This window comes from Salvia hispanica, chromosome 2 (assembly GCF_029641045.1).
Source record: "Salvia hispanica isolate PSC_SH4W2 chromosome 2, Shi_PSC_v1, whole genome shotgun sequence".
Taxonomy (NCBI): domain Eukaryota; kingdom Viridiplantae; phylum Streptophyta; class Magnoliopsida; order Lamiales; family Lamiaceae; genus Salvia; species Salvia hispanica.
The window spans coordinates 43,993,820-44,137,998 of NC_142693.1; the positions used below are offsets into that span (position 1 = coordinate 43,993,820).

Here is a 144,179-nt window from a genome sequence, read left to right on the forward strand (position 1 = left end):
CGGCTGCCGACTTTTGGTGGGATACTAGAACGAAGACTATGCCACGAGACCAAGTAGAGGCGATGACGTGGGAAGGTTTCAAGACGGAAATATACAACAAGTATGTGCCGAAGAGCTATCGGAAAGCAAAGGCATCGAAGTTTCACAATCTGACACAAGGACGCATGACGGTGACCGAGTACGATCGAGCGCTCAACAGCATGACCCGGTACGCCCCCGATCAAGTCGACACCGACGAGAAGCTATCCGACAAGTTCCGTGAGGGACTGAAACCCGAGATAAGAATGTCGTTGGCTAGCCGAGGGAGACTCCCCTACACCGAAGCATTAGCACTTGCGCCCTAGATATTGAGGCAGCAATGCCTAAAGAGAAAGCTAAGGAGAACACTACCTCGTCTTTACCCCCACCGCACTACTCCAGAGAGAAACGGAAGTGGGACGAGCCTAGAACTTCACACGATGGAAAACGGCACCAGTCGAGCCAGCATCGGTCCCAGTACGAAGGAGGGCAGCGTACGTCTAGCCAGAGAGGAGACTACCGACCGAGGGCACCACAATGCAATGTGTGCTCTAAGTACCATTTCGGAGAATGCTGATATCAGAACGTGATCAAGTGCTACACTTGTGGAGGAAACGGTCACTTCTCTAGGGAGTGTCCGAGTAACAAGATAGGATAGGGATCGAGACGGAACGATCAGGGATCCCGTCAACCGGCGAGGACACCGCCGAATGAATCGGGAGGAAATCGCAACTCATCGTCGCGGCAACAACAGCCTCACCGCCCCAGGCTTCCTCCCCAAGCTAGAGCGTTCGCGCTGGAGCAGAAGAAGCCGAAGAAGGAACAAGAGGATCATGGGAAAGGAAATTTGACAGGTATGGGCGAAATTCTCAACACCCCTGTTGTTGTGTTGTTTGATACGGGCGCATCGCACTCGTTTATATCTGAATTATGTGTGCGCACTTTGAGTTTGCCTGCTAGCGAATCTGAACGTAGAATGATGGTGTCCTCACCAGTAGGAGGAATGATAGAAATATCTAGAACGTGCTCGAACGTAGAAATTGTTATGGGAGAACTTAAGATAGTTGCTCATGACTTGCGAGTCATAAAAATGGAGGATATCGATATAATCTTGGGAATGGACTGGCTGACAACGAACTTTGCGACGATTCGTTGTAAGAAGAGGCAGATATCTCTACAAGCTCCGAGAAGCGAACCCACCATATACCACGGAATCTCGATGAACCGGCGAACCGCCATCATATCCGTGCTTCAAGCGACCGCAATGATGAAAAAAGGGCGAACTGCCTATCTCGTCTACCTCCATGGAGAGGAGAAGGACGAGAAGAAGATGGAAGATGTTGCTGTTGTGAAAGAATTTCCTGACGTTTTTCCAGAAGTGTTACCAGGACCACCGCCAGATCGACAATTGGAGTTCACGATTGACCTTGAACCGGGAGCCGCACCCGTATCGAAGGCACCATATCGAATGGCGCCAAAAGAGTTGGAGGAATTAAAGATACAACTCCAGGAACTCATGGACCTAGGTTTCATTAGGCCTAGCGTCTCGCCATAGGGCGCACCAGTACTTTTCGTAAAGAAGAAGGATGGATCGATGAGGATGTGCATCGACTATAGGGAGCTAAACAAGTTGACCCTAAAGAACAAGTATCCACTACCGAGGATAGATGACTTGTTCGATCAACTTCGAGGAGCAGGCGTGTTTTCAAAGATGGACTTGAGGTCCGGATATCATCAGCTAAGAGTTCGAAGGGAGGATATACCCAAGACTGCGTTTCGCACAAGATATGGCCACTACGAGTTTGTGGTGATGCTGTTTGGATTGACGAATGCCCCAGCGGTATTCATGGATTTGATGAATCGAATATTCCATCCGTACTTGGATAAATTCGTTTTAGTCTTTATAGATGACGTGCTAGTCTACTCAAAGAACGAGAAGGAGCATGAGGAGCACCTACGAATCATGTTGGAGACGTTGAGGACAGAGAAGTTATACGCCAAATTCAGCAAGTGTGAATTCTGGCTGAAGGAAGTGAATTTTCTAGGACACATTGTGTCGGCAGAAGGAATCCGAGTGGACCTCGCCAAGGTTGAGGCGGTACAACGATGGAAGTCTCCTTCAACACCAAACGAAATTCGGAGTTTCCTAGGATTGGCGGGATACTACCGAAGATTCATAGAAGGATTCTCCAAGATAGCGAGACCAATGACGCAACATCTCAAGAAAGGAGTCAAAGTGAATTGGACCCCAGAGTGTGAAGCCAGTTTTCAACTATTGAAGGAAAGGTTGACAACCGCGCCAGTGTTAGCTGTGCCCGAGTCTGGAGCGAATTACGTAGTCTACACCGCCGCTTCGAAGGTTGGATTAGGATGCGTATTGATGCAAAATAATAAAGTGATCGCCTACGCGTCACGACAGTTAAGACCACACGAGTTGAACTACCCGACGCACGATTTGGAGTTAGCAGCAGTGGTACATGCCCTAAAGATTTGGAGGCATCATCTCTACGGAGTTAGATGTGAAATCTTTACGGACCACAAGAGCTTAAAGTATTTCTTCGAGCAGAGAGACTTGAATATGCGACAACGAAGATGGCTCGAGCTAGTGAAGGACTATGATTGTGGCATTAACTACCACCCCGGCAAAGCCAATGTAGTGGCAGATGCTTTGAGCCGTAGAGATCATTCGCAAATAGCTACCTTTCTAACGGAAGAGGAGAGCTTGATACGAGAATTTAGCAAAATGCGATTAGAAGTGATAAGAGCACCCGAAACAGTGGAAGAGCGAATTGCCACTTTGGTGGTTAAACCAGATCTGAAAACGAGAATCGTTGCAGCGCAACGGATGGATGCGGAACTAGAAGAAATCCGAATTGAAGTGAGAACCGGTGAATCCGGAAAATTTAGTGAGGAGTCCGACAATGCCCTCACATTTGAAGGAAGGTTGTGCGTGCCAAACAACGAAGAACTTAAGAACGAGATCATGAGCGAAGCTCATGAAACTCCATACACTGCCCACCCTGGAAGCACGAAGATGTACCAAGACTTGAAAAAGTCCTTTTGGTGGAACGGCATGAAGAGAGATATCGCGACGTTTGTGGAACGTTGCTTAGCCTGCCAACAGGTGAAGGCATTACATCAACGACCACATGGAAAATTACAACCATTGGAAATACCCGAGTGGAAATGGGAGCACATCGCCATGGATTTTGTGACGGCCTTGCCGAAGACCCTAAATGGGAACACCGCAATCTGGGTGATTATAGATCGACTTACCAAGAGTGCGCATTTCATACCGATTCCGGTAACCCATGGATCGAGCAAGCTGGCTCGGATCTACATAAAGGAGATCGTGCGATTGCACGGAGTCCCAGTGACAATTACGTCCGATCGTGACCCGAAGTTCACATCGAAATTTTGGATTAGTCTACAGTGCGAGCTTGGAACGCGATTGAATTTTAGCACGGCGTTTCACCCGCAATCCGATGGGCAATCCGAAAGGACGATCCAAACCCTCGAGGATATGTTGAGAGCTGTGATACTCGACCGCGGTGGAAGTTGGGAGACCATACTACCGCTAATTGAATTTGCTTACAATAACAGCTTCCAAGCAACAATCAACATGGCGCCATATGAAGCCTTATACGGAAGAAAATGTAGATCGCCGCTCTACTGGGATGAAGTTGGAGAGGGATGAAGTTGGAGAGCGACGGGTGCTAGGACCCGATGCGGTCGAAGAGATGGTTGAAGTCGTTCGACAAATTCGTGTGCGAATAAAAGAAGCCCAGGACAGACAAAAGTCATACGCTGACGTCCGACGAACCGACTTACAATTTCAAGCCGGTGATAAGGTTTTCCTGAAAGTGTCCCCGTCGAAAGGGATAACACGTTTTGGTGTTAAAGGAAAATTGAAACCACGTTTTATCGGGCCTTACGAAATTCTAGAAGGAATAGGACCCGTAGCCTATCGATTGGCGCTACCGCCAAGTCTTGGAAACGTGCACAACGTCTTTCACGTATCGCAGTTGCGAAAATATATGTTCGATCCGAAGCACGTGATTCACTATGAAGAAGTCGCGTTGAATTCCAACTTGAGCTATGAAGAGAGACCCCAAATGATCTTGGACCGAAAGGTTCAGAATTTGAGAAATAAATCCATCGCTAGTGTGAAAGTACTATGGAGGAACCACGAATATGAGGAAGCCACGTGGGAGCTTGAAGACAAGATGATGGAACTGTAGCCGAAACTTTTTCCATGAGGTACCAAATTTCGGGACGAAATTTCTTTTAAGGGTGGTGGAATGTAACGCCCCACTTTCTCAAACCCTAATTTTCGGGTTATAAATTTTTTGCATTAAATGCCTTAAATGCTATGATATGTGGATTATTTGATGAGTAATTAATTGCATAGTGTCTTTGTGACCTAATTGCGTATGAGAATTTAGATTGAGTTGAATAGTCAACTTGTTGAAATGTTGACGTGGCTATTGAATAGTCAAAGATGGGAAAAATATGACGTGGCCGTTGAAAGGTCAATACGTTGAGAAAATGAAGTGAAAGTGAAGAAATGATTGATTGGTGAATATTTGATGCGGAGAAATATAATTGTGGTAATTATTTTCCTAAGGGATGAGTGAGAATTAAATAGGAGCATTATTTAAATGTGTGGAATTTTCGACCCTCCTATTTATTGGAAAGAAATCCTATTTTTCTTGGATTTAATTATTGCTTGGGATAATTATCCGAATTAAATCCAAAGTCCGAATATCCTTTGATTATCTTGAGATTTTTGAAAATCTCATAAAATAGGGGAAGAAGGAATTGTTTATTATATTATTTGATCCCTTATTTATTCTCTTCCATGAATAAATATAAATATACTAAAATATCCTAGCATATCTTTCCAAATCTAAGAAGATATTGTCATATCCTAATTAAATTAGGATTTGATTTTGAATCCCTTTTGGAGAATGAAACTACACACCACTTTTGGTATATCTTGGGGAGTATTTTATTTTATTCTTGCTCCGTGATATATTATTCTACTTCGTGAAATATTTGAATTTAATTATAGGCTAATTAAATAGCCTATAATTTTTGAATCCCCCTTATTTCTCTCTACTTCACGCCAACATCCAACCAACAAATCTTCCAAACCTTGATTTATTTAATTATTGAATATTATTTTGGCACTCTATAAATACATGAGAGATCCTAAACCCTAGAGATCAAAAACCGGCGCCCCACTCCCCCATTATTTTCGAAAATCTCTCCCCACTCTCTCCAAGATTTCTTCTACTTTTATTCAAGAATTCTTCATCAATTGAGAAGAATCCAAGTTGAAATTCAAGAGTTTATTGAAGAATCAAGGCTATAACTTGTTTCTACCGTTCGTTCTTTTGGAAAAGGTACTTTAATTTTGATCTTCTCTTCTTCTACCGATTAATCGGTGTTCTTGAGTCCACATGCATATAGATCGAGTGAATGGGAAATTAATCGGTGAATTTTGGGATACATGTGTGAGTGTGTGTGTGTGCGTGACCGTGTGTGTGTGTGCACGCCTCGGTCAGCTTGCACATGTGTGGTGTTCGTGTGCGTGTGTTGTGTGTGTGTAGAACACTCATGCGTGACACGATTTAATGGTGAATTTGGAGTTTTTATTTGAATAAAAATGATATGCTAATCATACCTTGATTTTGGATGATGATATTAAAGATTTATCGATGGAAAAAGGGAAACATGGGAACATGCATGATTTGAAATCAATGATTGAAACTGATTTATGATACGCCTAATTTAAAGGTGATACTTTGCGCTCTCAGCGTGATAAACGAGGAGAAGAGAATACTATCGAGCTAAGCCGACGAGGTGGGCTTTCTTTTAAAATAAGGACATTGTCCTACACTGATATTGATGAGAATGAAATATGTGTTATCATGCCTTGATTTGTTTTGTCGTGTCTATCCCTCGTGGCTATGCCACTATTGATTTAATCGAATTCGGATCCTTGTAGAGCCGCAAACTCTACTTGGGTTAGTGTACACCAATGTTAGACCGAGTGCTGGAGTACGGGTCGGCCGGTCTAGTGACCTGGATTGCGGCCGCATTCCTTGTCATGTAGAATGAGGATATGGTAAACGTCGATGTGAAAAATGGTTGCGCGACCGTGATATTTGATAAAGAATATATTTTGGTGCCTCGAGTCTTTCTAAAGTTAAAATCCCGATGGACATTTGAAAATGGCATGATAACTATAATTGTGATAAAACTGTTTTCGGCAATGAGCCCACTGAGTATGATTATAGTACTCAGCCCTGCATGTGTTTTCCCTATGTGCAGGTTGAGCGGTGGCGAGCGGGCGGCGGTGTTGAGTAGGAAATAATAAGATGATCTGTTGGAACTTTAAGTGTCGTTGTGTCTCCATACATAGCTTCACTTCTCTCTTGATCGCTTCCGCTATATTATGAAAACTTGTGATCTATTGGTTGGGTTTAAACTCTTTTATTTCGTGGGATTATTTTGGATATGGAACAGTTGAGAATATTTTGGAATCTTTGATAAGCATTTATTGCGATAACCTTTTGTTGGATTTCTTTGCTAAGGCATTATTCTTCTTCTACTTAATTGTTCATTAAATGCTTTGGTTAAATCCCTTTTTAAATGGAACCCTAGCCTATTGATACGCCCAGATTTTGCACTGTTTTAAGGCCATTATTTGGTCCGTTTTTGTTATCAAAATCACTCTACATGTCCATTATTTGCATATTCTATACATTTTGGTATTTTGACGTGTTTTGTGAGAAATGTGCGTATTTGAGCCGAAAAGGGGAGTAAAAACGCATAGTCTGGAAATCTGGAGTCAGACGGCGACCAGCGACCGCCGCGAGTTGTACGGCGACCGCCGGCGCCCGGCGGGCAGAGCTATGTGGCGGCCCGCCTCGGAAATTTACGCTAGGAGAAGAGTCTCGCTCGGCGACCGCCGGAGGATATGTGGCGGTCCGCCGGAGAAAGGCGGCGAATCCGACCAGCCCTAGATTTGCTCCAAGATTTACCAAATTTTGCAGATCTTTTCCTTCTATGATGAGGAATAATCTTCCCCTATAAATAGGACCTCAAGCTTCATCAAAAGAGAGTTTTTTTTCACACAACAAGAACACATTCATAGAGATCAAAAGCTAGAGTACTTCAATTGTGCAAGGAGTTGAAGAAGGATTTCAAGAACATCAAGAACGACAAGGATTCAACCTACGGGTTTTATTTGCTTTAGTTTTATGTTCAGATTGCTTTCCCTTCAATCTATGTTTTTAGTTTATTCAGTCATGTGTAACTAAACTCATAGGATTCTAGGGATGTGTTAGTAGCAACTTTGGTTATACAATTCCGTTTTCTATTTAATATCCGTTTTGTTTTTACTTTGTTTCTTCCCTAAGTTAATCATGATGCTTCATAATTGAGTGACACAAGTATGTATGATTCAATACAACTTGCTTCATAACTGTGACAGAGTTCTAGCGAGTTAGATCCACTTAGTAGACACTACAGTTAGCTTCCTTTAAAACGGCACTGTTAATTGAGAGTGAGGACTTTTCAAGGGTCTTAGGAGCTTTTTGGAGTTACGTGTTAGGATTGACAACCCTAATGTTAGTAATCAATGTTTGTATCGCATGAGCATAAGCTAGGTGACTCGTCCTTTCAAAGTATTAACTGTGCTAGGGTATTGTAGTTTGGAATTTGTATAACCATAAAAGCGAAAGCACATCCCTGGAATTCCCCTTATCTCTATACTTTTCTCTCCGTGATTTGCTTGCATTTAGTTGTTTACTGTTTTTAATATTTACTGTTTTCAAAAAGTTACAAAAAATTCTTGTTTCTCCAGATAGTAATTGAGTTCTAGTAGAAGATAGACACTTTGTGTACATCTTCCCCGTGTTCGATACCCGGTACTAACCTTTTGCTATACTATACCTACTCTGTATACTTGCAGGTATTTATAGTGCAAATAAAAAGTGCATCAAGTTTTTGGCGCCGTTGCCGGGGAAGACAATTCACTTTGGAGTGATATCTTCAAACGGATAATTTTACTACTTTGGATTTTTATTGCTTTCTGTTTTAATTTTTTTTTTTTAGTTTAATTTGTTTTTGTTTTCAAGTCTTGCAGGTTTTGTATGCGAACGCGTACTGGGAAGTACATCTTAGAGCCGCTTGATTTAGAACTTGAAAGAACTCGTAGAATAAGAAGAAGTGAAAAAGGATCAGGAACAATGGGTGACCGAACAGATATTGAGAAGCTGCAGGAGATGGTGAAGTTGCTGATGGATGAGAGAGATGCGGAGAGAGCAGCCCGAGAAGCCATGGAAAAGAAGAACAGAGAAACATTACCTGTGATGAACATGTTCAATCATGGGAATATGATCACTTTTCCTAACGGCCCTCGTATTGATGCTAACAATTTTGAGTTACGCATGCCCCTTATCCAAAGGGTCGAGCAAACTCCTTTTGCAGGTAGGGCGACTGAAGATGCTAACCGCCATCTCTCCAAATTCGTGGAAATCGCAAACACTCTGAAATTAAATGGTGTCGACGACGATGCCATACGGGTAAGACTTTTTCCATTCTCATTGATTGATTCTGCTAAAGAGTGGTTTGAGTGTATGCCACCAGAAAAGGTCTCCACATGGAAGGACATCGTAGCTACCTTCCTCGACAAATACTACCCGCCAGGCACTATTTTGAAGCTCAAAAGTGAGATCTTTCAGTTCACACAAGGCCATGACGAGCCCCTCTATGAGGCATTTGCTCGTTTCAAAGCTCTTTTTCGAAAGTGCCCAAACCATGGTTTTTCCATAGACCATCAGGTAGGAATCCTCTATAATGGATTTAACGAGAAAATATGTGCTATGCTTGATTCAGGGGCAAATGGAGGATTTCTAAGAAAGACAGGAAAGGATGCCATGGCGGTGATCGAGGAGTTCGCCACCAACAGTCGGGGGTGGTCTAAGGAAAGGCATGCCACGAGAAGAGTAGCAGCCATAGAAGAGGCCGAAGAAAGTTCTTTTGCTAAGGAGTTAGCAGAACTTAGAGTCAGGATTGATCAAATGGACATCTCGAGGAAGGAAGATCCAATTCCGGCAACTTCCATAGTGGCGGTCAATGCACCCGAAACTGCCATATCAACTGTGGAAGAAATCAACTACGTGCAAGGAGGCGGTCCCAGAAACTACAATAACAATTATCGCCCTAATCAGGGGGGCGGTAATTTCAATAATTATAATGGGAACCGTCTGCACCCAAATCTTTCTTATTCTAACAATAATTACTTGCAACCCCCTGCAGGATTCAATGTTAGCAAAGGAGGAGTGGTTGAGCCGATGAAGAAGGAAGACAAGTATGAACAGGGAATCACGAAGATCTTGGAAGTAATTACGCAAGATAGGAAGATTAATGACACCAAGATCGGAGTGGTCGAAGCAAGGATAAACAACCTCGAGCAAGGAATGAACACAATCTCGGCAGCTGTAACCAATATTACCACTCAAATGGAGCAAATTCAGAAGAAGTTAGATGAGGATAGAGCAAAGGCAGCAGCAAGAGTGGATGATATTAACAAGAAGTGGGTGGCAAAGCAGAAATCTGGGGACTGCCCAGTCGCCGGCGGACCGCCGCAGACCCCGCAGCGGCCCGCCACTGAGACGGCAGAGTCAACCACGTAGGACTGCCCAGTCGCCGGCGGACCGCCGCACACCCCGCGGCGGCCCGCCACTGACAAGGCAGAATCGTCCACTAAGCAGGAGCTTGTGCGGCACAACGGGATTGTACTCCTTTTTCAGCCAAAGAGGAAGTTCAAGCTTGAAGAGCAGTTCAAGCAATTCCTTAACATGTTTTGCAAAGTCCATACTAACATTCCACTTGTTGAATCGTTGCAGGAGATACCAAAGTATGCGAAGCTACTAAGGGAGGCGGTAATGAGGAAAAAAAAGCCGACTAAAGACGACCTTAAGCTACCGCATCATTGCAGCGAGATCATCCAAAAGGAACGGGCAGTGAAGCAAAGAGATCCGGGCCAGTTCATCATTAGGTGCCGAATTGGAGAAGGGAAGGTTGACAAAGCACTGTGCGACTTAGGATCGTCCATCAATCTCATGCCACTGAAGTACTACGAAAAGCTCAACATCGGGCCACTCAAATCTTCAGATGTAACACTCAGGTTGGCCGATAACTCGTCCATCAAGACTGTAGGTATGATTGAGGATGTCTTAGTTAAAGTTGATGATTTTATTTTTCCTGCCGACTTTATTGTGCTTGACATGAAAGTAGACAAGAACGTCCCTCTAATCTTAGGGAGAGATTTTCTTGCCACTTGCAAAGCTTTGATTGATGTAGGTCGTGGCGAAATCACAATCAATGATAATCATGGTCAATCCACCTATAAGATCGAGAGCGAAATGCTAAAGTTTGAGGAGGCAAAGCGGGCAAAAATGGAACAACAGTGCAGAGCAGTCATGGCTACCGACTTGACCAAGTCCAAAGATCCCTTTGAAGCGGAGGATCCTTCAACCTCCACTATCTACATTGTCAAAGAGGTAAGACACTCTTCTAAAAAGGGTGATGCTAATTCTTCTACATCTGCTCCATAGAAGAAGAAACAGAAGAGAAAGAAAACACCCAAAGAGGACCCCGAGATATACGTCATCAAAACGAAAGAGGGGAAGTACAAGTGGTGGAAGAAGCTAGGGACCAAATTGCTCCCTATGCCAATTTTCAACACTCGAGTTATTGATCCGCCCAACTAGTGGGCCACTTCAAGTCGAGCTAACGACTTTAACAAAAGCGCTTATTGGGAGGCAACCCAATTTTCTTTTATTTTTTTTTATTTTCTCGTTTTTTTTTATATTCTGTTAAAAAATAAAAAAAAAAATTTGGTGGCGGTCGCCGCACTTAAAGCACGGCGGTCGCCACACGTGTGTTAACATGTGCAGGAAGGATCGGGCTTAGGGCGGGCCAGAGTAACGCTGCACGGGCCGCGGCGGCCCGCCAGGATTGCTGTTTACGAAGGCCCGTGTGGCGGCCCGCCACGAGAGACGCGGCGGTCGCCACACGCAGTCCAGAGACGGGATTTCCACCATAAAAGGATAATGGGATCAAAAGGGAAACCGGAGAATGCGAAGAACTATGGCATTAGCCTTGCCACGGAAGAGCAAAAGGCTATGTGGAAGAAAGTGTCGGCCCGAGAAACGGCACCTTCTAGATATCCCCACGATTTCCCTCTCCAAACTTTGGGGATCATGGAGGATTTTTGGAAGTTGTGCGATGTGGGTGATGGGAATGGCCTCGTCTACATGTTCCAAAGGAAGTGGCCATCGTTTCGAAAGTATACTCTCGAGTTCCTAAGCTCGCTAAAGGTCACTAAGGATCGCCGCCAAAATTTTCCACTTAGCATTGATTTCCGCCTAGGGAACCGTTGGCACTCGCTCACCATGGAAGAGCTTAGTGGGATCTTCCATTGCTTCGACCTCAACCCCGAAGAGGACAATGAATATGAATTTTCAGAGGTTTGGGGGGCGATGACAAATGAGCAAGAGCATGCAGCGGGCTATGCCAAGTCTTCATCAATTCGCAACCCCGTCTTGAGGTACCTCCATCGTGCTATGACTCAGCTTATGTTTGCTCGTATCGATGGGGGAAGTGTCTCCCAAACGGAGCTCAACGTGATGTGGTGCCTACTCAACAAGAAGGGAATCGATTATGGGACCCTCTTTACTTACTATGTGGATAGGATCACGAAGAAAGACGGGGGCGTCATTTGTTGTGGGGGATTGATTACGGCAATTGACGAACATTTGGGGGTCTCTTTTGCCGGTATGACGGAGGATGGTGGAGAAAAGTTTATCACTTATGAGGTGCTATTTTCGGTGGGGCTTTTGAAGACCGATCATGGGGGTCAAGGGTATTTTATGCAAGTAGCGGGGGATCACTTTCCCGTTCCACTCCCGCAATTGACCAAGGTCGATGTTTGGGCAAACCAAGCCAATTGGAAGCTCGACACACCCGCCCACCGGAGAGCTATCGAGGCTAACCCCGTCAATGGGGAATTTAGAAAGAGGAACATTCCCTCTCGCATTCCTCAATTTGAGCCCGATGAGGATTCCGCATTTGATGCCATTGATAACTATGAAGAAGGCGCAGAGCATTCACAAGCTAAAAGGAGTGCAGCACCGCCACCACCGCAATCCCAACCACAACGAGAAGAGGAAGTGGAAGGACATCGCCGCCGGACAAGAGCGAACCGCCGCCGCGGGAGGCCAAATCCAGAAGAGGAGTTTCAAGTCAACACCTCCGCCCAATTAGGAGAAATTTTCTCCTATATGCAAAACATGTCCAGCGCTTGGGACAATCGATGGGCGGAGCAACAAGCGGAGAATGCCTACAACCGCCAAGGGTGGACGGCTCAAGGCAATTGGCGCACGGCGGAGCAAGGATTTTGGGAGCAACAACATTTGGAAGACGTTCATCGGCGTCAACAATATGAAGAGCTCCGAAGGATGGCCGCCGAAGCTAGAGAGGAACGAGAGACAATGAGGAGTGATATCACGTACCTCGTTGGAGCTTTCGAGGATCTTAGCGCCCGTTTCCCTCCACCTCCTCAAGATTGAAGAAGTCAAGCTCGATGACTTTAAATGAGCATTTGTACCATGTTTTTGGATGTTTTTAAGACGATTTATTTCCTTGATTTAACAATTTTTGCTTTAATTTTAAGTATTTTTGGTTTTGGTTTAATTTTGTGCTTTGCAAAAATTTTCGCAGGTTCTGACCTCTCCGTGGCGACCGCCGCAAGCTCTGCGGCGGTCCGCCATCTGAACGCTGGAAAGCATCTTTGACGTGCGGCGACCGCCGAACAGCTGCGGCGGACCGCCACCTGGGCACAATTTTCCAGCGCGATTTTTCGAAATTCTTCGAATTTTCGCCCCGCTCAACCTCTACGCGAAATTTTTCAGGGTACGTTTTTGTTTTCAGTAGTATACTCACGTCCCTACCGACTCTACAAATTTTCTTTTTGTTGTTAGTTGTTTTTGCTTTAATTTTCCAAAAACCCGTAGGACTTTTTGTTGTTAGTTGTTTTTGCTTTAATTTTCCAAAAACCCGTAGGAGATTTTTTGTGTTCTAAAAATGTTTTCTTGAATCCATGTCATGAACATAACATGAAGAACTTAGAAACACGCATGCTTAGGGACACATTAGACCGAGTTGCCAATGATATTATATTCCATCTATGTTTAAGTGTGGCTTAACGTTTTGATATGATGGTTGGGTGAAAAGGTGCATAATTAGTGAATTGCTTGTTCGCCTTGAATCGTGCTTTTACCTTGTGAGATTTGAGCCTTAAATTCTTTCTTGTGTGATTTATCTGTATGCATGTATATGTTTCTAGAACTTGCTCCTAGTCTGCCTAAGTTTACATAGTGTTTAAGTTGATTTAGGAGGATGTTAGGCCGTCTTTTCTTAGCTACTTTTATATCCAAAATTTTCGACCCTCTCAAATTTTTCCTTTGGAGCCAATTTGAGCCTTTGAGCCTTTTCTTTGGAAGCCAAAATAAATGGGGGGACAATTCCTTGGGTTAGTATAGTTTTTGTTATCTTCTTTTGTAAAGGAATTGGAGAGATAAAGAGGAAAGTATAAAAAGTAGTGTGCTTAATATTAAGAGAGTACAAGTTGTGAAATTGAGAAAAATTCCAAATATGTGCTTGATCTTAGGAAGAAAAAAAAAAAGAAAGGATGTGTAAAAAAAAAAAAAAAAAAAGAAAAAAGAAAAATGTGTGAAAGGTTGTGAAAAGAAAATAAAATCAAAGGATTGAAAGTAAATTGAAGGAGAAAAATAAAGTGTTAGAAGTGCCTTAAGTTTTAGAAAAGTGGAGTCATCCTAACTCTACTTGGGATATTTTTATATTTGAGTCACTTTTTAGCCAAATATTCCTCACCTACCAAAGAGCCTACGTTACAACCGAAAAGAAAGACCTTTCGGACTTTTGATGCTTAATCACATTGAGTAGAGGAGGGATTAGACTTTGAGCAAGCCTATGGTAAACTTTGCATGATGCATGATTTGAGTGATTTACACTTTACCTTTATACACTTTGAGAGTGAGAGAAAGAACACTTCCCATCTTTGGAAGTTTGCCACATGTGAGTGCTTGAATTCAAGGTGTTCCACGAGTTTGTAATGAAAGTGCACTATTAAGCCTTGCTTGATTTGATTGTGTTAATCCATGCTTAATCTATTCTTTCATCTTTTGAGGCAATTATGACGTCTAGTCCTTGTGCATTCCGTGCGTCTATTCTTGTGTCTTTAGTGTTTTGTTCGAGGACAAACAAAAATGTAAGTTTGGGGGAGTTGATACGCCCGGATTTTGCACTGTTTTAAGGCCATTATTTGGTCCGTTTTTGTTATCAAAATCACTCTACATGTCCATTATTTGCATATTCTATACATTTTGGTATTTTGACGTGTTTTGTGAGAAATGTGCATATTTGAGCCGAAAAAGGGAGTAAAAACGCATAGTCTGGAAATCTGGAGTCCGACGGCGACCAGCGACCGCCGCGAGTTGTACGGCGACCGCCGGCGCCCGGCGGGCAGAGCTATGTGGCGGCCCGCCTCGGAAATTTACGCTAGGAGAAGAGTCTCGCCCGGCGACCGCCGGAGGATATGTGGCGGTCCGCCACCGAAGGGTCAGAGTCTCTGGACTCCAACGCGGCGACCGCCGGCCAAGGTGCGGCGGCCCGCCGGAGAAAGGCGGCGAATCCGACCAGTCCTAGATTTGCTCCAAGATTTACCAAATTTTGCAGATCTTTTCCTTCTATGATGAGGAATAATCTTCCCCTATAAATAGGACCTCAAGCTTCATCAAAAGAGAGTTTTTTTTCACACAACAAGAACACATTCATAGAGATAAAAAGCTAGAGTACTTCAATTGTGCAAGGAGTTGAAGAAGGATTTCAAAAACATCAAGAACGACAAGGATTCAACCTACGGGTTTTATTTGCTTTAGTTTTATGTTCAGATTGTTTTCCCTTCAATCTATGTTTTTAGTTTATTCAGTCATGTGTAACTAAACTCATAGGATTCTAGGGATGTGTTAGTAGCAACTTTGGTTATACAATTCCGTTTTCTATTTAATATCCGTTTTGTTTTTACTTTGTTTCTTCCCTAAGTTAATCATGATGCTTCATAATTGAGTGACACAATTATGTATGATTCAATACAACTTGCTTCATAACTGTGACAGAGTTCTAGCGAGTTAGATCCACTTAGTAGACACTACAGTTAGCTTCCTTTAAAACGGCACTGTTAATTGAGAGTGAGGACTTTTCAAGGGTCTTAGGAGCTTTTTGGAGTTACATGTTAGGATTGACAACCCTAATGTTAGTAATCAACGTTTGTATCGCATGAGCATAAGCTAGGTGACTCGTCCTTTCAAAGTATTAACTGTGCTAGGGTATTGTAGTTTGGAATTTGTATAACCATAAAAGCGAAAGCACATCCCTGGAATTCCCCTTATCTCTATACTTTTCTCTCCGTGATTTGCTTGCATTTAGTTGTTTACTGTTTTTAATATTTACTGTTTTCAAAAAGTTACAAAAAATTCTTGTTTCTCCAGATAGTAATTGAGTTCTAGTAGAAGATAGACACTTTGTGTACATCTTCCCCGTGTTCGATACCCGGTACTAACCTTTTGCTATACTATACCTACTCTGTATACTTGCAGGTATTTATAGTGCAAATAAAAAGTGCATCACCTATGATCTTTGATACATTTAAGTCCGCCTAGTTAACGATCGCCGCATTTACTATACCCTATATGGGCGAGTCGTTACAATTAGTGAGATGCAAGGGCGGAGCTAGGGTGGGGCCAGGGGGGCCCGTGGGCCTCTCACCCTTTTGAACTTTGCCTATATATTATATATGTACAAAACAATTATCTAAGTTCGTAGTGGTGCAATTGATTACGACGGTACACTTTTAACTAATTGATCTCAGGTTCGATTCTTGATCTGCAGCGTGTATATTTTTTTATCATTATCTCCTTAGATTTCTATTGAATATTGTGTTAATATTTTTCTATATATCTTTAGATTTTCTCTTGAATATGTTTATGTTCTATTAGATTTTCTAATGTTAATAATTTTGTTTATTTTCTCTAGTAACTATAATCTTAGCTAGTAATCTTGTATAAATATTTTCTTTTGTAACTGTTAAGAATTATTTTCATAATTTAAGAACATAAATATGTAAATATGCCAGCTATAGTATAATATTATTTAAAATCAATTTTAATGTTATGGTATTTATGAATAGAAAATAACTCTTTCATTACATAAATAAGTATATAATATTAGCAAAATTAATGTTAATACTATGCTCTATATTATAAAATAAATACTATATTCTTTAATTATATCGATGTTGACGTCGTCGCTGTATCTCTATTTTTATTACCATCCTCTAATTATCTCATTATCCATCTCTTGTGTATATCTCTCTATTACTTATATTCGAGTTAATTTCATATTGTAGATACTGAAACAACTTGACACCGAGACAAATTAACAAAATTTAAGTAGTAATTTAGGTCCCCCATAATTAAAATCCTGGCTCCGCCACTGGTGAGATGTATTCCTTTTGAGATCCTCCCACTATAAATAAAACATTTTCTTTTATGGCAAAAAAACAATACTCCTATTATTTTGTTACTCATACTTTATTTTTTCTTTGTTTAACCATTAAATACCACTATCTAAAAATGCGTGACCAAAAGAAACGTGTCTCGGGTAAATTGTAACGAGAAATGAGACAATGACTTAAAATGAAAAGACGGAAATACCCTGACTCTACTTTGAGCGTCGCTGTCTCGACATTGTTTAACTGTATTCCATTTCGGCGGCTACTTTCAACTTACCTTCCATTGCTGCTTCCTCACACACGCACCCACTTTTCCTATATCCCTTCCGTTTTTTTACTTTGCTTTTTCCTTCCTCGATTTCATCCTCCCTCGCGTTTATTGGTGGAATTTTCCATTGATTTTTGATGAATTTGTTCGAAGCTGAGTGAATCACTGGATATATTATTTTGAATTGGGGAACTTTTCGATCTGGAGACGAGTAGTTAGGTTTTGGTTTTGGAGAAGAGTTGGAATCACCTGCTTTTAGTTGGTGTCATGGCCACCGAGAATCGGCACTATGCGCTCAATGCTCATTTAGGTGACCTTTTTTTTTTTTGTTTTTTCTGATTTATTAATATTGTTACACTTCTAGGTATGAGCTTGATTTTGGGATTATCTCTGAACATGTTATGTTTTGGAGTTAAACAAGAAATTACTCTAGATTTTACTGATATGTACCGTGTTAATGGTTGTCTTTGTTGTTGTGGTGATCAGAATATATGCTTAGAGCCACATTTCTAATGCTTATGTAGTTGGAATGCTTAATTAGTTGCTTTCTGTTCTATCTGCTCTTAAGTTTCTCACTCAAATATCTTTAATTATGTTTGTTTGTTTACCTATTTTCTTCTTTCTTTTTGCTAATCTTACCATACAGTGTACTAAGAATTGTTATGCTTCATATGCTTATAAAGTACCAAAAAACATGAGAAAATAAGAAAAACCATAATTAAGTGGCTATTATTTTGCAGATATTCAGCAGATACTTCTCGAAGCTCAACATCGCTGGCTGCGGCCTGCTGAGATTTGTGAAATTCTTCAGAATTACAAGCAATTTCGTATTGCTCCAGAGGCTCCCAATAGACCCCCAAGTATGACTTTGTTGTATTCACGATCTTTTTTGTAGGATACCTCAGATAAGTTATTGATAATTATAGCTAATATGTTTATGGTAGAGATAGAGAGGCTGCATTTGAAATCTCACTATGTTCAATTATTTCATCTAGTTTGACATATTTGTTTGGATCTACTGTCTTTTTATAGATGGTTCTCTCTTTCTTTTTGACCGGAAGGTGCTGAGGTATTTCCGAAAAGATGGTCATAACTGGAGGAAGAAGAATGATGGGAAAACAGTGAAGGAGGCTCATGAAAGGCTCAAGGTATATTTGATATTCGATTTTCTTTAATTTAGTTGTTGCAGGTCTAGATGATCTCCCTTAAAATTTTATAAGGTCTAAACTATGGTATGTAAAACAATTTAAATTACCTATTACTAGGATTCTTACTAGGATGTCACTGTCCTTGAAAGCTTTGATTTCCCAACCAAAATGACATATCTAGATGTCAAAATCTATTCAGGCCGGACGTGTCGATGTACTTCATTGCTATTACGCTCATGGAGAAGACAACCAAAATTTCCAAAGGCGTAGCTACTGGATGCTTGAAGAGTAAGCCTTACAAATGTTCCAATTTTTTGTTCAAACCAAAAATAGTACTGGGTTCCTCTACTTCTATTCTCCTAGTTCTTTTATATCGAGTGAAAAGATTGTATTTCGATGGACCTATAGCAAATTACTCAGTTTGATGTATAAAATGTTTAAAAGTCTATTAAATATTTGTAGTGTGTATTGATTTCTTTTTTCTTCTTTTTGTTCATTACTTCATTAAGCTTCCTGCTCACCAGAGTCTTATTTTATCTTGATTTTCTTTGTTCATTTTCCCATTATGTTTACTTCTATGGCTGATTTCTGCTTCAGGGAAATGTCTCACATAGTTCTTGTCCACTACCGGGAGGTAAAGGTAATGATGATTCCTTATGCATTCTGAATTCCCCCATATTTCTAAAGGTTAATTTCTACTCCCTCCGTCCGCCATTAAATGTCACTAGTTTTCTTTTTGGTTGGTCCGCCTATACTTTTCACACTTACCTTTTTTTACTTTTGGTAATAGACCCCACATTCCACTAACTCATTTCCACTCACATTTTATTATAAAACTAATACTCCATCCATCCCACTTTAGGAGTCTCATTTGAGTTCGGCACGAGTTTTAAGGAATGTAAAGGAAAGTTGGTGAAAAAAGATAGTGGAATGTGGGTACTACTTTTATATATTAGTTGAATAATAAAATGTGAGTGGAAAAAGTTAGTGGAATATGGGGCCTATTACCATTTATGGAATATTCCAACTGGGACTCCTAAAGTGGGACACCCAAAAATGATAAATCGGGACTCCTAAAGTGGGATGGGGGAGTATATAAAACTAGGACACACATTTTACTAACTTTTTCAACCCACTTTCCATTACATTTCTTAAAACCCTTGTCGAGTCAAAGTGTGACATCTAATGGCAGACGGAGGGAGTACGACTTTTTTCTTAAATAATGACAGACTTGTAAGTTCTAATTTATGAGTAATTTCTGATCAGACAGTTCTTACAAATTTTGTAAATGAAACCCGACCAGACGCAGCTATCATAGATGATTTGAACTTTACTTTCTCTCTATTTGGTTCTTTTTCTAGTTCCCATGTTTCTTTTTTTGAAGCAATCTCTGATATTTGTCTCTTCACAGGGGAACAGGACAAGTTACAGTCGCACTAGCGAAGCTGATAGTTTTCCAGCCAGTGGGCAAAGTGATGATGTATCTACTTCTGAGGTGGACAGCTCAGTAGCTTTTAGGTTCCAATCATATGATTATCAAAGAACAGCACCAATCACAGATACAACGAGCGTTAACAATACTCTGGTGTCTGATCTTGAAGATGCAGAATCAGGTGTTACTGCTTGATATTTATTTTATCTTTTTTATTAATTGAGATTGTTGAAGTATATATTGTATGTTAACTATTTTTTTAATTTTGCTTGATAAAGTATTTTCATTGCAGCATACACAGACCAAGCAAGTTCTAGATTCCAAACTATTCTTGATTTGCAATCTCCTATAGTATCTACAACGGATGCTGGTTCTGTTCCTCGCCACCCAATTCCTGTATCAAGTAATAAATCTGTTTATTCTATATTCACATATATTCTTCTATATGTACTGGTCTGATTTTGTAAAGTCACTTGGGTGTTTCAAGCATTCATGGTTATTGGTTTAAAGTTTTTACAAGTAAAAAAATTAATAATGGAAAACAGTGGAAGATTATAAAAGTCGATTTAATTGCTAAGTCAATCACCTCTATTGCATGGGTAGGGGAAGCAGTTGTATCAGATTTTAAGATCTTAGCCTTTCTTTTTAGATTTAGTAACATTTTGCTGTTATTGATAGTCAACTACCAGGGACACTCATCAGCTATTCCTGGTATGAGGTTAGGACCCATTACACAAGGAGAAGAAAACAGAACTCGCATGGATAGTGGATTGACATGTGATTTTCAGCAAGACATAGGATTCTCATCTTGGGGGAATGTAGCTGAAAGCAGCAGCGCTAGTTATCAATCTGTAGATTTTCAGCTATCACTTCCTTGTACCCAATCAAGTGCAATGAGCATGATGCCTGGACAGGATAATGAACTCCTTGACGATGTTTTCACTGATGAATTCATGAAAAAACAGGATTTCAGGAACCATTCGGATAGCATGGGTAAATGGCAGGTATCTTATGTTTGAAACAATTCAATGATATTTTTCTAGCAACTTTACAAATACCAGTGGTAGCATATAGAAACACAAAAATAGAGCATGATTGAACCATGTTTGCCATTGAGGAGGGAACATAGTAACCTTTCTTCCTCTTGTGCAATGTGGTGGAGTTAGGTGTTCGGTGAGGAAGTGAGGAACATAGCAAGCGCCTAGATTCATGGATAGTGGTGAATTCTTTTTAAACTAGAAATTGTTTACACACTCTTACAATAAAGCAGCTGCAGCCTCTGTAGTTTGCAACCTTCTTCTGGATACATATTGTAGATACTATTGGATTTGGTAGTTGTGTAATATAGGTGCTATTAGTAGTAGGGGAGAGATGTAGGTGAATGCTTGTTTTAGCTTTATGGCAGAGAGACTACAATGATATTGGAATTAAACTTTGTGGTAAGAAGAAGTTGTAGTCTTGGTGTAGTGTAGAAAGTACTTATTTGAATGTAGACAGGGAACTTATTCAGGGGCTATGGATATTAATATATACAAGAATTTCATAACTACTTATATACTTGAGCTATCTAGTCGAACCCTTTCAATTTTGTGGCACTTGCTTTGTTTCTAATCTTGGGCCATTTATGTGTTCTAATATCTATATGCAACTAAAGCAATAAGATAATTTCTAATTTTGAAGCTAAGCTATTTTTGTTGCTGTAAAAACTTTGTTTAAGGTGGAACTGTATTTGGAATATTCTCATGTAACTATGAATGTGGGAAATGTTTCCTTTTATAAAACATAGGGAATGCTAGTCCTAATGTTCCACACATCTGTTTAAATGACATACTAGTTGTTGTCTCTGATTTACCTAAACAACTATATTTCCTTTATTTTGTGCCAACATTTGAAGCATTCAGCTTAATTATAGTTATCATGACAATGATGATGCAACTGTGGTGTTTCAAAATGAACAGTTGCAGCTGAGATCTGTGACTTTTTGTGCCCTCTCAAAATTGTAGTTATGAATTACTCCCACCGTCCCGCCAAAGGTTTCTCACTTCCTGGGTGCCATAGGATTTTTGGAGCTGTTGTTTTTAATATGTTCCGAGTAAAAAAGAGAAAATATAGTTGAATGTTTTAATGAAGAGGGATTAAAAAATATAGTCAAATGTTTTAATGAAGAGAGAAATTATAAAATATAGTTGAATGGAGTATTTTGTGACATGTAATGTATCACGGTATTATCACTTTATGATTCTGAGATTCTAACAGCCTACAGGTGGTGGATCACTGTGCATGTCAGATTGGTCTGTTGACCAGAAGCCAGATGGTAACCTCCTCAGTATAAGGCAGAACCACAATCAACCACCTATGCGACAGCCTCTGTTGTATGATCTTACTACAAAACTGAATGATGCTAATGAAGTGGAACTGTCTGACTCAATAGCACTCCATAATATGTACCTTACTGAACATTTGGAAAATGATCTTCATCATCAAGCTTTGAATTCTGGCAGAAGTTCTCTTAAATTAGAACCTGGAGGAAACTTGAATGCAGGAGACAAAGACAATTATCCGTCTCTAAGACAACCTTTACTAGATGGTGTTATGCGGGAGGGTCTGAAAAAGCTAGACAGCTTTGATCGTTGGATTAGTAAAGAACTTGATGATGTCACTGAATCAACTATGCAGCCAGGTTCTGGGGTTTACTGGGAGACTGTTGGTGGTGGAGATGGTGATGGAGATGATTCTGGTATCTCAACTCAAGTGCCATCAGATAACTATGTTCTCGGCCCTTCCCTTTCTAAAGACCAGCTCTTTAGCATTATTGACTTCTCGCCAAATTGGACATATTCTGGTTCAGAAATTAAGGTATATCAAAGCTTTCGTTTTGTATTTCTCTACTTATAATTGTTCTAGCATATGAAGCTAAATGCCTCATACCAGATAAGAACAATATATTCTATGTCATGATAATTTTAGACAAGTTTGCTAATTAATAATAGGTGCATGTTATGGGGAGTTTCCTGAGAGATCGAGAGGTGGAGAATTATAAATGGGCTTGCATGTTTGGTGAACTTGAAGTTCCTGCAGAGATCGTAGGAGATGGTGTTCTTCGATGCATTACACCTTTACATGAGCCTGGAAGGGTCCCCTTCTACATCACATGCTGTAATAGGTTAGCATGCAGTGAAGTGCGAGAATTTGAATTCCGGGCTAGTTCTTTTGAAGATGTGGACTCTGATGAAACTCGCCTTTATATGAGATTTGGAAAGATGCTCTCTCTTGGATCAGACACTCCACTGATCTCTCTCCAGAGCATTGATGATGATAGTTCTCAGTTATTTAGTAAAATCAGTGCCTTGCTGAATGACGACACTGAGTGGGAACAAATGTTGAGATTTTCTGAAAATGATGAATTCTCATCTGATAACGTAAAGAATCAGCTACCAGAAAAGCTTTTAAAGGAGAAGTTGCATAATTGGCTGATTCAAAAGATTGCTGAAGGTGGGAAAGGCCCTAACGTACTAGATGTGGAAGGCCTAGGTGTACTGCATTTTGCGGCTGCTCTAGGTTATGACTGGGCTATGCCACCCACAGTAGCTGCTGGAGTCAGTGTTAATTTTCGTGATGTAAATGGATGGACTGCACTTCACTGGGCAGCATATTATGGCAGGTGACTTCTCGAGTTCTATTTTGAACATTGTTTTTATTGCCTCTGTGACTTTTTATTCTTCTGTGGAAGACATAATTATTTCAATACACAGTTATAGGGTGCTCTAAGGATGTCGTTTATGATTATATGCACTTCTATATATACAAGTTTTCCCTTTACTAAATCTTTAAAAGCTGACATTTAGCTTCCAAGATTGTTCAATATGGTTGCCAAGTTATATCTACTGACTTATTTTTTTGTTGCTCTCTACTTGCAATCTCATAGAGAGCATACAGTGGCCTTCCTCTTGTCCTTTGGTGCGTCACCTGGGGCATTGACAGACCCAACTCCTATACATCCTTCAGGAGAAACTCCTGCAGACCTTGCAGCTAGCAATGGACACAAAGGTATTGCTGGTTATCTTGCCGAATCTTCATTGAGCTGCCATCTATCATCACTCGACTTGAAAGATTCTGAGCAGAGTGATAGTAGAGAGAAGGTAGTAGAAACAGTTTCAGAGAGGATTGCAACTCCAGTGGGTGCTGATGATTTGCCCCATGGACTCTCACTGAAGGACTCTTTGGCTGCTGTACGTAATGCAACTCAAGCTGCAGCTCGCATTCATCAAGTCTTTAGAGTACAGTCATTTCAAAGAAAACAGTTGAAGGAGTATGGCGATAGTGAATACGGAATATCGGATGAACGTGCCCTTTCTCTTGCTATGAAGAGCAAGAAGTCAGGAAAACATAATGAACAAGGTCATTCCGCTGCAGTTCGGATACAAAATAAATTCCGCTGTTGGAAAGGCAGGAAAGAGTTTCTGCTAATTAGGCAGCAGATAATCAAAATTCAGGTAGGCATATTTACTCTCGTTTGATCATTGCATTCTGTTCTTACGTATTGAATGCTGAAATTCTAACTTTGTTTCTCTTACAAAAGGCTCATGTGAGAGGACACCAGGTGAGAAAGAACTATAAAAAGATAATCTGGTCAGTTGGAATCTTAGATAAGGTCATTTTGCGGTGGCGACGGAAAGGAAGAGGATTGAGTGGATTCAGGTCTGAAGCAAGTGTTGTTGCTAGCAGTAGCATGATTGAAGCAGAAACAAAAGAAGATGACTATGATTTCCTGAGAGCGGGTCGGAAACAGACAGAGGAGAGACTTCAAAAGGCCCTTGCTAGGGTGAAATCAATGGTTCAATACCCAGAAGCTCGGGACCAGTATAGCAGGTTGCTTAATGTTGTCTCCAAAATGCAGGAAAAAAAGGTACACAGACTTCTATCTTCAGCAAGTCCTTGTATTATAAGTACATTTTTCATCCTAACTGAAAGAAAATGCATTATTATGGAATTTTGAATATAGAGCTTACTAGTTAAAATTTTGCATTCCAAAATTGAGAAATACATGGTAGATGACTGGTATATCATTTATTTAATTTGTATACATTACTTTGACTGAGTTAAGTTTATCCATTAGCTCTGTATCCATTCAAGGCCAATGATCATTTGTCCCAATAATCTTCATAATTTTACTGAGAAATGAAATAAAATGTTTTTAAGTAACAGCAGACTTCTTCTTTGGTTGGATTAATCTTTTAATTGCTTGGGCTCCATGATAAGATTCAAGGAATAGAAATGACAAGAAAAAGGAAATCTCCATTCACTTCATGATGCATACTTTGATGTTTTCCAGGCTGCACAAGAAAAGATGTTGAACAATCCGGAAATCGATTTTGATGAAGATTTTATTGATTTTGAAGCTTTGCTTGAAGATGATATTTTCATGCCGATAGAATAACGCAAATATTCCTGTAAAATCAGTGTGTGATTAGGCTGCACAGGTAACAGGTTTCACTTGTAAATTTTGACATACTAATTGATTTAATCGTACAGTTTGTCAAGAAAGAATTGGTAATAGGGTGGGGTTGGTATTAGTGTGAAATAGCTTGGGTCATGTATTGTGCAATTAGTAGCCCTATTTCAACTTTAGAATTGGTATAGTTTTTTTTTTTTTAAACTATTTACCATGTCCATAAAATCATGTTACGATGTTTGCTACTATTGAACAATTTGGTTCTGATGAGAAACAGAGTGAATAAATGACCTGAAATAACTAAATATTACCGCAATCTTTTTCTCTTGCACGAGGCTATGATATTTCGATTGGTCCGTACACACTGAAACAAGTACTATATGATATTCATACGATGCAAATATTATATTACTTCGATCGGACCTTACGTGGGCCAATTTGCTTAGTTTGTATACTCATGTTTTTCGTTAGGCACGCTTGGAGAAAAAAAAAAGAAATTACTCCCAAAAATCAATATCTTTTAAAATTAAACAAACATTTTCTTAAGTGACATAGTTTATATCGAATAAGGAGTGGAACAATTAAAGCCAAAAATCAAGCGAAGATCATACCTAGAGTAGATCAAATAATCAAATCTCTTGTAATAATATTCATTCCTTTTATAGACTTAGAATAGTCCCATAAAAAGGACGTATATAATGAAATAAAATCATCTCTGCCATTTTCTTGATCAATACCATAAACCTTTTTCCCAATGGCCTCTATATCGTTTAACATAATTAACCGTCAAACTGAATACTAATGTTAAATTGGCCCACATTTGGTCACCATCTTAATACAAATTTCTATTACTGCAGTTTTCGACGTGGGTTTTTTTATGAAGTTTAAAATTCCTTTGCTAGTACTGGATATCCATTCTTCTTAATTATATCACGTGACTATCAAAAGCTGGAATAGCTCAGTTGGTTAGAGCGTGTGGCTGTTAACCACAAGGTCGGAGGTTCAAGCCCTCCTTCTAGCGATAATATTTTTCCTCTTCCATAGACGAAATATCTCAACTTAAAGCCCCTAACCTTATTCGTGTTTAGGATTCCTCTTCCATATACGAAATATCTCAACTTAAAGCCCCTAACCTTATTCGTGTTTAGGCCAACCTGTCGCTCACAATCTTGATTCTCGGTAGCCACTGAGATGATCTCAGCGGGCCACCTCTTTTTTTGAATTGCCTCCTTTCTTTGCCTCTTCATTTTCCCCCCTCTTTTTGGCCTTACTTATTATCAAAACTCAACAAACAAATCAAAATATCAAAATGTAGGAATATAACCTAGTAAAAATGATTGTAATCAAAATTGATTAAGTCTAAGCCCTAAATTCATGTAAATTCTGTATTTATCAAAATCCCAAACTTAATTATTTGTTTGGCCTCAAATAACGTAAGAAAGAAACTAAAAAGAAACACGAATGCTATGGACTAAGCGACACCATTGCCTCGAAAACACATGGAAAAGAATAAATTTAACAAAATACAATTCCTATATTAAACAAAGCTATTAGTGCATCTTTTTATTAGCTCGTATATCGCCTTGTTGTACATGCTCTTACAAGTCTATAGAAATGTGTGTTTAAAGCTCTCTATCTGAAACGCACCTTGATGTACATGCTCCTACAAGTCTATAAAATAGTGTGTTTAAAATCTCTATCTGAAAGCATTTCGGCAAAAATTTTCTTGATTCTTGAGATCATAAAAAATTCACATCATACATCATGGAAATGTATAATTACTGAGAAAATAAAGAGATATCTAAATATAATGTGCAGAGAAGACAAACAAAAAAGAGCAAGAAAGAGTTGGAAGAAACAATTCCATTTATGTGCTCGTAAAATCTTGGTCGATAAACACTGCATCTTTTTGTAATAAAAATCGAACTACTCATTAAACTTTATTCGAAGATAGATTTCCATATAGTTTTTTGGGGTATTAATTAGTAGGGCTGCACCAATTATGATAGTGAAGAACAACCATTGCATTTTTGCATGGTTTATGAAATTAATAAATTAGACAGATATTAGGGAACATATGCGCCGATGCTAACTTTATTCTCTCTAGACTTCCATTCAGATATTATTCTCCACAACTACCCAAGCATCCACATTAATTTTGTAAGAATAATGCTAACATAGAGCAGGAAATCACAAAAAATGTTTTTCTCTGTCTTTCTTCTTCCTTTCTCTCCACATTCTCTCACAATTTCACCGCCAACCAAACTGCCATTCCCAGCCAAAACACTCCTGAAATTAAATATACAAGAGGTGAGTCAAATATAGTACTCCTTCCGTCCAAAAAAATATATACATTTTCTGTTTATGGAAAGTTGTCCTTAACTCATTACCCATATAAATCAATTTATTTACAATTTATACTACTATAACCCACTATTACGATTCATTAAACACAAATAATAATATTGTCCCACTATCCACTAATACTATTATAACTATCATTTATTCCTTTTTCCTTACTTTACTAATTGTGCATTAATTCTCTTATCATTACAAATGCACATATTTTTATGAGATGTGGGGAGTACTTATTACTATTAGCTACGGGATGCAGTTAGGAAATTTTCAACTCTAAACCCTAAATATTCGAATTTTGCTGACTAATCGGCTGCTAACTAGAGAGTATACTCCTTTCAGTCATTAAATATATCAATGTTTCTTTATATTTCACTTTCACTATATTTAGCAAGTGGATCATACATTCCACTAATTCAGTTCATTTTCATTTAATTATAAAACCAATATACTACCTCCGTCCCCCAAATTTTGACACAATTTACCATTTCGGTCCGTCCCTGAAAATTTTGCACACTTCACTTTTACCAATTTTGTTAGTGGACCTCATATTCCACTAACTCATTCCTACTCACATTTTATTATAAAACTAATACTTTAAAAGTGGGACCCACATCCCACCAACTTTTTCAACTCACTTTCTATTGCATTTCTTAAAACCCGTGTCTGGTCAAAGTGTGTCAAAATTTAAGAGACGGAGGTAGTATTAAAGTAGGATCCACGTTCCATAAAACCTATTGGTATATTATACCACATTCTTTTATAAAGTCAAACTGTTTTTTAAAACCCAAGTTAGTAAAATATAGAACATTTATTCGTGGCGGAGGAGGGAGTATAAATTAGAAATAGGAGTGAATAAATTGAAATAATTAACTGAATACCTGTACGCAATTTAAAAGATGAGCTCATATAGATCCAATTATAGCCATTGCAATCCGTAGTAGTATTCCCAGACTCACACACGCACACGAACGAATTCCTCGGCGGCGCGTACCCACAGACGCCGCCGCTGAGCTCACACCCGTGGCACCCGGGCGCCATACCGTACCCATCCAGCCCCCCCATCGTATACTTGAGCGCCACCCCATACCGCCACGTGGCCGGATCGGTAGGCTCATCCCCCACCGCCACCACCGAGCTGTACGCAGCGCACCCCAGCCCCGCCACGTCCAGCTCGTCCCTCGGGTCCAGACTCGCCGGCGAGTACACGCAGCAGCCGCCGTTCCCGGGCAGCTGCAGCGCCGCCGCGCCCGGGCACGAGCAGATGGTGGGGCAGAGATACGCCGATGACGTGGCGTCGCATAAGAGGCTGGAGGTGCTGGAGAAAGAGCAGCCTAAGAGGATGAAGGTGGATGGGCCGAGCTGGAATGGGCCGGCCCAGTCCAGCCCGAATTTGAGCGAGGTGGGCCGCATGGTGGTGCAGTTGGACATGCAGGGAGGGGAGATGGTGACGACGGCGGCGGAGTAGTCGACGGAGGTGATGGGGTAGGTACCGGTGTGGGTGGTGAGGAGGAGCTGGTTGGTGGGGCCCGAGCAGGCCACGTAGGGGTGGAAGCGAGGAGAGCCGCAGCCGGGGCCGGAGCCGAATGGGTACTTGATTGGGGTTGGGCCGCATGTTTTCTTGCATGGGGGTTCCATGGCGGATGTGAGAATAATGGAGTAGAAGATTAGGGAGACAAGGACACTACTATTCATTCTCTCTATCGACATTGCTATGAGAATTGATGCCTTGAGAGAAAGAGAGAGAGGTGTTGTTATTCGAGGAAGGGGCATTTATTCTGTTTTCTAAATAGAGAATTGGTTGGGTTATTGAGCATCTTGACAATAGAATATGGTTTTTTATTCATTACTCATTCTTTGATATGGAGTATATATAATCCACTGTATTTTAATTCATTGTTCTATGTAATGTATCCTATCGCCTAAACGCACCAAACTTATACTCCCTTCGTTCTGCGGTAGTAAAGACCTTTTTTTTTGACGCAATTTAAGAAAAATTGTACTTAAGTGAGTTAAGTAGAAAATAAAAAAGGTATAGATATGAATATAGAATAAAGTATTTCCTCTGTCCCATAAACAATATCTCACTTTCCTTTTTAGTTTGTTCCACTAAAGATGTCACATTTCCATTTATAGAAAAACTTCTCTCTCACATTAATATGAATATTATATATTCTCTCTCCACTTAACACACAAAACAACACCTCCAGACCTCCTAAAATCTCGTACCGTCCCACAAGTGTGACATCTTTTGTGGAACGGAGAAAGTAAGAAAGAGTAAGTAAGAGAGAAGAAATGTATTGACTTTTACTAAAGAGAAAAGTAACTCCACTACTATGGAATATATACCAAAATGACAATATAACTCTATTACTCCACTATGGAATAAAGAAAGTAGGTGATAGTACTCCCTTCGTCCTACTTAAGATGACACGTTTTCCTTTCTAGTTGTCACAACTAAGATGACACATTTCCTTTTTCGGAAACTTTCTCTCTCCAATTAATACACTCAACTACTTTTTCAACCCCTATTAAAATATTTATCTTTCTTGAAAAGGGATGGACTCATTAAAAAATGTGCTTTATTGAATCAGCCTCTTATCAGCCTTGGTTTGTAATATTGCATTTCATGAGGCTGCCAAATTGGAAATTAAAATGACTTAATTACCCATTCAACTCTCTGCTATTGACAGAAATACCCCCGTTTGCCCTAATTTATATTTGGAGATATACCCAGCTTCAATTCAGATTGGAATTGCGCCGCACCCTCCTTCACTGGGTTGTCTGCGCTACACACACCACCTTCCCAACCGTTCAAGGTGAGTTCTATATAAAATCTCCATTATCTGCTTGCAACTGGGGCCTCATTGAAATATCGATTATTTGCAGTCGCCGATTTGAAATGTATGTTGGTCTGTTAAAATGACAAGATCGATATTCATCAATTTGTTCTTGTTTTACTGATTGCAAACTTTCTCTGGTATCGTTTTTGTAAATATGTTATGTTTGTCTGTGATTCTGTGTTGCTTTGTAGACGTGGTGAAAAAATGTTGATCTTTAGTTCTGCAGAGTTTTGTTCACTGTTTATACATGCATTCTGCAGAGTTTAGTTCTGTTCTTACATGCTATTGAACTTCATTTATTGGATGCCTAGATAAATGAAGAAATGATTTCAAAGGTGTGTGTAATTATTCTTGAAACAGATTTGAGGATTTCAAAGCTTAAATATGATTGGTTTCGGTAGCATTTGCTTCGAGTCATTTGTAATTGTTAATTCGAATCAAATAGATCCCCAATTATATCTGACTAAATATGATTTATTTAGGTAGTATTTAGCTTTTCATATATGCAAAGTGTAGGTACTCCAATGATTTTTATTTGTCCAAATACATCTGACTACATTCGTTCTTCATTGTTTCAGCAAGATGTCTGGATTACATCAGTCTGTGGCTTTGGGAGACAACAGTCGGGGTACTCGAAGTAAGGATTCAGCATTAGCCTACTTTGTTAGCCAATGTTTTTTAGTTTCTTAAATTTTCCTCAGCATCCGTTGACTCCATTATCATTTGTGTATGTATTGTATGTCTCATTTCAGTGGTGAATGCCTGTCTTGGCCGCCGCCGACACAAGCCCAAGGGTGACCGCACACGCCGGAGCTGGACTGAACGGGAGGAGGAAACGCTAGTTGTCTAGTTGAAGGAGATCTCTGTCACCGGATGGAAAGCTGACAATGGATTCCGGGCAGGTTATCTCACACAGCTTGAAAATGCAATGAAGCAGCAGTTTCCGAACACAGACATAAAGGGCACTCCGCACATCAACTCCAAATTAACCGCTTGGAAGAAGTTATACAACTCGTTGGTACGAATGCTTGATCGCAGTGGAGTGGGCTTCAGCATCGACTACAAGATAGATTGTGATGACCATCAGTGGGAGCAGATTGTTAAGGTGTGAATATATTACATTTATTACATTCTATATTGCTTGCAATTTCTATATGTACTTTGACGTGTAGTTTGTTTATGCATAGGCTGATCCTGATGCACGTTTGATGAGGGACAAGAGTTGGCCGTATTTCGAGCATTGGCAAGTAATTTTTGGCAAAGACCGTGCTGATGGTACATTTTCAGAGGAGCTGACGGACGCGGCCAACGCTCTCTCCAGTCGTAACACTGTGCGCTCCTCACCAGCCATGGAATATGGCTCCTCGATGGGACTGGAGGATGAGAATCCCTTTGTGACTCCCACTGGGTCTGTGCCTCCCGAAGGTGTGGCTGACAGTACTGGGCAGAGTACTCAGCGAATAGGATCTTCAATGGGAACTGGGAAGAAGCGCAAGAACGATGATAACACTGACAGTACTAGGCTCGACTGTCTGTCTCTTCGAATTGGCTATGAATTTGATTTGAGCAAGGCGCGGAAGGAAGTGTATGAGGTCCTTGGCCGTCTCCCTCTGACTCGAGATCAGAAGTTCGATGTTGGTGAAGTCATCCTCGAGAAGGTTCAACGTCTTGACTTCTTCCTTGGGATGCCAGAGGAGGACAGGTTTGCTTATGCGATCCGCCTCCTCGCAAAGTATGGATAGGTAAATTGCAAGTGATCCCATGCATTGGAGGGAGCTCTGTTTTTTGCTTTTTACCCTCCATTCGGCATCTAACCCATTTGAACACTATTATGTGATGTTTTATTCAGGAACAAGTTGGTTGTCTGCACAAACTTTAAGTAGTAGTTATTATTTTTTGATGGGTATGACCAGTCATGGGATATGTCTAATTTAGGTGGAGTGTTGGTAGTTATTGAACTAATCCTCTAGAAGGTGCTATATTTTGTAAACTATTGAACAACTTATGTTCGAAGACATGGAGTTAGTTTCGGATCACCTTGCTCTATTACTTTGTTTTGCATTCATACATGCCCTCTTTTTACTTGCATCATCAACATATCACTGTCTTATTTTGTATTCATACTCACCTTGATCTAATTAAATTTTTTGTCTTCAATGTTTCACTGATATTAACATATATAGAAACATTTTGTAGAAAGTCAGACTACTTTCATTTATTTGTTTACTTATTTATTTATTGCTAACACAAGAAATCAGTAACATAACTACTATCCAACAACATAAAAATGCACTAAATTTATGGAAGATATATTACTTGTTGATAGTGCTGCGAATTATTGTTTGATTTAAACTGTTTTAGATATTTCAGTATTTTGATATATATTAATCCTCTACTATATTTTAAAGCATTATAATTATTACGTTTGAATTTTTAGCTTTTTTACTCCTTGCCATTTAATTTTTTTTTTATCATATCACTCTATCTTCTTAAAGTATTTTAATTATTATATAATGCAGTTAATTTTGAACTTTTTGGTTTCTAATGCATTAATGTTTTTAAATTTGATCTATTTTTTAAAATTTAAAATTAATAGAAACATACAAGAATTAAAATAAATTGTCAATAATAGGGCTTGAGCTTGGTCTTCGGATTTGAGCAAAAGATAACCATCTCAATACAAATTCATAGCACATAAGAAACGAAATACAAATCACACACACCACAAGTGGTGTCTTCTGGCAACAAAGCTAGAAACTACAACACAAAACAAACATATAATGATAAACCACTCTTAATTTCAGCTAACAAACCTATGGTGATAGTTCTTCATCAGGTACATGCATCCAATTTACTTGAAGTTGTTTCTCCACCATTGGTTTGGGCTATTGGACCCACAAGAGCTGCCACGAGGAGATGCAACCGGGTTGAAAGGTTTTGAACGCGACTTCGAGCGGTCAGAAGACGAAGCCTTCCCCTTCAGATCACTCTTATTTCGTGGAGCTAGAAAAACATGATCACTTTCATTGCCAGACTCATTATCCGAATTTTGGTACGCATCGGCAAACAATTTGCGTCTTGGGGGTGCTACATTGTGAAGAATCGGGGAGCACACGGATTCACTTGCCGCTCCAGATGGGTCATACTCCCCACCCCTAGGACTCGGTGGATATTCTTGACCAACAATCGGCACAGTTGTGTCGGATAAGACGACGACGTCGTTGTCAGAATTTGGTTCTTTCTTCGGCTCGGTAACACCAAAAAGCTGGGCGAGCTTATGATACTCGGGATCACCATAGTGATGGTATGCCGCAGCTAGCGTATTTCTCTGTTTTTTTAAAAAAAAGAAAGAAAGAGCATTTGTCAAGTTGTAGTTCGAATATGTGGAAATGAATTTGGCTAACAAATTAGTAGACTTACCTTGTAAATTTCCTTCCACACTTGTTCAGGGGCATTAACCAAGTTGGTATTCACATTCCAATGAACGCCACGAGTATGAACCACTAGGTCGAATGTTCGAAAACGAACCTCGAAAAATTGAAAACGTTCATACAACTCACGCCAAGTGAACACCAAATCAGTGTCAGAGGCTATAGCAGCCACTGCCTCCTCAAGAATGGGTATCGGTATGACGGTTCCACTCCATCGTTGCTTCATCTTGGATCGGGTGATCACCGACAACAGCATGGAGTCCACTTCTGCTGTCCATTTTCCTTTGTACAAGAAAGTTTCTTGAGATGGTATGTTGCTGCTCATTTTCGTTGGTGTTGAATGGAATTATGGAGGAAGGTTTTATAGATGAAAACCTATTGTGCATCTATTTTTATCATAAGGAGTACACCATAGGGGCAGCTGGAGGAGTTGAAGTGTAAGCAACAATATCGCATTGCATTGCCAAGGTGGTACAATGTACATGAGATATTAGATTGAAGACCTAGGTGTTAGGGTTTGTTGGCAAGCAATTGTAGCACTATCCTTGTCATTTTTGCATTGTTCACGTGGAACAAGTATAGCTCATCTTTTGCATTGTGTAGGTGTACATATACATGTCATTTGGTGAACAACTCATCTTTTGCATGTTGTTTTCATTGATTTAACAACTCATCTTTTGCATGTTGATTTAATTGATTCAACAACTCATCTTTTAAAAAATTGAACAATTGAAAATTTGTAAAGAATGAAACAAAGTAGTGGTGAACAAAATTGGAAGAAAATTGAACAAAAGAATGAAACAAAGTAGTAGTGAACAAGATTGAAAAAATTACAGCATGGGTAAAAAAAGATAAAGGTAATTAGACGAAGAATGAATGAGGGAGAAGAGCTTATCAGTATAGAAGAGCTTTTATGCTTTTAATTTAATTTTATTGAACTAATCAATGTGTACTGGTTGTTAGTATTATGTTGGATGTTTCATTGATTTATTCTATTGAGGTTTATTTTTATTTAAAATTATACTACTAAAAAGTAATAACACAAAGATTTATACTTAGAATGTCTCGCAAAATGAAACGAAATATATGAAAATAAGAATTAACGATAGTGCATAACAAAATATAATTTTACTTTTTGCATTTACGTTTTGCATCATAAAAATAATGAATTAATACAATCTAAACCATATATATAAATATGAAATAAGGAAAAAAAAGTCTTGTTTGAATACAATCTAAACCTTGTACCCTATAATGCAGCAAAGTTTTGTCTATCAGCAAATCTTTTTTTTTTTTTAAATAGACATGAACAGAATACAATCTAAACCCTATACTAATATGATTTGAGTCAACAATTCATCTTTTTGCAGCTAAGTTGTTGTCTACACGTGACAACTACAAAAATTGGAAGAGAATATTGAAGCATAACGTGAACAAATGGCTCAATCAATTCGATTCACGGGTTGGACCGTCCTTGTACATTGGGTAGGAATAAGCATGATATTGTGATCCATTGTCTTTATATTATCACCTTTTGCTCAAGGTTTGATCACAACCGGCAAGACGACACAACACTCACAAAGGCTGTTGCCGGTGCATATTCAATGGCTCTCATCCCACCTGTGAACTTCCCCTCGTAAGTATATTTCAGCAATGGCATTTGGTTTTTATTTATATAATAAAATTGTCCAGTTCTAATTCGGTTACATAATGGCAGCCATGTAATCCCCGCATTTTGCCTATCTCCGAAGCTCGATGATTTTGACGATCGATGGGTATTTTCCAATTTAGCTACTAATTTTGTGTTTAATTTTCCTAATCTCTTTATCGAGATTTTAAAAAAACTACTGAACATTTCAATGATCGCATATGCAGCTGATACCAAATCAATGGATTTTGCTTCATGGTGCGGACATGCCTCTCGAGTGTGAGCTGGAAATGCCACACGGAACCTCATGGACGGTCGGAGTGACTATAGTGGGAAGAAGATGCTACTTCGAACGAGGATGGAATGTTTTCGTCAATCAGACCCGGATAGAGAGAAGCGATACCGTGGTCTTCACTTATCACGGAAGAGGCAAATTCAAGGTGATGCGCTTTAGGACGAACGGATTGATGCCCATGACTGATATACATCGTAAGTCGAATCATTCAAATATTTCATGTAATTACAACCATCATTCAAATTACAAACTAATGTGTTGGTTCTCTAGTCGAACCAGAGTTCGCCGAGCCAGGCTATCGGACCCCGGACTCTCAAAGTGATGACAGTGATGACTATAATTACTCGAACTATAACGATAGGCCTATCTCAGCTCTACCAGCATTTACTATTGTACTACTTGCCTCCGACCTTGAGAGTGGACCGGTAGTACAAGCTGAATGTTTTTTTTTCGAGTTGCTTAATAAATTTGTTTTTACTAGAATTGCATCGAATCATCCCTTGTGGTTTAATCTATTTTTTTTAGATGCTACCGGTGATATGGTGGAAAACTAACATCCGAGATGATAATCTTATTCAAACTGTCAAACTAATTTCCTCGGACTCGGACCCTACTTATGTGTACGTATTGGCTGAAGATGAAGTTGTGAAGGTGTGCAGGGGATGGAGGTGGTTCGCAAGATCAAAAAATCTGCGCGTCGGAGATTTATGCAGGTTCGAGTTGATTCCTGTACAAGAGACCACTCTACGGGTGTCAATTAATCGCTAGTTTTTGCTAGGATTGCGAGTATCCGCCAGTCGTTTCTTTGTCAATTAATCGTAGTGAACTCGTTGATTTTATGTTATCTATATGAATTGTATGTGTCAGATTATTATGGTTGAAGAATGAATGTTATGAATTTAGTGAGTTGAGAATGTAATTCTGAATTTAAAAATGACTTTCCAAAGGTATTATTCTAACTGAGTTTTTGAGAAAGAAATAAACAAAAAAGAGGGCATTTGAATTTTCCATTCTCACGGTAATCAAATTGTGTTTGAATAATTCTACTTGTGATTTGTGTTTCATGATATACTCCATATGACTATATCAGACGAGATTTTAAAATAATCAATTGACCAAGACATGATAAAATAAATAGATAGGATAGGAAGGTAGCTTCCAAGTTGCATGCATAACACAGAAACAAAAGAGTCTCCACAAACACAGCACAGTGTAGTAGTACATTAAAAAAAGTTCCAAATCATAATGTCTGAACGAAGAAAAACAACTGAATTAGTAGGTCTTTCACATTGGTAGCAAACAAGCTTCATATTTGGGGCATCATCTATTGAGTTTGATGACCTCCCTGTGCGGCAGACAGAAAAAGAAGGAGACACGAAAAAAAATGAAGTTAATAAGGAACAAGTCATAACGCACTAGTTATTGAGATCTACATTAATCCATACCTCTGTCCACATTTTCTGTGCTAGATCATCTCTAAATCGGTTCCAGTCAGTAGTGGCCTCTATTCCATCGACGTAGTCGTTTGCATTTAACTCATCTGCAGCACTCCCATCGCCAGTCCAAGTGTTAATCAAGTCATCTAATGGATCTACTGCCATCTCGCCCCGCACATAATTATGGAGTAGGAAGCAACACATGATGAGACGAACTTGAACTTTGATCGGGTAAAATGATGCACTCCTTAAAATTCCCCATCGCATCTTAAGAACAGCGAAGGCCCTTTCAATAACGTTTCTAGCCTTGGTGTGTCGCATATTGTACAACTCAATAGGATTCTGAGGCCGAATAGCATCTGGCCCCCATTCTTTCAAGTGGTACCTCACGCCTCGGTATGGGGTAAGAAATCCAAGGCTATTGGCGTAGCAATTGTCGCAAAGGTAATAGTTTCCTATTTTAAACCAAAGCAATAACCAAGCGTTTCAGCTAACAAAAAACGGTATACAACCAAATGGTTTTAAAGAAATGAGCAGATTACCAATAGGCACTCTGAAGCCATTAGGTCGAGTAATGGCGTTCCTCAAAACACGAGCATCTCCTGCAGAACCTTCCCACCCTGGCAAGACGTAGGTGAAACGCATGTGCCTGTCACACGCAGCTAAAGTGTTTGTGGTTATTTGGCCCTTCCTATTCCTGAATTTTGGTTTGTGTTCTCCTCGGACTAACACATTGATAAAGGTTCCATCAAGCGCACCGAGACAACCCTAAGACATTGACAACTGTTAACAAATATCATGAATGCAAAAGTGTACTCTTTTATCACAATTGCATACGTACCTGAAAATGCTTCCACCTCCAATCGACACAACCTGCATTGATCGGCTCAGGCTTGACAAGGAATTTATTGTGCAACTTTATGACCGCTGCCATAACCTCGTGAACATATTTGGAGACCGTGTGGCCCGACCTCAAAAAGTTGAAACGGACAATACGGTTTTTCTTGTGATGTGCTAAGACGCCAAGGAAGATGGCAACTTGCTCCTCGATACACAAGAACCGTTTGTCGCGTATTATACCAAGCTGTCGGAAAATACCACACAACCTACCGAAAGCATTTCGGTCCATCCGGAGGTTAACGAGACAGTCAGTATCGCTAACACGCACAAGTCGATTCATGTGTCTAATTTGAGCAGGCATTCGGTCTAGGATGCTGTATCGGAGAACATTTTGCAATCGTCTTCTCTTTCTCCGTTTATTTAATCGCCTAATGATGTGCCCCAAAATAGAAATCCTTGCTACTTGTTGTTTTCGCATAATGTCTTCAATCAAAACCATCAAATACTTGTCTAGCTTGGCAAACCGATCCATAATGACCAGCAAGAAAGCAGATTGAGTCCCTAACAATTTTTTGTAAGAACTCATTAAATTCAAGACGAATGCACACAAATTACACAAAATTCAGGTGAAATCAATAAGTAATCCCAATCTCCAGAACAAGTCAGTAAGTAATAACATAATTCCAAGATCCAATCAATTGTTGTTTCAATTACAAACGCAAGCACCAATCTCCAAAGAAGTTGACATACTGTGCTAGATTTGTAGGGACTGAGGTGAATACATTTGGTTCAAGTGTTAAGGTGTTTCATAATTGCAATTTCGTATCAATTTCTCATACCACATAACAGTTGAAAACACACTGAATTTCACAATCCAAATCAACGACAAGAAAAATTAACAAATTCAAGCATGCTCCTGCTATGCAGCGAATTAGTGCTCAGTCTACATAAACTCACCGCAAAAATCAAGCTGTAAAAGAGGGGTATGCAGAAAAAATTGTCATATACAAATTAAGCCCAACAAATGCGATTTACTACGACAGCGGTAAGTAATAACATAATTTTAAGATCCAATCGGTTTTTGAAATTCAAAAGAACGAACCTTGGACCAAATTAAAAAACGAAAGCACCTATCTCCGTCGAATTTCGACCAACTGTGCTCGATTAGTAGCTTCTAGGGTTTCAAACGTAAGCTCGATAATCAAGCTCACCAATCTCTGCAGATTTTCGACCACTTCACTCTTCTCCTCGCAGCCTCTAGGGTTCCAAATTCTCTCTTGGTAGTTTGTGGAAAAGATCGACTTTGCAGCGTGAATGGGAACAGATGAGAGAGGGTAAAGTGAATTTGGTTTACTAAATGGACTACTGTTCAAACCCATTTTGGCTATCGGAGGTTTTTACGCAGATATGTGAAATGTGCATTTCAGCATTTTTTGAGTGGGCCTTCATCAATTTACCGAGCCAGACAGTTTTGTTATATTGCAAACCAAACGTAACTTATTCACATTTAAAATCAGCTAAATGCCATTATATGGCAAACCAAACGGACTGTAATATGAATATTATATATTCTCTCTCCACTTAACACACAAAACAACACCTCCAGACCTCCTAAAATCTCGTACCGTCCCACAAGTGTGACATCTTTTGTGGAACGGAGAAAGTAAGAAAGAGTAAGTAAGAGAGAAGAAATGTATTGACTTTTACTAAAGAGAAAAGTAACTCCACTACTATGGAATATATACCAAATGACAATATAACTCTATTACTCCACTATGGAATAAAGAGAGTAGGTGATAGTACTCCCTTCATCCTACTTAAGATGACACGTTTTCCTTTCTAGTTGTCACAACTAAGATGACACATTTCCTTTTTCGGAAACTTTCGCTCTCCAATTAATACACTCAACTACTTTTTCAACCCCTATTAAAATATTTATCTTTCTTTCTCTCTCTATTTTAATTTCCACTCACCTTTTATTTCTCTAATTAAACACATTAACTAATAACTCCTAAAATCTCGTGCCGGCTAAGGAATGTGTCATCTTAGCCGGGATGGAGGGAGTAGTATATTGAAAACCTTACCATTTACGAAAAAAGTGAGTTAAGATAGAAGTACTTTAGAATCAGATGTTGTATATAAAATCTAATCCATCTAACAAAAAGGTGGACGTCCACGAACATAAAATATTTAAAGCATCTTCTGTTTAGTAAGAATTGATTAAGTACGTATATTTCTCGTTTATATTGTCCAACATAGTAGCTAGAATACAATATAAAATAAGGGAATATAAATTTCAATGTATTTGAATGCACTTTTTCATATGTACATCTACGGATAGTACGTATCTTTTGTGTGACCAAGATTTCTTCACACCTAGCTTGAACTTGAATTATTAGTTTATCACTACCTAGCATGATCTTAAGGATATTTTTTGTGGTCACTTTGATACAGTGGCGGATCGCGGGCGGGAGGGGCTCCGTGCGACTAATTTCTTCTTATCTGGACCTAAAATTACCATGTTCGTCCCCTCCGTTTGTCCCGACGTCGCCTCGAAAATCGAAAAAAATTATCATTTTCGCCCTAAACCAACATAATAATATATATTTCGCCCCCTCCATTTATCAATCCTGGATCCGCCACTGCTTTGATAATTCTTTCGAACTTGATATCATACTGGCATACTTCTATATTACTAGTTGAAGGAATAAATTAATAACTAGAAGAATATATAATAACTCCCTCCTTCTGCCATTTATGGTCACATATTGACTCGGCACGAGTTTTTAAAAATTGTTTGACTTTGTGAAGAAAATAGAGAAATGAGTTAGTGGAATGTTGATCATTTTTTATATATAGGGGCAAAGACAAGGGTAAATGAGACTATACATCACGGACATCCCAAAATAGTAAAATGAAACATTATTTCACCGGTAAAATGAATGGGGTGAGAGAGGCTCGAACTCTCGACCTCAGGATACCTCAGAAAGCTATGAGACCTACGCGCTAGCCAACTGCGCCACCACCCCTTACGGCTACCCTCTTTCTATAAATAAATCGTATTAGTTCTCACTTGCTGCAGTTGTTGATAGAGTAACGTTCAAGTCTAAATTCAGTTTTGTATCTTCCGAGAACACAACAAAAAATTGAATCAGACACACAATCATACAAGGTCATGTTAGAATGCTAATTACATATTACCTCCGGCCATAAAAAAAATAAACGAAATTATAAATGACACAGATTTTAATGTTCAATTGATAAATAAGAAAGAAATAGGAAAAGGAAGAGAAGAGAGGGGGAAAAGGTTGTAGAATGAGTGTTAGTAGATTGTGGGATCCATATTATAAATAATATGTATGATTATTATTTGTTGAAAACTTTCCATATTTAGACTTAGTCTATTTTGATGGACGGTGGTAAAATTAGTTAATTTTTTGTGGACAGTGGTAATAGTATATTTTAGCAATGCTTAGTAATGAAAATAAAATGTTTTGAGTTTTGATTGAGGTTTTTATGATATTTTGGATTTAATTGATTAAATTGAAAATACATATATTATGTAGTGTAAACTTACTCAGTATGTCTTTTGTTTCATAACACATAACTTAACATGAGCCGTATCTATGATCCGTTTAAAAAATGTCAATGTTCCTTTTTAACACCAAACAATATTCAAGTGTATAAAATGCAAAATAAAACTCCCCCAAAATCTTAGCTTTGGGGCTACTTTCTGACTGGATATCGGCGGCAAGAGGGCTATGGCAGTACAGAGCCCCTCCCGAACATGAGCCATTTGAATTTAAACCACTATTTCATCTAATTGGCAATTGCATACAATTCTTATAATCAAGTATTCATATAATAATATTAGTTGGAAAATGCGTTTCACATTAAGATGACCTGGAGTACTAATCTCATTTCTTGCCCAATGTAAATATTCAATTATATATAATGTCATATTTCATACGTTTAACTAATTTTGTCATCTTTATTGAACTTTATTTATAGCTAGTACTTCCTTTGTCCCCCGTAATTGGCACCAGTTTCATTTTCCATATGTCCTCAATTAATTGACACCTTTATATTTTTACTATTTTTGGTAATGGACTTTACATTCCATTAGTTCATTTCACTCACATTTTATTATAAAATTAAATTAATATATTAAAATAGAACTCACGTTTCACTAACTTTTTCCACCTACTTTTTCACTATATTTCTTAAAACTCGTGTCAAATCAAACGATGTCAATTAATGAGAGACGGATAGAGTAATACTCCATAATATAACATCTTAATACTAATAATGTTTATTTTCGCTTCTTTAATTGTTACCACTATAAATAAAAAATCTGTAAAAAAGAAAGAAAAAAAATAGGTACGAGTACTATTTTCTAAGAAGACAAGAATAACGTTGTTTTAAAAAATAGGTACGAGTACCATTTGAGTTTCATTTTCTAAACGCTTATAAGTAGCGGTTTACTTTCTTTTACTACTGTTTTTTAATTATTAATATTATTCGTGTTTTCAGGGAACTAAGGTCTCTTTATAACATCCCAATTCAGTCACTTTTTGTCACTATGGAAAGTTGTACCCTTTATTAGTATGGTAACATGGGGGAGTGCAACGCCGACGAAAGGGAAAAAAAAGGAAAAGCTAGATAATATTGAAAAAACAGCGGGATGGATCAAGAAGGCGACAAACTTGGTGTACAAAATCCTCGATGAAGACATAATGCCAGCCATCCTACCGGTGCCGGCTCCGGCGCCGATCCGTCCAATCCCGCTTCCACTCACACCACTGGTGTGTTGGAATAATTGAGTGAACAATTACATAAAGCTCTCTATGATGATTAACCGAGAACGATGGAGAAGGAGCATAAACAATAAAGCGAAAGCGTACCTTGATCTATGATGAATTGAAAGGCGGAATTGCTTTGCAGCGGCTATGAATCTTCCAAACGATCAGAGACATTCTTTGCAATAGTCTGCCGAGAGAATACATAGATATCGAATGTTCTTCTGACGTTTGGGGACCATAACCCTAGCTTATATTTATATTAAGTATAAACCCCTTTATTTTCTATTCGGCCCCTCATCAAATAGAAAATCACAAAATGGTATCTACACTTATTTCCATAACAATTAAATACACTTTAGCCCAAACTTTAATCTTTATTGAATCACTTTAATTGGGCAACTGAAAGATAGCCATACACATTAAATTAGTCATGTGGAAGCCCAAATTTCGATCAATCTCCCACTTGGGCAACACATGACACCAAATAAATGTGCACAAACCGAATGAGCACTCAAAAGTGCTATCACATAATGTATTTCCGAACAATATTATCATCAACCATATCGACATAGGACTAAAGGGGCAGTCACCATATTTTTTCATGATTAAACCCATCAGTAATCACATATGCAAATATAATCAACAACAGATCAATTATGGAGTGTAGCATGGAAATTTCATGCAAGGTGATCATACATGCCTATTTCCAACTGATCCTCCCAAATTGAGATCAAACCAAAAATAATGGACAAAACATAATACTTTATTTCCGCAGAGAATAACATGAGTTTTACAACTACATGTTCAATATAGAGCAATAACCAAAACTACTCCCACTGAACGGAAGTATCCTTAAACAACATAACACCCATTTGGGCTACATGCCCATGAAAGACCTTGGGTGATAGTCCCTTAATGATTGGATTTGTAATCATCAAATCCATTCCCTTATGCTCTATATGTATTTGTTCATTCCGAACCCTTTATTTAACAACCAGGAAGCTCCTGTTCTTTTAGAATATAATACTGCAGAGTTATTATCACAACATAACTTGAGTGGTCTTTCAATACCTTACAATATGCAGCCTAGTGGCAAAATTTCACAGTCATATTCATTAACTAGATGCCCCAAAACAAGTTACGAATTCTGTTGTCATGGCAGAAGTAGCTATGAGTGTTTGCTCAGCACTTCTCCACGAAATGGCTCTACAGCCAACAGACACACGTAACCTAAAATGGATCCTTTACTGTATTGGCATCTAAACAAAATCAGAATCAAAATGCCTAAAGATATCTCCAAATGATCTGATTTTCTGTATGCGAGCATGTAATGCTTAGTTCTCTATAAATATCTCATAACCCGTTTTCCTGCTTCCTAATGATCCATATCGGGTTATTGAAATATCTGCCCAACATATAAACAATTAAAACCAAATTGAGTCTAATACACACTTGAGCACACATTAGGCTCTCAATCACCGAAGCATATGGAACCTTCTGCATTTTCTAAATCTCAAGATTTATCTTAGGGCATTGAATGAGACTGGGTTTGTCTCCTTTAGTCATAGGGGTATTTCTTTACTTGCAATTATGCATCTCAAATACTTTAGGCACCTTTTCACTATATCTCTTCTGTGACAATCGAAAATTGTTTCTTTCGATTCCAAATACAAAAGAGGCTTTCCCAAGATCTTTCATCTCAAATTTCTTCGAGAGAAAATTCTTGGTGTTAGTGCAACATATCTTTATCGAAAATTATTTCTTTCGATTCAAAATACAAAAGAAGATGCATTTGCTCCCACTAAACTTGTGATACACACAACCATCAATAGCATTCTTTCTGAATCCAAATGAAAGAACTACTTCATAAAATTTGTGGTACCATTGACGAGAGTATTAATTGAGGTGTTGAGATTGACTTTAAATGATATAATCCGCATGATATTGAATGTTTACAACAATATCATCTTGGGGTTCTTAATATGCTTCTTCTTCAATGATAGTAATTGATACCTGATCATTGTCAGAAGCAGTAGTAGGTGTCTATACAGACTCCTCCTCAAAAGTAATGTTCCTTAACACATTCTTCCCCCCAAACTCAACATCCTCAAGGAATACTATATTTCTCGTCCCAAAATTAGTTCCTTTTGTGGGATCATAAAATTTAAAAACCCCTAAATGTTTCCGGAAGACCAAAGTGAGAATATATGCTACAGTCTTTAATGCCTCTCCCTAAAGCGAATGCGACAAGGAAGAATGATAAATCATACTCCTTCACATATCTTTAAGAGTTTTATTTCGTCTTTTAGCTACACCACTCATGCTAGGCGATCCTGGCATGGTGAACAAAAGGACGATTCCACATTCTTCCAAATAGAAGGCAAAATGTCTTTGACATTGTTCACTTGAGCAGTCATTATTCACCACCACAGTTAGATTTTACTTTCTTAATGTTTTTGTTGAGTTGGAGTTCAATATCAACCCTGAATATTTTGAACTTGTCTAATGCTCAGACTTTTAATAGATTAAATGTAGGTGCCCAGAACAAGAATATTCGTTTGTGAATGATATAAAATATTGTTGATCATTCCAAGAAATCGAAGTGAATGAACCACAAATGTCTGTATATATCAATTCTAAAATGTATAGCTCTATTGGCATCTAATTTCTTAAGTTTGGTTTGCTTTCCTTCGATACATTAAACACACAAATCAAGTTCTGAAAAGATAAGTGTATTCAATACAACATATGACACAAGTCTCACAATCCTTTATTTTGAGATATAACCAAAATACTTGTGTGATAAATTAACCAAATTCTAATTATTTAATTTGCTTAGTCCCTTTTGATTCAACATGTAAAGCTTCTGAATATGAAGTAACATAATTGAGCATACAAAGATTGTTATATGCACTTAAGGAAACAGTGCCCACAATGCTAGAGTTATTTGAAGGAAGAACTTTACTATTTCTGAATGAACAAGAGAAACCAAATTTGTCCAAAGCAGAAATAGAAACCAAATTTTGTCTAAAAGACAGTACAATAAAGTATCCTTCAAAGACAGAATAATTCAAGTCTTTAATAACAATCTACAATGCCCAATAGTCTCTACTTCCACCGATTTGTCATGTCCTACATAGATGTATCTTTCACCATCAATTGACTTTCAGTAGCTCAGACAGCCTTGCACTGATAACCTTATGTGAGTAGTAGCATCAGAATCTACCCACCAAAATATCATTAGGGACTAAATCCAAATTAACTTTAGAACAAACCAAAACAAGAATTGTAACTTCCTTTGCATGCCATGCGTGATATTTACAATTCTTCTTTTTATATCCATGTTTACCACAAAAGGAAACAACTATCATTATCTTTATGTTGTTTCTTTTGTGATGAACCCTTATCCATATTAGCATTCTCAATATACTATCTTAATGCCCTTTTACTTTATTTCTTGAGATACTGACCAGATGTGCAACACCAAATGCACAAGCAAGTCTTTAAAATTCAAGCTTTAGTGAAGCAATGTGAGACATGTGTATAATGTGCTCCCTTATGTTGCCCTTGCCCTTATACTTTATTGAGATCAAGCATGTTTGTCTCAGCCTTAATGTTTTTCACAAAACGTACCTTAATTTTGGCAAGGTATTCACTAGCCTTAGTGCTATACTTAGATGCAGTGCCTCAAAAGGCTTCTAGGCTGCTACACCTAATGATCAGTAGACTTACACGATTCGAGTATTCCTACTTCTCGTAGTTTCTCCTTTGATAAGAAGTACTATCGTCTGTAGGAGAAGTAGGTAGCTCAATCCTTAGTGCGTAATCCAGATCCATGCAACCTAGAGCAATCAAAATATAATCTTTGCGATCCTTAAAATTTGACCCATTCAACACTGACATATTGTTCATGTTGGAAGAAACTACAAAAGTAGACCTCATAATTGAATAGAGAACAAAACCAAATAAACTGTCATGCTCACATCATAAAATTCAAGTAAAATGGTAACATCTCGAGGTACCGGCACAACATTCATATCAAGTCTTTGGACAGTAACATGAACTTGCAAGTGGCAACCTCTTTGTAGTGATCAAACACTGACAATAAGATCATGTCAAGTAATGTCACCACAGGTATGTGTGTATCTCGTGCCAAATAATAATCTTCCTTTGGGCCGACTAATATCCGCATTAAAATACACACGCACTTCTGTTAGGTTGGTATACTGAAAAGCATGTTTCGAGCAAGTTTCGCTCGAATAGAATCTTGCTTGTATACGTGAAACTCTATAATCCACTTTTAACCCGATTTCAGTATTACTCGAGCAGTTCCGCACGAATAGAATCACTATTATTATTACATTGTGTTTGCTTGTGCATTTATAAGATGTTTTACAAACATTTAAATGCATAAGAAGTAAACAAAGTCTAAGTCTTTTGCTTAGTAGACCGGTTGTGGGCGTCGTCCACTTTAAGGTAACACGGTCAAATCTATGCAATGCTTTGCAAAAGAAAAAGAAGAATTTCACAACCTAGATAGGCTTTGGCTACCTATCGTGAAAGGTTGCAATGTCAGTCCGCATATTTCTAAGCCTTACTGAAATAAGATGACATTGGTGTGGTATAGCACTGAACGGATCTAACAGCAAGACGTGTCTTTATGCTATCTACTGAAAGACTAGGTCTTGATAAAATTCTATTTCTTAATCTACATATGTTAGCATTGAGCATACAGTATTGATTATGCACTACTTTGACTTATCAAATGGTGCGGGTTTTTCGCAACCCAATAATCCTGATATATTGGGTAGTGGTGATTAATATCTAGCGGTGCTAGGATTGCTATTATGTTGAAACGTGCGCGAGGTGAGTCTCGTTTGATAATGTCCTCAAGAGGAGCTCGAACAAGGTTTTATTATTCGGAAAACTGGCCAGTTGGAGTTTTATTACTCTATAAATAATAAATAAATGTTTGTTGCTAAGTCCACTCTTGGAATTAATAAGATGTTAATTAATTAAGTCCATAGCAGACATTAATTAATTAATGGACATTTATATCTTAAGCGCGGGAAATAAATAATAAAAGTGAAAACCCGGATTACTTGTAATTTTGGATTTGGATGAGGAGAGTTCAATATTACTTCTGTAGTGGCTGCTCGTAATATTCCAATATAAGCTTATATTAAATTGTGGGTTCAATTTAATTAGTAAAATGCTAATTGGGGGAGCCCATATCCAAAACCTTCCATAGATCCCTGTCTGGGCCCAAAAGGAACTTAATATAAATAGGAGAATAAAGGAGACAGAATGATCACAATTTTTATTCTCAAATTTTTTCGAAAATTTCGAACTCTCCAGCTGTGGAGGATTTCGAGTTCTTCACCTATTCCCAAAAGGATTTCTTCTGTCTTCGTTATTCGAGTCCTAGTATTTTGATGAGATCAGCCCATCCTGATATCGAGATACAGTTCGGGAACCAGAGAGAAGATCCGTGGTCTAGTATTGAAGATCATCACGTGGAGAAGGTGCGAGCAATCGTCGATTCTTTGGAGAATCAAATCGGTAACTCTAAACCGTAGAATTCATGTTTTAGGATTTACTTTCTTTGAGCATGAATTATTTGCGTTCTAGCATGCAATTATCTGTTTAACATGTGAATTGATTAATCGCATAATCGGTCAAATAGATCCTACGTCTGATTTATTTGTTTTGTACAAGTCTTCCGCTGTGCAAGGGGCACCAAACCCCATCAACTTCACCGTCCTAATATTCGCAATAAAGAAGTCTAGACAAGAGAGGTTACTTTGGCAACGTCATGTTTCGACTAATCTATTTTGAATATTAGTAAGACATTATGAGGTTCCAAGCACAACATCCACATCAAGTCTTTTGACAGTAATGTGAACTTGCAAGTGGTAACCTCCTTATAGTGATCAAACACTGACAATAAAATCATGTCAAATAGTGTCCACCTTTTGGCATCACACTACTTGCACAAAACTGAATAATTGTCACGTATTTATCACCAAAGGTATGTGTGTATCTCGTGCCAAATATTAATCTTCCTTTGGGCCGACTAATATCTGCATTAAAATACACACATCAATAAAAGGAACATGAGATGCACCAAAATTATTGAATTTAAAATTTTAAAAACTGAATACAAACGCTTGCAAGCAAGTCGTTGATAATTTTCCAGAATATAGTGGCTAGCCAACGAGTCACTGGGTTCGCGTACCTCGCGAACATAGCAAGTCGCTAAATCCTGACGGCCAGTCCAATAACTCCCCAGCAAATCGCAAATTGCCGACTCCTTATAGGATTCCATATAATTTTTCCAAATCCGATTTTCATTAAAATCAACAAAATCCAAATTTTGATGTTTCCCAAGAACGAAACCAATGAACATAAACACATCCAAAACCAACATTAAAGTAACCAAACAAATCAATAAAACACAATCTCTAGATTTTATGGATTCACCAAAAATGCAAGAACAAAACCAAATATATGCAACTTTATAGCAACAGCCAAAATGCGGAATACACTAAGTCAAGAATTTAATTACCATCACATAAGAATATTCTCAATCATCAACCAAAAAGGTCCCTAACCACCTTGAATTAAATCAATTGAAATCTCCGTAGCCATGAATTATCAATCATACCCAAATTATAACTTCTCGGCAAAAGGAAGAATTAACAATCATATTATGCGCAAACATAAATCATGCGTGATCATCAAACAATGAAGAATTGATAAATCAATTCCTAAACCTTTATTCCATATAAACCATTTTAATTATCAATTCATCCCTCTGTATATCTGTATCAATAAGTGTATAAACCAATTTCCATAAACACAACAGCGGCGGCCATATATGCAAATTATAAAACGAATCGGTAAACCCCAATATGAAGAAATTTAATTTCTTGATCCAAAAGACAAACGCAAACATAAAACCTTAATTCTTCTTTTTCAATTCTCAGAGAATCATCAATAGAGTGGCTCTGATACCACTTGTTGGAATAATTGAGTGAACAATTACATAAAGCTCTCTTGATGATTAACCGAGAACGATGGAGAAGGAGCATAAACAATAAAGCGGAAGCATACCTTGATCTATGATGAATTGAAAGGCGGAATTGCTTTGCAGCGGCTATGAATCTTCCAAACGATCAGAGACATTCTTTGCAATAGTCTGCCGAGAGAATACAGAGATATCGAATGTTCTTCTGACGTCTGGGGACCATAACCCTAGCTTATATTTATATTAAATATAAACCCCTTTATTTTCTATTCGGTCCCTCATCAAATAGAAAATCACAAAATAGTATCTATACTTATTTCCATAACAATTAAATACACTTTAGCCCAAACTTTAATCTTTATTGAATCACTTTAATTGGGCAACTGAAAGATAACCATACACATTTTAAATTAGTCATGTGGAAGCCCAAATTTTGAACATGGTGTCGATCCCTCCACTCGGGGACGAACTTGGCGTAGGCTAAGTTGTCGTTCCAGCATTGACTTTGCGGACGCTGGACCACTCGTACCACCGGAGAATATAGGGTGTCGCTCCAACTTGTGTGGATGGACCAGTTGGTCTATCCGAACTTCAGATTAAGGATGCGTTTTAGAAAGAAGATTACTAATTTAGGGTTTAGTAGAACAAATCACCGGGTGTAGAAGAGTAAGGAGCCAGGATTACAAAAAATTGCAAAGAAAGCCAGATAGAATTTAGGAAGAAGATTTCAGATAGCCAAAAACCATCATCCAACATTACGACGATGTCGCAAGCACCGTGCTAATTTGAAGTCATCATACAAATTTCCACGAATTCCGGCAAAATTCTTGACAATGGGCATAAGTGGGAACTAGATTCCTTAAACGGGACGCTTTTTTTAGTTCTGTGGTATGAATTATGCGTAACTATCTAACTAATTATTGATATGAGAATTTAACCAATTATATTGTCTCCGTCCCAAGATAATTAAGTTGTATTTCTTTTTGAGTTGTCTCGAACTACTTGAGTCATTTTTTTTTTAATTTTTGACAAAAACTTTTTTCTCACGTACTTATTCTCTCCAAAAGAAATGTCTCAACTACCTTGGGACGAAGGGTTAGATGGAGTATAATTTCACAAAATTTGAAAATGCTCCATAAAATTAAATTTTACCACTTACGAATTCCTAATTTGAAATTTACTCAAATTTTACATATTTTTGGGCAAGAGCTTGAGATATCTTGAACAATTTTTGTTGATATTTAGGGTTTTGATAAAGTGTATTTGTGTTGTTAAAATGGTGATAGTAAATATGTGTATCTATTACGGTGTTATGAGTTTTGTTTGTGAATTTATATCATTTGTCTGTCGGCCCTTTATCTAAGTCAAGGGTGTTACGTATTCTGAAAATGCGTAATCATTTACGCATTCTCATAATGCGTCACACTATAAATTAGAACTAAAGAATGTTCCGGTTTCGGGAATCTAGTTCGCACTTATTACCATTTAAAGAATTTTGCCGTGAATTGTCCAATTTTGTCATCCGCTCGAGTCGAACTTGCAGCTCAATAGCTCTATATAGTTCAGCTATGGAGTACCTGATAACCAAACTTTACAATTACTCTTCTTAACTATGATATTTTTCATTTAAGCCACCCTAGTCTATAATTATTTTGGATTATGACCATTAAAATGAACATAGAATAGATATGTGACAATTTAATTGCCATATGGAAAATAAATAAGTAAACAAATAAAAAACTTTAAATAAGCAGATAAAATTTATTGCTTAGATTGAAATAAATAAATTCACATGGCCATAAAGAGCTATTGTGTTGTTCTTTTACGATGTTTGGATCAATGTACCATCAACCTCAGGTTTCATTCATGTTTACAGAAGAAGCACGATAGTACTCCCTCCGTTCCCTCATAGTTGAGTCATTTTTCCATTTTGGGAAGTTCCATCATAGTTGAGTCATTTCCATATATGGTAACTTTTTTCTCTTTCTTACTTTACTCTCTCTTATTTTCTTCTCTCTACTTTATTCGCTTTTTACTTTATTCTCTCTACCTTTTTCTCTTTCTGACTTTTTTTATCTATTTATTTAACACACTCAACATTAATTTCTTAAACTCCGTGCACAAAAGTTTCGCCTCAACTATGAGAGAACGGAGGGAGTATTAAATTGGAACTAGCACATGCGATGAGAGAGGGGCCACGACACAATAAGGCAACCACGTCATTTATTCCAAAATAATACTTCCAAAATAATACAGAAAATCTCTTTACGTTCACAAATTAAAGATAAAATAAATTCCACTTAGAATACCACATAGAACACAATTACTGAGAAGGTAGGAAAACGGCATATTCCACAAGACTGTTGTTGGTACTTACCACTTGCATCCAAATATTGAACCTTAGTTACTACTATAATTTATCTAGTGTAGAAAATCTAAGAGAGGAGACGTTGAGCTGCCATCCTCTTCTTCCTTAGCCTCTCCGAAACGATGAAGGCCAGTTCCAGTGACTGCGATGCGTTCAGTCTCGGGTCGCAGTGTGTGTGGTAGCGTGAGCTCAGATCGTCGAATGTCACTGTCCTTGATCCTCCGATGCACTCTGTCACGTTCTGTCCGGTCATCTCCAAATGGATTCCACCAGCGTGGCTGCCTTCTTGCTCATGAACATCGAAGAAAGCCCTCACCTCCGCCTGCGAATAGGCCAAACAAAAAAACATTACTACATTTTCTAGGATTAAATGAGTCAACAAAGAAAGCGACAGCTCAAATAATGCCACACCTAACTATTGTTCAACTACCTCAACTAAGCTCCAAAAAAATGTAGTAGCTCCAGAATTTTTTCATTATAGTAGCAATTTTTTAAATATATCTAACTATTCATAGTCAAAATTGGTACAACCATTTTCAAATGGGCAAACCCCACACGATTTCTTCAAGTCACTGACTAATGTTGATGTCATGTCTCAACTTGTATCTGTGCATCAAGTGGTCTAATTCATACGGTATATAATTAATTTTCAATCACTTTTGCTTTGAGGAAAATAAATAATATACTACTATTAAGGGATGATGAGTGCACAATGATCAAAACCTATCGATCAAGTTCAAAACCGAATTTATATACGATGACGGGGAGAGAAAGCAAACATACCAAGATTGCATCAAAAGCACGGGTCTTGAGTCCGCAAGGTGCCTTGATAGTGTTTCCATGCATAGGGTCGCATACCCAGGTTATGATTTGGCCGGCTCCACGGACTGCCCTCACCAAATGAGGCAGCTTGACTCTCATATTCTCGGCACCCATTCTGACAATGACAGTAATCCTTCCTGGCTTGTTGGTGGGATTCAAGATGTCGATGAGTTTAGTAAGTTCCTTGGGGTCCATCTTTTGGCTCACCTGCAAATTGGATTCCATACATATCTTAGTATGCTGTGTTAATTGGTAAGAATTACTTCTACAACTGTGTTCAAGATTTCTACCTTGATACCCAGAGGGTTAGAAACTCCTCTCAAGAATTCGACGTGTGCACCGTCAAGCTGCCTGGTACGTTCACCGACCCAGAGCATGTGTGCTGAGCAGCCGTAGTATAGACCAGTCGTTGAATCTTTGCGGGTGAGTGCCTGTTCATAAGGCAGAAGCAAACATTCATGGGAAGTCCAAAACTCTGTCGTTGACATCACAGGGTGGTCGATTGTGAGTCCAGCAGCCTCCATGAACCCCAAGGCTTCGTCAACCCGGTGGGCCAGTTCTTGATACCTAATGAACCATTCAAACACGGACTTTTAGCAAATGAACGGCCTAAATTTATTTAAACAATCCACAAAATGAGATCAAACTATAGAACACTGATCGTTTCAACGCCATTCATTAGGACACACCTGTCGCCCTGTTCGCTGTTCTCGACAAAATCAAGATTCCACTGAGTAACTCTCTGCATTGCTGCGTAACCTCCGGTAGCAAAGGCTCTGAGAAGGTTAAGGGTCGATGCAGCCTGGCAGTAGGCCCTGATCATCCTGTGAGGATCCGGGATTCTTGATTCTGCAGTGAAGGCATCGCCGTTAATGTTATCACCCTTGTAACTAGGAAGCTTAACTCCATCCTTTTCCTCCATAGGGTCTGATCTTGGTTTGGCAAACTGCCCAGCCATCCTCCCAACCTAAGGAAGACCATCCACACAACTATTACTCACTTGTCAAATAAATGAGAATTTAGCAATTTGAATTCTCAATAGCCTAGCATAACAAGAGCATTATGCTTGATCGTCTACTCTAAAATAAGGCATGAAAACACAAACTGTGCATATTAATGACTTGTTATACTACTAATTTAAAGCAAATGTGGGTCAAACCAACAAATCTTCATAGTTTATTTTGAATGGAATTGAAACCCCCAAATTGTAAGCATCTGACTATCATGTTAATTTAGATCTTCGATACAGATCTAAAAACAGCAATTCGTTAACCTAATCTAGCAATGAATACATTTGATTGAAAAATCAATGGCGGAAATTTCACCTTGATAACAGGCAATTGACCACCGAAGGAGAGGACGACGCTCATCTGGAGGAGAATTCTGAAGGTGTCACGAATGTTGTTAGCGCTGAATTCCTTGAAGCTCTCGGCGCAGTCGCCGCCCTGGAGGAGGAAGGCTTTGCCGACGGCGGCCTCGGCGAGGCGATCCTCGAGGCTGCGGACCTCTCCGGCGAAGACCAGGGGCGGGTAGGCCTCCATGGTGTCGAGCACCGACTCGAGCTCCGCCACATCGGGATACTCGGGGAGCTGCAGAGCATTCTTAGTTTTCCATGTAAGCGGGGTCCACTTGGCGGAGGAGGAAGGCGTCGGCGCCACCTTGGCCGGCTCCGCAGCATGCACGGCGGAGATACGGTGGCGGACGCAGGAGAGGGAAGGGGAATGGGCGGCGGCGCCGGGGAGGAGAGATTGGGGGTGGACGATGGCGGATTTGGAGGAGAAGGCAGCGGTGTTGGGCAAAGCAGCCATTGTCACACTCTCTGTCTCTATCAAAATTCAATTTGGGGGAAATGTGGGAGAGAAGAAGAGAGGAGTGGAGAGGATTGCTCTACAACAACCTGGAATTGCAGAATGGATTTTATAGAATGTAGAGAGAGTAGGAGTTTGGTAGGTGAATTTTTTTTTTTTCTTTTTTCTTTTTTCATTTTTTTTTAGTTTATTGGGGTTGGTGTAATCATTGTCAAACAAGTTTTTCTGAATGTTAGGTTATGTGTCTGCTGCTTTCTACAAACAGGTTGTTGATCATTTCTTCTTCAACATTTTTTTTGACTAATTTTTATCCAAACAATTACTATTACATACATCCATGAAAATTTATCATTTTTTTCATTTTCCTCCAAAATGTATCTCATTTTATTTTTTTACTATTTTTTATAGTGGATCCCATCATCCATTAATTCATTCTTACTCACATTTATTATAAAACTAATATATAAAAGTAAGACCTACAATCAACTAACTTTTTCAACTCACTTTCCATTACATTTCTTAAAACCCGTGGCTGATCAAAGTGGAATAAATTTTAGAGGACGGAGGTAATAAAATACAAGTACGTAATTGTCATGTGTTAGTGTGTGTGTGTGTTACCTCAATTTTATGTGAACTCATCTTAATTGTCTTAATATTTTACATATTTTTTCGCATAATCTACAATGTTACATTCTACTTCATTTCCTAAAAATAGGAACTTTGAAAATAAAAATTGCAAAATTTATAAAGTAAGAAAGTTAGAGACTAAAAAAATCAAATAAATGAGAACAGAAAATATAGTGAAATTAGTATTGGTGGATTATGGAATCCATTTCCCAAAATAAAAGAGTTTTTAGTTTAAGAAATGAAATAAAAGAAAAAAGAATTCTAGTTTTAGGAAACAAAAGGAGTAAGATCATCATGTTATGTGTCGTGGAGGATTTAATTTTAGTTTTGAACGTGCAGTACATATGTACATGTAATATGATTTATATTTCATCATTTCAAGTTTTGATTGGGCAAAATTATAAATACGGTGGGATTTAATTTGTTTAATGATATATGATAAGTTAAAATGTTTTGTCTATGATTTAATCTTCACACTCTAAAGATAGATCAATATACAATATCACAAAATTTAAAGAATTGATATTTAAAGAGTTGGAGGCGTGGAAGGGGGTGGTGGCGACCAGCACCGCGAACCACTGCAATTTATTTATTTATTTATTTTATTTTTTCTGAATTTATTTCTATTAAATATCTATTTCCAATTCATTTTTTTCACTCCATTTCATTCTATTTATTTTTGGTCCAATTAATTTTGTTCTAGTCTAATTAAAATATATCAACAATTAATAAAATAATTGTGATTTATAGCTATGGCATGACTGTCTATTGGGCTGGACAAGTTTTTATGGCTGTGGCTGTGGCGTGACTGTTCCGGAGCTGTTGTCCACCACTATGGACACTCTTAGGGCATCCACTATAGGGGCGGCGCGCCGGCCGCCCCCTTCCCGGCTACGCCGCGGCGGCGTATAGTGGCGGACGCGTCCGCCCCGGGGGCGGACGAATTTGTTGGGGCGGAAGGGGTAGCACCGGCTTTGCGGCGAGGACGAGCCGCTGGAGAGAGAAAAGCGGCGGTCGCCGCGCCTACCTATTGCGCGGCGACACCGCCGCGGCGGACCGCCGGTTCCGCCTTTTTTTTTTTTTTTTAATTTCGATTTTTTATTTAATTTATTCCACTCCACACCCATTTAAATTAAATACCCACCAATTTGTCTTCCACTCCACACCCATTTTTAGTCCGATAATTTTAATTGTAAAATTGAATTAAAAAATACAACAAGAAAAATAAAGTGAAAGTTGTCCACCAAAAAGTGTCCACTATTGTTGCGGACACTTTTTTTTGGGGCTGTGGACAAATAAAATGGGGCTATGGACAAAAAAAAAAGTTGTCCACCAAAACTTGTCCACCTATAGTGGATGCTCTTAGGCCTTAGCATATGCATTCCGTAATTTGGATGTTGTTGACCATCGTTAATTAGATATTTAGATGCTCGGGCCGAGACAATATTTAGATGAAAGGCAAAATAGAAATAATTGTGTAATTTTTCATTTTTTATATATACTCATATCCTGTAAGTTTTATTTCAAACTCAAATAATGACAATTTGGCGAGATATTTCCCACAATTTTCCGGTGAAAAAAATCAGAATTATTAATCGTAATTATTACCTTAATCTGTCCTCATCTTAATCTAACTACTACTGCTGTAGTTGCTGAGGTTGGTGGGCAATTGGATATATATGTCATTATATACAAGTAGCAAGGGCAATATCGAAATTTGATAAAAGAATCAAGCACATGCTCCAAAGATTCCAGCCGACAGTATGGTTTTCATAACAAAAAGAGTGCTGTCCTTTTATTAACTTCGTTTTATTTTATTTTATTTTATTTTTTTTTTTTTTAACATGAAGTAAAGTGGGCATTTCACGTATCTGAAACCCGTGAGATATTTCTTACCCTAACTTACAAGGCAATACATAATTTCATCCAACTACATTTTCATGGGTTACGGTAAATAGTGTTTCAAATTAAGTAAAGCTTAGCCGTCTCATTATAGCCATCCAAAGTATTCCACTTATAAGGTCATCTAGAACTATTTATACTAAATTCATACTTATTTTTTTAAGTATACATCACACATAAAGTAGTTTTACTTGCATCAATTCAAATTTTACCCCATTTTAGAGATCTCACAAAAATTTTTAATAGCACCATATTTTCTCCTTAAAAAATGGATTTGGATTTAGTGTATAGTTAGAAAATTTCTACATAAAAAATGAATTTTGGTGTATGATTAAAGATGAAAGCAAGGGTGAACGAAAAAAAATATCTTAGCAGGAGGCTTCATTATAAATATATATTCTAGAATAATATTATACTGCATCCGTACCAACTAAATTGAGTCATATTCCTTTTTGGACATTCAAGCAAAGTTGAGTCATTACTTTTTTTGACAAAAATAAAACATCTAATCAATCTTACTTTATTCTATTACCAACTTTGCTCTCTCTTATCTCTCGTAATTTTTTTTATTATCATTTAATCAATTCATGTCAAATTCTTAATCTCTTTGTCCAAAAGAAGTGATCCAACTTAGTAGGGACCTAGGAGTAATATATATACTCCTTCTATCCCACAACAAGTGATGCGCTTTTTGGCCACAAGATTATGGATACTTTATTTAGTGGCTGAATAAACAATGAATAAAATAGGAGGGAGAAAAAATAGGGCAATAAAATAAGAGAAAGATAGAGTGTTGTTTTTTTGCCAATAAAGTAAACGCATCAAGTTGGTCGAGACAGCCCAAAGAGGAATATTCACAATCCTAAAAGGAGGTCTCACTTGAGTTATTCTATAAAAGGGGTAAAGGGGCAAGGATACTGCGTCCATATCCTGGAGGTCACGAGTTCGACCCCTGGGAGGCGCAACCTGGGATTAATTTTCCCTGTGGACCTGACAAGTTGACTAGCCATTACCCAGCTCTGGAAGTTGGCTGGCAACTAGCCTAGCCAGTTGACTAGCCATTACCCAGCTCTGGAAGTTGGCCGACAACTAGCATTCGGTATCCTTGCCCCTTTACTGAATAAATACTTTATGTTTTTTGCTTATAATTATGTTTTGTGTGAAAATATGTAAAATGTGTGTAGTGTGTGCACTATGTGTATATTTATCAAACATGTAAATTCAATTTCATATCAATTCTCATTTTACCAAACATAGTGATGTGAATCAAATAATACTTGTTCTACTCCATGATTTCTCCTATTTTGTACATTAAAATCATCTATCAATTAATCATTAAAGCTTGATTATTATATATTAGTTGATAGATGTACATGTGGAGTAGCGTCTTATTGAAACTGTTCTTTGCCTATCAAGATGGTGTCCAAATTCTTTTATCTTACCACCATTATCTTCGTCTTTGAAATAGCTTCGCGTGGGTATATTGCACGCCTCAATCGGAGTTCGAATGAAGAAGTTATGGGCATTTGACGAAGGTTGCGCGAAGCAGTCAAAACCGGCAAAAACGCCCGGGTCGGGCGTTTTCAGCATTAAAAACGCCCGGGGACATCAAAAACGCCCGGGTTGGCACCATTTTGCCCGGTCGGGCGTGTTTCTCGAAAACTGCCGAATTTTAGGTTTCAAATTGGTTTCTTGGGCGGTTTTGGAGGATGGAGAGAGACTTCCTGGGGCGAAAAGTGAGAGGGAAAAAGAGAGAAAGAGAGGAGGAAGAAGAGAAGGAAGAAATTCCGGCCAACATTCCGACTATCCGTCTCCAAATCTCAATTCCACTCAACGAGAGCATGCTTCCTATGGTTTTCATCGTGATGTTTATCATGTGTTTAGGCTAAACTCTCAATGTTGCTCCAAGTTGTGATTTAGGCTTGTGTGAATGTATCTACACCTTTGAATCCACGTTTTGTCATCGTTGATGTGTTTAATGTTAGATTCTATCACTTTAGAGGCCTCTATCGTTATAGATGTTTAATCCTTGTTTATCGTCTCTTTAACATAGACTTGGATGGACTAAAAAATTGATGTGTTGTTGAATTTGAATTGTTCAGAGGATAATTTGACAACGGATTAGGTAAGTTTATATAGTAGATGTTTATGTCTCCCGCGCTTCCGCAGGAGTTTATAAACATCGAAAATTAGTTCATGGAACAAGTGTTCAGCTGACTGTGAACTATACGTCGCAAACATGTTCAGTGCAAGCGATTAGGTTGATGAATTAATCCCAAAATTTGTGCTTTTGATAGATGTAGAAATATGCAAGTCTTTTGAGCAACTTGGAGTGACATGCTTTTCCGTTTGAGAAATCCATCTTTTGTTAATCTTTTATTTTCGTTTGTTTGAATCTTTCAAAACCAAAAAAATCAATTCCTTATGTTTCATCTTTTAAATTCATAAGTTTAAACAATCTTCTACCTTCCTGTGGATCGACACTTGAAATACTACTAACGACGCTGTAATCTTGCAGTATCGTAGTATTATTAGAGTTAATTAATTAAACTTGATATCTTGTGTGAACTGAATCAGATACTCTAAAATACGCATCAAGTTTTGGCGCCGTTGCCGGGGAGGCAATAGGTTGTTTACTACTTAGTAGTTTTATTTTTGTATTATTTTGTTTGATTTTTCTCTTTGTTTTGTTTAGGAACTTACTTCGTGTTCTTGGAGGTGATATCCATCTACCACGTTGGGACTTGAAGACGAAGGAGTGTTTTATATTAGGTGATATCTTTTTAATTCTTAGTTTAGTGATTAGGATTATTTAGTTTTCACTAAAGCACACACGTTTTATAGGAACTTACCCCGAAGTTGTCGAGAGGTCTCGCTTTCGGTTGTAGTGAAATATATTTTGTGTATGTGCTTGGTTTCTTTTCTGTTGTGCAAGTTTAGGTAATTAAAAAAAAGAGAAAGTTGTGAATGCACACAAGATCACAGGGTACACCACCGTTTGGATTACTCTGTTATCAAAGAAAGAGAGGGCCGAGAGGTTCAGAGATTGAGATTTATCCGGACTATCAGAGTCCAGTTAGAAGTAACCCACTCTTCGAGTCAAGTTCAGAAAGTAGTTGTGGGACAGAGTCGGACACCGAATCAATGGCTGACAACAATAATAATCCACCACCCATGGGAAGGTTTGGCGACATCCTTAGATCGGGAGTTGATCACCCGGGGGAGTTTGCCTATGCACATGACAATGTCAACATCCCACCTCACTATATTAGTTTGGTTAATGGTGGAAATCTTTTCCATGGTCGAGATGAAGAAGATCCAATGAGTCATTTGAATGCCTTTTATGAATTGACGAACTCTCATAGACCGCCAAATGTGGAGCATCATCGAATCAAGAGAGCTTTATTTCCTTTCTCATTGAGAGAGAAAGCAAGGGAATGGTATGACTCACTACTAGGCTACAACATTGCAACTTTTGAAGAGTTGAAGTCGAAGTTTCTCTTAGAGTACAATTCTCCAATGAAGATAGAAAAGTTGAGAGAGGAGATCACTTCATTCCGACAAAAGTATGATGAGTCATTTGCCGAAGCTTGGAAGAGATTTACAGACTTGCTAAGGAAATGCTCAAGTCATGGACTAGCTCCGGGGCATGATCTTTTGAAGTTCTACAAGGGACTTAATCATGAAGGCACAGGGTTGGTTACTACAGGTTCGAGTGGGAACTTGGACGATTTGACCCATGATGAAGTAAGAGCGCTATTTCAAATATTAGCGAACAATCAGAGGAATTGGCATAATCCAAGGAAGGTGGCCGCGGGAGATACATTTGGTGCTACTAAGGAGTCGGAAAGGTGTTAGCTATAGAAGCTCAAATGGCTGACTTTAGTACTCAAATTTCGTTGATGACGAATGCCGTCAAATCTATGCAGTTGACTCCTCAATCCCAAGCCACGCCTGTGATGAAGTGTGGAGTGTGCCAAGGAGGACATTATACAGATCAATGTCCTAGTTTGCAAGGAGCACCTGTGGAAGATGTGAATTATATTGGGGATAATCGTCAAGGCTACAATCAAGGGCCACAATACAATCAGCAGAATTGGAGACCTCAGCAACCAAATTGGAATCAAGCTGGTCTTAGCAACACTGCGGGTAATCAATGGAGGAGTAATGCCCAACCCTCGGGGTATGAGAAGAAGCCATCAAGTGATGATCAAGTTGCACAGATATACTCCTTCATGACTAAGAGCCAAAAGGAGAATGATCAATTCAAGGAAAACGTTAATGAGAAGTTTGGCCACATTGATGCCACAATGAAGAACTTGGAGATGATGATAGGCCAACTTGCAACGGTTGTGCAAACCAGACCCCAAGGAACTATTCCAAGCACCACGATAATGAACCCAAAGGTTAATGAACAATGCAAAGCAGTCACATTGAGAAGTGGGAAAGAGCTAGAGAGACTTGGAGAGAAAGTGGTACATAGTGGCCCAAACATCTTGCACGCAGGGGCGGACAAGTTGTTAGGCTCGCAAACCTCGCACGCAGGGGCAAACGAGGGGAGTGAGTGGGCCACTACAGATGCTAGAGATGGTCTACAAGATAAAGAAGATGCAAGTCGGCGTGATACAAAGAAGAAGTCGTTGAGTCCGGCAATGGATCCGAAGAGTCCATTTAATTTTCCAGATTTTATACCGCCGCCTCCTTTCCCAATCGAGAAGAAGAGAAAGAAAATAATTCAAGAGAAGGGACTCGATTGGATGATGAATATTATTAGGAAAGTTAATGTAGATGTGTCCTTGGTGGATTTGTTCCTACATTTTCCTAAATTCTCCAAGTTTTTCAAGGACCTTATTGCGAAAAATGAGAAGATACAAGATGATGGTGTGGTGATATTGAGTGCATTTTGCTCACAGTTTGTGAAGGGAAAGATGCCGGCTAAGAGAAGAGACCCCGAAAGTTGTGTGATCCCATGTGAGATGGGAGATAAGAAATTTTCAAAGTGCCTACTTGATCAAGGCTCGGGAATATCATTGATGGCTTTGAAAACTGCAAGGTCCATCGGTCTTGAAGCAAGGATTGAACCAATCGACATTGACCTTCGGTTGGCGGATCATTCAATTGTTAAGTCTAAAGGAATCATCGAGGATGTCTTGGTGAAGGTGGACAAATTTATACTCCCAGTTGACTTCATTGTCATAGAGATGGAAGAGGACAAGGACATGCCTATTCTCTTTGGTAGGCCATTTTTAGCAACCGGCGATGTTGTAATTGAGACCAAGACAAATACGGTCATGTTTCGAGTTGATGGAGAGAATGTTGTGATAGAGCAGGAGAAGGCGAAGAGACACCAATTGGAGTTTGGATAGGAAAGCTGCAAAGAAGAAGGTCTAGCCAACGACTATAAACAAAGGCGCTGATTGGGAGGCAACCCAAGTTTTTTTTTAATTTAATTTTCTTTTATTTTTATTTTCATATGTTGGAGGTTTTGTTTGCTCAATTCTTTCCTCTAGCATTTGTTTTGAATTGAGTGTTTCTTTATGGTTTGTTTTTTTTGTTGTTTTGTTGTGTTTTGTAGGAGCACATTGGAGCTTATGAGGGAGCACACTTACAATTGAAGATACACCCACCCTCCCACCCATATGCTACGGATTTCATGCCAAGTTTGGGAAGTCTTCTATCCCTTTACTTTTTATGTTCTTCTTTGCTTGCATTGAGGACAATGAAACATTCAAGTTTGGGGGACTGTTTGAGTTTGAATGAATTTTATGCATGATGCATGTTTTATTGGATGTATTGTATGCTAAAATTGTTTTGAATCAATGTAATTGACGGGTGCATGCTTTATCTTCGGCTTTCTGGTTGGGAAATCTTGCTTGATTTTACTTGATCTTTGAAGCTTAGGATGGATGGAATCTGTGCATTGATTTATTTGAAAGAGCATTTTGTGACTACAACCGATTTCTTGAGTTGAGGAGAGTATGAAAGTCATATGTCTTGTGGAAATTATCTTGGATTGATTTGCTTTATTGAGTTGGGTGCTTGCATTCATATGTGTCAATAATATGGGATGATAAGGCACTAGGATGAACTCCATGGCCAAGTATTCACATGCCTAGTCCAACAAATGATCCCCTAGAAGCCACTTTGAGCTTAATCCCCATTGTTTTGTACAAATACTTAGCCAATTACTTAGCTACTAAAATAAGCCTCATTTTAGCCTCATCAATAAACCTTACTACTATTTGGGTGCTAAATACAAGTTTGAGCTTTGTTGATTGTGTTGTAAGTTTTGAGTGGTGTTCTATTAAAGTTTAGAGATTTTTCAAATTTGATGTAATGTATAAGTGTTGAGAATGAAGTTCTTTGAAAGGGAAAAGACGGCCTCCAAAATCGCAAAAGTCGAGGCCTTTGAAAAAAAAGAAAAAAGAAAAAGGAAAAAAAAATGAAATAAAGTAGAACTTCTATTGCTTTGTAAAGATGTACTCTTGTCTAGAAAAGATCTCAAGTTTGGGGGAGTGAAAATATGGATTGTAAAATATATATTGTTTGGTTCTTTGGAAGGAAGTTGTAGGAGTGAAGAATTTGGCACTCAAATCTGTAGTTTTTGAGCTACTATCCATATTTATCCTACCTCATCCCCTGCCCCATTACAACCTTTGAATAAAGACCTTGGACTTTATTGTTGATACATTGTGGATGTTTTGTAAATAGCTTGGTAGAGTTAAAGAAGTTTGATTTGAAATCCGCGAATCTATGTGATAAGTAATGCTTGACGAATCAATGACGACGGTTTGAGTTGTAAGATCTTATGCTTGGACTTACTTTGACGTGCACCTAGACTTGAAGTTCTAGGTTGATGAGTGATTGTTCTTGATAGTGGGAAATCTTGATTGGAAATGTTGGGGGTTTAGATTTTGTCATTCACGTCCTTACTTGATTCTTTGTGATGAAAACTTTTGAAAACTTTCGTGAGTTGAGTTTTGAAACATTGTGCTTTAAGTGGTCTTGCTCGAGGGCGAGCAAGTAATAAGTTTGAGGGTATTTGATGTGAATCAAATAATAATCCACGGACTCGTGGCTGAAACGATGAATTTTCCCGACAACTTTGTGCGGTGCATACTCATTGAGAAACTTCCTCCTAGTTGGAAGGACTTCAAGGACTACCTCAAGCACAAGCGAAAGAAGATGAGTCTTGAAGACTTGATCGTGAAGCTGCGCATTGAAGCGAATGTGCGCAAGATCGATCAAAAGGCTAAGGGCTTTAGCCCACTTGATGCCAAAGCCAACTTGTTGGAGCGGGGCGGTCCCTCCAACAAACGCCCTCGCCCAAATCAGAAGGACAAGGGAAAGGGAAAGTAGCTTGCAAAGAAATTTGAAGGCAAGTGCTACAAGTGTGGCAAAATTGGCCACTTTGCCAAAGACTGTCGCAGCAAGAAGAAGAAGCCGGCAGCCCACGTCGTTGAGAAAGATTTCAAGGACTGGAATGAAGATGACCTCGTTGCCGTGGTCACTGAAGAAGTCAACATTGTTGACAACAAGGGCGGCTGGTACATTGACACCGGCGCTACTGCTCATGTCTGCTCAGATAGGAGCAAGTTTGCCTCCTACACTTCTGTTGAAGGGAGGAAGATCAACATGGGGAACCAAGCATCGTCCGAAGTCCTCGGCATTGGCAACGTGATTCTCATGATCACATTGAAGGATGTGCTGCATGTCCCGAACATTCGCAAGAACCTAGTGTCAGGATCAATACTAGTTAATAAAGGGTTTAAACTTGTATTCGAGTCTGATAGGTTTGCTTTGTACAAGTTTGGGAAGTCCCTCGGAAAAGGTTATGTAACCGACGGACTTTTCAAGCTTAGTGTGGCTACGCGCCTTGTTCCAAAGCCTTTGGCTAACAATAATAATAAAACATCTACTTCCTCTTATTTGACCGAGTCTTCAAATTTGTGGCATTGTAGATTGTGACATGTAAATTCAAAAGCCGTGAAAAGATTAGTAAACTTAGATTTACTAAAGGCAATTGAAGTGGATAGCCAAGACAAATGTGAAATATGTCTTGAGGCTAAAATGACTAAGTTACCGTTTCACTCAGTTGAACGGAAAACGAAACCCCTTGAACTAATTCACACGGATGTATGTGATTTAAGGATGGTGCAAACTAGAGGTGGTAAAAAGTACTTTATCACTTTTATAGATGATTGCACAAGATATTGCTACATTTATCTTTTAAGAAGTAAAGATGAAGCAATTGAAGCGTTCATAAATTATAAGAACGAGGTTGAGAATCAACTTGGTTGTAGAATCAAAGCGATTCGAAGTGATAGATGAGGCGAGTATGTAGCCCCGTTTGAAGAGTTGTGCAACGCAAGTGGTATAATTCATCAAACAACAGCTCCATATTCACCACAATATAATGGTGTAGCAGAACGCAAAAATCAAACTCTAAAAGAGATGATGAATGTGTTGCTACTGAGTTCAGGATTACCCCAGAATATGTGGTGGGGGGGGGGGCTATTTTGACAGCCAACTATATCCTAAACAAAATCCCACTCAAAGGAAAAGACATCACTCCTTATGAGTTGTGGAAAGGAAGGAAACCATCCTACAAATACCTCAAAGTGTGGGGGTGTTTGGCGAAGGTGATGGTTCCCCCGCCCAAGGAAGTCACAGTTGGACCTAAAACGGTTGATTGTATCTTTATTGGATATGCACTTAACAGAAGTGCATATAGATTTGTTGTTCACAAGTCTGAAATATCGACTATTACAGTAGGAACAACAATCGAGTCAATGAATGTCGTATTTCTCGAAAATACATTTCCTTGCAAGGACAAAGAAGAAGTCCCAATCAATTCCGAGACAAGAATTGAAGATGAGGCCACTAGTTCTAAAACAGTGGATGAAGCCGCTAGTTCTAAATCCGCGGATGAAGAGCCTAAATCGCGCAAGCGAGTAAGGTATGATCCAAGTGATGCAGTACTAAGACGTGGTAGTAGGGTCAGAACACCAAAAGCATTTGGTCCTGACTACATTGCTTTTATGTTGGATGAAGAGCCAACGTCAATAAAAGTAGCCTTCGATGGCCCAGACGAGTTACATTGGAGAGAAGCTGTTCAAAGCGAAATTAATTCAATTTTGCTAAACGACACTTGGGTGTTGGTCGATTTTCTCGAAGGTGCGAAACCTTTAGGGTGCAAATGGGTGCTTGAAAGAAAATTTAAGGCCGATGGAACAGTGGATAAGTATAAAGCCCGATTGGTTGTAAAGAGTTTTAAACAAAAGGAAGGACGTGACTTCTTCGACGCCTATCCACCTGTAACGAGAATTACATCTATCCGAGTGCTTCTCGCGATTGATGCATTGCACAATCTTGAGATTCATCAAATGAATGTTAAGACTGCGTTTCTAAATAGTGAGTTAGAGGATGAAATCTATATGGAACAACCCGAAGGGTGTGTAGTACCTGGACAAGAGAAAAAGGTATGCAAACTCGTAAAGTCCCTATACGGATTGAAGCAAGCGCCGTTACAATGGCACTTGAAATTTGATAATGTAATGTTATCAAATGGGTTTAAAATCAACGAGTGTGACAAATGTGTCTATATTAAGAGCACTGATAACGGGTACGTTATAGTGCGTCTCTACGTTGATGACATGTTAATCATGGGTAGTAACACTCAAGTGATTAACGAGACAAAGACCATGTTAAAGAGAAACTTTGACATGAAAGATATGGGTCTAGCCGATGTAATTCTTGAAATGAAAATTCTAAGAACATCCGATGGAATCATCTTAACTCAATCTCATTATGTTGAGAAGATATTGAAGAAATTTAATGCCTACGATGGCGCGTCGGTTAAGACTCCAATTGAACTCGATGTTCACTTGAGCAAAAACAAGGGCGAACCCGTTGCACAAGAAGAATATGCACGGGTCATTGGGTGCATTATGTACTTGACTAATTGCACTCGACCGAACATTGCTTGTTCCGTGAACAAGTTGAGTCGATACACGAGTAATCCAAGCAAAGAGCATTGGAGAGCTCTTGTGAGGGTTTTGAGATATCTAAAACATACTCAAAATCATGGGCTACATTTTTCGAGATACCCCACAGTACTTGAAGGGTACTGTGATGCGAATTGGATATCCGACAATAAGGACTCACTTTCAACAAGTGGATACGTCTTTACTATTGGGGGTGGTGCTGTCTCGTGGAAATCCACGAAACAGACATGTATAGCCCGTTCAACCATGGAATCAGAATTCATAGCTTTAGATAAAGCTGGGGAAGAAGCCGAATGGCTTAAGAACTTCCTTGAGGATATTCTAGGTTGGTGTAAGCCAGTGCCTCCAGTGTTGATTCACTGTGATAGCCAAGCCGCTATCGGGAGGGAAAATAATGGCTTCTATAACGGTAAGTCTCGACATATTCGTCGACGACATAATATCGTGAGACATTTGATCACAACAGGCGTTATTACAATTGACTATGTGAAGCCAATAGATAATCTAGCGGATCCGCTAACCAAAGGGTTAAACCGTGATCAGATGAATAAGTTGCTAGAGGGAATGGGTTTAAAATCCACAAACTAAAGAATTGTTATAGTGGTAACCCAACCATGATGACTGGAGATCCCAAGAACTTGGTTCAATGGGAAAACTAAGCTATGAGAGTTCGTGATAAACACTCATCTACATCTATTCCCCAGAGAACAATAGAGTGTTTGAAAACGTGCCTTGTGGTGAGGATAAGTCTATGACTTTTAATGATTCCTAAGGATCTCAAGGAGATTAAGTTCTCAAAGAGACCGAGTAGGGCAAGATACTCGAGCAGGATCACCTATGTAAGTGTGAAGTGTGGCCGCTTCAAATTACACACTTATGAATCCAAAGTGGTGTCCAAGGCCGCAAAGGACACAAAACGTGAGAACGGATGAGGTTGAGGTGTTTAAGTGTTAGCACCATTGTCTCGGTGCACGCCGTGGGGGACTGGTTCAAAGCATCGCGCTACTAGGCCGCCTGTGTATCCGATGGCGTTGACTATGGAAGGTTCAAAGCTAAAAGCTACCTATCCTTATGCTTATATACCTCTCGAGGGTTGAGCTTGTGTCTGCATGCATATGCATTTGGCTATTTCCACTCATGTGGGAGATTGTTGGAATCTATGCTGGTCAATGGACTTTGACCAATTATAAATTTCAATGAGGCATTTAATTTTGTAAAATTAAATGATATAGTGTCGATCTACGTTCGGAGTAGATGACCGTGGTATATTCATTTTCTCAAATCCGATTCCCGGTGAGTGAGAAATAATGGATTAAAGTTGTGCAAAATTGTAAACTTAATGAGCTATGAGAGAAGCTTAGGGAATAATTAAGAGTTAATTATCCCACATTGGAAGTTACAACATTATTAAACTAGTATTTAATAAGAAGGATTATTACATGTAATAATTATAGTGGACTAAGATGGGTTGTAAGAGCCCACATGCGCGCACATGCGCGCGCCGACCGCCCTCCGCGAGCCGCGAGCCTCGAGCCCGAGCCCGAGCCCGCGCTCGTGCTCGTGCCCATACCCTTGCCCTTGTCCTTGGACTTGGATCGTGGCAATTGGTCTTTGGGTGGTCTTTGGGCTGTTCTTTGGGCCTGTTCGTGGGCTTGGTGCTTGGGCCTGGTTGTGGGCTTGGCCCAAGGCTAGTGGGTCTAGTTCTTTTTAGACCACCACCGTTTCCACGTCAGTGAGCCAATCGGGATGACACCTCGTCTGTATGACGCGGTAAGCCAACGTGGCTGACACGTGACAGTCCACGTCACGATCGAATCTAGAAGCTTCTAGATTCAGCCTCTTAGCTCTATAACGTTTTGTAACGCTCCCAATTAACCAGCATCCTATCTTCAAATGCACAAGACTCTTGAGGGATTTTTCAGGTGACTAGCCTTATCATTATGGCATGAAACTCAAGAAATACTTCATGTAACATTCAATCTTTTCTCACTTTTTACTTTCTTTCCTTTTTTTATAATTTTTCTTTTTTCCTATTTTTTCATTCAATTTGTTCTTTTGCCCCCATCCTTCTGTTTCATACTCCATGTTTTTTGTTTTATCATTTTTAGGGGTATCATTATTTTTTCCTCTCATCTTTTTACTTCATTATTTTATTGAAGTAGCTAGATCTGAACATAAGGTCAAAAGAACTGCTTTCACCACCAACATACAAGGCTTAATCCAGTGCTTCTCAAGAATATAACAGACCCTGTGATCGTCTAACTGTGAGTCAAATATTTTTTGAGAGAAGATAGAACTATCAGAGTAACGAAAAAAAAAAAGAAGTGGCCATTTTACAGAGGACACCATATTAGTTCACATCATCAAACTTGAAAGCAGATGGTAATAATAAGAAAGCGACTTCATGTTGAAGAAAACACATCAGACCGGAAGCAAACAACATGATTATCGTCTTAACCAGAGGTCAGACACCTTCAGAAAACCCCTTCAGATCTAGCTACTTCAATAAAATAATGATGAACATTCTAAATGACATTCTCTTTCTCTTCCCCAAACCTGTTACTAAACTCTGTATCTTCGAGATATTGCAATTTAAGACACCTACATAAAATGTTGCTTGAAAAGATAACACAACATTCTTGAATGGAGAAAGATATAACCCAAGTACCTAACACAGGTGTAATGGACTAAACTTTCTGATGACAGTGACGTAGTGGCAAAACTCCCAAGCCTCAAATAAATAAGCCAGATGTCAACGTCTGCATCGGTTCCATCTCGGCTACGTCTGGTATATCAGCCCGGTACACCTCATGTTCCTCTTCCTCCCTCTCTCTCAGAGTGTGCTTGCTGCTTAGCGTGTGAGAGAGCAAGAGGAATTTTATTGATAGAAACAGTTTAAATAGGATGATAAAATAAATTACAAAATTAATATTTTTATAGAAATTCAGATTATCAAAGATGATTGCAATATAGTTGTTGGTTCATATTTGCATGTTATACAGTGATCCTAAAAACGTTGCAATTTTTATTTTACAAAATGAACGAATTGCAACATATGTAGGCATCAAATCTGTAGAGTCAAGGAACATAGACGAAATAGATTCAGCTATATCTAAAGATGATAGATGCCAGAAGAAATAATTCAATACTCAAAAATGGAATTGAAACAAAACAGTACAATTTCAAAATCTTTCCAAAATTAGAAATAAAGGCAAATAAAGGAACCAACAACATTCATAGTAAAAGATTCAATATTCATGTGCAGACCACAAAGCCAATCATGCAGCAGCAGATTTAGTTGCAGCAGAGGCTTTAGAACGCCTCTTGGCCAAACTCTCACTTCTTCTGTCTCTCTGTTCCTTCAAACGAGTAGCAAGAAGCTTCTGGTACTCAGCAGCCTCTGACTTGCCCTTGACGATCCTCTTCTTCTTGTCAGCAATTCTAGCTCTTTTCCTCTGCAACGTCAATGGGGTCACAAGCCTCTGAATCTTGGGAGCTTTGCTCACTTCCTTGCCTGTTGAAGGACACAATTCAAAATGTAAGATATGTTTCCAATTGTGGGATTTCAAAATCACTGGTCGATTAACATAGTACACAGAAAAACAAGTTACCTGCTTTGGTGGTGAAAGTTCGGCGGTAAGTATTGACATACTTCCTCACATCATCCTCCTTGTTAAGGTTAAACAGCTTGCGGATCTTTGAAGCCCTCTTGGGACCTCTCATCCTCGGCTTCTCAGTATCAGTGAGTCCAGGAAGTTCGTTGTCACCCTTTTTGACAATCACCAAATTCAAGACAGAGAGATCAGGGCTAACAATGCACCCCCGAACAGACTTCCTCCTGCGCTCCCCGTTCCTCCTTCCATAACCGCGGAAGCAAGGAGTTCCTGATGAATAATCGTGTAAGCTCTCATATAGTACATGAGAAGACCATAAACCAAAGCAAGTGGCCATTACAGCTACCACAACATACCTCTGTGCAGCAGAAGCCTCACACGGCCAGTGGTCAACACTCCTTGCTTCATGGGAAAACCTTGTTTGTCACAACCTCCCATAATCTTGAAGACGTACCCCTTGAACTCCTGAAATAAACAATCAATGAGTTAAAACATAAAATCATGTACTAAGAAAAAATCAAACCGGATATGAGGGAATAAAGCGAGCCATACATCACCCATTGCTTCGCCATTGACTTCCTGGGAGATTCTCTTATCCCAAAACGCCCGACTGCAATTACAGATAAAAAAAACTTCTATCACATGGTAGTTTATACATACTACTCCACTAAACTAGCTCAAGTTTACAAAGATGGGGAAAGTAATTAACAGAAACACGACTAAAATCTGAGACAATTGATGACGACATGTCACATTATCAAGCCCATACATCACATCAAGCCAATGCCAACAATTAATTACAAACACAAGCACTTATGGGATCAGGAGTTGATTTAAAATGCACTTGCAGTAAACATACAAATTCAAATCAACTCCATAACATTTTTTAGATCACTAATTTTATAAAAAAAAAAAAAGAATAGGAAGCAAAAGCCCTAGCTAACCAAACAAGGTATAAAAACGAGGAACTAACACTAGAATGAATTAAACAGAAAATTACAAAATTAGGCACAATTCAGCAACTATCAATTTAATAATTCCGATAGAAAGACATACTAATATAAACATACACATAGATTTGTAAAAAATCCATAACTAACTCAATTAAATATAAATACGTACAGCTTGAGGTCATCGTCAATCTCGAGCTTCTTCTGGCATCCAGTCGTCGGGTTGGCAATGTTGAACTACACATTGAGGGAGTAAATTAGATAAAAAGAAAAGAATCGAACAAAAAAATCACAAAAAATTTCAATGAGAAGAATAATCGACGAATTCATGAATGCAAGGAAACCTTCATCTTTGATTGAGCAGCGCAGATGTGATTCTGCTACTTTCAAACAGTCGGCTGAATCAGCAAATTAGGGTTCTGGAAGAGGGTTTGGGAATGGCGCATATTCATCTTTATATAGTGTTGGGTGGTAAGCTTTTTGGGCCGGCCCATTTGTTAAGCTTCTTGGTATTCCTACTTGGGCTTGTTTTTAAAATTCTAGCCTCAAGAAAGAGTATTTTAAATGTATTTTTCGTATTGTTGCTATATAAATTCGTATTCTATAATTTAAAATTGGGATATTGGAGTCAATATCATGAGATTTTTAAAAAGTAGTATTTTTTCCACGAATTTTAAAATTGGTAAATAATATCACGAACTTTACAACGGGTTTATTATTTTTCACGAATGAAAAAATCCATATTACCCCCTCTGTCCGTCATTAGGAGTCTCATTCATGGGCGGCACGGGTTTTAAGAAATATTAATAAAAGTGGGTGGAAAAAAGTTAGTGGAATAGAGTCTCACTTGTATATATTAGTTTTAAATGAAATGTGAGTGGAATGAGTTAGTGGAAGGTGGGACCCTATTACCATTTATGGTAAAAGTGAACCGGGACTCTTATTCGCGGACGGACTAAAATGGAAAAACGGGACTCTTATTCGCGGACGGAGGGAGTATTTTAATAGATTGAAGAACAATTTTGGAGGGTGTGTTTCAAGAAAAACTATCTTCAAAGATAGAAAAACTTTAAACTCTCAAAATTGTTGTCGAGCAATTACGAAAAAAAAATTTGTATCATAATATTATTTGTGGAAATTTTGTCATTTGTGGGAAAAAATAACCCGGGATGAAATTCGTAATTATTTGCCAATTTTAAAATTCATGAGAAAAATCTAACTTTTTAGAAGTTTCATTAAATGCCAATATCCCTTCAAAATTAGAAATCATGAATTTGACACGTTCGTCAGACTATCACTTTGTAATTATCATTGCTAAATTGCTAAGTTAGACCACACCACATAATTACAAAGCAAAGAGGAGAATTCTTCGTCTAAAATATTTTATTGATGTCGATACATACTTAAATGTGGTAAATTAACTAGCATAACTAAAAAATAAATTAAATGTCACTTTCGCTCCCTTATCCATCAAAATCTCTAATTAAGTTATTAAACATTGCGTTTGAGTAACTAGAAATTAGGCACAACCTGTAAAATTATGTTCGGTTTCGATTAATATTATCTGAATATTCGATTAAAATCGAAATTAAAATTTATATCTTCTTTTTAAAGATAAGCTCAAGATTATAGTGTGTAGGAACGACTCAATAACTTAGGAAAAAAGTCAAAATTAAATTGATTAATACTATTAGTTACACAGTTTTGTAATATGAAGGCATTATATAGACTTCACTGAGTCACAAACACGATATCATGATATGGTAAAACAAATATCATAGCACACTACAAAAATAATTCTAATTTAGGATGCAAAAGAAAATATCTCTAAATTAAAAATAAATTATATTAAAATTTTGCTTTTATAGGATGTTTTTTTAATTGAGACACCAAGAATATGGACTTTTTATGTTTGTGATATACTGATATACTTAGTATTTAGAAACACATATAAATTTTATTAATTGCATAAAATATATGCTCAGCCAATAGTGACAATAGTGTTCTAGTCATACATCTACATCTCGACAATGGTGTTTTTGTACTTAAAAATGAGAAATGCAAGCAAGCATTTTTAACATCGATCTGGGAGAGAAAGATGAGTAGGAATGATATTATAAATAGAGCAGCTAAGCTTTTTATTTGTTTGGGCTTTATGGCTCTATGGAATTCCATGGCCTATATGAATAAATTCATATCAATTTTAAAAAAATTGATTAACCGATTAATAGGTCGGTTACAATTGATTAGTTATCAGGACAATCTAACATTGTATGGTTCGGTTTCAGTTCTTCTTTTGGGCGTATCTTTTTCCAGTTAACTAACAAAGTATTTGGTTATATTTATATCGAACCAGATAAACGTTTACTTTGGATTATAGATGACAAGTCAAGATATGATAATAGATATGACAAGTCAAGATAGGAGTAATTATTTTTGGAGTATTATGACATGAAAAGAGCTCGGTCTAAGGTAGTTTTGAGGGTCCATAAATATTACTCCGTCCCACATTTGGAGTCACTTATTGTTATGGCTCGGGTTTTAAGAAAGAGTTGAAGTGTGTAATAAATGAAATGAGATGATGGAGTTGGTTGAAGGTGGGTCCCTTTTGACTTTTCATTTTTGTTTTGATTTATTTTAATATAGATAATGACATTTTTATGTAATTTTGATAAAGAATGGGGTAAAATTGTATGGCCAAATATGGAAAATTCTAAAAGTGACTCTTAAACTGGGACGAACTTTTATGACAAAAAGTGACTCTTAATCTGGGACGGATGGAGTATAACTTGCAAAATAAACGCACGTAAAATCCAAAAACTTTTTTTTTTCTTGAGTTAACTTTCCTTATCATTCACTTTCTTAATGACCCAGCCATATCATGGATCGAGATCCAATTAAGTATGTAGCCGTTTTCAAACTTCAATTGAAAAATTCATGTGCTTTCTAGGTACTTGATGTGTTCTTAGTTCTTAGTTCTTACTTTATGAATAGAAGTAAAATCAGGAACATGGAGACAAGGTTTTTGAGATCAATTTGATATATGAAAAACTAAATATTTTTAGTTTGATAATAAAAGATCTAAAAAGTAGGTAAGATGTTCAACATCAAGAGTAGAAAATGAAAGTATTTCTTTAAAAAAAAAATTGTATTTGGCTTGTTGAAATCAAAACCCTTTTCTTCTTCTTTCATTTCTCATAATGACATTCAATATTGCACAGTACATACTCAAATATATTCACAAGATTTCTTTTACAAAATAGAAGAAGGCTACACAAATACTACAATTTTTGGATGATTGAAAATTGGAAGTCACATTGCACAAACAAAATCGCCACTTGTGTCAATGTCATCGACATCTTCATCAGTGTCGATTTCATTGAGATCCAAGCTCCCTCCCACGAAAGGATCATCGAATATTTTTGTTGGTCGGGCTGTGATTGTCCTAGCTTCTTGGATTATAGCCAACGTTTCGTCCATAGTTTGAGAAGCATAGTCGTCTTCGTCTTCACCAATATTGTGTTGCACGCTAGCCGCCTCGCCCTCCATGAATTCTATGGCTAGGTTCTTAACAAACCATGGATTCTTCTTCATCTCCGAAATGGTTATCCTCTATTATCACCACAAGCCAACATAATTGACTAATGCATTTTATATAATTGTAATTATGAATTAAGTTAGAAATTCACACCTTGCTAGGGTCGGCCACAAAAATTCTTGATAGTAGATGTTTGCAATCTTTTGAGACTCTCACATAGTCAGGAATCGAATAGTGAACACTCAATATTCTCTGTCAATAATATTTTTGGTTTTAAATAAAATACAATAGGTAGTTTTTGTATAGTCAACAAATTAATGTTAATAATTTTGGTTTGATAATCTCACATTGATTGTTTTCTTGAAATTTCTTGGATCATCGGAATCCTCAAATGGATAAGCACCAACTAACATTACATAGAGTGTAACCCCACATGACCAAACATCTGCAATCTTAAGGGGCCAAAAATATAGTATTTCATTATTAATTCACTAAAGATTAGATATAGATATAAATGGACTGGTGTGGGGGCATAACAAATAAACGACGTAGTTTTATTGCTACCTTGCCATCGTACTCTTTTCTCGATAGGACCTCAGGCGCGATGTACGCAGGTGTCCCAACAGTCGATTTGGGTTGAGAATGGAAAACCGACGACTGCGAGAAATCCAGAGTTGATTAAAGGCTCGGGTTTCGAATGCAAGAAAATAATCGTCCCTACCTTAGAATATCCGAAATCGCATATTTTGAGGCGCGGAGATGGACTATCATCCAACAATGTGTTCTCCAGTTTTAGATCTCTATGGCAAATTTGCTGCATTTTATCAAAATATAACGAATTAATTCTTGATCATCACATCATGTATATAATCAAAATAAATTGGTTTATAATATATAGTTACCATGGAATGACAGTAACTAACTCCGGATATGAGCTGTTGAAAAAAGAAGCGTGCCTAAAACATTCATATATATGTGTAAGATTTTTTTTTATTAAGAAGCAAAATGTTCAAACTATCGAGGATAGTAGAGCTATGGTTCAATAAAGCAACTATAAAAAATCTGCTACAAAACAAAAAAACAAAACACCCCCAAGCGCCAAAGCAAGAATATATGTGTAAGATGATATTGTAAAAATTTGAGGAAATAGAAGAGTTAGAAACGAACCTCATCTTCACTAAATCTGCCGGCGGTACAAATCCGGTCGAAAAGTTCGCCTCCGGCAGCATATTCCATCACAATGGCTAGGTGAGTTGGTGTGAGAAACACCTGCCGCCAAAAAAATCAACTACTACAACATATGAAAAGAAACAAATCCTAATTTATTTACTTACCTCTTTGAATCTAATGATATTTGGATGCTTTAAGGATCTGTGGTTCATGATCTCCCTTTGCACATGCTCATCAATCTCCACAAATGAAAAAAACACACACATCAAGCCTATTTTTTTTTTTATAAGCTAAAATGCTCAAGCCAAATAGTGGTGAGCCAAGAGTACATCAGAAAAGTCCCGCAACAAACCAAACTAACAAAGACAAGCAAAAACAGAAGCTAAACACCACATAAGGAAACCAAAACAAAGAGGTCCCTGTAAAACACACACCCACACAGCACACCCAAACGAGAGGAAAGAGAAGATCATTTCAATATATATGAACAAGAGAAGGTATAGAGATGCTTATTCACCTTTTTCCCTCTCTCAATGTACTTGATAGCATACAATTCACCACTCCATTTATCTCGAACAAGCTTTGCTACACCAAAATTTCCAGACCCTATATCTTTCACAATTTCATATCTTTCCATTTCTTTGCAAATAAACAAGATCTTACACAAATTCAATGATGCATATAACTGTATATTCTTGTTGGAAAAAAGAGGTGGAGAGTGGGGCTAAAGGAGAAGCAAGTGCATGAGAAAATGTGGTGTTGAAAGTAAGCAATATATCTCTCTCTATATATGGAGCACATGTCATACCATTAATTTTGCAAGTTTTGTAAACTTCAAACTCCAAAGTTAGGTCTATTGTTTTATTTGATTGGTGTACGCTTGTCTTCTTTAATAATTATGCTTTAGGGAAATCAATGATATACACCCAATGGCTTATTCTAGTGGACCTTAATTTTATAGGTCAATATATTATATTTAATAAAGTTTATCTAGTATAGTAGTACTTGGAACCTTTTCTTTATAAATAATGATGATATTGTCCTTTTTCTCGCATTGTAACGACATATCATATACTTTTCATGCGATAAATCAAGTGCAAAATGGATTCATGTATCAAGACAAAATTAGTTTATATATTTTCGACATATTTTTCATGGTTGCTAATTGTTACTCCACGACGTGAAAGAAAAGTGATCATTCTTTATAGTCAAGGATTCAAATTCAAACTTTTTCCCGAAAAACATGCAGAAATCATAACCTTTGATGGATTGTGCTAGTTTTTCAATCAGTATATATATATATATATATATATATTAAAAACTCAATAAAATTATTAGAAACTCCATCATCATATATTACAATCTCAATCAAACAATAAAACGATAAATTAAAATAACCAAAAAAAACAATAAAACGATAAATTTGCTCTTTATACGATCTTTGATAGCGAAAATCTACCGTACATCATGGCCAAAGGTGATGATATTAACCCCCTAGTCTGTTTCTGACAAACATCATGCGAATTTCAACTTATTATAAGATCATTCATGTTTTTGGGCATCGTCGGCTTAACATAACATACAAATATTGTACTTTTTATATTTACATATTATCGTTGGTAAATACTACTCCTTCCGTCCTAGAGTATGCACTTTTGGTTGGGCACAAATTGTAATGCACAATTGATAAAGTAAGAGAGATAAAAAAAAAAAATTAGGTATTGTTAGTAGAGAATGAGTCTCATTTCAATAGAGAGAACATAGTTTCCAAAATTAGAAAGTTCATAATCTTGTGGGACGAACTAAAAATGAAATAGCGTATACTTTTGTGGGACGGGGGAAGTACTATGTATTAATAACTAATAATATTAATTCTTTTATACAAATTGATTTTATACTAATATTTGTAATACTTAGACTTGGGGAGTGTTATATTGCTAACTCATAACTTAATTGCTAACTACAACTAAATAATAGCCATTAGATATTCAAATTAAGGGCTTAGATCATTAATCCCTAAATGTCAATACAATCAACGGAAAACGTCAATAAGGCCATATGATTAATTAAAAAAAATATGAATATAAAGTCAAATAACTACATGTTTAGTTATAACTAACTTTTAAAAGAAATCTCAAAACTTTAAATTCATATAACATATATCAAAATAAAGATAATTTCATAAGGATTCCAAGGATATCCTACATACATATGTTCCGACGTCAAAATTTGAAGAAAATTTCAAATTTTTTTAATTTTTTCGTACAAGCAGAAATGTCAACATACTATATAAAATATAGCAATATAAAACATGTAGAATGTCAATAAAAGCAATGGGTTAACATTCTTACAACATTGTATTGACATTCTCAAAGCATTATGTTGATATTTTCAAAACACTATATTGACATTTTCATCCAAAATCCTAATTTGAAGTTTTTTTTTTATCTTTTTTTATTTTATTAATAAAAACGAAAATTACACGTGACAAATTGTAGACCAAACGTTTTCTAAAATCCTATGGCCTTAAATTAGTTGTAGTTAGCAATTAAATGATGAGTTAGCAATTGATCACTTCCCTTCTATAGTACATATACAGATTGCATATATACGTACAAAAAACATTGATTGTTTAATAGTAAAAATATTTAGTAAACATGTAGTTAGGATTTCGTTAGAATCTTTATAAAATTGTCACACCCCAACCCCTCTCTGACATATATATTTATAATAAACATACAAATTAAAGTAAAGAATTCACATATTAATCATTTCACCAACCGAACACTATAATTACAAAATCAGTCATTTATTAGACTTATTTACAAATATTCAAAATCCGCACATATAAATAAACATCAAATATCATAAATAATTCCAGATCCATATGCATATGCCTCTCTGCTCAATTTATTATTCTGTGACAAATCAAGCCTGGTATCTGCCCGGGATTTCCATTGTATATGACCCGAAGGTCCCATTGCCTTTGTGCATATACATATGACCCGAAGGTCTCATTGTCATTGTATACATATATATATGACCCGTAGGTCTCATTGCCATTGTATATATGACCCGTAGGTCCATTGCCATTGTATATATGACCCGTAGGTCCATTGATATTGTATATCAGATCCAGGGCAAGACTGTCACAGATCCTCCTTAATCCAATTATTTAAATAAATCCAAAAATAATAAGCAAAACCTATCAATTGCATCACTTGCGTATTCCTATAATATTACACAATTGATGATATTGCATAACACATAACTATATCATATGTACATCATTTAGTCCAATTATCACCATCTAATTATTCACTTTAATAAAACATATAGCAAAGAAGCATATACCACATGTAAAATTATAAGAGTGATGTATACACACCTTATTTCAATAAATATACCACATGTAAAATTATAAGAGTGATGTATACACACCTTATTTCAATAAATAATCTAACCATCTGCTTGATTCATCTCCCTCGTTCTACTACCTTTAATCCTTCTTTCTCCCCCTTAATATTTACTTGTCTTCTCCTCCAATCTTATCAATATTTATTTCTATTGAGCACTATCAGTTTTTTCTTCTGTTCCCCTCTCTAAAAATAAGAATAGAGAACCCCCCCAAAAAATATGAATAGGTTCTCTTTTTTTCAGAAAAGAACGAAAGGACCGACTCAATGTGAAGGGTTCAATACCCAAGCTTTTCTTTTTTTTGACACCTTAGTCATAAAATGGTATATGGGCGACACGTTTCTTCTTACTAAGCCTATCACTTAAATTTTCTAATTTTATAAAATACTACTACATTCAATTCCTTACGTTCATTTTTATATAATATACATACATATAAACTTTCTCATCACATTTATATAATACTATTTATATCTATTGCACACCTAATGTCTATAAACACAAATCATGCATAAACACATACATATTACGTTAACTAATTTATCATAATAAGTTAAATTATTATAATTAATGATTTGGATAATTATATAATTTTCTAAATACTTATTTCTTATTTATATATATTGTATATAATGCAAATACAATAAAAAGTGTGATTATACAAAATGACATATATATATTAGGACATGGATGTTACAAAAATTATCTTTATTTGATACTATATGGTACGCGAAAAATAATTTAAACCAAACATGTTGTAAAATTGAATTTTTGAAGGTCTTTTAGGAGAGAGAATTTTTTTCAAAACAAATTCTAATAAAAAATATGTTTAAATCGATTGGGAAAACGACATAATTACCCTAATTTTATTTTTGAAAAAATATGCTGTTACATGGCAGATTTTCTGTAGCAAAATTTCAAAATCATACTACTACCTAGATTGGTTCATAATTAGCATATAAGGTGTGGTTATTATTTGAATTATTTCAAAAGAAAAGCTCATTTAATTATAGTTTATACTAATTCTTATAATTTTGTTCTGAAAATTTTGAGGTACGACAAATTTAATTATTCGTACAAAGTTTGCATGGTTTATCCTCTCATTTTTATGTTTATCAAATTGACTTTTGACTCTTTTTCTTCTACTTCAAATGTAAAAACAACATACTGAAATAATATTTGTTGTGAAGAATAAGTTGCAAGACTGATTGTTTCATTGAGAAAGAAATGTTTGCACATTTCTTCAGTAAAAAATAAAATTTGTTGAAAAATAATAAAATATCAGTATTATTTTTTTTATTTTAAATTATAAAGCTTTATAATTATACAATAGTATTTCAAAATATAATAATTTTACTATTATCTCTGTACTATATTACTTTCGTGTATTCAAATTAAAAATATTGAATCACCACCGGTGTGGCACAATAGATATCGACACGAATTTATATGTTATTGTCGAGTTGGCGACAAACACATTGGACGTGTTATTTGCATGTGTGGCTTACCTGTTTTATTTCGTAGACTTGTTATGTGCAAAAATGAAGTATTTGATTTATAGTAAGTAGTAGTAATATTTTATGCCTAAAAACATTATTATACATAAATTTAAAACATAATTTAGTTCCAGTGCACTCTCGATGATCTACTTATTAATGTGATGAGTTTATGCCTGCTTATTCGGCCGGTTTCGGTTTTAACTGGACCGATTAACCGATTAACCGGTTTCAAATTTTCATAAATTTTAGGATCGGAACCGGAACCGGAACCGATCAGTTTTGGTTTGGAACCGGCCGGTTAAGAACCGGTCGATTCCGGTTCCGAACCGGAACCGATGTGTAATTATAATCCGAATCTATTTATAATTTTAAATAGTTCAATACTAAAAAAGTAATAATCCAACATCTAGAAATTTAAAAAATAATACCTAAAAATTCAAATAAATACACAAAAAATACAAACCAACAATACAATAATATTTATATATGAATAAGGTGATGCCAAGTGTAGTAGGTCGGTCGGACTAGTTTATGTTAGAGTAATTTTTTTATAAAAAAATAGGAGTTCTAAACTTTAGCAAAATTTTTTAAAAATGAGTTTTAGAATTGAATTCCATTTTCTCTTTTTTGGCTAAACAAATATTCAATGGAATTTCCAATACTAATTGATCGTGTTGTGACTTTATGGTTTATAACGAAACAGTAATAAATTATTCACAAACAGATTAAAATCGTATGTTAAATGAATTGTTACATAAATTTTTTATAAAGTTAAATTTCTATCATATGAATGATATTGTATTTCATATGAAATGATATTGTATTTGTATAAGTTCTTTTGGAAATTAAAAATAAACTTATGATGTCCTACTTGTTATAGTTAGTTAGTTCATAGAAAATGGATTGAGGAAATAATAGTAGATTCAAAGTATCACAGTTTAAACATTTTAAATACTTCAGAAAACAGAGCTCGCATATCTAACATTGTTAATCTAAAAATCACTTAATGTTTCAAATGATTTTACTGTAATTCAAAATTAATACAATTAAATTAGATTTTTAAGTATATTGAATTATAATTCGGTTCCCAGTTAGGAACCGGTCGGTTCCGATTTCGAACTGGAACCAGTTTTATTCAAAAAGTTAGAATCGGTATCGAAACCGGAACCGATTTTTTCGGTTCCAGTTCCAGTTCTTCAATTAACCGGCCGATTCCAGTTCTGATTCCGGTTAATCGAGAACCGGAGAACCGTTTAAGCACCCCTAGATGAGTTGGTTAAATATAGGATTGGATAGTCCCAATAATATAATAATAGTAGTATAATAAAAGAAGTGTGTCAACCAACAAAGGCGAATACATTGAATCTCAATCAATAGGAGAGAAAGGAAAATTGCATTGCCTACCAAAATTGATAATCTCGAAATGAATCAAATTATTCATTGAACTATAATCAGGATTGATAATATTGATAACCATTCATGTAATCGATGAATGTTACACGAGAAGGGACGTAGTTATGATCGAGAGTTTGATGAGATTAAAATAAAATAACAGATAAATGATTGAAAATAATTAATCGTTTATTCTGAGTTTCTGTTTTTCACTACAGAAAAAAAAAATTATATATATTTTTTAAAAATATAATATTGTTGAATTTTTTGCGATTCAAGAATAAAAACTATTGAAATATTGTATAAATATGATTATTAGCATTTCAAAAAACATACTTTTACTTCTAGATATATCAATCTATCGATCCACTATAACGGAGAGATTTATCAAGTTAGCAATTTGATAAATCGCTGCAATCACTGCATCTAAACCATTTCTCATCCAAATTAGCAATTGATCGATCAGTATGTGTGTGTGTCTATATATATATATATATATATAGGGATGTATTCAGGTCAGAACGCTAAGTATAAGTAAAACTCAAAACACTTGCAGTCCATTGGATCTTATGATCTAACGGTTAGATTAATGCCACGTGTCATCTAATGATGTAAAATTTTAGACTAATAATGTAGCTCGGATAATAATGTAGCATTTTAGTTTAATAATGTACAGTTTTAGTCTTACAATGTACATTTCTAATCTAATAATGTAACTCGGCTAATAATGTAGATTTTTAGTATGATAATGTAACTAATCACAACCATCCAATCTAATGATCCAAAGGCTGTGATTAGTGCTGTGTTTTACACTAAGATGCTGTAAGGACCCTAACACACCCCTATATATATATATATATATAGGGGCATGTTAGGGTGCCACCACCCCTTAAAATAACACCATACCACCATTCCTAGCCAATCATTTGTACACGTGGACGAATAATAAGCTGACACGTGGCAAAAAAAAAAAAGGCCAAAAAAGACGGACAGCAATATGCTGGCCTTTAAACAGCAATTTTTCTTGAACAGCAATATCCAACACGTTAGACAGCAATCTATAAATTGCTGTCTAACGTGTTGGATATTGCTGTGTAACGTTTATAATATTGCTGTATAAGCGTTGTCACGTTGTCATTTTAAGAGGGGTTGTCATTTTAACACAAACCTATATATATATATATATATATATATATATATATATGGTTTTGATCTATGAAGACCAGATTTAAATATAGGAATGCAGAACACGGTCATACGTAAGACATTTTTAGGTCATAGTTAGTTTATTTTTAGGTCATGCTAACAAAGCATGACCTAAAATGATCTTAACATGACATAAACCCAAATCTTATAATATGACCTAAAACTACTTAATTATGACCTTCCGTGTTTTGGGTTAATTATTGACCATTAGATCATCTAATCCTAGGGCCAAGATTTGGGCTGCATTTCTGGATTTAAACACATACTTGTTTTGATCATCTCCCTATATATATTATATATATATATATATATATATAGGGATGTACTAAGATGGCAACCCTCTTTATTGTAACACCATACCACCATTTTAGGCCATTGGATCTGAAAATCGTGTGCTTGTCATGCTGCCACGTGTAAAAACACGGAGGGATAAAATAGGAAATTTCTAATTTTATGTTACCAGATTGCAGTGCTGTTCATTGAATATTGCAGTCTTACCACAACAATATTGCAGTTTACCACGACTGCAATATCTAATACAGTAGACTGCAAACCCGTGTTTTTTCACGAAACTTAATCCTAGGCGTCCATGGATGAGATCTAACGGACTATATTGGTGGTATGATGTTATTTTAACTATGGTGGCACCCTAGTGCACCCCTATATATATATATATATATATATATATAGGATTGTGTTAAAATGACAACACCTCCTAAAGTAACACCATACCACCATTCCTAGCCAATCATTTGTACATGTGGACGAATAATAAGCTGCCATGTGGCAATCATAAAAATTGCTCAAGGGTAAATTTTCACGGACTGCAATATCCAATACACTAGACTGCAATTTTTCCCAACTGCAATATCCAATACGCTAGACTGCAATCTATAGATTGCAGTCTAGCGTTTATACTATTGCAGTCTAGCATATATAATATTGCAGTCTAGCGTGGTGTCATAGTGTCATTTTAAGAGTGTTGTCATTTTAGCGCACCCATATATATATATATATATATATATATATATATATATATATATATATATATATATATATATATATATATGCTTAATTAAGATAATGACGTAACAGCTGCTTTGTGAAATCCAAGGTGGCAAGAACCTTGAAAAATGAAAGCCTTTCTATTGACATTGCTTTTTCTGAGTATGAGCTATACTACCTGATGTTTGTGTTAACATCAACAGTTACCATTTATATTTGTATATGAAATAAATTTAGTCGTGCCCTATAACCCGGCCAAGAACCGACTCGACACGGCCCAAAATCGGCCCATTTCTATAAAGTATATATACAGACTATATTATTCTTATTAAGTATAGATACAAACACAGATTATTGTTATCAAGATTAAAAATTTCATCCAAGTGTTCAACAAATGCAAATAGAAAAGTTCAATTAAAACTTACTACAAATATAAATTTCATCCAAGTCTCAACTAAAGCAAATAATTCATCCAAGTGTTTAACAATCCTATTAATCAGGATCACATGGAGTAATTCCATTAGTAGATTCTTGAATTTAATGTATTAAGTACCGAGTAAAACTCTAAGTAATTTATTATTGCTCGTCAATTTACATGGCTTATTCATTCTATAATTCGAAGTCCTATTTGTCTGCAAGCAATAAAGCCTACCTAGCTATCGATTTTTAAAATCCAAAATTGATTTTTGTTTCACATGTCCTTTTATATCACTGGAGTATTAAAACTTACCAAGTACTCCCTCCGTCTCATGTTACTTGCACTGTTGCTTTTCGTCTCGTCACAAACTCCTTACACTATTTATAATTTAAGTTAGAATTAATGCATTTAATTATTATGTTAGATTAAGTTAGGAGATCGTTTATTAAGTGATGTCTCATTACACTTAAAATTCTAATTTAACTACGCTAAAAAATCAATCTCAAATTTACGGCCTAAAATGAAAAGTGCGAATAATTCTTATAAGGTTTTATAAATTAAGTGACGTCTCGTTACACTTATTCTTCTAAGGTTTTAGAAATGACTACTTATTAGTAATTTATTTAAAAAAATATATATATATTTAGTACAATTGAATTTAACAAAAAATAATTCAACGAATTCTTCTATTTTATATATATACAAAACATTTTATTCTTATTAACTATAAATAAATTATATAAAAGTTCAATTATAAGACTTTAAAAAATATCCCCTAAATATAAAAAATATTAAATAAGAAAAAAAATGTCATATACTTAAATCAAAATTTTGAATTTTTTTTTCTAAATAATATTACACCATATTATGAATAAAACAACTTCATGAAGACATAATTTAGTCATTTTAAACTACAAATACTAAATACATACATTACCAAAAATCCAGCTCATTTGAAATATAATAGCTTATAATAAAAATATTAATTATAATTACAAATAATTATAGAGGTCAATACACTAAAGGGTCAATTAAAATTAACACATACCCTAACATAGAATAGGGGTGGCCCAAACGAATTTATTAAATTGCCCAGTGCAGATTAAGAGGCCCAAACAATGAAGTGTGCCAACCAACAAAGAAGTGTGCCAACCAACAAAGGCGAATACATTGAATCTCAATCAATAGGAGAGAAAGGAAAATTGCATTGCCTACCAAAATTGATAATCTCGAAATGAATCAAATTATTCATTGAAATATAATCAGGATTACCAGAATTGATAATATTGATAACCATTCATGTAATCGATGAATGTTACACGAGAAGGGACATGGTTATGATCGAGAGTCTGATGAGATTAAAATAAAATAACAGATAGATGATTGAAAATAACTGATCGTTTATTCTGAGTTTCTGTTTTTCACACAAAGGCGCAATATTTATTTTATTAATACTCTCTCCATCCATCAATACAAGATCAAGTTTGATCTGGTACGAGTTTTAAAAAATGTAACAAAAAAATTAGTGGAATATGAGTCATACTTTTAGGCCATGTTTAGTTGACGGGAAAGTAAAGTGGGCAAGAAAAATGATTCCTGGAAAAATGAATCCCGGGAATATGATTCCTAGTAACTTTACTTTCCCGTATTTGGAAAATATCAAGATTTTAAATTTATATATAATTTAAACATTAAACTAAAAATATACTTATTATTATTTATTTATAAAAAAGAATAATAATATAAAATTCTTAATAAACTATTAATTACAAAATAATAATAATTATATTATTATATTTATTATTACAATGGATAGTTTAAATATGGATTATCTATCATAATATAAAATAATACATATAATTATAGTTTGAAATATTATACTCATTTATTATAATAATAATAATAATAATAATAATAATAATAATAATTAGTATTATAATTATAATATTTAAGGATATTATAAGTGGATAAATTTAATAAATGAAAGTTACACTATAACTTTATTGATTAATTATTAATTTATAAAAATAATAATAATTATTTATCATACGATTTATATTATATAATTATATTTTAATTATTTTTATAAATTATTAATTATTATTATGAATTATTATAAAATAAGTTATAATTATGATAATTTTAATCATAGTTATTTATTTTCTAAAATTAGGTAGTATGATTTATATTTTAAATTATTTTTAAAACATTCTAAATAATAATAATAATAATAATAATAACTATACTATATTGCATTATATATGTAAGAATTCTAAAATTTGGAAAAAGAATAACTAAAAAAAGCTAGGATTCAGAATCCTGGAAAATTGTACTAACTTTCCTTATTCTCGGATTCTGATTATTTTCCCAGTTTGATTAAAAACTGAAACAAACACAGGAATTTAAAATTTAAGGAATCAGATTACTTTCCCAGACATAATCCTGACAACCAAACATGACCTTATATTATTAGTTCTATAATCAGTGGCGGAGGGAATTCAAAACAAGGGGGGACTGTGGTACCCCAATTTTTTTTACTACTATTATTATATACTATATAATTTTATTAGTAATGTATTTTACAAAAATTTCCAAAAGATAGCTATGAATACTGAAGAAGATTCATCAAAGGAAATAAATCAGAATATAACCTATGAGATAAAATTTAAATTAAAAATTAAACCCTAACTAAAATCTATAAAGAAAAATGGCTTTCTGAATTTACAAGGTTTCAGTTCTCTTTCAATGAAGCTTATTGAAACAAAGAGGGATGTGGCTTACCCTTTTTTCTTTTTGCTTATCAAGTTGATTTTGATTCTTCCGGTTGCTACTGTAAGTGTAGAGAGAGTATTTTCTGGAATTACGTTTGTGAAGAATAAGTTGCGAAATAGACATGGTGATCAACCTTTTAATGATTGTTTGGTGACTTTCATTGAAAAACAAATGTTTCTATAAGTCTCTGATGATGATATAGCCCATCGCTTTGAGGAATGAAGACTCGTAGAAAAATAAATTAGATGTTATGTATGGTTTTTGGTTTATTTTATTTTAAAATACACGAGTTCAAAATTGAATAATATTTCAAATATTATTTAACCGCTATTTTCTATTTTTTTTAGTGTTATGTGATTATTTATTATATGACTCATACTCCCAGATGATAAATCTTGGATCTGCTACTGTCTATAATGAAATATGAGTGAAATAAAGTTAGAGGAATGCGAGATTTATTATCAAATATAGTAATAAACCAAATAAGAAATTTATTGGTAGATTGGTAAGGTATTTTGCACATTGTTTATTTGCGAGGTGCACATTGTCAAATTGTCAAATTTTGTTTAAAAAATTGTTAAATTTTTATTAATCAAAATGTGAATATAATTCAAATTTTAATGGCGGCATTTTATAAGAATTAAGTGTTAGAAAAGGAAAACATCATACAAGAAGGGAAGTGTATAAGAGATCAATTATCCGAAATTAGATTGATTTCATTTCGTGTATATTCCCTTTGTACCCCATATATATATATATATATATATATATATATATATATATGGAGATGATCAAAATAAGTATGTGTTTAAATCTAAAAATGCAGCCCAAATCTTGGCCCTATGATTAGATGATCTAATGGTCAATAATTAACCAAAAATACGGAAGGTCATAATTAAACAGTTTTAGGTCATATTATAAGATTTGAGTTTATGTCATGTTAAGATCATTTTAGGTCATGCTTTGTTAGCATGACCTAAAAATAAACTAACTATGACCTAAAAATGCCCTACGTATGACCGCGTTCTGCGTTTCTGTATTTAAATCCAGTCTTCATAGATCAAAACCCTATATATATATATATATATATATATATATATAAAGGGCTCTATATTACTCCCTCCGTCCACCATTAGAAGTCTCATTCATGGGCGATACAGATTTTAAGAAATATTATGAAAAGTGAGTGAAAAAAAAGTTAGTGGAATAAGAGTCTCACTTGTATATATTAGTTTTAAATTAAATATGAGTGGAATGAGTTAGTGGTGCTGGGGTTTGGTGCCCCTTGCACAGCGGAAGTCATGCATAAACAAATAAATCATGCATCCAGATCTATTTGACTGATTATGGGATCAATTAACCACATGTTAAACAATCAAAAATGCATACAAGAACGCACATAAATCATGCTTTAAGGAATTAAACCCTAATTCATGATATTCTACGGATTAGGGTTACCGATCTGATTCTCCAAAGAATCGACGATTGCTTGCTCCTTCTCCACATGAAGATCTTCGTACTCGACCACAAATCTTCTAATCTGTATCCCGAACTCAGATAATGACCTTTGGGTGGACAAAGCTTGTCAGAATCGAAAAGGGCTTGAATAGAAAGAAGACAGAATATCAGTTTTTGAGAAAACTGACTTTTCGTCCACTCCCAGAGGGGGGCACGAAAATTTATGTGTTAAATCACATTAAATCTCCTTTCTAATCTCCTTTTATATTGAGTTATGATGGGCCAGATTAGGGATCCATGGAGGTTGGACTTGGGCCAAACCTGTTGGACTTTTACTAATTAAATTGAGCCCCAATTTAATACAAGTCCAAACAGAATATTATTATCATCCACTATAGTATAATAATATTGACTGCCCGTCCAATCCCAAATTACGAGTAATCCGGGCTTTTACCTCTTTAATTTATTATTTCCCGTGTTAAAGATATAAATATCCATTAATCAATTTAAGTCTGCTATTTGACTTTAATTAATTAATATCTTTTTCCAAGAGTTGTCTAGTTCAAAATCTTTATTTATTATTCTGGAATAAATTCCAACCGGCCGGGTTTCTGAATAATAAAACCTTTTCCGAACACCTCTTGAGGATATTATCAAACTGGACTCACCCAGCACACGATTCATTGCAATAACAATACTAGCACCTCTAGACATTGATCACCACTACCCAAGATATCAGGATTCTTGGATAGCAAAAAAAAATCCGCACCATTTGATAAATCAAAGTAGTGCATAATCAATATCGTATGCTCAATGTTATGTCAACAATGATTAAGAAATAACAATCACCGAGACCTCGTCTTTCAGTAAATAGCAAGAAAGACTTATCTCACTGTTAGATCCTTCAGTGCTATACCACACCTATGCCGTTTATTTCCTAAGGTAAGGAAACATGCGGAGTGACACTGCAACCTTTCACGATAGGTAGCCAAAGCCTATCTAGGTTGTGAAATTCTATTTCTCTTCTACAAAGAACCGACTGCGTCACCTTCTGTGAACGTCGTTCACGACCAGTCTACTATGTAGAAGAATTAGACTTATTTGCTTCTTATACATTTAAATGTTTGAGAAACATCTTATAAATGCACAAGCAAACATCAATGTGATAAAATTACTTCTTTTCGCCTTGGGTTAAAAGTGGATTGTAGAATTTATTGTATACAAGCAATTCTATCCGTGCAACATGCTCGAAATATGCTTTTCAGTATACCAATCCTAACAAGTGGAAGGTGGGACCCTATTACCATTTATGGTAAAAGTGAACCGGGACTCCTATTCGCGGACGGAGGGAGTATCAAGCAATACACAATCAATTAACTCACTATCTTTGCCATCATTCTTCTTCTCCTATCATGTCCAATGCATCATTTAAGATGGTATCATAGCAAGAGCATGATGAGACTCAGAAGAGTTTTATTACTGTCTCGGTGACCAATCTTGACCCAACATCCAAAATCAACACAAAAACATGTTTATAACCAACCAAACATGTCAGATTCCAATGAAACTCCAAAACCAACCGACTCCGAGCAATTTGCTAGAATGTTCTCATGAAAGCATCGCTCCACCACGAGCACAATTGCATATGTGGTTCTTACTCAATGGAAGAATTAACACCAAAGATCGAACACTGTGGAATTAACGCCGATAGGTTTGCCCGTTGCAAGGAGGAAAGAGAGACTATTGATCATCTCTTTTTCAGCTGAAATGAATGTACTTGTAACATGAAATGAGAAAATAAAAACAGAAAGCAAGAATGTGATGATCATTACACTAATTCATATTAATAAATTAGAACTGCACATTTCCTTCCCTATTTAGGCATCAAATTTTCCCACAACACCAATGCCTCATTCTTTAAGTTTTCTTACATTCCCTCTTCACGGCCTCATTCTTTAAGTTTTCTTACATTATGTTATGGACATGCTCCGTAACGAGGCCGATTAACTAACTTCTCGGAGGGATAAGGTGATAGAACCTTCAACATTCTCGAAAGATAGACCACAAATTGCTGATTTTCGGACGTTCTCCGACGAACAACAATTTGGAACGAAAGATAATATTCTTGTTGCTCAAAACAAGTTTAGGAAAAGTATTTCATTGATTCATTGATTGATTCTCCGATACAATGATATAATCTCTCCTATTTATAATACTAGAATACTACTACCCTAACTTATTAAATAAGAAACAAATATCCTAATATAAATGGGAAAGATATTGTGGATAAATAGGAAACTAAATAATTGGAATATCCAATGATATAGGATAGTATCACATTCCCTCTTCACTGCAAGAAATTTGTGATTCTCCTCCCTTTATCTATATAAACTCCATTAAGCTAATGGAGGTAGCTTCTCATTCAGCCACCTTAATTGTTGCTTCAAATGCACTTTTTAAGACACATTTGGATCTATGACCACAATGTTGTTTTTCCTATTTTTCCTTCTCTTCATATCAGCTATTTTTGCAGAGAAACCACCAAAAGAGACCTATCACAAGGTGCAGAGAGACAACATACCGGTGGTGAAATGACACCTATAGTGAATCCAACGTCCCCGATGCCTCCCATAACGACGACGCCTAACCCCACAACCACCTCAGGAGCTTGGTGCATCGCCAACCCCTCGGCCTCACAGACTGCTCTACAAGTAGCTCTGGACTATGCTTGTGGCTACGGTGGAACTGACTGCTCCGCCTTCCAACCGAACAGGGAGTGTTGGGATCCAAACACTTTGGTCGACCACGCCTCCTATGCTTTCAACGACTACTGCCACAAGAATCCTGTCCCCACGAGCTGTGTCTTTGGAGGGGCAGCACAGATCACCAACACTGATCCAAGTAAGATAAATCTTCACTCTGCTCCATCAGGGTCCTATTAGGTTGATAACTATCTCAATAACCGATGTTATAGATGTCAACACAAGACATACATATGTCAACTACATTTAGTTGACATACAAATGTCTTTGTGTTGACATCAATTACATAGGTTGTTGACATAGTTATGTGATCAATTTAAGATAGTTATCAATTGATCATATCCCCTGCTCCAACATTATAACACCATCATTCATGACACCCCGTATTGATCGCCTCAGGTCATGGTAGTTGTCGTTTCCCAGCATCTACCAGCACCCCCATAACGTCTCCATGACCCAACGACACCTGCATCCGCCCCCATGGTCCTACCAACACCTAGGTAATTAAGCCACTCAATATTGTACTATCTCCATCTAAGAGAAGACATGTGTTATGTATAATTATTTATCCAAATGCAGCTCCACAACAATCTTCGATCCTTACTTACCGGGCGGGGACAGTGGGGACAGAGACTATGGGCCGACGGGTGAGCCTAACTCAGCAGGGACAACAACAAGCAACCTTATCCTACTGATTACTTGCCTAGTGATGCCTCTTTCCATGGCTAGACACATCTAACAATGCCTGCTCGCGTCAGAGTGAGAAGGCGACGACCAAGATACGCAAAATTTTTGAGGCAGAGGTCAAGGGCTTTAGCCATTAGAGCATCCACAATAAGAATAGGCCAGCCACTCTCTCTCTCTCTGCCACGTCAGCAGCACTAAAAATCCACCTGCCACATCAGCATTTTACTCAAATAGGCTAGCCTTAGGCCAGCCGCAATAAAAATAATTCAAAACAACTACATTTACAGAATTAAATTTACGATTAAATTACGGAATTAAATTTACGAGAAATATACGGGAAAATTCATTCATTTCATTAAAAAAAAACGTACATAGATAAAAAAAAATACATGATTTTTTTTTTAAAAAATGGGCTCCACACACGAGCCCCGCCACTCTCTACTCCTCGTCGTCGTCGCCGCCGTCCTCGCCGCCGCCACCCAGGGTATCTGAGTCCGCGTCTGAACCCCCCACCAGTGCCCTCCAGGCATCCAAATCCACCCGCATGTTCTCGAGCATCGAGTGAAGAAACCTCTTCTCCGTGGGGTCAGTTGCGGCCTTCCACTCTTGGAAGACCTTGTATGTAACAGCCCGGATTTCTAGGGTATAATAAATACGGCAACTGCTACTTAGGCGAACTTAAAGGCAACAAGAACGTAGACTAGGGTTTCATTTAAAGAGATTTGACCAAGTGTTTAATGAACTATCAAGGCAATAAGTCAACGGCTTAATCACGAAAATCAAGATTTAATAGATAACATAGGCTAAGCTCAAAAGTCAAGGGTTTATTGTAAATCCAACAAAACGCAATATTTCACAATATTCCAATTCAAAGAAATAAGTTCAAATCAACCAAAGATAATAAGTTTCAAAAATTCAGTGGAAGCAATCCAAGAGAAAGCGAAGCCATGTATGAAGACACGACTACACTCAAAGTTCCAAACATCCATTTTATTCGATTCAATTGTCTCAATACCACCGACCGCCCGTCGCTGCTCAACCTGCACATAGGGAAAACACATGCAGGGCTGAGTATTTTAAACATACTCAGTGGACTCATGCCAAAACGTTTTAATAGATATGCCACCCTTACCATAGTGAACTCGAGGTTTAGCATCGAGTATCACAAAAATATTTCATGGACTGACCAGTCAAACAATATCTCCCATTTTCTCGTCAATCAACACTATCATGGTGCGACGAAGTGTGGCCACACTTTCGCCCACGAGACCGGACGACTAGCAAGGACGGCTCCCGATCTCCCGTGTACACTAGCCTGATAGGGTTTGCGGCCCTACTCAGACCCGAATTCGTTTATATAGCCCTATAGCCTAATGGAGTGCACTCGCAAACTAGGCATCAGGCACATACAATATCCAAAATAATCATAGGCATGGCATACCAATTTAATCCACCCTTATTGCTCCACTTTCATAAATTTGCAACATAAGAGAGAGTTTAAGAATAAAGCCCACCTCGATTCCTAGATCACAAGTATGTTCTTCTTCTTGCTATCACTCCGTGAGCGCGAGTTATCACCTTTAATTTATGTATTACAAGTAAGTCTCTTTCATCGATCAAAATCATGCATGTTCCCACGTTTCCCTTTTTTCCCAACAATTAGTTTTAATATCACCATTCAAAATCAAAGTACGATTATCATATCGCTTCTATTCGCACAACACTCCAGATTTATCATCAAATCGTGTCACGCATGAGTGTTTCAAAACACACCCACACACACACACGATCACACGCACCAACACACACACACACGGTTTCACACATGCACACCCACACACGTGTTAGAGTTTGTATACTAGAAATCACCTTTCGAGTGATTGAATACTGTTGAAACTCTTATTTTATTTTCCAAAGGAATAAACAGATTATTTTTGTTATATTGTTGTTATGTTTTACATTTAATGGATATTTATTGCATGTTTAAATGTATAAGTAACTTAACAAAGTCTAAGTCTTTGTTTTTAGTAGACCGGTTGTGGGCGTCGTTCACTTTAAGGTAACACGGTCAGTTCTAAACAAAGAAAAAGAATAATTTCACAACCTAGTAGGCTTAGACTACCTATCGTGAAAGGTTGCAATGTCAGTCCGATTATTTCTAAGCCTTACTGAAATAAGATGACGTTGGTGTGGTATAGCATTGAAAGGATCTAACAGCGAGACAGTCTTTATGCTATCTACTGAAAGACGAGGTCTCGTAAATTATTTCTTAATCAATGTACGTTGGCATTGAGCATACAATATTGATTATGCACTACTTTGACTTACCAAATGGTGCGGGTTTTTCGCAACCCAATAAGCCTGGTATATTGGGTAGTGGTGATTAGTATCTAGCGGTGCTAGGATTGCTATTATGTTGAATCGTGCGTGAGGTGAGTCTCGTTTGATAACATCCTCAAGAGAAGCTTGAAATAAGGTTTTATTATTCGGAACCTAGCTAGTTGGAGTTTAATTACTCTATGAATAATAAATAAGATTTTCTTGTTGAGTCTTCTCTTGGAATAAATAAGATATTGATTAATTAAGTCCATAGCAGACAATAATTAATTAATGGATGTTTATATCTTAAGCGCGGGAAATAAATATTAATTTTTGGAAACCCGAAGTACTTGTAATTTCGGATTTGGATGGGGAGTGCAGTATTACTTCTGTAGTGGCTGCTTGTAATATTCCAATTTTAAGCTTATATTAAATTGGGTTTAATTTAATTAGTAAAAAGCTAATTGGAGGAGCCCATATCTAAAGCCTTCCATAGATCCCTGTTTGGGCCCAATATGTGACTTATTAGAAATAGGAGAATAAAGGAGACAACAAATAGACTTGCTTAATTCTCAAAATTTTCGCCCCCTCCCTATTCCTTGGAGTGGTCGAATTTTATCCTTTGTGGGATAGGATTTCTGTTTTCTTTATTTAAGTCCTAGTATATTGGTGAGATCAGCCCACCCTGATATCAGTTTACAGTCCGGGAACTAGTCAGACGATCCGTGGTTTTGTACTAAAGATCTTCACGTGGAGAAGACGCTAGCCATCTTCGATTCTTTGGAGAATCATCAAGGTATAATGGCTAAACCGTAGAAAAGCATATTTTAGGTTTCAATTAATTTAAAGCATGATTTATTTGAGTTGTGAGCATGATACATGTGATAATTGCGCGAATAGAATTTGTCTAAATAATCCGCTAAATAGATCAGAATTATTATGTAATTGATTTATGATAACCTAGCGCTTCCGCTGACAACCCCTTCAATTGGTATCAGAGCCAATCTTTGGCTCTGATTATTTGGATTTAAATTTCGCGAAATTCATGTTTGCATGCGTTTTTGTGTTCGAAGCATGTTCTTGTTTTTAGTTGTTATATTTTTTATGCATGATGAACTCAAGAACTATCGAAACAAATAACTCAAATTTTTGGAACTATCAAGACGAATCGCGCAACATGCGATTCAATTAGGGTTGTCGAGCGAGTGGGAGCATGGGAGGCGATCGACCGGCGACACGCATACGAGGGTTGACTCACGCGCGTCGCCGGAGAGACCACCGGTCCCGGAATGCCTCGGGAATCGCAGCTGTCGAGTGGGAGTAGGCGTGCGATCGCACGGCGATGTGAATACAAGCGAGGGCTCGTCCACGCCGCCGACAAGACCACGGCGGCCCTCGCCCCAGATCAGACGGCGGTAGACGAAGGGGGTGGCTGACTGAAGCCGCTGCTCGTCCGAGAGCAGCGGCGATTTCTACCGGCCGAGACCCTAACCCTAGACCTAAACCTAACCCTAGTCGAACCCAGCCCTAGGGACGCCGGACCGAGAAGCATCGACGCCGTTTCGCGGCTGCTGCCGTTCTGCGCGAGATCGTCTGGGCGGAGGGAGGCGCCGGAGCTGCATGGCGGTGACCACGTGGATGGGCAACGTCGACGGAGGAGGAACTCGTCGCCTTCGCGACGGGTAGAGGGAAAAGGAAGCAGCCGCGCGTCGCGCGCGCTGCCTGCGATCGCTAGACAGCGAATTCGCCGTTCCGACGGTCGAACTCCGACGAATCTTTTGTCGTCGTTGATCGTGCGAACCTCGATCACGAGAGAACGATGAAATATTATTTTAGTGATTATTTGATTCCTAAATTAAAAGATGTCATTAAAATATTATTATTTAATGAAAATAAAATATTTAGGGAAGATTTCCCTAGATTTTAGGAATATTTTGATTATAGACCATATCTATGGATATCTTCAAATCCTAGATGATGTGGGCAAGAATAATTTAATAGTTTCCTAATTATATTAAATATATATCTAGAATCCTAATAAGGATAGATATGTAGGATTTCATTAAATAATAAAATATTATTCTCTTCCCAATCTTAATAAGGAATTAATTTAAGTTTATTTATTCATGTCAGTCAAAGATATAAATAATTAATTATTTTAGATAAATCTTATAGAAGACATGAATATGGATTAAACTTTAGTTATTAATGTATTATCCTTTAATAAGATGTTTAAAAGATAATAAAAGATTTAATTATCCAGTCAATTAAATACCAACAAAATTTAACTAAGCCTTTAATCTGCACTAAGGCTAAGGATAATTAATGAAAAACCATAACTTAAATATCTAAGCGATAATTACGAACTAAGTTTGTATATGGTCTCCATCGATTGGTCCGCAACTTATGAAGCTAATTTCTGAATCTTATCGCCACCCATGCTGTGGGGACAATAATCCTAAGAAATAGCGAGTTCATATAGGTGGACTCCTCAAATATAAATAGTGTGAACTAGAAAGTAATTTCTAACATTATCGCCACCCATGCTGTGGGGACAATAATCCTAGGAAAATTATGAGTTTCAGAAGTTCAAACAGAATTTATGAGATAGCTTGGTCTTGTTATCAACGCACGAGCATTGTTATGGGAGTGTGTTGTAGAAACGAGATTCTGTAATGCTAAATCTGATGGTCGTGCTTAGGCAACATTTGGCGGCCATGCCGTGCTGCGGTCTCTGGACTATTCGTCGGTGTTGTGACCAGTAAAAATGTTAAAATTTTAATGCGTATTAACCTCTGCTTGAGGGTACAAAATTTTAATTTTACAGTTTTGAGAATTTGAAAAGTTTTATGGTTTAATCTACTCAATTTCATCACATAAGTTTATGACAAATAGTAAATATTCTGTTTTGCAGTGCAAACTAAATCGTCAACATGTCACTTAATCCTCTTTCTGCAATTCTTAAAGAAAACAAACTCGAGGGCCAAAATTACATAGAATGGAAACAAAATTTGGACATCGTTCTCACGGCTGATGAGTACAAGTTTGTGCTCACAACACCTCGGCCCCCTGTGCCGGCGGCTAATGCCGCGCAGGCAGTGCGAGATGCGCATAGGCGGTGGCATAAGGCGAATGAGATGGCTAAGTGTTATATGTTGGCCTCCATGTCAACAGTGCTTAGACATCAGCATGCCGCCATGGCGACTGCCGCGGATATTATGCAAAATCTCACGAATCTCTTTGGTACTCAAAATCGAACGGCTAAGTCTCAAGCTTTTCGGAGTATCATGTGCAAGACTATGAAGGAAGGCTCGTCTGTGCAGGACCATGTCCTCCAGATGATGAGCCACCTCAATCAAATTGAGGTTTTGGGAGGCGTCATTGATGCCGAGTCCCAAGTTACTATTATCCTTCAGAGTCTGCCTCCTAGCTTCCAGCAGTTCAAGCTCAACTTTGAGATGAACAAAAGGAATTACACCTTGGCTGAGTTGTTGACTGAACTTCAGTCGGCAGAGGATCTCATGAACCAAGCTAAGGCTGCGATGGTTAGTTCGTCACATCGTTCCTCTGGCCCTAGGCCTGGCGCAGAAAAGAAGAAAGTGACGAACCAGGTCGCACCTAAGGAAGCTAAGGGAAAGAAAAAGAGGAGGTCGGGAAAGAAGCAAACCGGAAAGTGTTTCAAGTGTGGAGAAAAGGAGCATTGGAAGCCAGACTGCCCTAAAACGGGTAAGGCTACAAGTATGCACCAAGCTTTTGTTGTCGAATCTTGTTTATCTTCGACTTCATCTCATACTTGGGTTATTGACACTGGAGCAACTGATCATATTTGTTTTGATCCTGACTTAATGCAGGTGACAAGACGACTATATGATGGAGAGATCGAAGTCCAGCTGGGCAACGCTACTAAAGTGGCGGCCGTAGCAGCGGGAGACGTTTATTTGCGTTTTATTAGTGATAGATTTTTGGTTACGAAGAATGTTTTGTTGATACCTTCTTTTAGGAGAAATTTAATTTCAGTTTCTAAATTGGTTTTTGATGGATATTCGATTTCTTTTAATGACAGTTGTGTTATTAAGAAAGATGGTTCTTATATCTGTCGTGGTATCATGGAAAATAATCTGTACACAATCATATCTACACAATTTAATAATCGCAAATTAGAACTCAATAATGCATCGAAAATTTCAAAGAAAAGAAAAGAACCTTCAAGTTCAATGAACGAAACGTACTTGTGGCACCTTAGACTTGGTCATGCCAATCAAAGGAGGATTCAAACTCTCGTGGATCAAGACCTTCTTAAAGGACTAGATACTGAATCATTTTCCATGTATGAATCCTGCTTGGAAGGCAAGATGACTAAGAGACCCTTTAGGGTGAAAGGTAATAGGGCCAAGGAAGTACTAGAACTCGTTCATACTGATGTGTGTGGACCAATGTCAACCGAGGCAAGAGGCGGCTTTCGCTATTTCATCACTTTTATTGATGATTACTCGAAAGTCGGATATGTTTATTTGATGCGCTTTAAGTCTGAAGTTTTTGACAAGTTCAAGGTGTTTAAGGCTTATGCGGAGACGCATCATGGAAAACGTATCAAATGCCTGCGATCTGATCGCGGAGGCGAATACCTCAGTGCCGAGTTTTTGGACTACTTATTAGTAGAGGGAATTGAATCCCAACTGACTGCGCCGGGCACACCCCAGCAGAATGGCGTAGCTGAAAGAAGGAATAGGACTTTGTTGAACATGGTCCGATCGATGATGAGTTATGCACGACTGCCTATTTCATTTTGGGGACATGCCTTGCTTTCCGCAAGTCATATTTTAGATAATTTACCATCAAAATATGTTCCTGTCATTCCATATGAGTTGTGGACTGGGCGCAAGCCCAATCTAGAACATCTCAAGATATGGGGGTGTCCAGCTCATGTTTTGGAAAATGATCCAACTAAGCTGGGCTCAAGGACAAAGGTATGTTTGTTTATAGGGTACCCCAAAGGTTCGAAAGCTTATGAATTCTATAGTCTCCGAGACAAGAAAGTCATTGTGAGTACTCACGCGACATTCTTAGAGGAAGACTTTGTTATGAATCATAAACCCAGCAGTGAGGTGGCTCTTGAAGAGCTCACTTCAGTCACAAGTTCCATTAACCAAGAACAAGTACCAATCGTACAACCTATTCCCGAACCTTCAACTTCTACACCTAATGTTGTAGTTCCGCGTCGCAGTGGTAGGGTTTCTCATGAGCCCGATAGGTACATTGGTTTGGGGGAATCCATGGATCACTCCTCGGACAGCAATGTACTAGATCCCTGGAACTTTGCTGAAGTGCAGGCGGATGTCGATCATTGCGAATGGGTAAAAGCAATGGATTCGGAACTACAATCTATGATAGACAAAGACGTCTACGATTTGTCCGTCCTACCCGAATGTTGTACTGCCATTGGGAGCAAGTGGATATACAAATGTAAACGTGGACCCGATGGACGAGTTAAAGTCTTTAAGGCAAGACTAGTGGCTAAGGGGTATACCCAAAAGGAAGGTATCGATTACGACGAGACCTTCTCCCCAGTGGCCATGCTCAAATCGATCCGGATTCTATTGTCTATAGCAGCTTACATGGATTGGGATGTATGGCAGATGGACGTTAAGACTGCGTTCTTGAACGATAGTCTTGAGGAGACCATCTACATGGAACAACCCGAGGGTTATGCCGTGAAGGGCAAAGAGCACATGGTTTGGAAACTTAAAAAGGCCATTTATGGCCTTAAGCAAGCATCTAGATCATGGAATCAGTGCTTCGATCAAACTGTTCACAAGTTTGGATTCGAAAAATGCCCTAACGAGAGCTGCGTGTACAAGAAGGTTGAGAAAGGGAATGTGGTGTTCTTAGTTCTATATGTAGATGAAATTCTTCTAATTGGAAACAATAAAAAGATGTTGTCATCAGTACGAACTTGGTTGTCAAACCAGTTCGAGATGAAGGATATGGGAGATGCGGGACACATCCTAGGTATCAAGGTCCTTAGGGATCGTGAGAAAAGGATGTTGTGCTTATCCCAAGAACCCTACATCGACACTGTACTTAGCCGATTTAGCATGCAAGATGCCAAGAAAGGTTTCTTACCTTTTAGACATGGCATTCATTTATCTCAAGAGATGTCTCCTAAGACAACAACTGAGATAGCTGAGATGAGAAGGATACCATACGCTTCGGCAGTTGGTAATCTCATGTATGCTATGCTTTGTACAAGACCTGATATTTGCTTTGCTGTTGGCATGGTAGCAAGATATCAATCAAACCCGGGCCAAGGACATTGGACTGCAGTAAAGAACATACTCAAGTGCCTTAAACGGACTAAGGACTATGTTCTAGTTTACAAACCAGGCGAGCTCTGTCCTTTAGGGTATACTGATTCAGATTTTCAAGCTGATCAAGACTCGGGGAAATCTACTTCTGGTTATGTGTTTACCTTAGGAGGTGGAGCTGTCATATGGAAGAGTGTAAAACAGAAATGCATTGCAGACTCTACCATGGAAGCCGAATATGTGGCCGTGATAAGGCTAATTTCGTGCACCGGTTATGTGGTAGAAAAACACTTTATTTTGCTGGGTCTAACGCAGTTTTTAAGCCAGGTGTGTGAAGGAGACGCTAGATCCAGGGAAAGCTGAGACAATGGACTAGCAGAGGAAATTGAAGGAAAGTGAGCAAAACTGAAGGGAAAAGAATGGCTAGAAGAAGGAAGTCAATAGCTGAGGGCAAGGGCGTAAAATCACCAGAGGGATACCCTAGGGATCAGAGCCTCACATATATAAAGAGCTCAACCTTGAAGAACAAGACAATCCGTGAACAGCCACTTCTACGCTCTCCTAGCTCTAGTTCTAGTTCCATACTTCAGATTTTCATTTCGTGTTGCTGCGCACTTGGACTTGGAGGATTCTGGCCACCGTGGTTCTCATCGTCATCGTTGTTATTTTGCTGTGTAACACCGCCTTGTGAAGGCGAAGAAACAATTTTATTGCTTTCGTTTAGTGCTTTGTTGGTTTTAAGTTTCATAACTCTAGTTCTGACTTTGATCTGCTGGGTTCAGACTTATTTCTAGTTATTATGGAAGTTTATATTTGCTTTTGGTTGGATATTTCTGAGTTTATGATCATCTCTTGCTTTTAGCTTTTGTTCTTTGTTTGTTGTTGGATGTTTGGAGCTGAGATCTGTTGGTTTGTTGTTGAAGGATTGGGGATTTGCATATGGAGATGTTTGGATTTGTTGAATCTTGGTGTTTCGGAGTTGAAGTTTCGTTTATTTGGTGCTTGATGTTTACGTTGTGCATGAGTATGGCTATTTACTTTCTGTTCTTTGCATCATTTAGGTCCAGTAGCATAGATCAGTTAGTTTAGGCTTTAAGTCTAGATCTAAAGTTTGCTATGTTTTTATGGTGTTTAAAACTCTGTTTTCTCTGCTATTCTCATTTGATTCCCGATGAAGATGAAGTTGTTGGTAGTTAGAACCAAATCTGCTTTATGTCAGTACTTTTCAGCATGTACTTTGCTTTTTCTGCATGTCCCCTAGACCTGTCAGTACGATCCACTTTGTCTCTTTTACTTTTCTGCATGCTTTCAAGACGCTGGTAGTTTAAGGAAACTTGTCTTGCTTTTTTGCTTTATGCTTGTCTGTCCAAATTAGGAAAGCCTTTCTAGTTAAGTTTACCCCAGCTGTTTTAAAACTTAAAAATATCTCAGTTCTCTAAGTCATGTATGCTCCGTACGCTATCAGTTATTAGACCCGGTAGGTAGAGTAAAGTTCTTCTGATCTCTCAGACCCAGTAGGTAGAGTAAAAAATTTTGCTTATCTCTCAGACCCAGTAGTCTTAAGTTCTTGACCCACAAAATTGCGTGGCAGCAGCCAACCCCTTTTTCCCAAAACATCCTCAAATGCAGTTTCGTAGCACCTTCGTCCTCGTGGGATCGATCCTTTACTTTCCTATGCTAAGTTGTAGTATAGTGGGTTGAGGTTTTTGAAGGGACAGAGTGCACCCAACAACCCCTTTGTGATAAGTTTCATGATCTTCTAGCCTCTGAAGTCTAGTCGAATCCTCTGGACCTGTTAGATCGAGTGACACATATCACGCCACACCTGCACTGCACTCTTGGGCCCTGTCAAAATGGCATCGTTGCCGGGGATAGCATGGTGTTATTTGTGTGTTTGCGAATGTTTTGGTTTAAATAGTTATTTACTATGTTTTCTTTTGTTTCTTTTTTCAGTTTATGAACAAAAGCTACCGGTTCGGAAACTGGAACAACTCACCTGGTTGGAGGAGCGCCCAGACTAGTTGGCGGGTCAAGGAAGCGATATTCCCAGTTACCACCAGATCGGGGCTTACAACAGGGGATCCAGTTCACCTGAGTTCGGAGAGCGACGAGGAGTCATCTTCGTCATTGAAGAAAGAACCAAAGTCAACCTCAGAAACAGAGGAGGAAAGCGTTGAAGGTATGGCCAATGCGGGCGACGACGATCCGGAGATCGACTAGCTCACTGCCCATTTAGATGGCGAGCCTGCCCAGGCCATTGTCTCCAATCAGCGCCAGAGGGCGATCGACATCAAAACTAATGTGCTGGGTATTTTACCAAATTTCTCGGGTCGGAGGAATGAGTGTCCATATGAATTCCTCAATGAGTTCAGTAAGCTTTGCAGTATTCAGAAGAGGCCCAACGATGCAACAGAGGAGGATTACCGACTACGCGCGATCCCGTTTGTGCTGAAGGGGGAGGCTAACACGTGGTTATTAAGGTTGCCTCCCGATTCGATCCATACGTGGAAGGACTTCAAGTTGGAATTTCTGGATTACTTTTTCCCTTCTAACAAAACAAATGCTCTTAAGAAAGAGATCCAGGAATGCAAGCAGGAGTATGATGAATCGTTGAGCCAATACTGGTCCAGATTTAAGGGGTTGCTCGACGCTTGCACAAACCACCGGATGATGGAAGCCAAAACCTACTATCTATTCTATGAAGGAGCAAAACCTGAGTCCAAAGATCTGATGAATACCGCTAGTGGAGGAAATTTCACCAAGAGGAAGGTGAGCGAGGCCCGAGCGATACTGGGAAGATTAATTGATGCAAAAAAGGCATACGATTCACCTCGTACCATCCTAAGGAGGGGAAGTGCGGATGTAGTCACAGTGCAAAATGAAGAAAGGATGGATGCCCGAGTGGATGCAGGGATGGATGTTAGAATGGAGCAGCTGGAGAAGACTATCCTAACTGCCCTAGGGAAGAACGATTCACCGGGTCCAACAGAGAAAGAAAAACAAGCACTGGGTCCAGAGGATGGTTACAATTATTGCGGATCTCAAGGAGGGATGGATTGTCCAGTCCATATAAATGCGGTAGGAAATTGGAACCAAAATAGTCAAGGCAACAATTGGAACCAGTGGAGAATCAAAGACGCTCCATGGAGGGACAATCCATGCTTCAGGTGGTCCGAGGGGAATCAAAACCCTCAACTCCAGATCACTAACTCAGAAGGAAACCAAGGGAACCAACCCAACTGGTCCGGAAGGAATCAAGAGGGGCAAGGCAACTGGAATCAAGGAGCACAAGGTAATTGGAGTCAGGGAGGTCAAGGAAATCAATCCAGCTAGAACAATAGGAACCAAAATAACCAGGGAAGCTCATATGTACCCCCACACCAGAGGAACAACAACTATCAGGGACCAGGGAATCAGTACAACAATAACCAAGGAGGTCAAGGAAACTTTCGCCCGCCTCAAGGAGGTGGACCAAATCATAGTCAAGGGCCAAGTGGCAGTCAACCGAACACTCGGACCCAGAGGAATCTGGATGATATGGTCCATGACCTAGTGAATTCTCAACAGCACATGCAAAACAACTTGCTGGCAAAAAATGACGTGGTCCACAAGCTCCAGGATGCTCAGCAGGAACACAAGGCCGCGATGGATCTGATGTCGAAGCAATTATCTCAGATCGCAACGTCCCTGAGCGACATGCGAGGATATGAAGGAAGGATTCCAGCCTCAGTAAAGCCACCAGAAAGGGCAAATATCAGCCAAGTTACCCTGAGATCCGGGAAAGCATATGAAGGACCCAAGCTGAAGGTAAATGATGAAACGCCAGTGCCGATGAGCGAGGATGTTATCCACCCGGTCCAGCAAAAAGAAGAAGTTAGGGCAGAGGATGATATCCAAGCCGGTGACTTGGGAGGATCGTTACCTCGAATGGCTGACCCATTTTTCTTAGACCCGGAGCCTGAGGTAGAAACTGAAAAAGAGAAAGGAGAGGCGGAAGAGCCCTCTAAGGAAGATCCGACCAACGCAACAAAGAGGGTTAAACCTTTTCCCTACCGAAGGGATGCCATGAAGAAAAAGGACAACCCTGTGGATTTCATGGAGATCTTTGGAAAACTGGAGATCAATCTCCTGTTCCTGGAGGCTATGAAGCTGCCCCCGTTCAGCAAATTCATTAAGGAGTTCATTGCGGGCAAGGCAAAATCCGATGGAAAGATCGTGATCGGGGAGAATGTATCTGCAGTAATTCAAAAGAGGATAATGCCGTCGAAGCAAACTGACCCAGGTATGTTTACCTTACCTATCACTATAGGAGGTGTCAGAGTCGAGCTTGCTATGTGTGATCTAGGTGCATCTATTAATGTGTTACCGCTTTCCATATATAAAAAACTGGTAGGAGCAAGAATGACTGATACGAAAGTGGTGATACAGTTAGCTGATAGGTCATGCATTAGCCCTGAAGGAGTGTTAGAAAATGTGATAGTTAAAGTTCATGATTTTCTATACCCTGCTGATTTTCATGTGATAAAGATGAGTGAAAACAAAACTGCTGAGTCTAGTGGCGTTCTTTTAGGAAGACCATTTTTGAGGATCGCTAAGACTATAATTGATGTTTTTGATGGCACCATATGTTTAGATTACAATGGGGAGAAATTCACTTTAAGTATTGATGAAGCTATGAGGAAACCACTTGACGTGGAAAACCTCCATTTTGTTGATGTGATTAACCCCCTGGTCCAGGAATTTCTTGAGACCGAACTATTGCAAGAACAGGCTGATACCTCGGAGATGACCGAATCCATGAGGAAAGAGGTTGCAGGATGGGTGTAAAGCAGTTATTAAGCAAGGGCTATCTGATGAGGAAATCACAAAGGCAATAATGGATTTCTGTGGCAAGGCCGGATCCACTGGGTCCAAGGGATCGGTCCAACTGGCTAGTGTGGAAAAGTTGCCAGAATTGGACGAGCTGGTCAAGAAAGGAGTGGAGAAGAATCTGTTGCCACCTGAAGGCGAATCTCTGGCTGTCATAATCAACAGCCTTCTGACCCAGGAGCAGGAAGTCAAGCTATTGGAAGTGTTGGGGAGGAACCAGAAAGCAATAGGGTGGACTCTATCTGACCTAGTGGGGATTAGCCCCGATCTATGTATGCACCATATCCGTTTGAAAGAAGGAGCCAAGGCACACCGGGATCTCCAGAGGAAACTTAACCCCAACATGAGAGAGGAAGTCTTAAAGGAAGTATTGAAGCTGCTGGCCCTGGGAATCATATACTCCATTCCCGATAGTGAGTGGGTGAGTCCTGTCCACATGGTGCCAAAGAAATCAGGAATACAAGTAGTCAAGAATGACCGCAACGAGCTTGTGCCCACAAGGTTAGTCAAGGGGTGGAGAATGTGCATAGACTACCGGAAACGCAATGCGGCCACACGAAAGGATCATTTCCCGCTACCCTTCATCGACCAAATGCTGGAAAGGTTGGAGGGAAAGCAATACTTCTGCTTTCTAGATGGCTACAGTGGATACTTCCAAATATATGTCAATCCGGAGGATCGGGAGAAGACCGCATTTACCTGCCCCTTTGGAACATACGCCTACCGGAGAATGCCTTTTGGTCTGTGCAACGCACCTGGGACATTTCAGCGATGCATGATGAGCATTTTCTCGGATCTACTGGAGGACTGCATCGAAATATTTATGGACGATTTCACCATATATGGAGATTCTTTCGAGACTTGCCTGGGGCACCTAGATGTTGTTTTGGAGAGATGCAGGAAGAAGAACCTGGTGCTAAACTATGAGAAATGCCACTTTATGGTCAAGGAAGGGATAGTACTGGGGCATATTGTATCTGAGAGGGGCATTGAGGTAGATCAAGCAAAAGTGGAGGTGATCTCTAAGCTTCCGCACCCAACGAATCAGAAGGAGATTCGAGGATTCTTGGGGCATGCAGGGTTCTACCGAAGGTTCATTAAGGACTTCGCAAAAATCGCCCAACCCCTGACAAGACTACTCCAGAATGAGGTGGAATTTGAGTTTGATGATAAGTGTAAAAAAGCCTTCCAGCTACTCAAGGATCGTTTGGTCACAGCTCCGATAATCCGCTCGCCCAACTGGGATTATCCCTTCGAGGTAATGTGCGATGCGAGTGACTTTGCAGTAGGAGCAGTGTTGGGGCAGAGGATCGAAGGAAAAAGTTATGTCATATTTTATGCCTCAAAGACTCTCAACCAGGCCCAGAAGAACTACGACACCACCGAGAAAGAGATGCTGGCTGTGGTGTACTCATTTAAAAAATTCCGACCATATCTACTGGGGTCGAGGGCGATAGTGTTCACTGACCATGCGGCCATTAAATATCTCCTAGCCAAGAAGGAATCTAAGCCAAGGCTAATCCGATGGGTGCTGCTATTGCAAGAGTTCGACTGGGAAGTCAGAGATAAGAGAGGAACCGAGAATAGAGTGGCTGACCATTTAAGCAGGATTAACCAGGGAGAAGATGAGGAAGCCGTCCCTGATGCTTTTCCAGAGGAGCACTTGTATTACTTAGGGAATCCACTAGACCAATCAGATGGGTAGCAGTGTTAGCATTAACTGGGCCCGATGAGTCAGAGAAACGGAAAGGCAAGCCGAATGACGAGCCTTAGTTCGCGGACCTGGCGAATTATTTAGTTACTGGAGAATTACCTACCGCACAAGAAATCACTAGGGCCCAGAGGATGAAGATTAAGAGTGATTCCAAGTACTACTTTTGGGATGACCCATACCTCTGGAAGATGGGTCCAGATCAAGTAATAAGAAGGTGTATTCCAGAGTGGGAGCAGAGAGACGTGCTAAATCATTGCCATGCACTAGCATGTGGTGGCCATTTTGGACCAAGGAAAACGGCAAGAAAGGTTCTGGATAGCGGTTTCTACTGGCCTTCATTGAATAGGGATGCTTATGAGTTCTGCCAGAATTGTAACAGGTGCCAACTGACCGGAGGGATTTCTATGAGAGATGAGATGCCACAGACTCCTATAATAGTCTGCGAGATCTTTGATGTTTGGGGCATGGACTTCATGGGCCCATTTCCATCCTCGTATGGAAATACGTATATATTGGTTGCTATGGATTACGTGTCCAAGTGGATAGAGGCCAAGGCTACAAGCTCAAGCGATGCGAAGGAAGTCTCAAAGTTCCTAAAGGCCAATATATTGAACCGATATGGCGTGGCCCGAGCGATCATCTCAGACCAAGGGACTCGCTTCTGTAATAGGACGATTGAAGCACTGATGAGAAAATATGGAGTCCACCATCGGTTATCCACTCCATATCATCCCCAGTCAAATGGGCAGGCTGAAATCTCAAATCGAGAGATCAAGGGCATCCTAGAGAAGACGGTGAATACATCAAGGAAGGACTGGAGCAAGCGTCTGGGTGATGCTCTCTGGGCCTACAGAACCGCTTACAAGACACCAATAGGAATGTCACCCTACAGATTGGTATTTGGAAAAATGTGCCACCTGCCCGTGGAGATAGAGCACAAAGCGTATTGGGCAGTCAAGGAAATGAATATGAAGGCTCATGCCTGTGAGGAAGAGAGGAAGATGCAACTGCAGGAGCTAGCGGAATTGAGGCTGGAGTCATATGATTCGGCCATGTGGTATAAGGAGAGGACCAAACTCTGGCACGACAAAAACCTTCGGGTCAAGGAGCTGCAGGTCGGGCATAAAGTACTCCTTTTTCAGTCAAAGCTCAAGCTCATGCCTGGAAAGCTGAAATCCAAGTGGATAGGGCCTTACACAATTGTTGGCATTCGACCGCATGGAGCAGTGGAAATTCAGGGAGTCAATGCTAACTCTGTTCCGTTCCTTGTTAACGGTCATAGAGTGAAAGTGTTTAGGGATAGTTCGGAGTTGTGTGAAGTGAAAGAAATTCCACTCCACACACCTTCCACTATTGCCTAGTAAGCCATGTTTAAATATTCTTCGGGAATTACTAGGTCAGGAAGATAAGGTAAAATTTTCGATCAGCTGACTGGACCAGTTAATTCCCAAGAATATTTAAACATTTAGGTGTAAATAACATGAATAAGTTTATTATGATAATACAAAAAAATATATATATGCTTCTAAAACCCAAAAAGATTTTTGAAAATTCTGATCATCTGTGGAAATGCACAAGTGTGAAAGGCTCATCTCTTTGACCCAGACGTTCAGGAAATTTCGTTATTTTTACTAAGTGTTTCGGATTACCAGGTCAGAGGGAAGTGAGAAAAATCAGGGGGAAGTTTGAATTTAAAATTTCGAAAAGCTGGCGAGGCGTACGGTTGCTTGCGTCAGAGACGCGACCGTTCGCCTTTAGCCAATCATGATATTCTTTTTCTTATTTTATTTTATTTTCTTTTTCTTTTCCTTTTATTTCTTTTATTTTCCTTTTATTCTCTTTTTCCTAAAATAACTTCCCTAAAAACTAATTAACTTCCCCCACCTAAAATTATTTTCTCATAACTCACCATTCCCAAACTTTTCTTTCTCTCTGCAGATCCGAGAACCATCAAACCCACCGCCATTAACCACCGCCGTAAAACAACGCCGTAGACGAAGATGCAGAAAAATCCGGCGTCACGCACAACCCGCGGGAAGAACCCGCCAAAAAGAAAGACCACAAAGAAGGTGACGGAGGCGACGAGTTTGACTCCCACGGCCGAGAAAACACCCATGCCGCCACCAGAAGAAAACCCAACTCCGCCGGAAGTTCCACCGCAGCCCATATCGACCGAAGTGCAACCAAAGCAAAACATCAGACAAGACAACCCCGCCGAGGCAAAATCCAACGAAGCAGAACCGGATCCTGAGGAAATCATACAAGAATTCATGAGGAAGTACGGGAAAGGGCCGAAGGCGAGCAAATTCTTCGGACAAATGTCGGAGGCATGCCGGAAACAAGAAGAGGTAATTCCTGCCCTAACCCCACTTACAATTCCACCAAGACCCCAAACATTAATCGAAACACCCACTGCACAAGCCTTACCCACACACCCCGAAAACCCCCAAATTTCACCCGAAACCCTAACTCAAGAGACGAACCCCCCACACACTATTCCTCAAACAGAAACAAAGCCCTATGCCGAACCCTCTGTAAATATAGAAGAAACTGGTGCTGAGGAGGGTGATAGGATGGATACGGAGGAATTAGAAAGAGAGGAGGGGAGGGGGTAGTCTAGGTGAGAAAGAAGAAACACCGGATGAAGAGGCCGTTGGGTCAGGGAACGAAGGAGGAAAAGAGGAGGGTGAAGATGGAGGGGAGAGTGATAAAACAGAGGAAGTGGGTCAAGAAGAAACAGGGGAGGTGGAAGAGAATGAGGAACAGGGTGTTGAGGAGACTGAGGATGATGAAAAGGGTAATGAGGGTAGCGTAGGTGAAGAAGGTGAGACAGTTGTTGACAAGGAGGCTGAGAAGGAAGGTGAGAGTGTTGATGAGGGAGTTGCTGAGAAGGAGACAGAGGAGGAATAGAATGCTAAAGGAGAGGATGTTGAGAAGGGGGAAGAAAGAGACGGCGATGAGCAAGATGCCGAGAAATTTTGTGAATAGATCGAGACTGACATCGTCGTGGTGGACAATACGACTACTGATGACCAAGTAACTCCGACGGACGAGAGGATGACGAGGAGGTAATCCCGTCTGAATAGAAAGCAAGTGGATGAAGCAGAGGCAGGCAGGTCCAAGCGCCTGAGGCTGGAGGATATAGAGGAGACTGGGGATGATATCCCCCTGGTCCAAGAAACGCTACCAGCCGAGGAGGAGATCTCTCCGGAGGCCCTGGAGACGAGATATGAGGCGGAAAGAAAGAGGAAGGGTAAGCATGCTGCTAAGCCCCAACAGAAGAAATCTCGCCCCGCGTGCCGAAGGCGATCCGTGTGCCGTTTGCCCATCCAAATGAAGAAGAAGAAGAGGCTGAGATACCAGCCATGGAGGAGAGCCCGTTCGAGACGATGGAGGTCCTTGTGACCAAAAGATTGTTGGAAGCCATGGTCCAGTTTGAGGACCCAAAGCTGCAGAAGGCGTGCGATGGCCGAGCCACAAATGGAAAGTCGGCAAAATCCGGAAAGAAGTTGTGCCTCTCGGACCTAGAGGAACTGGGAGTGGAGAAAAAGTTCATCTCCTACTTCAAAAGCATAGGGTTTGAGTGGCTTCTCAACCACAGCAATGCGGAGGTGCCGGTGGCTCTGGCGAAGCAGTTCTTCACATCGTTCAAGTTCAAACAATCTACGGATCTCGATGCAGACACAATCTCTTTCAGGATATTCAACGAGGAGATGGAGATGAGTATGAGGGAGTGGTCGTTGAGACTGGGACTACTGACACCCGAGGAGGAGGAGGAGGAGCGTGGAATGAGAGAGAGATCGGCGCACCCAAGTATACAGCTGGCTTCGATGCTGAGGAGGCCTGGAGGATGGTTGCCCACAAGAAGGTGGCCAAGTTCAAGACAAGCACATCAAAGGGGATGAACATCACTGACCCTATACTTCGATTGGCACAAGTATATATCGGGTACAATCTCTTGGGTCAAGTGGGTGCAACCCTCACTACTCCAGAGTTGTATTTCATGTGGTGCATGCTGAATAACGTGAAAGTCCACCTCGGGTACTGGACTGCCTATGCATGCCAGAGAGTCAGAACTCACTCCGACCGCCATCTCTACACGTGCAACTTGCTGGGAGCATACCTCCAGAGAAATGTGTCAATGAAGATAGCCAACTCGATCACCAACCTGCCAATGTGTAGCGACCCAGGATACTTCGATCTCCCGTTCTTCTTCAACAAGGGATTGACGATAATGAAGGATGGTGTGTTGAGATTATACGAAGTAGGGAAAGCTGACGGAGTAAAGATTAAGACAGAGAGGGCAGATGAAGAAGGTGAAGAGAAAGTGGAAAGTGAAGGGTGGCAGACAAGGATGGAAGAATCGATGTTGAAGCTGGGAGCAAATACGGTGCAGCAACAGGAGATCTTGCTGAAGCTGCACCAAGAGGCGGTAACTCAGAGGGAGATGATGGCTGCGCACGCTGACAAGATGGCACATGCCTTGGAGACAATGATGAAGATCAAAAGATCCTCCGGGCCCAGTAGCAGCGCATGCCTCCCAAGTTGCCCACAGACTCTAGGCAGCTGACCCCAGGAGTCACCCCAGAGAAGCCAGCCTCCGGCGCCCAGGAAATGCCACCAGAAAAGAAGAGGAAGGACAGCGAGACCACCACCAGCATACCAGTGAAGAAGGATACCCCCAGGCCAGGGGAACAGAAGGCCAAGAAGGATGATGAACCAAAGCCCAGCCAGAAGAAAGCAAAGACGGTGCCCAAGAAGTCTTGTCCCATGGGGGACCAGAGCCAGAATTGACCCCCCCTCCATAACCAAGTAATTTTAAATTTCAGTTTTTTTATGTCTTTTTATGTTTTAGTTCTTTTTTACAAAGCATGCCCGTTTTTATGTGTCTGTGAATATTTGTGTTATCTTTTTATACATATGTGTTAGCTATCTTCTCCCACTTAGCCCGATGCTCGGTCTAAATGTGAGAAGTTTTTTTTTTTAGCATGTTTTGGTGTCTGTTTAATTGTGCATCTTCTCCCACTTAGCCCGATTCTCGGTCTAAGTGTGAGAAGTTTGTTTTTACATAATATGTGCTTTGTGAGTCTGTTAAGTGTCGCACTAACTTAGCCTTGTTTTCCACTTCACCAAAAAAATGCTTGGGGACAAGCATGGTGAAGTGGGAGGGGGGAGGGAGTTAGTGCAAGTTAATGTCAATTATGTGTGTCTGTTTACTAGGTCTAGGAGTTAGTAGTAGTCAGTTAGTAGGAAATTATGTGTTATGCATAACTGGTGAATAGAAAGCAAAGCCCCTTAGTGAGAGTGATTGAAGAGAGAATGCATGTCAACTTTGATGCCCTTTTCCTTAATAAATCAAAGTCGGTTTGGATGAAGTAAGGACGATAGAATATGCCTCGACTGATCTAGTTGTGAAGCCCTCCATAAAAGTGAGTTATAAGCCTTAAATACTTCATACTAACACCAAATGAGAGGGCTGCCACTTGATGCTCAGGGAAAGAACTTAGAAGGAGAAAATTTTTGGTGATAGAAGTAACCTCTCGGGCCCAGGGGAAGGGTACTGGAGGTATAAGCTGGACGAAGTCCAGGGTCTAAAAAGGGAGGAACAAACTGGAACAATGTCTGGATAAAAAAAAAATAAAAAAAAAAAAATAATAAAAATTGGAGTTATAAGCTGGACGAAGTCCAGGGAGGTATAAGCTGGACGAAGTCCAGGAGGGAAGGAGAAAATTATAATAAGATCTAAGACAGGGGAACTCTCTGACCCGAGGCATCAGTTGTATAGCATATAAAGAGCGACCGATCCTAACATCCCTGGTGAGGAATGAGTGATCGAGCGAATCCAACAGTTAGTGAAGTTAGGGGCTATCTTGACAAACTGACAAGACAACTAGATAGAAGAAGGGAAGAGAAAGATTCGGAGACTGTAGGTTCTTGAATTGACCTTAATCTTGTGGGGATTGCTGCTAGAAAATAAACCAGTTTATGCATTTCTATGTTTATGTTTTAATATGTGTTTTTATCTGTTTTCTTTGTCTAAGTCCTTAGCGTCTAGGTCTAGTAGTTTGAGTCTTTTTCTTTTTTTTTATAGAGTCGGTTAAGGGGAAACCATGCATTGAAACGTGCCTTATTCCTTTTTCTTGTCTTCATACTTGAGGGCAAGTATGGTTTAAGTGTGAGCAGTTTGATAAGGCTCGTTTCATTTATTGGTTTAGGGTTAAAATTATATGCATTTGGGGCGCTAATGTGCGTTATTGAGTTCAGGTGCGTAGTAAATCTGCCGGACCCAGGAGTTGCTGTTACCTGACCTGGCAGATGCAAAAGAGATGGAATTGAAGTAAAAATCAGACGTCGTCGTTCGGACCTGGGAGAATCAAAAGTCGGCGACAGGAGCAGAATGGAGCGAGAACAAATTATTTTAAAGAGTCTTACTCAAGGGCAAGGGCGTAAAATCACCAGAGGGATACCCTAGGGATCAGAGCCTCACATATATAAAGAGCTCAACCTTGAAGAACAAGACAATCCGTGAACAGCCACTTCTATGCTCTCCTAGCTCTAGTTCTAGTTCCATACTTCAGATTTTCGTTTCGTGTTGCTGCGCACTTGGACATGGAGGATTCTGGCCACCGTGGTTCTCATCGTCATCGTTGTTATTTTGCTGTGTAACACCGCCTTGTGAAGGCGAAGAAACAATTTTATTGCTTTCGTTTAGTGCTTTGTTGGTTTTAAGTTTCATAACTCTAGTTCTGACTTTGATCTGCTGGGTTCAGACTTATTTCTAGTTATTATGGAAGTTTATGTTTGCTTTGGTTGGATATTTCTGAGTTTATGATCATCTCTTGCTTTTAGCTTTCGTTCTTTGTTTGTTGTTGGATGTTTGGAGCTGAGATCTGTTGGTTTGTTGTTGGAGGATTAGGGATTTGCATATGGAGATGTTTGGATTTGTTGAATCTTGGTGTTTCGGAGTTGAAGTTTCGTTTAATTGGTGCTTGATGTTTACGTTGTGCATGAGTATGGCTATTTACTTTCTGTTCTTTGCATCCTTTAGGTCCAGTAGTATAGACCTGTTAGTTTAGGTTTTAATTCCTCGTTTTAAGTCTAGATCTAAAGTTTGCTCTGTTTTCATTGTGTTTAAAACTCTCTTTTTTCTGCTATTCTTGTTTGATTCCCGAAGAAGATGAAGTTGTTGGTAGTTAGAACCAAATCTGCTTTATGTCAGTACTTTTCAGCATGTACTTTGCTTTTTCTGCATGTCCCCTAGACCTGTCAGTACGATCCACTTTGTCTCTTTTACTTTTCTGCATGCTTTTCCAGACGCTGGTTAAGTTTACCCCAGCTGTTTTAAAACTTAAAAATATCTTAGTTCTCTAAGTCATGTATGTTCCGTACGCTCTCAATTATTAGATCCGGTAGGTAGAGTAAAGTTCTTCTGATCTCTCAGACCCAGTAGGTAGAGTAAAATTTTGCTTCTCTCTCAGACCCAGTAGTCTTAAGTTCTCGACCCACAAAATTGCGTGGCAGCAGCCAACCCCTTTTTCCCAAAACATCCTCAAATGCAGTTTCGTAGCACCTTCGTCCTCGTGGGATCGATCCTTTACTTCCCTATGCTAAATTGTAGTATAGTGGGTTGAGGTTTTTGAAGGGACAGAGTGCACCCGACGACCCCTTTCTGATAAGTTTCATGATCTTCTAGCCTCCGAAGTCTAGTCGAATCCTCTGGACCTGTTAGATCGAGTGACACATATCACGCCACACCTGCACTGCACTCTTGGGCCCTGTCAGAAGTCCAGGGGGAATAGATCTAAGGGCAGGAAGCAACAATAACCTGACCCAGGAAAAAGGGAAAAAACTCTCATAACCGGTCGCTTCAGTGGTTTGGCAGTAACTTAAGAGAGGTCCTAACATCCCTGGTGAGGAATGAGTGATCGAGTGAATCCAACTGTTGGGAAAGTAAAGGGCTATCTTGACGAACTGACAGATTGATTAGGTCGAGGAAGGGAAAGGGTCTATTTGGAGGAGTGCAGCCTGTTGGATTGACCTCAATCTTGTGGGGACGGTTGCCTAAAATTTGAAACTAGTTCATGCATATGTGTCTATGCGTATTCTTTTTAAGTGTTTGTTATCTGTGCATTAGTTGTGTCTAGTCTAGGAGTCTGTTAAGAGTCTAAAGAGTCGATCAGGGGATAACCATGCTTTGGAATTCGCCTTATTCTTTTCTTGTTTTTATACTTGAGGACAAGTATGGTTTAAGTGTGAGCAGTTTGATAAGGCTAATTCCGTGCATCGGTTATGTGGTAGAAAAACACTTTATTTTGTTGGGTCTAACGCAATTTTTAAGCCAGGTGTGTGAAGGAGACGCTAGATCCAGGGAAAGCTGGAGACAATGGACTAGCAGAGGAAATTGAAGGAAAGTGAGCAGAACTGAAGGGAAAAGAATAGCTAGAAGAAGGAAGTCAATAGCTGAGGGCAACAAAGACTATTTATACCTCGCTGGGCCCACTTCAACGCCTATAAATAAAGGAGCATGCATCACATGCCATATACGATTTTGCTCTTAGCTCACACACTCACACACACTTGAAAAATGGGAATTCTGGGGTAGTTTAGGGTTTCTAAGGGTTTTATCTTCAGAGAAAGTCAGTCGTAACACCGCCCTTGCGAAGGGCGAAGATACAAACTATTTACATTTTGTTTTTGCACTTTATTTCGTTCGAACTTCATCGTTTTAGAAGTCGATTTGGTTGTTGCTATTTACCGATTATCTAAGCATTTGGTTTATGTTATGTTGGCGTTTATCTTGTGTTGATTTACGTTGATTCTGTGTTTGTTTGAAGTTTTATTTCGGCAGTTACATGTTAATCTCTGTTTTGGACAATTCTGTGCTTGATCTGGGGAATACATCCGAATTGTTGTTGCTGATTGGTGGTTGTTTGTTGAATCTGAAGCTATGGATTTACTTTTGGTCGGAGTTTGTGTCGGATGCTTGGATCCGGAGTGGATTTAGCATCCGAGGTTGGATCTGAACAGGGGAATCAAGTTGTGCATGGATTTCGGACTCTTTTGATCTCTTTGCAGTTTACTCCGTCTAGTAGCCGTAGATATGTTTAGTTTTTAATTGTTCTTCGTTAAATTGCTGAAATCCAGTCTGCTTTGTTTTCCGATTATGTTTCATCTCTGTTTCTACTGAGTTTTTATGCAATTTGATTTGAAGAAGATGATGTTGCTGTTAGTTAGTACTTTAGTTAGTTGTTTTCCAGCTTTTCGTCCGTACTCTTCTTTTTCAGCAAATGGTCCCAACGTCAGTTTATTTCTCAGGTCTAGGTAATTTAGAATAGTTTCTTAGATCTAGTGATTATCTTGCTTTCCAGTTTACATGCATGATTTCTGTTCTGCCTAGATCTAGCTGTTAGCATAGAAGATTTCACTCAAGTTAGTCTAATTTCCTCAACCCAAAAATGCGTGGCAGCAGCCAACCCAAAAATAGTCCCGAATCCTTGAGCATGTCTAATTTCACATCCATCTCTGTGGGATCGATCCCTACTTCCTTGTGCTAATTTTAGTATACGTGGTTGAGGGTTTTTGAAGAGGTATTTTGTGTGTCCGACGACCGAGATCTTCCAACGATCCGTGAGTTCCTAGACCTTGTGATCTAGTGGATTCACTGGACCCAGGAGACTTGTTATTCCTTATTGTGCACACAGTCTAAACAACTCTGCATTTCGTAAAAGCCGAGCTTCAGGCCGCTTCGGAGGCTGCAAAAGAGGTTGTATGGCTCAAGAACTTCCTTATGGACTTAGGTGTGGTTACGAATCTGCCCAAGAGTATCACCATTTCTGGTGTTGTAGCTAATTCGAAGGAACAACCTAGAGAACAACCTAGCAGACCCTTTTACTAAGGCATTGGCGGTCAAACCGTTCGAGCGCCATGTGGAAGGGATGGGAGTTCGATTCGCTCGAGACCTCAACTCGCTTTCAGTATAAGTAGGAGAATTAGACGTAGTGCACATTTTTTTTGTATACTCGAAAGCTGTTTTGAGTATAAGTGGGAGATTGATAGAGTTTGTATACTAGAAATCACCTTTCGAGTGATTGAATACTGTTGAAACTCTTATTTTATTTTCCAAAGGAATAAACAGATTATTTTTGTAATGTTTTACATTTAATGGATGTTTATTGCATGTTTAAATGTATAAGTAACTTAACAAAGTCTAAGTCTTTGTTTTAGTAGACCGGTTGTGGGCGTCGTTCACTTTAAGGTAACACGGTCAGTTCTAAACAAAGAAAAAGAAGTATTTCACAACCCAGATAGGCTTAGCTTAGACTACCTATCGTGAAAGGTTGCAATGTCAGTCCGATTATTTCTAAGCCTTACTGAAATAAGATGACGTTGGTGTGGTATAGCACTGAAAGGATCTAACAGCGAGACAATCTTTATGCTATCTACTGAAAGACGAGGTCTCGTAAATTATTTCTTAATCAATGTACGTTGGCATTGAGCATACGGTATTGATTATGCACTACTTTGACTTACCAAATGGTGCGGGTTTTTCGCAACCCAATAAGCCTGGTATATTGGGTAGTGGTGATTAGTATCTAGCGGTGCTGGGATTGCTATTATGTTGAATCGTGCGCGAGGTGAGTCTCGTTTGATAACATCCTCAAGAGAAGCTTGAAATAAGGTTTTATTATTCGGAACCTAGCTAGTTGGAGTTTAATTACTCTATGAATAATAAATAAGATTTTCTTGCTGAGTCCTCTCTTAGAATAAATAAGATATTGATTAATTAAGTCCATAGCAGACAATAATTAATTAATAGATGTTTCTATCTTAAGCGCGGGAAATAAATATTAATTTTTGGAAACCCGAAGTACTTGTAATTTCGGATTTGGATGGGGAGTGCAATATTACTTCTGTAGTGGCTGCTCGTAATATTCCAATTTTAAGCTTATATTAAATTGGATTTAATTTAATTAGTAAAAAGCTAATTGGAGGAGCCCATATCCAAAGCCTTCCATAGATCCCTGTCTGGCCCCAATATGTGACATATTATAAATAAGAGAATAAAGGAGACAGAAAATAGACTTGCTTAATACTCAAAATTTTCGCCCCCTCCCTATTCCTTGGAGTGGTCGAATTTTATCCTTTGTGGGATAGGATTTCTGTCTTCTTTATTTAAGTCCTAGTATATTGGTGAGATCAGCCCACCCAGATATCAGTTTACAGTCCGGGGACCAGTCAGAAGATCCGTGGTTTTGTACTAAAGATCTTCATGTGGAGAAGACGCTAGCCATCTTCGATTCTTTGGAGAATCATCAAGGTATAATGGCTAAACCGTAGAAAAGCATGTTTTAGGTTTCAATTAATTTAAAGCATGATTTATTTGAGTTCTGAGCATGATACATGTGATAATTGCGCGAATAGAATTTGTCTAAATAATCCGCTAAATAGATCAGAATTATTATGTAATTGATTTATGATAACCTAGCGCTTCCGCTGCCAACCTCTTCAACATGTGCATCTCATTCATCAATTAATTTCCCCTTCACTCATTCTAAATGCATGTGGACTCAAGAACACCGATTAATCGGTAGATAAAGAAAAGATCAAAATAGAAATACCTTTTTCGATAGAATGAACGGTAGAAACAAAGTAGTAGCCTTGATTCTTCAACAAATTCTTGAATTTCAACTTCAATTCTTCACACAAGATGAAGAAGTAATGGAGAAAGTAGAAGAAAATTTTGAGAGAGTGGGGAGAGGGAGTGATCGGAATTTTGGGAGTGGGGGGGGCGATTTCTTTGTGATGCTAGGGTTTTGATTCTCCTCCTATATTTATAGAGTGCAAGATATAATCCAATAATTAAATAAATAAAGATTTTGAGGAGATTTGGTGGTTGTAGTTGGCGTTAAAATGGGTGAGATATTAGGGGAATTCGAATTTTCATGCTATTTAATTAGCATATGATTTAATTCGAATATTTCATGGAGTAGGATAAAATATCACGGAGCAGAATAAAATAATAAATCCTCCCTAAAAATATGGAAGTAGGCGTGAATTTCAATTCCTTACAAGGAATTTAATTAAAATCCCAATTTAAATAGGATATGGCAAGATCTTCTTAGATTTGGTAAGATATGATAGGATATTTGACTTTATTTATGGAAGAGAACAAGTAAGAGATCAAATAATAAAATAAAAATCCCTTCTCCCATAAAATAAGGGGATTTTGAAAATCTCCATGAAATAACCATAAGGGCCGAAAATTTCATGAAATAAATGGGAATAATCGGACCTTGGATTTAATTTGGATAATTATCCCAAGCAATAATTAAATCCAAGAAAAATAGGATTTCTTTCCAATAAATAGGAGGGTCAAAAATTCCACTTAATTAAATAATGCTCCTATTAAATTCTCACTCATCCCTTAAGAAAATAATTCACCACAATATTATTTCACCCCGCATCAAAAATATTCACATATTCACATCACAAATCCACCATTCTAATTTCACCGCCACGTCACATTTTCAACGACTTTGACCATTCCACGGCCACGTCAAAATCTTGACTATTCAATAGCCACGTCATATATTCAACAAGTTTGACTATTCAACTCCAAATCGGAATTAGGTCACAACGAATCATGCAATAAATTACTCATAATTTCATCCACATATTTCATAGCATTAAAAGCATTAAATGCAAAAAATTTCACGTCTCAAAAATTAGGGTTCGAAAAAGTGGGATGTTACATTGTACATCCGTTCCTCTGTCTTTGCACGCGAGAATAAGGTGTATGCGCGTGGGGGGGGTGCCGAGATGACCTTCTGGGCGATAGGGGGGATCCTCCCCTTGCTGCCCGTTGCGCCCGTTTTTGGCCAACCGGGCGAGGGCAACGAGTAGAGGATGGAGGGGACTGAAAATCCTCAGCATCCGGGGGGAGGTCGTGGGATCCGCCGCTGCTGCCGCTGTAGTCGCCGGAATAGTTCAGCCTCTGCTTCTTCGGCCACCCAGCGTCGCACCCCGCCCGGAACATCTCGGAGTCCTCCAGCAACACATAGCATTCCCAGAAGGTGAACTCCTTATACTTCCCCGGCAAGGGGAACTGACTCTCCGCTATCCTCCGGGCGTCCTCCTCATTCTGCCCACTAGTCAGCTGGCGGAGGGCGTTGGCGTACAACCCCGAAAATCGGCCGACCGCAGCCCTGATGCGTTCCCACCCCTTCCAACACTCCTCCCCACTGTAGTCCTTTCGGTGCGAGCAGTTACTCCTATAGGCTCCTCTAATCTTCGCCCACATGTTGACGACCCGCTAGTTGTTCGCAACCAGCGGATCGTCGTAAACCGACAACCACGCCTTGGCCACGCCGGCGTACTCATCCTTCGTCCACTTCCTCCGCGTGGGGGTGTCGTGAACAGCGGACTGCGACGACTCGCCGACCATATTGCCCTTCCCCTTGGCCTTCTTCTTCTTCGGCGCGGCCCGACCCACTGGAACGGGAGTGTCCGGCTCCTCGAGATCGATCCCCATCTCATGCAATGACAAAAGGTCATCGCCAGTGAACTGCATCTCCACTTGGGTCGACGTGTGAGACGAAGCCGTCAAAAAATCAAGAGAGGGACGATAGACCGTTCCCCCCCCCCCCCCGGTGACCCCTGCATCCCGGGATGCATACCGGGCTGCATCCTTCCCTGTCATACCGGCATCATCCCCATCATCTGTTGCATCATCTGCTGCTGCATCTGGGGCATACCTCCCTACCCCGGCGTTACCTGCCTGCCGCTGGCCTACACCCCGCCCGACATCCCTCACGGCATCCCCCCCTGCATCCCCCACTCCGCTCCAGCCATCATCCCCATCAACTGTTGCCAAGGGACGTTAAACCCTGGGCCCATCTGGCCCCATCCAGATCCCACGGGTACCGTAGGAGTCTGAGATCCGCTCGTCTCCGGACTGGACTCGTTGTTGTTGTCCATCGCTCGATATTGCTCTTGTACAGAAATTTAGAGAGAGCGAAAACTCGTTAAAACAAGTGGTGCAAATGAAAATGAAACTAAAATCGCGTATATATAGGTTTTCAAAAAAAAATTTAAAAAAAAATAAAAATTGGCGCTGGCCGATCGGCACGCCACAATGGCGACCAGCGCATCGGCCAGCGCCCTCAAATCGGCTAGCCCATGCCGATTTTTTCGCCGATTCGGCGCTGGCCGATTACAATAGTTCGGCTAGCCGACCGGCTGGCGACGCGAATCGGCTAGCCGGTGGGCTAGCCGCTATTATGGATGCTCTTATGATAAGTAGACATGAGAAACAGTATTAATAATATAAAGCATTTCCATGCCATGATAACTTGTTATACTTGTTAGTACAGAAAAAATCAATAAAATAGGGACAGAAATCTACTCATGTAAAATAAGCAGGAAATGCAACTGAAAAATAGTAGTATTAGACAAGAAATGGAACTAGGAAATTGCCACTAGGATTTTATAACCTTTCAACACCCTTAAATTACTACGGTTAAAATTATAGCACTCCTACTTCACAATCCCACCGACTTGGATTACAAAAATATCTTCATTCACTAAACAACTTAATAAGTAGGTCAAATTATCAATTAAAATTTTATCAAATTACTTTCACTTGCATATGCATTCTTGATTATAAAATATTGTATTTTTCTTTATCTTACACCATAATTCAAAGAATTTGCAAGTATGAGATGGTATTCTGGATACAAAAATTACTACTACTATCTTAGAAAGAAACACAAGAACCATATTTTATGAATTGTCTAAAATCAACACTGCCTCTGCGTTGTGGTAATTATCTTCTTACCATAGTCTTTGTTAATACTTCCCACGTGTCATTAAAATATGCACAATTTCTATATTCTTCCATCTCACAAAAATATATGCATTCCATTTTCAGAAAGTTATCCCAATTTATTACCCTTATACAACAACTTATTTACAACTTATACCACCATTAAATACGACTAATAGTGTGGGTACCATTATCCACTAACACAACTTTAACCACCATTCTCTTCATCTCTCTTACTATACCAATTTTATCTTAATTCACATGTCATATCAATTACTTATATTTTTTTGGGCGAAGGAGTATGATATTCTTCCAGACTTCCTTATTGATTGCTATGCTAGCCGCGTACACTTATTAGTATTGCTCATGTTAAAATAATTCGAACGAGTTAATGACATTATATTATCATAATATTAGAACATTTAAAGGGGTAGGTTAATCATTTTTGTTCTGATCTCCGCGGTTATATGAATAGTAAATCCAAAAATTAAGAATAAGCGTAGTAGGGATTATAGTACATATTTTCTCCAAGACTGTTTGATTTTCCTGACTAGATCAATTTAAAATTTTGAAAATACACTTTCTTATAATATTGAGGTTAATTCATCATAAAACTTCTAGTACTTTTAAAGCACATGAAGAATTTATGAAACTTCTACTACTTTTAAAGCACATGAAGAATTTATGGAGCACCCTCTTCGTGGATAGGCATGCCTTTTCAAAAGTTTGACAAGAATTTATGGAGCATCATCTTCTATGTGATCTCGTGGTCTATTTGATGGCTCAGAAATAAAATTATTTTCAAAAAGATTGGAAACTAGATAGAATATGGAGAAAGAGCTAATTCTATGGAGATTGGGGTCATGGACTAAAGGGTGGCCCAGAATTTCCTTATTTACCGTGGCAAATAAGTCAAAATTTGGCTGAAGTGAGAAAATGGTCGAGAGGGAGTCACAAAACGAAGCATACATCAGACGACCATTGATGCGGTTTTGTTGATCCCTTGTGGTATCTTTTTCTTGCACTTCTTTGGGTTCTTAATTATTTGCGTTGTTGGAGGTCCTACCTTGGTGATTGTGGTGTTGTTGTGGTGTTGTCTTTTTTCTAGTTTAAAATTTAGGTGTGGTTCTGTGTTAGTTGGTGTCTTAGTTACTACTTTGATTCTTCTTTTCGTTTCACCTTCTTTTGATTTGGAATTTGTAGTCGTTTTACCGTTGCTCGCTGAGATAGTTTGAGCCTTATGTATCGAGAAAAAGAGCACACAAAGAATATATTCAAATATTATTACGATAAAGCGAGTATTTTTTGAGCACATTGTGTGGCTTGCAAATAAATTGTTTCCATGTAATTAAGGGAGGTTGTCATTTGCAGCATTGCAAAATTCAAGAACAACACGTAATCATAACATTGAATTGACTTCATCATAATATTAGTCTTAGATGTACCTCATCAAAACATTAAATTTACTTCGTTAGATGACATACGTATTCTTTTTTTTCATGCAAGTTTCTTTATGTGAAAATATGCAATTTCGTTAAAATTCTCACAAAATTACTTTTACTTTGATATATATGTTATTCGAAAAAATAATTTTAATCAAGAAAAGCATATAGAATTGAAAATTTTGCAATATTTTAGTGTTGAAATTGAAAAATGATAAGTTTCATTACACTTGAGTATATCTCGCGTTACTTCAATGTTGAATGTACAACATTATACCCAAATTCCCATGAGACTATTTGGTTGTGTATGTATAAATCTCAGCCAAGCATTACTACCTTTTCTTCGGTCCTTAAAGTTTGTCACTTATTCATATATTCGTACGTTCCGAAGATATGTCATTTTTTATTTTTATTATTTTTATAGTAGGGTGCACATTACTATCTTATTTTCACTCACATTTAATTATAAAATTAATACTCCTGTCATCTCACTCTAAGTGAAACATTTCTAATTCGACATGAGATTTTATGCAGTACTATTGTTTTGAGAGTTAGTAGAGAGAATAAAGTAAGATAGTGGAAAAAAGTAGAGAGAGTAATGTTTCTATATTTAGAAATGTATCATTTAGAGTAAGACAACTCAAAAAGAAAAATATGTCATTGAAAGTGGGACGGAGGGAGTACTATATAAAAGGAGAATCCATATTCAACTTACTTTTTCAACCAATTTCTGTTACATTTCTTAAAATCCATGTCCAGTCAAAATATGACAAAATTTAAGGGATGAAGGGAGTATTATTTTTTTTAAAATTATCTCTTATTGTGAGACAATTTAATTTTTTTCAAATTTTCAATCTTGTAGTTATAATTTATCCTTAATTATGCATTTGAATTTTGTTCGGTATTGACCACTATTTTCCCTCTATTTATCAGTATGAAATGCTACTCCGTGAAATTAGAGATTAATAAAATATATTATGAATAATAAGTGGTAAGACTACGAATAGTATATCCAGCTTCATTTGTGATTCAGTGAATGTGAGGCCCTGACACATCTGTGATTTGAGTGGGATCTCAATGCTAATTCGCAATTTTGTGGACTGGTTTGAATAGACCACTAAAGTTATAGGGTTAATGTATAAAATTTCTAGTCTGATAAAATTACGATCTGAATAGCACACATTCAATTAACCCGCAATCCATTAGGATCAAACCTGAAAATCTAGTGGACTGACCTGAAAGCCCGATAAATTTATTTTATTCTATTTGATTGACTTCTAGTTTGACACTCATTGATTTTTTTTATAATATAGATAGCTAAAAAAAAATTCAATTTTATATTCGTTTCGTCCTGCTTTAGGACTTCCGGTTTAGTCGGGCACATGTTTTAAGAAAGTGTTTGAGAGTATAATATTTAAATATTGTAGTGAATTTTGGGACCCACTTTTAATTGAGTGTGTAATAAATAAATGTTGTAGTGGATGTTGGGATCCACTTTTAACAATTTTTTACTTACTTTGTAGGCATTTTTTATTAGTTTATCCCAACTGGGACTCTAAAGCGGGACAGAAGTAGTATTACATATACAAATTATATATTTAATTTTTATTAATATAATAATACATAAATAAATTAGAAACTTCTAATTCACTAAAAAATATTTAAATTTCTAAAACATGCTTTAAAATTTCTCAAAATATGTTACTATTTTATTTTTCACATATCTCAAATATTAGTACTTGATCGTGTTTATGGTTGAGTTTAAGAATATATCTCAAATTTATCATAATTAATGTTTTACATTTTATAAATATAACTAATTTTCATCATTATTTATTGGATTGATCGCATGTTAATTTTATCGGTAGCAACCCGATTAGCTAGTTTGGCTAGCCCGAAACCTGAGGTTTTAGGGTTAGGGTTGAACTTTTATAACCTGGAAAAAAAAAAGTACAACTCGATTAGTCTGCATCCGATTGACCCGCAACCCGAGTAGGGGTGGCTCGAAACCCGCTGGGTCGGCTCGTTTGACATCCCTAAATGTGAGTGTAGACCCCAATACAAGAAAATTGATGAAATAAATAAATTTTTCGTTTTGCAAAAATAAGAATTTATTCTTTTTTTTATCTATTTTCTAAAAATAACAATTTTACATTATAGGAAATAGACCCCATAATCTATTAGCACTAATTTCACTAGTTTTTCTCTTTACCTCTCTTACTTTAGCAATTTTTATAATTAAATTCGTGATAATTTTAAAGTTTCTATTTTTAAGAAACGAAAGGACTAGATTTGACTTATTTGTGATTCAACAATTGTGTATGCCTACTTATGAATCATCAAATTTACCTCATTCAGAATATAAGTAGTGATTATATATAGTTTTCTGATTCTTAAAATATAAATTTTTATAAGTATTCATCCCCAAAAATTTGATAACTTTGTAAATAATTCAGATTTTAATGTATAATTGATAAAGTAAAATAGAGATGAGAAAAAGTAAGACACGAAGAGAGGGGAAAAAGACAATGAAATTAGTGTTAGTTGGACTGCAGGGTCCATATTATAAATGATGTGTAAGATTATTATTTGTTAAAAAACTTTCTATATTTAGACGTTGTCTAATTTTAGGGGTAGCCCAAAATGGTAAAACTAGTATATTCTTTTAGGGACGGAGGGAGTATTTATTTTAAGATGAAATCGGTAAAATATGATAGAAAAAAATAATAGTACAAATTAAAGTAATATTATTGGATAATAAGATACTACTATAAAAACTTTCCCAAATATAGAATAAAATTACTATCCATGTCCTTGTAAAATTGAATTTTTTTTTTAAACGACACGGGTTTTAACGCATAATTAGTAAAGTAAAAAAGATAAAAATAAAAAGTGATTATAATATAGTTAATGGAGAATGAGTCTATATCATTAGTGAGAAAAAAAATCCTTAAATAGAAGGTTTCTAATTTTAAGGGATGCATCAAAATAGAAATAGTTTCTATGTTTAAAAGACGGTGATAGCCAAATTTAACTAATCTCTTCATCTTTTAAAAATAAAAAGTATTTCCATTTTGGTCCGTTTTTTAAATTTAGAAACTTTTTTATTTTAGAAAAAAATTTCTCTATCCATAATAATACAACAATACTTCAATAAATTTTTTTTATCTCTCTTAGTTAACCAATTATATATTAAAAATTATCATTTTTAATTTAATACTTGGGACATTACATCTCTAACGTACAAATTACATAGGTATATTTATACACCCTCCATCCCATAAAAATAAAGATTTTGAAGATGACATGGATTTTATTGCAAAATTAGTAAAGTAGCAGAAATGGTGAGGAAAAAAATGATTAGAGATTAGAGTATTATTGGGGGAGAATGTGACTGATCTCATAAGTGAGAAAAAATTGCTAAAATTGAAAGAGAGAATATTTTAATGAAATAATTTTTAAAAAAAATAAATAAATAAAAACTATTTTTAAGGAACGAGGGAGCATAAGTCAAAAATTCATACACAGATTGTAGACGTTCTGTATGGAAAAATAGAGATTATCGGAAGGTATAATTAAATGGAATTATATCTTTTGACTGATTGGATCCAGGCTGTCTAGCCCAGGTAGTTTATTTAAAATATTTAATATTTACTACTTTTAATTTATTTTTCCATAAAGAAGGTAGAAGAAAACAAAACAGCCTCCTCTTCTGTATTTCCATACTCTCTCTCTATCTCTCCGAAGACAACAACACACTCTCTCTCTAATATTCTCTCTCTACAAATCAAATCAAATCCTGAAATGGCGTCCCCGCGTGAGGAGAGCGTTTACATGGCCAAGCTCGCCGAGCAGGCCGAGCGCTACGAGGAGATGGTCGAGTTCATGGAGAAGGTCGTCAACGCCGTCGACGGCGACGAGCTCTCCGTCGAGGAGCGCAACCTCCTCTCCGTCGCCTACAAAAACGTCATCGGCGCCCGCCGCGCCTCCTGGCGCATCATCTCCTCCATCGAGCAGAAGGAGGAGAGCCGCGGCAACGACGCGCACGTCTCCGCCATCAAGACCTACAGATCTAAGATCGAGTCCGAGCTCTCCTCTATTTGCGACGGCATTCTCAACCTCCTCGACGCCAAACTCATCGGATCTGCCTCCAACGGCGATTCCAAGGTCTTCTACTTGAAGATGAAGGGCGATTACTATCGCTACTTGGCCGAGTTTAAGACTGGAGCCGAGCGCAAGGAAGCTGCCGAGAACACTCTCTCCGCCTACAAATCCGCTCAGGTTCTTTTATTCTTCCCATGATTTGACCTTTTTGTTACTTTTTGATCTCTCTGTGCGAGATTTTCGGCCTAATTTCATTTTAGCATACTGATTGAAATAATTAGGGTTTTGAACCAAATAATCGAACAACTGTATTGATGAATTTCATTTTAGTATGCTGATTGAAATAATTAGGGTTTTGAAACAAATAAACGCTAGTGATCGAGCAACTGTATTGTTGACTTATATTCGCCCCCAATTCGATATAACGTATTCCTCATGAGTTATTGCTATAGTTGAGATTACATTAATTTAGTGCGAAAATGCAGATCCGATCGTTGATTCACGCTGTCAATTGAATGTTATAGCTGTCGTATTAACTATTGGCTATCTGTAGTCTGTGCTAAATCAATACACGCCCTAACAAAGTTGATTTTCCGAAGATTTTTACTTAGCACGCCTCTTGCATCTGTAGGACATTGCTAATACAGAGCTCGCCCCTACTCATCCGATCCGTCTCGGCCTGGCACTCAACTTCTCCGTCTTCTACTACGAGATCTTGAATTCTCCTGATCGCGCTTGCAATCTTGCTAAACAGGTTTGTCATTTTACCGAATTACACCTTGCATATGCACTTCCTTATGTAGTGATGTCAAAACCTGCATTGAATGATGAGTTCGCAACCTAACGTATAGCTTTGCCTTTTCTACTAGGCTTTTGACGAGGCAATAGCTGAGTTGGACACTCTTGGTGAGGAATCTTACAAGGATAGCACCCTGATCATGCAGCTTCTCCGTGACAACCTCACCTTGTGGACTTCAGATATGCAGGTTTGTCTCGCTTTTCTTCCCTGTTTGGTGTTCTGGTTTCATTCGAGGTGTCAGAAGATAGTAATTTGTGTTGTTGTTCCTCGTCCTTTTGCAGGATGATAATTCTGAAGAGATCAAGGAAGCACCTAAGCCCGACAACGAGTAGAAAAGGGTCTTGTGGTTTAGGATCCTCCCATCTCGGGCGTCTCTGCTATTCTCGATCTATATCTGTTGAAGGAATCAAGAATTGATGGTTGTAGCGTGTAGTTAGAGGGTAATAGTCTGTTTCTTTGGTGATGTCCAGTTTTAGATGGGTTTCTCCATCATGTGTTTGTGATCTCTTATCTTTGATAACTTTCCTAAAGATCAATATTGGTGTCTTAATTTGGGTGCAGAGTATGGTCCATGTTATTTATCTTTTCATCTACATCTCTACTGTCATTTGAATCCGACTGTTTTTGTGATTCTTGATTTGAATTTATAAAATGTTCAGCAGTAACCACTCACGCTTCTCTTAAACTTCTATATAAAGCAATGGACATCTTTTCTTGATTTTTTTTTATGTAGACAATTACTACCTCCGTCCACGAATAGGAGTTTCGTTTTTCCATTTTAGTTCGTCCACGAATAGGAGTTCTGGTTCATAATTACTATAAATGGTAAAGAGATCTTACATTCCACTGACTCATTCCACTCGCATATCATTTAAAACTAATATATACAAGTGTGACCCGTATTCCACTAACTTTCTTCAACTCACTTTTCTTAACATTTCTTAAAACCCGTGACGGATAGAAATGAGACTTCTATTCATGGGCGGAGGGAGTACGAATTAGGACAATATTAAATCTCATTCTTACGACTTTTCTAACACTGTTATAGAGATCATGAGCGTCACAGGGATTGGGATGAAAAGGAATGTACTCCATGCATCCACCATTAGGAGTCCATTTCTTGGCGGCACGGGTTTTAAGAAATGTTAAGAAAAGTGAGTAGAAAAAAGTTAGTGGAATATGGGTTGCACTTGTGTATATTAGTTTTAAAGGAAATGAGAGAAATAAGTTAGTGGAAGGGTGTGATTCTATTAACATTTATGGTAAAAGTGAACCGGGACTCCTATTCGCGGACGGACTAAATGGAAAAACGAGACTCTTATTTGCGGACGGAGAGAGTAGTTAGTATAGGTGGGAAGAAAGGCTGTAGAGACAGGCCATGACAAATTAAACAAGGGCCGATGAGCCGAGAGACAATGTTGTCCTAGCAATCGAACGGTGGACAATCTAATGAGAGAGAAGATGTGAAGGTGGAGAAAGGGCAGCCGAACAAGCCCCTAGCGTATGAGTATGTGCGTGCATATTTGAGAAGAGTTTGACATATTTGATTGTTACTCTCTCCATCCGTGAAATAATGTCTCATTTTGCTATTTTGAGATGTTCATTATTTGAAGTCTTATTTGTTTTTACCATTTTAGATAATGCGACTCACCGTTCATATAATTAACTCATTACACTCTCATTTTATTATAAAAACCAATATATAAGAGTGAGGTCTACTTTCCACTAACTAATTTCCTCAATTTTTTTATAAAATCAAATAATTTCTTAAAATTCGTGTCGAATCAAAATGAGACCGTGAATGGGAGTAGTATTTATTAGGATATATAAATATGAAATTGTATACGTATTTAAGAAAAACTTAATTAGATTTGACAGGTGTTACTAATATCATTATGGTATATCTTCGGTTTTATACACGTATCTATCTTAAACAATAACGTGCATCTTATTTCCTCGAGTCCATCTAATAAACTCTAATGTGTAAGTGTGAAAATTTGTCGACTATTTAATGGGACATATTGAACTTAACCAACAATTATTGAACTTTAGAATAAAGAATAAAAACCAGTATATCATCCAACTAGAGAAGCATTTAAAAACACGCAACAGATAAGTAGACGAACATTTTTAATATACGAATTGTGTCCATATACAATTATAACATCTTCAATATATATCATCTTCCCCTTCTCTCTCTTCCTCTTAGGCGTCAAATATTACTGTATGTTCTTGATTATGTTTTATTTCAGATCATCAAAGTGAGGTAAAATAATAAGAGTTTATAATTAAATTAAGTAAAAATCTGTTTAAGCAATTAATCATTATACATTCTTGATTATATTATGTTTATTTTGCAATCATCAAAGTGAGGTAAAATAAGAAGAGTTTATAATCAAGTTGATATGAAAATCCATTTATACAATTAATCATCATGCTTGCTGTGGCTATTCATTATCTAAATAGTTTGTTTGTCATAAAAGGTCTAGATTCCCAAAGGAAATAGTCTTTGCGACATAATGAACACTAATGGAGTTAATAATATAAATTGGTGTCGATTACCCAAAGGTAACGCCAATTTATTATTACTCAATTATTGAACTGAGATATAGATATTAAAAGCATGATTTTTATTATTGTATGAAGACTACCCAAAGGAGTTTTCATAATTGACTCATGATATGTGTTTTCAAATTAATGTTCGTGTTATTATTCAAAATTTTTAAATGTGAGCATTCATTTCTTAATTGCTCCTATAATGTAAAAACATATATTTTTTGCTACTAGTATGTTTACCTCAAACGTTCCCCAACTTAATGGAACTAACTTCTTTGAATGGAAGAAGAAACTTAAGTTCACTCTTGAAGTAATGGACTTGGACCTAACACTGTTGAATGATAAGCCAATTATTCAATGATCAAAGTAGTTGGTTGATTACCCATGATGCTAGGGAAAATCTAGCGGGACTAAGTTTACAGTTCATTAGAATGTTCGTTGCAGATACAGTCTCTCAACGACTGACATTGCAAAAGAATGTTTGCAGAATGTTGAGGATCGCTTCACAACTGCATATAAAGTCTATTGCAGGAAAACTTATGAAAGATCTCATGAGCATGCAATATAATGGTTCAGGACTATGTACGAGCATGTGATGGACATAAATAACATCTCTTGTAATCTGAAATTAGGATTATAGGTGATTGAGGATATCCTTGTCTAATTGACCCTAACTTCCTTACCTCCTCAATATGGACCATTACAAATTGATTCACTATAAAAGATTAGTGGACTATTAAAGAATTGGGAAATGTATTGGTCTAGGAGGAGCATAAGATGAAGAAGTATGGAATGAGTGCATCTCATGCTCACACTGCAACCGAATGAGCGTCTAAAGGATAATATTCATTCGAATTTATCATTCTTATGGCATAAAGGAACTGGATCATATTTCTAGTGAAAGAATTAAGAGGCTTATAAAGGATAATATTCATTCGAATTTAGACTTTACAAGCATTACCGTTTGTGTGGATTGTATTAAATGTAAACAAACCAAACACAACTAAAAATGCCACAAGAAGCAATGAGCTCCTTAAAATTATACATACATATATTTGCGGACCTTTTGATGTCTCGACTTTTGGTGGAGAAAAATATTTTATCACCTTTATCGACGATTTTTTTTCGCGTTATGGATTTATTTATTGCAAGAAAAATCTCAGGCGCAGTTGAACATTTTATAACTGAGGTTGAAAGGCAATGAAATAGAAAGGTGAAAATTATTCGATCTGATAGAGATGGTGAATTTTATGGTCGTACCACTAAAATAATTCAATTACATGGACCTTTTGCCAAATACTTAGAAAAGCATGGCATTTATGCTTAATATACTATGCCAGGTATGCTTCATCAGAATGCTGTTGCTGAGAGACGAAACCGAACTCTCATGGAAATGGTTAGAAGTATGATAATTCTACCTTACCCATAACATTATGAATTTATGCTCTTAGAACCGCTATTTATGTATTAAACTGAGTTTTTAGTAAGATTGTACCAAAGACTCTCTTATGAACTGATGCACTTTTTATTTGCACTATAAATACCTGCAAGTATACAGAGTAGGTATAGTATAGCAAAAGGTTAGTACCGGATATCGAACACGGGGAAGACGTACACAAAGTGTCTATCTCCTACTAGAACTCAATTACTATCTGGAGAAACAAGAATTTTTTTTTGAAAATTTTTGAAAACAGAAAATATTAAAAGCAGTAAACAACTAAATGCAAGCAAATCACGGAGAGAAAAGTATAGAGATAAGGGAATTCCAGGGATGTGCTTTCACTTTTATGGTTATACAAATTCCAAACTACAATACCCTAGCACAGTTAATACTTTGAAAGGACGAGTCACCTAACTTATGCTCATGCGATACAAACGTTGATTACTAACATTAGGGTTGTCAATCCTAATACGTAACTCCAAAAAGCTCCTAAGACCCTTGAAAAGTCCTCACTCTCAATTAACAGTGCCGTTTTAAAGGAAGCTAACTGTAGTGTCTACTAAGTGGACCTAACTCGCTAGAACTCTGTCACAGTTATGAAGCAAGTTATATTAAATCATACATAATTGTGTCACTCAATTACGAAGCATCATGATTAACTTAGGGAATAAACAAAGTAAAAACAAAACGGATATTAAATAGAAAACGGAATTGTATAACCAAAGTTGCTACTAACACATCCCTAGAATCCTATGAGTTTAGTTACACATAATTGAATAAACTAAAAACATAGATTGAAGGGAAAACAATTTGAACATAAAACTAAAGCAAATAAAACCCGTAGGTACAATCCTTGTCGTTCTTGATGTTCTTGAAATCCTTCTCCAACTCCTTGCACAATTGAAGTACTCTAGCTTTTGATCTCTATGAATATTGCAAGTAGTAACTCTCTTTCTCTATGAATGTGTTCTCCTCTTTTTTTGATGAAGCTTGAGGTCCTATTTATAGGGGAAAATTATTCCTCATCATAGAAGGAAAAGATCTTCAAAATTTGGTAAGTCTTGGAGCAAATCTAGGGCTGGTCGGATTCGCCGTCTTTCTCCGGCGGGCCGCCGCACCTTGGCCGGCGGTCGCCGCGTTGGAGTCCAGAGACTCTGACCCTTCGGTGGCGGACCGCCACATGTCCTCCGTCGGTCGTCGGGCGAGACTCTTCTCCTAGCGTAAATTTCCGAGGCGGACCGCCACATGGCTCTGACCGCCGGGCGCCGGCGGTCGCCGTACAACTTCGCGGCGGTCGCTGGTCGCCGTCTGACTCCAGATTTCCAGACTATGCGTTTTTACTCCCCTTTTCGGCTCAAATATGCACATTTCTCACAAAACACGTCAAAATACCAAAATGTACAAAATATGCAAATAATGGACATGTAGAGTGATTTTGATAGTAAAAACGGACCAAATAATGGCCTTAAAACAGTGCAAAATCCGAGCGTATCATGAACTTTGGACAGGTAGAAAAACCAGTTTGTTGTACTTTCATGTTTGGGGCTGTCTAGCGGAAACTAGAGTATACTCTTCGCAAGAAAAGAAATTGGATTTTAGACAGATAGTGGTTACTTTATGGGTTACCAGAAAAATCCAAAGGGTATAGGCTGTATTGTCCTAATGATAGCATGAGAATTGTGGAAACTGGAAATATATGATTCTTTGAGAATGGTGACATCAGTGGGAGTTTTAACACTCATAATGCGGTCATTAATGAAATAAGGGTATAACCTTCTTCCCTCATTTCCTCAAGAATTAAGTGCGCCAAATATTGTTGAACATCCGAACAATATTTGAATGACCAACCACTTAAGAAGCATCTACAGAAGTGCCATTTCTGATGACTGTGGCTAATATCTCTAAGAATCTGAATGTGGCATAGAAACACATAACAGTCCAGATTCATATTCACTAGTCATTAAGCGTAATAATTCTAATAAATGGATTGATGCCATGATAAAAGAGTTAAATCTATGGATTATAATAGAGTCTGGGACCTTGCCGAATTACCTGACGAAAGTGTATTGGGTGTAAATGGGTCATCAAGACCAAATTCGACATAAATGGTTTAATCGAACGATTTAAAGCCAGACTTGTTGCCAAAGATTATACTCAGAAAAAGATAGCATTGATTATAAAGAGACTTTCTCTCAAGTATCAAAGACGGGCTCACTTAGAATCATTTTGGCACTTGTAGCCTATTTTGACTTGGAACTACATTAAATGGATGTGAAAATTATTTTTCTAAATGATGATTTGGAAGAAGAAGTCTACATGAAACAACTTGTAGACTTCATTAAGAAAGGTAATGAAAATTTAGTCTGCAAACTTAAGACATTACTTTATGGACTAAAACAAGCTTCTCGACAATGGTATTTTAAATTCCATGACACTATTACTGCTTTTGTTTTTAAAGAAAACACCGTTGATCGGTGCATATACCTCAAGGTTAGTGGGAGCAAGTTCATATTTTTGATTTTGTATGTTGATGATATATTGCTTGCTAGTATTGACATTGGATTACTACATGACACTAAAATTATCTCTCTAAAAATTTCAACATAAAAGATATATGTGAGACATCCTACGTCATAGGATAGAAATATCTTGTGATTAATCACGTGGACTTTTGGATTGTCTCATAAAAGCTACATAGATCAAATCTTTTAGAGAGATATGGCATGAGTGCATGTTCTCCAAGTGTTGTTTCGATTCATAAAGATGAAAAATTCAGTTCGAATCAATGTCCAAAAACTGAATTAGAACCTAAAGAGATGGAAAATATTCCTTATGCATCTATTGTGGAAAGTTTGATGTATGCTCAAGTCTGAACTACCAAACATTAGCTTTGCGCTCGAAATGGTAGGTCGTTACCTAAGTAACCCTGACATTGAACATTGGAGAGTTGCAAAGATGATAATGAGATACTTAAATGGAGCAAATGATTTTATGCTCACATTAAGGAAATCTAATCAATTAAAAGTGATTGGATATTCCGATTCAGATTAGTTTGATGTGTTGACTTTAGAAAATCAAGTTTTGGTTACATTTTTCTTATGGCTGGATGAGTCATATCATGGAAAAGTGTAAAGCAAGGTTCTAATTTAACATCCACCATTAAGACTGAATTTATGGCTTGCTTTGAAGCATTAATGATGACAAAATTTTATTTCAGGCCTTGGTATTGTCTCATCAATATCCATGTCCTTGAAATTGTATAGTGATAATAGTGCACTCACTGGCGGAGCCACGGTGGGGCCTGGGGGGCCAAGGGCCCCCCAGCCATTTGAATTATCCTATATATATTATCTGTATAGAAAACTTAAAAATAAAGCAGTAGTGCAGTTGGCTTGTATTTCAGGCATTCACACAATTGGGCTGGGTTCGAATCCTTCTCACATTTATTATGATTTTGAGTTGTTTTCTATGCCTCTTTTGGACTAATTTCTCTAGCAATTTTATATAATCTAATAATTTTATTTTATGTTGTAAACAATTTTTTCATGTTAATTTTCTAGAAATTTTATATAATCTAATAATTTTATTTTATGTTGTAAACAATTTTTTCATGTTAATTTTCTCTAGTATAAACTTATAGCTATTAATTTTGTATAAATAATTTTATTTATAATTATAAAAAATCTAATATAGAACAAAGTAATTCTTTAATTTCACAAATATAAATACTATATATTATTGGTAATACCAGTTTCAATGGTACTACGATCTCTATTATAAAAATATTATTTTTTAACTTTTTTCGATGTCAACATTGTTATCGTATCTCCAAATTTTCTATTACTCATCCACTAATTATTTACTCATTTTCTATCTCTAGTGTGCAACGCACTATTTATGTCAAAGCTATTTCCGTGTCGTTGAGACGGAAACACTCAACAAATTTTAATATAGTAATTTGGGCCCCCCAGGATTAAAATCCTGGCTCCGCCACTGAGTGCACTCGTATCTTTCTGTAAGTATGACAAGTATTCAAGGAGCTAAACACATGGAATTAAAGTTTCTTGTCGTGAAAGATAAAGTTTGGGAACAAAGAATATCTATGAAATATATAAGCACACAGCTTATGGTTGTTGAGCCATTGACTAAGGTGTTGCATATTAGAATGGATAAAGTTTTCATGTTGGTTCGGACACTTAAGTTATGGATATTTTGAATTCAATAAAGTTTTTTCTACGTTTCCTGCATATACTTATTATTTGATATGCATATATACGTTTTTAGTATTAATGCAGGAGGTCTTGAAATAAGACAATTACGGACGCGGTGTCACTTATAGATTATACTAGAATGGATATTGGTGATGTGGTACATGGAAGGAACTATATCGATTGAATGATATACGCCCGCCATGACCCGCATTAGTAGTCTCTCTAATATAATACTTATGTTTTCTAATGATGTAAGTATTTATAAAGTCCAATATTATGCGCGCCTTATGTTTATTATATCTATTTTACTGTGGCTCTGTCACGTGTGACAAGTGGGAGAATCGAAAACTTTGTGTCCCACATGTTCGCCAAGTGGGAGAATGTAAGTTTTATGTCTAACATATGTAACATGTGATAGAATCCTAAATAGAATTGGATTTTGATATAATACATTAACTTGGTATAAGACACATTTTACCCTAATTAATTAGCTATCAATTAGCTATTACTCCTAATATATAAGTGGAATGGGATGTTTTCTAAATTATCATAATTAAATTAGCCATAATATATTCTCTAAATTAGTCATAAAGATTGACTAAATATATGTTCCTATACAAGTAAGGAAAAGGAGAATATATAATTATAAGTATATATGTGCGTCTTTGATTGTAGTCATCAAGTGAAAGGAATATTTCATTCCTTTGATTATTAAGGAAAGAAAATGGACGCATATATATTTATGGTTTAATTGGTTTTCATATATTATTGACTAACAAATCAAATTATTGTGATCAATTATTTCATTTGATTTTGGTATTACTTGATAAAAAAGAAACGTCCTAATTAAATAGTCACTTTGATGGTAATGCTTTATAATTAGAGTTTGTCCTCTCTCTGCCTATAAATACAAGTGTGGGATCCCATCAAATCACACACATTACAAAGAACACATAAACGAGGGAAAGAAAGAGAAACAAATCCTTGGAGTTGGAGCTGCGCTACTACACCAAAGAAAGTCCGAGGAAGTTCTCTCCGTCTTCCCCAATCCCTTCCGCTATGGATCGCCAAGGTATATTTCAATCCTATTATGTTTATGGTTTTACGTGAAATACATGATGTTCGAAAATCTTACTTTATTTATATTCAATTATATAATCTTGAATATATAATGATAAATAATTTCCAACATATACAATTATAACATCTCAATATATATCATCTTCCCCTTCTCTCTCTTCCTCTTGGACGTCAAATATTACTGTTTATTTAATAAAATATATATGGGTAAAATATATTATCGATATTTGGCAACATCCTTACTAAGAATCGGCTTGTATGACAAGCTACCATGAAATTGAATGAATAGCATTAAAAGAAAGTGAAAAAGCTTGAAGACGGGTCCCTTGCATTGTTCAATGCCAATGGTGTTAATTGATAGTATATCAAAGACTTGTCTTGACCTTCATAATGAATAAAGTTGAGACTTTTTCTTTTTCCAAAACTTTACAGTTGTGTTTGGACTGAGCATGTGAATTATTTGATTGGTTCTCCACTACATACCAACTTCTATCTTTGTTTTGATGGTATCAATTTTTGGTTGGTAGTTTTCTTTTGACCACATCAAATCTAGTAAATAGATGTGCCAATTAGATCTCTCACCGAGGTGGTATTTTGTAAGAAAAATAAGGAAAAGTTGCTTAAAATCATAAGTGGTAGAATATGAAAAACAAAGTTATTTTGGTTCTGCATAAGAATTATCTCAATATAGTTTTGGCATTATTACATTTGTACCAAAACTCATAAAAGTATCCATTTGACATTTGAAACATCATTCGGTCAAAATTTATACCATTTCCGTCCTTCAAAAGTATAAACATTTGATTTAGCATAGATTTTAATGTATAAATTGGTGAAGTAAGAGATAAAAATAAATGGTAGTGTAAGTAGTGTTAGAGGAGAGTAAACTCCACATCATTAATAGTATAGTGTAATGATATAAGTAGTAATAAAATGACGTGTATGATTATATGTTGTTTGACTATTTTAAAATTAGAAAGTTCATACTTTCCACAAACAAACTAATAACAAAAAATTTCATACTTTTTCAGGATAGACTAAAAAAAATTTATACTTTTCAATGATGGAAAAAGAAAGTTAACTACTTTTCCACTCGCACCATGTAACAATATTTTTAATATAAAAATAATTAAATTAGATATTTTTAAGTTAACTAAAAAAGAATTGCAAGAAATAAAATAACTAGGCAATTAGTAATACATACAAACTTAAGAGCATCGCAGCGCTGCTCGTTGCAACGGGTAGGCGCCGTGCCGTCGACGCGGCAAGCACACTGCTCGCCGTTGTGCTCTTGCCGACGGCATGGACGGGCTCTTGCCAACGAGTAGCGTCGTGCCGACGAGCAAGCCGACGTGGCGCAACGCGATTCCCCAACGACAATGCCGTTGCCATTTTTCTTTTTTCTATTCAATTCGAAAATCTGAATTTTTCAGATTTAAATAAAAAAAAGTTCCCACTTCCCAATAAAAATATATCTATTTTTTCTCCATTTTTAATTTATTTCTCATAATCTTTACCCTGAAATTCACATTTTCATCTATAAATACCCCTCATTTCAACACAAAATCACACTATACCAAACAACTCTCTCAATCTCATTTTCTCTAAATTCTCACTCTTTCTCTCTTGCAAAAATGTCTGGCGGCTCCGGCGAACACCCTCCGACTCTTGTGGATGGAACCATGATTGGTTCGGCGGTTCACCATTCCCCTCGCCGGATACGAATTTATCGCCCCCTCCTCTTACCCAAGGCTCACAAATTATGGGTGGCTACCGGCCTTAGCAGGTGGACATGCAAAATGCCCCCAATGGGCAATATTGGTGGGCACCTGAACACGGCTCGGCAGAGAGCTGCTCGACACAACCTCTTTCCCAAATTCCGGTAGTCGCGGCGGTCGTGGTGTTCGTGTTCGTACCGTGGCAGTGCCGGTGACCCTAACGTCCGTACCTCTTACACTTTGCTCGAGATGGAGAAGATATTTGATGCATATGTCACAATTTCCGAAGATCCAAAGTTAGGCACTAACCGAACTGGGGACAGGTTTTGGCTCCGCGTCACTCGCCGGTGCAATGCCAGCCGACCGGCTGGAACGGTGGAGCGCACTTTGAGTATTGTGCGCAATGTCGTTGGAAGAGCCAACGAAGAAATCCAGAATCAACAGGGAGTGGCACCAAAGAGGTCGACATTATCACGGCCGACAAGTTAGCCTACCAAACAATGCATTACAAATCATTCAAGCATCTCAACACTTGGCAGAAGGTGCGTCATCTTTCTAAGTACTTAAGGGAGGCGTCCAATCCTCCTCTGCCTCCTCCAGCAAAAAGGGCGAGGTCGCTATCCGACTTCGGCGAGAACGAGGTGGCAAGCCAGCTTGCCGAAGCTTACTTGGATGGCTCTGACGCTGGCCCGAGCGGTTCCCGACGCCGTCTACCGGGAAGGAAAACGGCGATGGCCAACCACCGTCGCGTCGCGACCCTAGTCGAACCACCGGCTCCCGCTCCCTTTGTGCCGCCTCCACCCCCTACAATGCCTCCAAACCCCAGCACATTATGGGCCATTTTGAATAATGTCATTAACACCGATACGTCTTGGATGACTACCAAGCAAAAAGATGCTCACCATTGGATGATACAAACCTTCCGACAGCAATTGAGGATACCCCCAACCCCAACCGACATGCGCCATCTAACTAGTCTTCTCTAAATTTCCACGGATGTAATTTTTAATTTTTAGGATTTAAGTATGTAAATTTTTAATTTTTAGGATTTTAATTATGTAATTTTTAATTTTTTAGTAATTTGTAATAGTATTTCGGGTATTCTGAATGTATTTTAATATTGTGGAAATATTTTTAGTAATTGAAGTATTTAAATTGAATAATAGAATGGTGGGACCCTTGAATAGTGTAAGAGCATGCTCTTGCGGAAGAGCATGAATCGCAAGAGCATGAATGTGGGTGTTGTGCTCTTGTGGAAGACCAGAGGATTAAAAATTAATAAATATGGGTCCGGGCCCGCATCCATGCTCTTTGGCTTGGATGTGGATGCTCTAACTATCAAGGACACATGTTTATGTCCCAATTATTGCAAATAAATTTGCGCATTTATTTAGTTTTCTAGCGGTTTAGTTCCAAATATTTCAATACTTGAAGGCCAAAGAAATATGCTTATGCCTGCATTGTTCATAGCGAAAAGCGGCAAATTTAAATGTATGGGGAGTTGTGGTATACCATTTCTACATCGGGTATTAGAGCTGAAAATAATGTTATTTTCAAAATGCCCCCGTGTTCTCCATGTTGTGTCTTGGATCTCACTTCTATCCAAAGCCATTTTTCAATTACGGACGAAAAGGAGATTCATTATGTATCTAGGGTTTGATCCGTCGGCGGTGGTGCTCGGTGTTCGATATAGGGAGTTGTGGTATATCATTTCTACATCGGGTATTAGAGCTGAAAATAATGTTGTTATTTTCAAAATGCCCCCGTGTTCTCCATGTTGTGTCTTGGGTCTCACTTCTATCCAAAGCCATTTTTCAATTACGGACGTAAAGGAGATTCTTTATGTATCTAGGGTTTGATCCGTCGGTGGTGGTGATAAACACATTACAGGAGTTCACAGGAATACAGAGGTACAAAAATTCATTTTGAGTGCTCAAGGAGTTCATAGGAATACAGAGGTACAGAAATTCATTTTGAGTGTTCCCAAACCCACATTACAAAAACTAGGTATGTTAGTGATAAACATGAATTTTGTATGCTTTTAACGCCTAGATTTAGTTTGTTTTGAGTGTTGTATGTGAAATATATTCTTTAATTATATATTCTATACAATTTTTTATTTTGACATGTTTTGCGAAAATGTGTAAAATAGACTTAGAAAGAGGCAGAAAAAAAATTGAATATGTAGATCGGAGTAATCGGATCATGTCAGCAGTCCGCTGAAGTCAACGGACGCCAAGTGCACCAACGGTTGACTAGGAGACAGTGGCCCATTGTGGAAATGTCTGAACTAGGACCTCTTGCCCAGCGGTCCTCCGAGATCGCCACAAAAATTTTCGAGAGCAGTCAGCATTTCGTTCAGTTTGTGCGGCGAATGGGATCAGCCCTTAATTCAACCAAAGACTGCAAGATTCATAGCTTCGAGTTTTGTTTATTGCTTGCTATTATGTCTAGACTTCATAGTATGAATTTTGTTACTTCGTCTAAGAGTAACTAATTCGTATGAATTTTAGGGATCTAGAATAACTCTTCATTTTTATTTAAATTCCAATATTGGATATCCAAGGCACATGTTTTAAGAAATCACTAACGTTGTGAAGAAAAGTAAAAGTAGAAAGTAAATAAAATGTGAGACCCAATTTTTATATTAGATTTACAGTGGATTTTAATTGTAAAATGCTAGTAGAATGCGAGGTTCTTATACCAAAAGAGGAAAAAAAGTAAATGGTTCTTTAAATCGTGAACAACACAAAATGACAAAATAGTTCTTTAAATGGCAGAGAAAGAGAGTATTTGATCTGTCCCTTTAAAGTGTTCCACTTTACCTTAATGCTTGTTCTATAAAATTAGTTCATTTCTATTTTTAAAAATATTTTCATCACATTTTATACTACAAATAACACAAGTTTCAGTATCCACTAAAACATTTTAACTACTTGGTTCATCATTTTTACAGTATATTGCTAAATTTCTTTTGATTCTCCCCTTCATTGACCGTATAACTTGATTGCAATTAGTGCAACACAAAAATGAGGATATGTATCATATATGAACGATGATGAAGAAATAAATCTCGTTACAAGTTTACAACATATGATGAATAAATAAAAAACAAGCACTAGTTTAGTTTTTGTCACTACAACAACCTCAAACATGGCTAAGGCTGAGTTTGGGTAGGAATAATCTTCTGATCAACCGATGGATCCTTCCTTTGGAAACTCTTCCTTATAGTGAGAAGTCCCCCCACTCGTTGGAACATAGTTTTCGACCGTCTGTGGCCTTGTTGCTTATCCCCCTCGGCCGCCTCCTCGGCATCCCCGGCCTTATGAGGCTCTTCCTCCGAAGACAAAAACCTTAGCCTAAAGAAGGTCCCTTTCGCTGGCTCGGCCGCCTTGGGCGTCTCGGCGCTTGTATCGAAGATGGAGCCCTTTAGCGCCTCTGTCTTCTCGGGATCCTCGGGCTCGGGCTCGTTCAAGAAGCTCAAGTCATCAATATCGAAGCTGAACTCTCTCGCGTCTTTCATGCTCTGGTGGTCGTCGTCGTCGCTGTGCATAACGATGCCTATCTCCTCCTTGTCGTCCGTCTTCACCTCGGCCGAGGCCATCGTCAGCATCCGCTTGAGCTGCTTCACATGCTCCTGCGCGGCCGCCTCGCTTATCCGGAGCCGCTCGTTCTCCCTCGTGATGAAGTGCAGCGCCTCCTCCT

General features: G+C 38.0%; 10 protein-coding genes, 4 non-coding genes and 3 pseudogenes across 18 annotated transcripts in view; 8 read left to right on the forward strand and 9 right to left on the reverse strand.

Annotated features, from left to right (window-relative positions):
* Window positions 1–344, forward strand: part of LOC148932480 (uncharacterized) — a 618-nt gene extending 274 nt beyond the window's left edge. Inside the window, exon 1 of the mRNA XM_089065120.1 lies at window positions 1–344. This exon is cut by the window's left edge and continues 274 nt beyond it. Within this exon, the coding sequence (XP_088921246.1) occupies window positions 1–344 (344 nt within the window).
* Window positions 345–8,750: 8,406 nt separating this feature from the next.
* LOC148932481 (small nucleolar RNA R71) lies at window positions 8,751–8,857 on the reverse strand. Its single transcript, XR_016136070.1, has one exon. It is a non-coding gene; the product is annotated as a small nucleolar RNA R71 (small nucleolar RNA).
* Window positions 8,858–16,952: 8,095 nt separating this feature from the next.
* LOC125200543 (calmodulin-binding transcription activator 3-like) lies at window positions 16,953–25,295 on the forward strand. 2 transcript variants are annotated; one of them, XM_048098181.2, is made up of 13 exons: window positions 16,953–17,268; window positions 17,699–17,818; window positions 17,991–18,106; window positions 18,306–18,394; window positions 18,704–18,746; window positions 19,518–19,719; window positions 19,831–19,941; window positions 20,217–20,542; window positions 21,795–22,394; window positions 22,529–23,199; window positions 23,464–24,031; window positions 24,118–24,444; window positions 24,871–25,295. In XM_048098181.2, the coding sequence occupies exons 1-13, from the start codon at window positions 17,226–17,228 to the stop codon at window positions 24,973–24,975; spliced, it is 3,321 nt and encodes a 1,106-aa protein (XP_047954138.1). In that variant the 5' UTR covers window positions 16,953–17,225; the 3' UTR covers window positions 24,976–25,295. The 2 variants fall into 2 exon arrangements, with proteins under 2 accessions (XP_047954138.1, XP_047954139.1); XM_048098182.2 differs by having other exon boundaries at window positions 20,262–20,542.
* Window positions 25,296–25,937: 642 nt separating this feature from the next.
* TRNAN-GUU (transfer RNA asparagine (anticodon GUU)) lies at window positions 25,938–26,011 on the forward strand. The gene has a single exon. It is a non-coding gene; the product is annotated as a tRNA-Asn (tRNA).
* A 979-nt stretch (window positions 26,012–26,990) lies between these two features.
* On the reverse strand, window positions 26,991–29,168 carry LOC125201846 (uncharacterized). Its single transcript, XM_048100111.2, has 2 exons — window positions 28,227–29,168; window positions 26,991–27,279 (listed from the first exon to the last, which is right to left on the reverse strand). Exons 1-2 carry the CDS (start codon window positions 29,116–29,118, stop codon window positions 27,233–27,235), a joined length of 939 nt encoding a protein of 312 aa, XP_047956068.1. The 5' UTR covers window positions 29,119–29,168; the 3' UTR covers window positions 26,991–27,232.
* A 1,602-nt stretch (window positions 29,169–30,770) lies between these two features.
* On the forward strand, window positions 30,771–31,930 carry LOC125209750 (uncharacterized; annotated as a pseudogene).
* A 924-nt stretch (window positions 31,931–32,854) lies between these two features.
* On the reverse strand, window positions 32,855–34,121 carry LOC125190111 (uncharacterized). The gene is made up of 2 exons (XM_048087343.2): window positions 33,609–34,121; window positions 32,855–33,516 (listed from the first exon to the last, which is right to left on the reverse strand). The coding sequence occupies exons 1-2, from the start codon at window positions 33,942–33,944 to the stop codon at window positions 33,040–33,042; spliced, it is 813 nt and encodes a 270-aa protein (XP_047943300.1). The 5' UTR covers window positions 33,945–34,121; the 3' UTR covers window positions 32,855–33,039.
* Window positions 34,122–34,456: 335 nt separating this feature from the next.
* LOC148932482 (putative B3 domain-containing protein Os03g0621600) lies at window positions 34,457–36,330 on the forward strand. Its single transcript, XM_089065121.1, has 7 exons — window positions 34,457–34,460; window positions 34,990–35,104; window positions 35,163–35,255; window positions 35,337–35,394; window positions 35,495–35,756; window positions 35,833–35,987; window positions 36,088–36,330. The coding sequence occupies exons 1-7, from the start codon at window positions 34,457–34,459 to the stop codon at window positions 36,328–36,330; spliced, it is 930 nt and encodes a 309-aa protein (XP_088921247.1).
* Window positions 36,331–40,781: 4,451 nt separating this feature from the next.
* On the reverse strand, window positions 40,782–40,867 carry TRNAM-CAU (transfer RNA methionine (anticodon CAU)). The gene is given in 2 exon segments: window positions 40,782–40,817; window positions 40,830–40,867. It is a non-coding gene; the product is annotated as a tRNA-Met (tRNA).
* An 11,009-nt stretch (window positions 40,868–51,876) lies between these two features.
* LOC125200762 (phospho-2-dehydro-3-deoxyheptonate aldolase 2, chloroplastic-like) lies at window positions 51,877–54,764 on the reverse strand. The gene is made up of 5 exons (XM_048098522.2): window positions 54,186–54,764; window positions 53,550–53,827; window positions 53,151–53,427; window positions 52,822–53,067; window positions 51,877–52,360 (listed from the first exon to the last, which is right to left on the reverse strand). The coding sequence occupies exons 1-5, from the start codon at window positions 54,666–54,668 to the stop codon at window positions 52,106–52,108; spliced, it is 1,539 nt and encodes a 512-aa protein (XP_047954479.1). The 5' UTR covers window positions 54,669–54,764; the 3' UTR covers window positions 51,877–52,105.
* A 5,400-nt stretch (window positions 54,765–60,164) lies between these two features.
* Window positions 60,165–62,563, forward strand: LOC148932483 (uncharacterized; annotated as a pseudogene).
* Window positions 60,729–60,835, reverse strand: LOC148932484 (small nucleolar RNA R71). Its single transcript, XR_016136098.1, has one exon. It is a non-coding gene; the product is annotated as a small nucleolar RNA R71 (small nucleolar RNA).
* A 7,767-nt stretch (window positions 62,564–70,330) lies between the features above and the next one.
* LOC125202341 (small ribosomal subunit protein eS6-like) lies at window positions 70,331–72,239 on the reverse strand. Its single transcript, XM_048100720.2, has 6 exons — window positions 72,113–72,239; window positions 71,941–72,005; window positions 71,371–71,428; window positions 71,175–71,283; window positions 70,816–71,088; window positions 70,331–70,718 (listed from the first exon to the last, which is right to left on the reverse strand). The coding sequence occupies exons 1-6, from the start codon at window positions 72,116–72,118 to the stop codon at window positions 70,483–70,485; spliced, it is 747 nt and encodes a 248-aa protein (XP_047956677.1). The 5' UTR covers window positions 72,119–72,239; the 3' UTR covers window positions 70,331–70,482.
* Window positions 72,240–74,993: 2,754 nt separating this feature from the next.
* Window positions 74,994–80,143, reverse strand: LOC125201639 (serine/threonine-protein kinase SAPK2-like). 4 transcript variants are annotated; one of them, XM_048099832.2, is made up of 10 exons: window positions 79,918–80,143; window positions 76,994–77,082; window positions 76,641–76,715; window positions 76,474–76,575; window positions 76,209–76,262; window positions 76,028–76,120; window positions 75,871–75,963; window positions 75,654–75,758; window positions 75,460–75,558; window positions 74,994–75,380 (listed from the first exon to the last, which is right to left on the reverse strand). In XM_048099832.2, exons 3-10 carry the CDS (start codon window positions 76,686–76,688, stop codon window positions 75,081–75,083), a joined length of 894 nt encoding a protein of 297 aa, XP_047955789.1. In that variant the 5' UTR covers window positions 76,689–76,715; window positions 76,994–77,082; window positions 79,918–80,143; the 3' UTR covers window positions 74,994–75,080. The 4 variants fall into 4 exon arrangements, with proteins under 4 accessions (XP_047955789.1, XP_088921855.1, XP_047955790.1 ...); XM_089065729.1 differs by lacking the exon at window positions 79,918–80,143 and adding an exon at window positions 79,865–79,881; XM_048099833.2 differs by lacking the exon at window positions 76,994–77,082.
* An 11,975-nt stretch (window positions 80,144–92,118) lies between these two features.
* Window positions 92,119–93,144, forward strand: LOC125195835 (uncharacterized; annotated as a pseudogene).
* Window positions 93,145–128,267: 35,123 nt separating this feature from the next.
* Window positions 128,268–130,028, forward strand: LOC125200957 (14-3-3-like protein 16R). Its single transcript, XM_048098809.2, has 4 exons — window positions 128,268–128,846; window positions 129,301–129,423; window positions 129,539–129,655; window positions 129,750–130,028. The coding sequence occupies exons 1-4, from the start codon at window positions 128,370–128,372 to the stop codon at window positions 129,798–129,800; spliced, it is 768 nt and encodes a 255-aa protein (XP_047954766.1). The 5' UTR covers window positions 128,268–128,369; the 3' UTR covers window positions 129,801–130,028.
* Window positions 130,029–143,491: 13,463 nt separating this feature from the next.
* LOC125201978 (Myosin heavy chain-related protein) overlaps window positions 143,492–144,179 on the reverse strand; it is a 3,077-nt gene continuing 2,389 nt past the window's right edge. The window contains exon 2 of the mRNA XM_048100288.2: window positions 143,492–144,179. This exon is cut by the window's right edge and continues 316 nt beyond it. Within this exon, the coding sequence (XP_047956245.1) occupies window positions 143,632–144,179 (548 nt within the window). The 3' untranslated portion in view covers window positions 143,492–143,631.

Excerpts from the sequence above, each read along its gene's own strand:
- LOC125200543 (XM_048098181.2), top strand. The coding sequence starts at position 17,226 with ATGGCCACCGAGAATCGGCACTATGCGCTCAATGCTCATTTAG. Across the intron at positions 18,747-19,517 it reads TCCACTACCGGGAGGTAAAG|GGGAACAGGACAAGTTACAG; the intron begins GTAATGATGATT and ends GTCTCTTCACAG. Across the intron at positions 24,032-24,117 it reads AGCAGATAATCAAAATTCAG|GCTCATGTGAGAGGACACCA; the intron begins GTAGGCATATTT and ends CTCTTACAAAAG.
- LOC125201846 (XM_048100111.2), bottom strand. The coding sequence starts at position 29,118 with ATGCCCCTTCCTCGAATAACAACACCTCTCTCTCTTTCTCTCAAGGCA. Across the intron at positions 27,280-28,226 it reads ATCTTTTAAATTGCGTACAG|GAGTGTTTTGGCTGGGAATG; the intron begins GTATTCAGTTAA and ends ATTTAATTTCAG.
- LOC125190111 (XM_048087343.2), bottom strand. The coding sequence starts at position 33,944 with ATGAGCAGCAACATACCATCTCAAGAAACTTTCTTGTACAAAGGAAAA. Across the intron at positions 33,517-33,608 it reads TGTGGAAGGAAATTTACAAG|AGAAATACGCTAGCTGCGGC; the intron begins GTAAGTCTACTA and ends TTAAAAAAACAG.
- LOC148932482 (XM_089065121.1), top strand. Across the intron at positions 35,105-35,162 it reads GGACCGTCCTTGTACATTGG|GTTTGATCACAACCGGCAAG; the intron begins GTAGGAATAAGC and ends CTTTTGCTCAAG. Across the intron at positions 35,395-35,494 it reads ATGATTTTGACGATCGATGG|CTGATACCAAATCAATGGAT; the intron begins GTATTTTCCAAT and ends TCGCATATGCAG.
- LOC125200762 (XM_048098522.2), bottom strand. The coding sequence starts at position 54,668 with ATGGCTGCTTTGCCCAACACCGCTGCCTTCTCCTCCAAATCCGCCATC. Across the intron at positions 53,428-53,549 it reads AACAGCGAACAGGGCGACAG|GTATCAAGAACTGGCCCACC; the intron begins GTGTGTCCTAAT and ends ATGGTTCATTAG. Across the intron at positions 52,361-52,821 it reads GTGCTTTTGATGCAATCTTG|GCGGAGGTGAGGGCTTTCTT; the intron begins GTATGTTTGCTT and ends GCCTATTCGCAG.
- LOC125202341 (XM_048100720.2), bottom strand. Across the intron at positions 71,284-71,370 it reads ATGGCGAAGCAATGGGTGAT|GAGTTCAAGGGGTACGTCTT; the intron begins GTATGGCTCGCT and ends TGTTTATTTCAG. Across the intron at positions 71,089-71,174 it reads GAGGCTTCTGCTGCACAGAG|GAACTCCTTGCTTCCGCGGT; the intron begins GTATGTTGTGGT and ends ATTATTCATCAG.
- LOC125201639 (XM_048099831.2), bottom strand. The coding sequence starts at position 77,113 with ATGGAAAGATATGAAATTGTGAAAGATATAGGGTCTGGAAATTTTGGT. Across the intron at positions 76,121-76,208 it reads TTAGTTACTGTCATTCCATG|CAAATTTGCCATAGAGATCT; the intron begins GTAACTATATAT and ends GATAAAATGCAG. Across the intron at positions 75,759-75,870 it reads GAAAAGAGTACGATGGCAAG|ATTGCAGATGTTTGGTCATG; the intron begins GTAGCAATAAAA and ends TGGCCCCTTAAG.
- LOC125200957 (XM_048098809.2), top strand. The coding sequence starts at position 128,370 with ATGGCGTCCCCGCGTGAGGAGAGCGTTTACATGGCCAAGCTCGCCGAG. Across the intron at positions 128,847-129,300 it reads CCGCCTACAAATCCGCTCAG|GACATTGCTAATACAGAGCT; the intron begins GTTCTTTTATTC and ends TTGCATCTGTAG. Across the intron at positions 129,424-129,538 it reads CTTGCAATCTTGCTAAACAG|GCTTTTGACGAGGCAATAGC; the intron begins GTTTGTCATTTT and ends CTTTTCTACTAG.